This window comes from Ochlerotatus camptorhynchus, unplaced genomic scaffold (assembly GCF_037179485.1).
Source record: "Ochlerotatus camptorhynchus isolate MF236.1 unplaced genomic scaffold, CSIRO-AGI_Acam_v1.1 ptg000012l, whole genome shotgun sequence".
NCBI lineage: Eukaryota > Metazoa > Arthropoda > Insecta > Diptera > Culicidae > Ochlerotatus > Ochlerotatus camptorhynchus.
Window position 1 is genome coordinate 1,474,818 of NW_027040504.1, and position 144,179 is coordinate 1,618,996.

Genomic DNA, 144,179 nt, shown 5'->3' on the forward strand with positions numbered 1-144,179 from the left:
ATCTCGAGACTGAAATAACGAAAACTGCTGTAACAACTTTCATAGCAAAGTTTAATGTGTTATGTATGCACGGTACACATATAAGCTGGTTCATTGGTGCAGATGAGCCAGTTGCTAGCAAAAATGGACATCAGCATGATTAAAACAGTTGTCAGTAACTGATTATTATTAGCACATCAGTTTCAGTTGCTCCTGAATTTGCAAGTTGACTGACATTTTGGGTATTCTGTATGATCAGCTTGTTCGCATTGAGAAAATCTAAAAATGAAGTAGCTTAGTTTTTTTTTCCAAATTGAGAGCCCCCTCCCCTTCGTAGCGCATTTTTCATTGTAAAGCCGGTCACATCTCTCCCTCCCCTCTGCTTTAAATGCTACGTCATTTATGCATGTTCCCTGATTATTATTTTCATAATGGGGTGTTTATATCTGTGCTGGTGTGCTGGTGCTAGTGAACTAACACTGTACTAAAAATTAGTCAGCATAATGTAAACAGGGCGTCAGCATCTACCAGCATGAGATTTCAGGAGCAACTGATATTCATGCTAGTTGATTTCACTGGTTGAGCTAGTGAACCAGCATATATGAAAATAGGCCAATATGGGGTGTTTACACTTGTGTTGGTTTGCTAGCGCTAGTATACTAGAACTGTACTAAAAAGTAGCCAGCATAATGTAAACATCGCGTCAGCATCTACCCCTACTAGTACTAGTTGTCTATCTCATACCACCGCAAATCCAGTCCCGTACGGCACAAGCTCGGATTTGTCTGACGACAGCTGAAAATCGGGTTCTCGGAAAGAGTCAAAAATTGCCGAAAAGGAATCGAAATGATCACCTGTCACGACCGAATGAAAAAAAATTATCATGGCTACTTTTTTTTTCGAGAGAATGACTATGCTTGAACAAATTACTCTAGCTCTTTGGTATAACTTTCCATTACTTTTGTGGGCCAGTCCCCAAGTAACACAAATTTATTGAATTATGTTGAGTAAACTACTTTACAACCAAAATCAGTCATACATAGGCTATATCAACTGGTATAGAACATGTGTGTTCCTAGGGTCTAGTGTAGAGGCGTATTCCATAATAGTTTACCATCAGGGTAAGACGGACAATGCCAATAATTCATAAGGAACAGTTTTCAATGTTCAGATTTGATTAGTACTGTGGATGCGTTGAATAAAAATGGGCCAAAGAGATCCAAAGTAACCGCTAATGATCTAGTTTTTGAATGCTCATGATGAAATTCGGAAAGATGTGAAATGGAAGATTCACCCGTAACGGTACAGGATGATTGCATCCAGCATGAATATTTTGTTCCAGATTTCCCAAGGAACGATAGAGCGTGACTTCCTAGAATACCCAAAACTAGAACACAAAAGGCTTTTGCACCAACAAATTATAAAGAGGTATTGAACTTCATTTAACTTATTTATTCACACCTCCTCTTGACCCCACATTCCCCTATTCCTTCTTCCTTGCCTCCTACCACTGCCTTATCTGTTCATCTTCTCTACTCTGTTTCGTCCTTGTACTCTTAACGTTACGTTTATGAAAGTTCTACTCACGATGGGCCCATCTAGCTACTGCTGAAGCTCCCGGGGTAACCTTGCTGCTGCACATGAGAGCGGGTTGTTCTCTACGGGGCTCTATCGACTTCGATGCATGGGCTCGACCAGAGAACTGCTGGGTTGCAGCTTGGATTCTACCGCTGGCTTCCCGTTTGGATCACATGCGCATGGTTCTTCGTGTCGACCGTGTACGTAGATACTCGTAGCCCACACGCTTTTGCCTTTGCCGTCCTTTCGTGAATCACACACGTCACTTCCGTCCGGTTGGCCAGTGCACGATGCTCTGTCCCGGTTGTGCCCGATGCTTGTCCCACTCACAGCCGTAAGCCGTTGTTCTGCTCACACGCGCGGACCCTCGATCCTCGTCCTGTGCAAACCGTTCTCCGGCGCGCTGGAAAATCAGAAGAGATCAAAAGAAGGCCTTCTTCCGAAAGTCTTTCTGGTTGCTAGTTTCTCTCGGAATTCAAGCGGCGCGTTAAGCCTGCGCACTGACAATGCGCTGCGTGTCTTTGAGCGTGTGCTAGTGACAATCCCGTGACTTCGCAAAACAATGGGGAAAACTTCCGAATCACCTCTCGGCTCCGCCCGTGTTCGCTCCGTAAGTTCCGATAGATCGAACTAATCCGATCCGATTTTGATCGTTCTCGTGCCTGTACTGCACCTCAATCAGGTAGCCCCAATATGGCTCTGCCCGTGCGAAGTTGGTGTCACTTTTTCTGCCTGCCACTGTCCGGCGAACGGTCAAGGTACAAATCCGATTCCACTTTGCCCGCTTTTGGGACCACCGACCGATTGTTTCCCCGCACGAGACGAAAACACTCGCGCACGGTACGGGACAAGCAAACGTTTTGCCAGTCTGCGCGATTGCTTGCTTTCTCCTGTCATTTGCTTTCAGCGGAAGCCAATGTGACGGATGATATTCAGCAGCTTTTGTGTGCAAAATAATTAGCGGTGTACGGTGGCTGTCAAGCAATGCACCCATGCAGCATATAATTACACCTCTCGGCCTACACTGAATCTTTTCCCTATGTGTTTTTTGTTGGAAATTTTCCTTAACTATGAACTGTTCTAACATAAACTAAGCTAAACGTAACAATGTATCAGTACGTGACACTCTGAATATGTGCTCGATAGAAGGATAGTGGTGACTATGATCGAATCAAAAGATCCCCTGGGTATGAGTTGGAGTGGTTTAAATAAGGAGTGGCACTGCTGGTTTAACTCAAAAGGCGTCGCTACAATAACGCTATGATGACTGTCACAGGAAAGCATTCGCGAACTAAATTCTTGTAGAATCGTACTAGTAGTCTGATGAAGTACTGTTCTGAATATCGATCGCTCCCTGTCTCGAAGGGACCACTGATATTTACCAATAGGGTTGGTGGTAAGGACGAGCTCCAGGCTGAGCTTCTCAGGCCTGGAGTGGGCAGCTACCTGTTACAGCTGAAGATATGAGAGGAGACAGAACTTCCCGCTTAACTGGTTGTATGGTCTCATTTGTCCTTTTAACAAGAAGGGACTCAGACTAGAGCACACAATTTATTCAGTAGTAGCTTTGGTAGTTCACGGATAGAGACCGTTGGAGGAGTCCTTTCTCAATCATTGGTGGATTTTGGGAATACAGTTTGCAGACTAACAATACTTTAATTGATTTCACGTACCATTTAGTGAAGAGAGTTGAGCTTTGGCAGATTGAGCTAGGACATAGTTTTATACTTATATTGAGTCGTACAGTGCTTGATGGATCGAAGTCATGTGTATGGGTTATATATGAGATTTCCAACTTATTCAATACTTAAGATGGGTTGAATCAGGATGATGCACTATAACAATTATTATTCAACAAGGAAAACTGGTTTGCAGAGGAACGGTACCATCATCACAAACACACGCACATGCCCCTTCAAATAGTGGAAGTGGCGTTCGCTCACAAAATTTTTAACGATTTCTTTTGGCTAAAAAGCATAAGTAAATTTTATAAATATCGTTAGTTTATTTCGCTGGGAGCAGTGGAAGAACTTGTGTACATATTGTACATACAACCTCGTATACGACTAAAAATCAAGCGTTATTTCTCGCTGGTATTACTGTTTTTCCTATATCACTAATGTAAACTTGGACGTTGGAAGTCACTAATCTGACTAGCGCATTTCCTGTTGGTATTGGCGCCACAATATTCTGAAACACAGTGCAATACTATGTTAACCGCGAAGTGAAGGTATTACAGTATTGTAGCTGCTAATGAGCATTTTTGCGGGTTGCGAACCACATAAAGTCCCGTAGATTGCAGTCGAAAAACGAAACTAGCTTTGTTGATATTTTCGATAACCGCAGACGTGAATCTTCGACGAAGGCCGACCGAGATTTCAAACGTAATGTTCTGTGAACAATTCTTGACAGTAAACTAGAAAATTACATCTTGTGGTGCCGCATGAATCACGAGTTGTGTTCTTCTTCTTATTCGCATTTCAAGCTAGTTCTTTAGCGCATATTAGTTTATTGCGTGCTCTCAACTTAGTGTTCTAAATGCACTTCTACGGTTATTAATGCCAATACCAATGCATGCATTTGTATTATTGTGTGGCAAGCACAATGATACTCTTATGCCCAGGGAAGTCGAGAAAATTTCCAACCCGAAAGATTCCCTCGACCAGACCGGGAATCGAACCCGCCGCCTCCGGATTGGTAATACCGTGTCTTTACTCACTAGGCTATGAGGCTGCTTAATTACGAATTATATGAAGTACATAACTGAATGGATAGCAAATCTTATAAAACACGACAGGCTACGATGACCTGAGTATCTTGCATGGGTGCCGGATACTGAAGAGCAACAAGCGAAAATAACACTCAACAGTGAACCCGGAATAGGTTATCGACTCCGAGGTAGATCTCACACACGTTGCCTTTTTATTGCAGTTGATTGGGGTCTCGAGTGGATACTATGTCGGGACTAGAAATGATCAGCTCCAGGCCGATTCTATTGTAGAAGAATTCTTCGTTCGGCTTAGAGTCAACGAAATGAATTGCAACCCAGCAGGAATCAAGCAACAAGTATCTACTAAATAGTTTACTTGTCTTATGTGTTAATGGTATAAGCATAGAGGTAACTCTACGACCAGAAGGTCCTGAAGAAACGTGTTCAACTTTTTGGCTCAGCTCTGGTACTTTCTTCGGTCCCAAGCTAATCGATGCACCCCTCAAAACATAGGAAAATCCACGAACCCCTCATTTTATCTGTCAAACTTTCATAGCGAATCAAAACAAATATAGTGTAATACTAGAATTTCCACTAGAATGGGGTACGTTAATCGATTTGCTTAGGACCAATAGGCTAGTCAAGTAGTGAGCCAATTTAAAATCGTTCGTTTAGTATTGATTGGTGGTATAAGTGAGAGTGTGGTAGTAAAAATAAAAAAAAGTAAATAGGAAAACCACTGTCAAACTCACTTTGATATATCGAATGCCATACATTTTGAGGTTAGTACCCGAGGAAAATAATAAATATGTTTTCATGGCCATATGTTCGTTGCTGTGCATGCTTCCAATGTCACTTATCTCTATATAAAACGATGAAGGCACCTTAAGGAGGGGTTTGTCTTTTTTTAGAGATGGAGTGGGATGTGGGGTACACCCTAACGTAGGCGGATACCCTTGATGACTTATCCCTCGTTCAACTGTCAAATGGATGAACATCATACATTCATTTGACTTCAATTTTCGGCAGAGGCAATCACAGATTGCTACTGCTTAACTCTTCCTCTTTCAACATCAGCCAATCTTAGGGATCGCCTCATTTTCACGCTGGGTGATTCTTTGGGAATCGATAATTAAATCCCTCACAGCATCCATTTGACTATTTCCTCGAGATTTGTCCCTTGCATTATAGCAGAGTTGCCTTGATATGTTATCTTCGTCAAATTGTTATATCGTAGAGTATTTTCCGAAAAAAATGTCGATTAAATATTTGAATTACACGATTGTTTAAATTTCACGAAACATTCTGACATCTTCGCTGGAAGTGGATGTTCGTGAATGCAAACATATGTGTCAAAAAAAAAAACCATTTTGCCCCTCACCGATGTTGACCGCCGCCCATGGAAGTGAGAATACGTGTCGGTTATGTGCGTATGTAGATTAGGACATGGTTATGCTAATCGGTGTACCCTTTCACGGATCCTGCTTACGAAGCTACGGCTATGTTGACTGCAAGGATCTGGAAGTAGGTTTTTCGGTGTTTCTCAAGTATCACCGGCCCACTATTGAGCTGACCTGTCGTCTTCATTAATATTTATCACAACACTTTTGTTGAAATGCGCTTGTGGCGAAAAAAAAAAGAGGGTGCGATTCATGGAAATTTGATTTTCACGGTAGCGGAAACGGCCAAAGGCGGCCAATTTTTGATCAGTTCTAGGCAAATCGTTTAAAGTAATTTCAAAATAGTTCACCTAACTAAATAGTTTCGGCCAAACTGACTTACTCGCAAGCGAATTATCTCTAACCACCTTACTTCCTTCTTGCACTGTGTTCTTTGCCACTGCCGTGCTCAGGCGGCATGCTAATTTAATTCGCAATTTTATTGACCTAAGGTCCGAACATTTTATCGCCACTAAACGGTCTTGAAAATTGTGAGAAATTGCAGATCCGTTTGAAATTAAGTCCAACACTCGACGAGTTTCGTTTGTTAATTAGTGGATCTTTGTTTGTAATCAGCTTTTGGAATTGAGCTGCTAGCGCAAAAAAAGCCTGGTATGAGCAACTGCTGCAACAGTAGCTCAGATCAGCGAACAAGACTTGAAGATACTGGTTTGGGCTGGGATTTGTTTGGATGCTAGTTAAATTTTACGATTCAACAGTACTTATAATTTGTAACACTTTTTGGTGAAATTAAAATAAATTAGACGCATGAACTGTTTTTCCCCATGGGTCGAATGAATGAATGAATCAGAGTAGAGGTGTAGCTGTCTATCAGGCGAATCTATCTTCATGTATTCCTTTCTCCGAACTAGCGGAAATATGAAATTTCATTCAACTCTCCGATCTCCCGGGTTAACCAAAGTCAAAGCGTGATCGTAAAAGAGGCGGATCATTTCATTTGCTAACCTTGTTTGACTCAACTAGTACCCAAAACTCTCGCCGTTGCCATCGTCGTCTTCGTCGTCTTTGTCGTCGTCATCGCCGAGGTAAATCTTTCTTTTTTTGGTGTATTTTGATGAAACGAATGACATCGTGATGGCGTGGTGGCGTTGCTCCGGCACTCGGTGATGGACGGCAAAGGCAAACATTAATTTTATGAATGAAAATAAAGCGAAAGAACTTCACGTACACAGACAACGACAACAAATCCAGGAGACGAAAAAACAATTAAAAGTGAGCTGACCACGGAGTTGTCTCCCGGCCGTGTTTGGGGTTGCGGTAGCATCAGGAGCGGGATCAAGTCAACGAGCGAGGATGATCATCTTCGGTGATGACGGAAAAGAACATGCGAGTGTATAAAATGATATAAATGCGTAAGAAATCGTAAATGTTTATCTCTTTTCCGATTCGGGAAGCTTGCCAGCAGAAGTCCCAAGTAGTTCGTGGAGGATCTGGGAGTCTTTGTTCCCTCGAGTAGAGCAGTTGGTTTCAATGTCCGAGCGTTGTCACGTTTTATATCATTTTATGCTGGACTGCAGTAGCACACCATTAGGATCACCATTACCTGCGTTGGGCTATTGGGCCATGATAGGAAGCTGCACACCATTCCGATGGGTATTAAAATTATGTACTGATGACGACGGTGACTGGAAAATGTTGAATGACTGGCTTGTTACTCGGTTTAATTATCTCTTAATGGTATCCAAATAAAACATGAATTAATAAACACGCTCTAATGAGATGCTAGGGCTGTGTCTGTATGGATAATTACAAGACATAAATTGTATTGTATTGTAGAATGGATTGCTCTGAGATACAAAGGATAAGCGAAGTTCAGAAGAATGTTAACTATAGGAATTCAATTTGTTATTATTGATGTTAAACAATGTAGCCTGTTTTCAAATCTATCTGCTTTTGTCACTTATGGGTAATTGGAATGCTATAATTACGTCCCGATTACACTACCATGATTTTAATATCTAAAATGGAAGCCACAAACCGCTGCCAACGTGGATAGTTTTTGAGAAATATTGGTTTAAATTTTCTTAGAATATTCTCAACAGCATTCGAAGCGCCTTTTTTTAGTTAAGATTTAACGTTCCTAAAAATATGCCAACTTTATGGATAGCTTGACATAGAAATAGTTTCGTTCCATAAGGTTTAGTTTTGAAAAGTGAAATATTGTGCCATGAAATAGGTCATGAAATCATGAATGTGTAACATAAAATTAGATTCTAAAAAAAAAAACAAATCTGGAACATGAATGCCTAAGTGATACATCTTGATGCAATTATGTTGAGTAAACTTCATTATAACCAAATCCAGGCTATACAAATGTTTGCTATTTTTTGTTGTTAGTGAAACAGTGGTCCATAGCAAAAATCGCTCAAATCGACTAACATTCTGTACATATGTAAGAATGAGTGAAAGTTGACGCATACATAGTATAATTTTATACTTTTATATTAGTAACGAAAATATTACAGACGTTCAGGGGAAAACTTAAACCAACACAGGTCCTCATATAAGATTTGAAAACGTTTAAAACTATCAGATAAGTTTTGAGGAGTGCATGGGAACCTTTAGAGCTATTAGGTGGTTTTTAAAAAAATAACATTTAAGAGGTTAAGCCAACTTCAGATACAGGTAAAGAGCTTACGAGTAGTTCAAGAGAACCTCAAACAGACGCAGGGATATTTAGAGAAGTTTAGAAGAACTTTACGGAAGTCTGCGAAAGCACAAGACAAGCCTTGGAGAGTTTTAAAGAAGTACAAGGGGCCCTACAGCATGATCAGGGTGCTTCAATCATAAACAATGGAACCTTTGAGAAGCTTTGAAAATCTTAGAAATTATCAGGGAATCTCAGAAAAGTTCAGAGTAGACCTATGCATTGTAATCGCTGACATTTTATAATTCATCTTGATTGGCGTATCCTCTTATAAATGTTGTAAGATCTATTGTTTGGATACCTGCATAAAAATGTACACATAAAATGCCAATTATGTGTTTCGTACTGCTTCTTACTTCGTTATATTGTTCTACGACCTGTAATGTTTCTGGAACGCACTAGGCGTTGATTTAACTAACTGTTGCTCAATAACTATGCCTTAACCGGCTGATCTAAGGCAGGCACATATTGATTTTAATTATTTTCATTTTATTGTTCGCCTCAACAGCATACTTCTTCATGGACCAAACAATGTTGAATTTCAAATAAAACAAAGATAATCCATCCATTAAATTGAAATCCAAAGCATATAAGAAGTACTGGATTACGATAATGGAATGATAAATCATAAAAAAGACAAGCATTAAAATAATTAACCTTCTGCAGACTACAATATCTATCTAACCCTAATATTGGAACAATTGTATAATTATATTGTATTGCATTACTCATCGAAGTTAAAAGTAAGCGGATAAAGCAGTGGAAGCAACAACAATACATAACATTATATGCATTTATTTTTTATACAGGTTATTTCTCGTTATGCATGGCTTTATTTAGATGAGGTTCCCATTTCATTGTTAGTCCTGTTAGTTATACATCATATTTTACATTTATATCTTTACATTATTGTATGGAGAGAATATCAAGTATAATTAGAGATAAAAATATAAATTTGCTTAATATAACCTTGAAATTTCAGTGTTACATCCACCTCATATTGTGAGCTGAGGAAACAAAGAGTTGCATCTTATTATATGTAAAATATTTATTATTTTCATTGCATAATATCAACTATTTTATCCATATAAATTTATATTCACTATTTCATATTTAATGTTCTGATATATTTCATTTCTCCATTACATATATTTTCATTATACAAATAAATACTGGGTTGGGAGGGAGCATCAGGGTATCATTTGACCTTAAACTGGACGATGGAGTGGTATGACAACCGGAGTCTAGGAGGAAATAAACACTATCATTTTCTTTATCCTACCGATTCGATTGTGGTGGTGTGAATTCTACTTCAACAGTTTCAGTGAGATTGACGCGCCCTTCTTAATAAGTATTGCGAATGGTGTTATTCGATTTGTTGGATCGTATCGTTGGAAGGAGATTCTTAAATGCCCGTAGATTTCGCGTAAGTGTCTCTGCTTACGGGTCCATCCCTTCGTTTTTGGCCCTTCATACAGCGATATTGTGAATTCAGATCGGTAGCTCAAATTGATCTTGCTATTAAGTGGAGCTGCATACAAGACAAGATCTTTGAAGGGATGGTGGCTACCTTACATACATACATACATTATGTGTTTCGTACTGCTTCTGACAGCACTCATCACCAGAGGGCGAGCCTCCTTCGATCGAAAAATTTACTTGATAATGTATGGCGAAATTAACCTTTAATTAAAAATATCAAGAATGGTGCAATTCGATCGGTGTACTATTTCTACAGTAGTAGTAAAATTCTTCTTTATTTTGATTTGTTATGTGGTTTACAATTGCTAATACAGGGCAAGAGGTTAGCCAGAACGGCTCTTCATCTTTGGTGAACTTTTTGATTTTGTGTTGTACATGTTGTGTTTTACTGTGTAATGTTTTTCAATTTTCTTCTGGTGAAGTATGTTGTTTGAATGTTTTAATTTGTTATTCTACCTACTTAACCTAACTTAACCTAACGTGCCAGATCCCTGACGATCTGTTGATCGGTTCGCCTACAGCAATCTCTGAACCTTGCGATGGAGCCAGCTCTCCGTAACTCCAGTGTCTAAAGACCAGCCAGGCGGTGGACCTCAGAATTTCTAGTCCGCGGGGGACTGTTAAGGATCATCCTAAGGATCTTGTTTCGGATCCTTTGGAGTTTGAGGTGATGGCATTTGGTGCAATTCTCCCAGATTGGCATCCCGTATTCTATTACGGGAAGGATGATTTGTTTGTAGACAGCAATCTGATTTTTCAGGGACAGAGTAGACCTCCTGTCGATGAGTGGATACAACGATCTTATCAAGATGTTGCACTTGGTTTTGGTTTTGTCAACGTGCTCCCTGAAAAGAAGCTTACTGTCTAGTGTTAGCCCGAGGTACACGACCTCTTTGGACCATTCCACCACTGAGCCGTTCAAGCAGATCTTATTATTCTCAGACGGAACAAGTCTGGGAGATTTTGAGTGTGGAAAGAAGATGACCAGGCCTCTCTGAAGTTTGGCAGTCAGAGCTCCGATGACCCTACCCTTGTAGACAATGGATGTGCCATCTGCAAACAGAGACAACGATCCACCATCAGGGAGAGCCGGCATATCGGAGGTGAACAGGTTGAATAGAATGGGGCCAAGGATGCTTCCTTGTGGAACCCCGGCACCGATGTTGAAAGCATCCGATGAGATGCCATTCAGAGAGACTCGGAACGTCCTGTCCGATAGGTAGTTGTTTATTATCTTCACTAGGAAGATTGAAAGACCGTACTGCTGCAATTTAAACACCAGGCCATCATGCCAGACATTGTCGAACGCTTTTTCAACGTCCAACAACGCCATGGCAGATGTTTTCGAAAAAGACTTGTTCCGTCTGAGAATGTTTGTTACTCGAGTCAGCTGGTGGACGGTCGAACGACCTTTACGAAAACCAAATAGTTCCTCGAATAACAAGTTGTTTTCTTCGGTATCAGGATGTTGTTGAAACCTGGGGCCTTCATGTTTTTAGATAATTTGTTAAAGGCCAACAGTTCGTTAGCCTAATTTCGGATTCCTCTGGAAAAATGTTAGGAATCTGATGTATATGGGTTGCATTTTCAGCAACTTCAGATTCATGAGGGCTGACGATGTTCCGAGATTATCTTGGGAGCTGACGAAGTGTTGACCTATCGCGGCAGCCTTCTCTTCAGGGGTTATCAGATGAACCACTGGGTTGCCGTAACAATCCAGTGGGGTCAGTGGTGGTATGGGTCTTGGCTTATTTTTAAGAGTTTTGGTTAGTTTCCAAAAGGGCTTTGCACAATCTGGGAGAGAGCGGATCCTGTTAGCAAAGTCCTGGTTTCTGAGGTCCACCATCCTGGCTTGGATGGTTTTTGTTAGGCGATTACAGTGGGTCTTAAGGACAGGCAGACCAGAGCGTTGGTACTGCCTTCTGATTGTGTTACGGAGTCTTATAAGGTCTTTGGTAGATCTTTCAAGGTTCAGAGTATTGCTCATCTGTCCGGATACTGGCACGTGTTGTTCCCTGGCCCGGGGTATCGCCTCCTCGATGGAATGCACACACCGGTCAACGTCTTCGGGCATCTCCAGGACACCGTAGTCGACAGTGGAGTCGACACAGTGTTGGAACAGATCCCAGCTGACACGATGGTAGTTGCGTCGGGAAGCTTGGAATCGGTTGACGGATGAGCCCACTTCGGCCACCACCGGATAGTGGTCCGAACTATCATAGGTTGAGAGATTTTGTCTCCCATGTTGCTGATGAAGATGTCGATGATGGAGTGCACGCCAGACCGACTCAGCCGGGTGGGAGTGTCCGGCGCCACGATAGTGTAGTGAGCCTCTTGCAGGTCGTCGGTCAGGATGGTGCCGTTTTGATTCCGCCTTTGGTTGCCCCAAGCTTGATGTTTGGCGTTCAGTTCACCAGCGATGATGAATTTCGTACGGCGTCGTGTTATCTTGACAATATCCCTTCGCAGGTCTGCCGCGGATCCATCCCTGGCGTTTGCTTGTTTCGGGCAGTAGGCCGCAATGATGGTGACGGGGCCGACGGGTGTGAAGACTGCTACTCCCAATGCTTCAACCATTTTCAGCTGGAAACTGGGTAACAGCCGGCAGCAGATGTTGTTCCTGGTAGCGATGGCCACTGCACCACCTCCAGAGCTTGTCCGATCCAGCCTCACGAGCCGGAATCCAGGAATAAATACGTTCATCTCCGGTTTCATGTGAGTTTCGGTGATGATGTCGATGGTATGTTCGTTGAGGAAGTCAATGAACTCGATAATTTTGCTCTTGAGCGAGCAAGCGTTCCAGTTTGCGATTTTAATGAGCTCACGGTCCATAACTGAGCATGAAGGTAGCCACAGCTTGGAGCTGGTCGGATTTGTTTATGATGGTGTTGGCAATGTCGTGCATCGTGAGGAAGATGATCATTAGTTCCGCTGCGGTGAACCAAGAACCATCGTTGATTTCGGGCTGTGGTAGGGACGGTCCATCCTGACGCCAGTTTAGCCCAGGGGCTGTTGGGACATCCTGCGGCTGTGGAGCAGCAGGACCTGAGTTTGCAGGGGCTCCGGAAGTTTGAGCTTGAGTAGCAGTAGCAGTGGAACGAGCAGCAGCCAATCGTTGATTTAGTGGCAGCGGTGGCAGCACTGGAATCGGTCGTCGTGGAACCTGTGGGAAGTTCTGATCATTCATTTCCAGCACCTTCCTGTGGCCGCTTTCTCGTCGATGCTTTCTTCCGGATCTCGATGTACTCGGCGCGCTTCGGGCAGGCCTTGTTTGTAGCTTTGTGAGCAGCACCGCAGTTGGCGCAAATGGGATCGGCTTCATCGAGTCTGTCGCAGGCGTCGGTTTTGTGTTGTTTGCCACACTAGATGCAGCGACTGACCACATGGCAATTCTTCGTACCATGCCCGAACAGCAGGCAGTTCGAGCATTGGGTGACTCCACGGCTGACCGGCTTGTACCGCTCCCACTTCACCACAATGTTGAACAGGACGGGGATGCCCTGGAGGTTGGAACCTTTCAACACTAAAACCAATGAAAGCAAACAAAATCTTCGGCTGATCGAAAGCAGATGCAACGATCTACTAGAATCGTGCTATAAGGAATATTCTGACCGAACGCAATCGAACTTAAATCAAAACCCATCGGCATTTTGGAAGTTCGTCAAATCGCAGCGGTCTTGTCAACGTATTTCGAACACAGTTTCACTCGACGGTACCACGGCTAGCTCTCCTGTCGAAGTAGCAAATTTGTTCGTGAGCTTTTTTCAAACAGTTTAAAGAACATCTTCACCGCCTCTACGTCCTAGCAGTTTCAATCAAATTCAAGAGTTGGATCTGACATTTTTGTTTTTACCGAATGTTGTTCAGAGAGCCTTGGACGCCCTCAATGTATCAAAAGGGCCCGGGGAAGATGGAATTCCCTCTACTATCCTAAATTACTGTGCATGCTTCTTTACTTCTCCGATTTCCTGTATCTTCAACCGTTCAATGAGTGAACGGACTTTCTCTAGTGCTTGGAAGATTGCTTCAATCGTACCAATTCACAAAAGCAGGTAATCGAAACCTTATTGAGAACTACCGTGGGATATTGCTTCTCTGCTGTAAAAGCAAGTTATTTGAGATATTAGTCCAGCACCGCTCGACAACTACAAGTTTGTTTGTACACTAATACACTGTTTCGAGAGGTTGAATCCCGAAGACAGGAAGACTTCATCTACGTGGATTTTTCAAAAGCGTTCAACACTGTACCTCATCTGTACGTATCAGAGAAACTAAAAGCCATGGGATTCCCTACTTGGTTAACTGAGTGGATTCTTTCGTACTTGACAGGCCAGCAGTCCTTCGTTTCGATTAACTCCACGCGTACGTGAGCCATCACCATTGCATCAGGTGTGCCACAACCACAAGGTAGTGTCCTAGGTCCAATGCTGTTTGTTATTTTCGTGAACGATCTGTGCCCTCGTATTTCTTCGTTCAAACAGTTGTTTGTGGATGATTTGACGATGTACAGAGTTATCAAGACCGTACTCGACTGCCTCCTCCTACAGAACGATATCAACGAACTATTCCTGTGGTGTGACGAGAATGGGATGAATTAAATATAGGGAAATGCAAGGTGATTTCGTTCACACGTAGGTGCACCATCGTCAACCACCAATATACATTTGGACCTGTGCCTCTGGAGCGAGTATCCTTGATTCGTGACATTGGAGTAACAATTGATTCAAAGCTGTTCAACGAACATGTTGCGTTCAACACGGCCAAAAAATTCACGGTTCTCGAATTTATTGGGCAATATACCTGTCGGTTCACCGACATTGTCAATATTGTTTTGCGCTCTAGTTCGTAGTATCATGAAATACGCGGGCACCATATGAGCACCTCATCACGCATCGCTAATCATCAGAGTCGAAAGTATTCAAAAAGTCTTTATTCGGTTTGCTCTACCTAATCTTTCATGGAATGATCCGCTGAACCTGCCTGATTACGCCGCTCGTTGCATGCTCATTCATTCGAAAACCTTTCGTGAGAGACGCTCGAATAAACAGCAGTTGCTTATCTTCGATGTACTGCGTGGCAACATGGATTGTCCTTAGCTTTTACATGACATTCCGCTGTGCGTTCCACCACGACAGCTGAGGAATTCACAGCTTATTGCTGTACCTACTCACAGGAAGGGCTGGAAAGCACCTCAGAGCGTTAGTAAAGTAACTTTGTGCATGCATCCACAACACTCGACAAAGAGTGTGTGGTTCTCACATTTGCTTCGCACGCTCTTTTCCAACTAATCTGTGAGAAAGCAATCCACACAATGAGCGGTACACTCCGTGCGGCGCAGGGAGCGAATATAATACAACAAGCACTAATGTCTTCTTTGAATTCTTTGCAGACTTTGCCTACCACGACTGCATGCATAGAAGATGAATAAGGGCATAACGAAGAAGAATTTTGGCTTTTTGCTGGGTTTCCCATTTGCAACCCTACACTGAGTGGTGCTCTTTGCGTCGGAGCCGTCGGAGCGATGGCTACATATTGAGCTTTCGTTATTTTTGGGTGTGTGTCTTCTCCGTTGCTTTACACCGGCGCAGGGTGAAAGACAAGCAAACTTTGTGTTAGCTTGATTCTCACTTTGTATGTTTCAGAAAATCAGTAGGGGAGAATGGTATACAACGCACCCCCTGGGCAGAACGAACCAGCTGACTTTTATTTGTGTGTTTTCATAGCTTTTACGTAACTTTTTTGTTGTCTTTTCAAGCAGCACTTCTAGCCAAGGTTGCAAAGACTCATTTCAGCTAAAACAATGTTTTTCTAAATTATGAAATAATTAGATGCCATGATCAAATTTTGAATTGGTAGGATACAAGAAGAGGTTGCAAAGAATGTGTTTGACATACTAAACCTGTTTATTTCACTTCATGAGAGTCACAATCAGCGATTTTTCACAAACTCACTCACTCACTCACTCACTCACTCACTCACTCACTCACTCACTCACTCAGCGATCAGCAAATCGCTGATTGTGACTCATAGAAAGCAAAATTTACAGGTTTTATGTTTCCAACGCATACTTTGTAACCTCTTCTTGTAAGTTACAAGTAAAACATGCCATCATACCATCTTTTGGTTTTATTATTCCGAAAAACATTATTTTAGCTGAAATGAGTCTTTGCAACCTTGCTTCTAGCATAGCATCTGAACTCAAAATCCTGCATAATAAATCCTTGAATGGATTAAAAATTCCAAGAAAAACTCAAAATCAAATGAAAAAGTGCGTCTTACCCCGGGGGTGCGTTATGTACTGTTCTCCCCTACATTGCGCGCATTGAGTGATCAGATGACAGCCCTGCTCACAGGACTAGTTATGGCTACAATAATCCCTTCGACGCCCGTCTGAGAGCTATCAATGCAACTAGTCCTGATTTTGACTTTGTGACTTCAAAAAAAAAAAAAAAAAGTAAATAAAAAAAAAATAGGTTTAATTGGATGTTGAATAGAGTAGTCTGTAAGATTTATTCGAAGACGAACAAATAAATAAATAAAAGCAAGTTCCTTTTGCTTTACTTTGTCTTTTTTTTTAGCTGATAGTATCGGCTTCGGAGAATGCCTAGATGGAATATTCAAGTTCCTATTGAACAGTTAGATCCAATGGATGCGATTTTGAGTCCACCATTTGTCAACTTTTGTATCATGGAGTGATGCTTCAATACGGATTAATTTTAATGACTACTCAAGTAACTCTAACTTTGGGTTTTATGAAGATTCTGTAGACCATCATTTAGACTTGTAGAGTGCTTTCAAACTTCAATAAAACTTGCAATGTTACTTGGGTATCCTTGTATAAGAGATCTGTCAAATGTTTGACTGGTATCAAATTTAATCTAACCGATTTTAGCCAACATTTATCAATTTTTCTATACAGGGCTGGTTATAAACCTGCGTTATACGAATGGTTATGCATCTTGAATCATGTGGTTGTAAGTGTTCTTCGATCAAATGCATTGAATTTAATACACCTCCGATCTGGTAGTCGACTTGTATACAAACAGAAAAAGTGGTTTATTAAATTCAAGTAAGTTGGACGCTGAAATGAAACGGCAAACCGGGCTTGATGGTATTGCTAATACTTATTTTATGTATGATCGATGTTGCAAACAGATAAAGGTAGGACTACGTCTTTAATTTCTATATGGGGGTACACTTTGTGAAAACCTGAAAATGGAACATGAAACAAAATTATGAAAGACTTTGAACATTAATAACTCAGCTGCCCCTGGACCAATTTCAATAATTTTATCACATATAGATCAGAAATGTTCCTACGCATCTTTAGCAACTGATGATTCTTAACAAGAAGCTATTGAAAAGGTGGTAATGTCAAGCGTTGTCCAATGTACACATAAAAAGTGATAATTTTAACACTGTTAAACGTTCTCCCCAAACCCAGTCCTCACAGTCGAGTACCTTTTGGTTGCACATCATTCTGCTTTAACCTGAAAAGATATAAAGCAGCGCTGCTGTCTGGCATCAGCTCATTTTTGCTTCGGGCGGCGTGGATAGCAATAGCAGCAGTAGGAAGGTGGTGGCTAGTCCACTCTTGTACAACCTAACAAGCAACAATTGACTGGTCCTGGCAAAGTAGGTGTCAATCGTCATCGCAAATTCTTCGCGATAATCACCATCCGTCGCGCCGTGGTGGTGTCTGACGTATCTCCGGTCTGATCTACGAGGTGTGCTGAAGTTGTTCCTGAAAAATGAGATCCGTGATGCTATCACCTACACTAAACACGCCACGGCCATCGATGTCGTCTACGCTTTGAAGCGACAGACGAACTCTGTACAGTTTCGGAGGTTAAATCATCACCAACCTTGGCAACAAAACGGCCCTTTTCTGGACCAATAAGCATATTACAGTAACAAGTTAGAATAGAATTTATCTGCCCGTTGGCCCATATTCAGAACCACATGCCCCCAATGACCACACAAAATGCTTTCCAAAGTTGCAATCTTGTAACCAAACTTGGAAGCAGGGGTGGAAGTATTTTTTATTGATTCTCTTAATCAACTTTCACTTTGAAAAAAAAAAAATACTACAAATTTGGCACGCCTACAAATCAAAAACGGATAGAGGTAAGATAATAGATGATCGATCAATTAAAAGAACTAAATTTTCTTCACATTTGTTCCGTGCCCTAGCGGTCCTACGTCAAGCTCCCGTTCGTGCCCCTAGGCACAGACCCTTCTACTTTTTTTTACTTTAACAGTGTCAACTTCAATTACAAGCAACATCTCACACTAATGATAAATTTCAGTGGAGAATATGAGCTGAATCTAAAACAATCTTTGAATAAATATAAAATTTCCCGAGAAATTCACGAACTCCGGGAACCGAAAATTATGTTCGAATTTGGAAGGTTTGCGGTAATGGACCTCGAGACAATCCAATTGACGTAGCTTACTTTATCTATCAATCCCACTCACTTTAAACCACTTTTGGATGTTTAAGGCTTTTTAGATTTGATTTTAAAATAAGAATACGAACAGTAGCGAAATTAACGTAAGGATTAAGATATTTTGATCTAAATGACAACATTGAGATTTAAAAAGCCGATAGAAGTTTCCCAACAGTTCACACTGGGCAATGGATTACTAAAACCTATTCGTTGCATACCGAACCATATTGAGTACCTACCTACACAGCCAAAACCCTAGTGCCACCCAAATCGCTTCTCCCAAGCAGGGAGCGTTAAAATCCTAATGATACACCATCAAATATCCATTTGAATAAATTAAAACAATTTACCATGCGTCCCCTCCTCGCAGTTCGTTCCAATAATAACACTTCCCCTTGTTGTTTCTTTCTGCATTTTTGTTCTTTCAGATATCGCCTGCCGACGGCTATTGCTTTCAAGTACTCACACAACTATCGGTGCAGCAACAGCAGCAGCAGCAGCAGCCGCAGTGGAAGAAATGCCCCATACCGGTAAGTGGAAACGGCTATTAGATTATCATCATAATTTTACTGGGTTAACTCGCGGCAACGGCGCGCAGCTACTTCGTGACGTCGATATCAGCCCTAGTCCAGTGGTCTGGCCGCAACCATCATCGTTCTGGTTTGCCCAGTGGACTGATGATAGAGTTCAAATTACCAACGGCTCTCACAGCCTATCGAATAGAGGTGAGCACTATTTCTCGCCCCATTTGATGCGGCGGCGGTGAGGTGGATTACCACCGTGCTGCCGTTTTTCCTAATCTTTTTAGCGCGATCATTTGCGTTGCCCCCTCTTAGAGATTACGGAAGACCCGGCCGCCGCGGTTATAAAGAACGCTTGTCTATGCCTTTTTAATATGATTTTAATATTGGTTTAGTGCGGGAGAAGTGGTTGCGAACTTGTAGCACCACCACCACCACTACCACCACCGGACCGGGGGCCGTTCACATGGCTGATGATTACCCCGCGCGGTATCGGAATTGAGCATAAGATGGCGATATCGGCGAAGATAAAGAAGAGATGCAGATGCAGCGCCGGCAGTCAACAACATCTTGATCTCTCGGATGCTCGCTCACAGTTGCGATCATACTCATTGCATTGACGGTGAGGATCATAATCGAAAAGCGATTACCTGGAGGTTCTTCTGGTTCGGTCCGTGGAGAAATATGATGCTAGTGCACTCGGGGATTTGCATTGGAATACTAGTTGTAAATGTTATTTGAAAATCCTCAGAATGTGTGATACTCAATCAACAATTTTAATGAAATTACACTTACAAAACCCGGAAATTGTGCCCTTTTACCAGAAATTCTTTCCCATTGTTCCATCCGAGATACCACCAACGTTTCAGCAATCGGTGATTTTGACGTTTATATAGTTAGCAAGTGATTGCCAAAGCACGAGATACCTGATAGCTGATCATCATCGAAATGAGCTTCGCACGGTAGGTACCTACTGTAGTGCACTTACCACAACTAATGCGCGCGCGCAGGGGGGTAGCAGGTCAGGCCTCCGTGGTTGCACTTTCTTCGATTCCGCTGGTTGCATCCAAAGGAACACCCCGTGGGGGTGAGCTAGCGTATTAAAATGCAATTTCAATCCGACTTCCCCCAGCGAGCTGCGTGGATATTTCGCGAGGTGCTGTTTTCATTGAACGATAAATTATGATTAAATTGAAAAATAATACACTTTACGCGGATCGAGCGATGGAACTACTGTAATAAAATAATCACCGTTCGGTCGGTTCGGGGTGTGTGGTCGGTCAAGTGTTTGGCACAGATTTAGCCAATTAGATGCCTGTCTTTGGGTTAGAAGTTCAGTGGTGCTCGATGGAAGGAACTGGTTCCTAATGGAAGTTATTTTATCAGTTTAATTCGAATGGCCTGTAGAGGAAATTGATTTGATTATTTTGTAATTTATCACAACAACGCCAAGGATTCTGCTGCAAGCATTCTGTATCATTTGAATACGTACATGCATAGCAACTTTCTGTAACAGGTTGCCCCTTGCAGCGACGAAACATTACTCTGAAACAGCAACACCTCCTATTGCTTCAACAATTAAGCACCTCAAATGACCATAGCATTATTGCATGTCGAAACATTCAACATTCCTGCACATTGTGTCCCATGGAGCCACCGCAGAACGACAATCACCGCATTCCCGTACGACAAACCATCTGTAGTACATTTATGCCATGGAAACCATGACCGTTGTCGTCGTCGTCGTTTCCCCCCTCGCTCGTACAGACGGTTCATATTGGAAAGCATAAACATATTTCCTTGAGCTTGTCTCCACCACCATTTACAACCGCTTCGCAGTTTTGGTCTCGATCACGGGAGCTTCTGATGCTCCGGTTCAGAAGCGTTAAGCAAGACATCATAATTATACGTTCCATCAATCAATCCTCGCACAGCAAATATTTTTATGACGAACGGAACCGGGTTTCTGGTTCCACAACTACCCTCCCAGCTTCTTCGTTCGCTTGGCCCCGTCCTTCTCGCGAATTTGCAGCCATAAACATCTTCGATTATGACAAACATTCTTGGAGCACATCGGTCTTATCGAGCACGAAATCGAAAATGTGTCGTTAAATTGATTTAAAAACCAGATCTGGTCCTTTGTTTGCTAATTTTTTGACAGTTTTTTGCACCCGTGACCGGCCGGTGCACGGAAGATGGGTCATCCGTTCGCATAGGATCGGGAACGGGTGATTTATAGTGGCAGCCCCGGAACGAACGACGCGTCAGCAGCATCACTTTCTTGATTGCTCAAGCGAAACGAATTAATGAGGTGCAGAAGCTCTGATGATGTGTCTTATTATTTTTTTTATTGGGGCACAACAGCAACAATTCCGACGGTTTTACGGAGTCAATCACGTTTTGCGAAAGGATCTGGCACGCCGTTATCAGTTGTGGGCCATCTTGCTTCGGTGTATTTTTACGTGTTTCGGGTCGGTTTTTATATTTGCGGGAAAAAATCAGTATGAAATTTTATGTATCTGGTTTGAGTCGTTCCAAATCGGAAGCGGTGAGTCCAATGCAAGATTCCTGTTTGGAAAAAGTATTTCCATTTTCAAATCACAAGGTGTATTCCCAAAGGCTTAGTCGCAGTGCACTTTAACGAAACATGATTGATCTGCTCAATGGTCGGTAATCTATAACCAAACATCTGTCGAACATAATGATAGCATGGATTTGGCAAAGCTCGGTCAAATTTTGATGAATGCCTGCCCTTGGCGACAATCCGCAATCTCTCAGGCCACGTGGTCAGCAAATCGAGCCATCACTTTTCGAGCAGCCGGTCGCATCCTGTCAAAAAGGATAATTATTGCCATACCCAACGAAAACTCTATCGTCCCGCCGTGCACCGAATGGGACGACATGATTAAATTCTCCGAGGCTATTTTCTGTCATCGCGGGCTTGGCCGTGGTTGGTGCCGTTTGGAGAGCACGAGCTTGCTGTCCGTCGGATGCCGTGGCTGCGGTGTGGCGCGTGCGACGCGTAAATTCAAATATTGACGCGACAAATTATAGACTGTGGATGATGAGCCTTTTCCATTCTGTCCTCCGGTGAAACGTTTCGAACATTACGGCCCAAGAGTTGTCAGCAATAATGAGCGTTCATCATTATTGGACAGACTGATAAAACGCTATTTACTTTTCGGCGCAAATTTCAGCTCAAGAAGATGAGGTCCACTGATTGGCATGTTTGAAAATCAAATATGTGCATTCCTGTTCGATGCACTGATTAGAATTTGGCTTAGGCAGAAATGGGGAAAATGTTAATTTTCCAAACTCGAAAGGGTATGATTAGGACGACACGAAAACTAAAGTGCATTAGGGCGGTATGGGCAAAATTAGAGCCTACCTGGTGGCATTCTGAAGCGCAGAACTCACGCCCGCAGTGTCTCCTGTCCCGAAGGCTGTCTATGCACACAAAGATCCTAATGTGGTCAGCATCAAACAGCGATTATCAGTTTTTAGTTATTGCAGCGTTCTACTTATGCAAGCAAAAAATATTGAGTTGTAAACTGGTGTTCTTTTGGAATTTAAAATTCAAATTGGGACACTGCATAATGTGTTTGAATTTTGCTTGAAATTTTTACTGGACCACGGTCACACAACGGGATGGCAATCAGCTGCTTGGACTTCGATTGCATGTTGGACATGGGAAAAAATCTGTACCAGCATCCAGGGTGCTACCATTCCGCAAAAATCACATGAATTATACATTGCCTCGGGGCGTGAAGCGGCACAACTTTGTGTGCATTTTTGTCTGAAAATTTTGCCATGGTTGATACCGTGTTTCCATGTCGAATTCGTGCTGGGTAAATTCAAGGTTATTGATTTTTTGGTAATTTGATGACTAGCGATTACGATGGCCGGGATTTTCAAAATCCTGAAACATTTTGCAGTTTTAAACAACTATTACAATGCAATTTGTGAAACATATGGGTGTGTTATACCGATTTAAGCGTCAGAGGATAAAAATGTTACGAATTCATATAAGTCAGAAATTTCTCATCTCTACCTACATATACTCATAAACGGAGACGCTATAAGTAGAGCGTTTCCAGCTCGAAAAGCACAAAAAGGTAACCATTTTGGCTCGACCCTTTCCGATTTGAAGAAAAATTTGCTTATATGTTGGTTACTACCCAAGGTTGGATTTTTTTTAAATTAAATATGATTATTTTTCACAAGAGTAAATTTTTATAACGGCAAATCGAAAAATTGATTTTATTTTTTCAAAAAATCATAATTTGAAAATGATTTATCTGTTCAAAATTACATCTGAGAAGAAGTGGCAGGTAGTTAAATGTTTTTTAGAAAAAAAAAATACATTGAAATAAGAAACAATCATTGAATTCATGTTAACAAATAACAAACCGTTGATTCTCTCTTAGGGTCCTGGTTTCCATCATATTTTTTTTTATGATGAAAGCTGAAGCTATGTCCTGAAAAGTGTTAGCCAGTAAATCGTTTAAATATATTTTTTTAGAATTATGGAACATTCAGTCCTTTCCCGATTTTTTCAGCCCCTACCTAAATTTTAGCCTGACAAAAACGGAATACTGTAAAAATTTCCCATTATTTTTTCGATCAAAATTATGACAGAAAATTTAAATTGTAATACTTATGACTAAAATTTGTGAAAACTCAAATCACAAAGCCATCTCGACTCCATTGGGCAGTTTCAGCGTCAGCACGTCGTTGTACATCCCGTTCCAGAGCGTTGGACCAAGGATGGAGAGCAGTTCCACACAGATTCGTAAACCGTTTCGGATCGATCTTCTACGATTATGATGAAACTTTGCTTAGTTGTTTGTTATTGCCCAACATGCCATTTTACATATATGAATTCCTAGTATTGCACACGACTAACAATTGAAAAGGGCTTATGCAAAAATGATAAGCATCAATAGAAAAATATATATCTCGTGAACGATTTGTTTGATCGAGATTGTGTCTTGGGCGTTATATATTAACTCATGGGTATGATTAAAAAACTGTGAACAGCAAAGTTTAAGGAAATTAATTGGGCTTTTTGTTAAAAATATTTACAAGATTGAACACTTACGAATAACATCTCAAAAGAGCGAAAATTGCTTAAATTATGCGATAAGTGAATTTTAACCTACGAGTATCTCGAAAATAACAACTTTGGGCAATTTAAGCATTACGGGCTTTTTTGTTGTAAATTTAATTAGTTTTAATATTAACACTATTTCAAAGATATTCGATAACTATTGGTAGTATTTTGGAAAATACTTATTTTTTCAATAATTCATAACTTTTTTGTTTATGATTTGCCCAGCAAATGCACAGCTTCAGTAGGTAATACCTAAACTTCAAAATAAATATGAAAACATAATTTAAAAAAAAAATATGCAAATTGAGTAATTTATTTTTTTTTGATAATTTTGATTTTTTTTTGTAATAAAAAATTTACTGTGTGTATTTTTTCTTAAAAGGCACAATACTTTTCCGCAACTTCTTTTAAGACACCATCTCAATCAAACAAATCGTTCGCAAGATATATGTTTTTCTATTGACGCGTATCATTTTTGCATTAGCCCTTTTCAAGTGTTAATCGTGTACAAAACTAGGGAACCAAATATGTAAAATGGCATGCTGGACAATAACAAACAACTGTGCCAAGTTTCATCATAATCGTAGAATGTCGATCAAAAAATTAAAAAAAAAAATCGTCATTTGAAATGGAACTGCTGTGGAGCCTTGTGGAACTCCCGCTGTGATCCTAATCGTTCTCTGCCCGATGTCTGTCTCTTAAGTATGTATATATGTATCCCAAGCGCACAATTTGTCATAAACGGGTTTACATAACTTATTTATGACAATATCAGCGGTAAACATTTACGTCTAGTCACTTATATACAACTTATTTATACCGAAAAAAGCGCAAGAGGTGGGATCTATACCGTATGCGTGATAATGCTCCCGTTTCACCTGTGCATACAATGCCTTGGTTTTCTTTGCATGCACGTAACCTATAGCTCATACCGTAGTAGGCTGTGTATAAAAGAAAATGATTTACTTAGTTTGACAGTTGCACCATGACGAAGTGGCAGCGTATTCGTGATTTGTCCCACGCGCAAATGTCACAAAAAGACATTTCAATCGCCGTAGGAGTGTCCCGGTGGACCGTCAAAAGGGTTTTAGACCGAGAAAATAAAGGACAACTATCCGCGAAGGTGGCCACAGGTCGTCCGAGATCAGCTCGGGTTCCGAGGGTTATCGCTGCTATCAAAAGGAAGATTCAAATGTTGTATTTCAACAAGATGGGGCTCCGTGCCACACCTCGAACCGCACTCAGAAGTGGTTGCAGGAACATCTTCCGTTCTGGGCGAAGTATATGTGGCCGCCATCCAGCCCGGATCTTAATCCGCTGGATTACTATATGATATGGCGCGTCATGAAGGCCAAGGCCTGTTCTAAACGCCACCCGAGTACAGCAAGCCTCAGACAAACATTGACCCGTACCTGGAGAGAAATGGATCCAGACTACATTATTAGAACCTGCCGTGCAATCCGGAAGCGTGTCGAGGTCGTAATTGCAGCAAGTGAAAACTCGATCGATGATTAACATAGTTTAAGACTCTGAGAAACATCCCCTCTTTGAATAAATAAAAAAAAAAACTTGAGAACGAAATTTTTGAGAATTTTTTAAAATCTTGACATTGCTCAATGGTGCAAACATTATCACGCATACGGTATATAACATATGCTTGACTTGCGCAACTTATTTATGACTGTAACGCAACCTACTGTATTGGACATGTTGTAAATTAATTTCATCCTTCCTACGAATGGAATTTGTTTATCATCAATTTACACAACTTATTCCTCTGAGGAATTTTATCGTGCGAATAAAAAGCCTAAACTGAGATTCCGTACTGCAAACATTCATGCGGTTGCAAATTCATGGTAAATCTATCATTCTACTTCTAAAAAACTCATTGGCTCTTAGAAAAAGCTTAATATAATAAATTGAATTGCATAAAAAATCCCGGATAAAATCCCCCAACTTTGCAAAAAACAAAAACAAATAGAATGTCAACTTTCTCTTTTAATTATCTTACTTTTCTCTTTTACAAAACGTACGTGTGATGTTGAAAGCAAAAATTAAATGTTTTTTTTTTTTTTCATTCTATACATTGCTTCATTGGTCATATTGTAGTGCAGTTTGTAGAATGCATTGAGAAATTTCATAATTGTTATCAAAACTTGTTTATAACACGAAAAACAAGAACATTACTTGTATCGTATATTGAAGTTATAATTAGGTATGGCAACTCTCAATTGCCTATTTATAACACTTTTATAAATGATTGTTTTTGGTGAAAACTTGCTAGCCTTATATACAACATATTTTCATATGTCTTTTTTGGATAAAATGAGTACAACTGAAATATAACTTATTAAAAACATGTTATCAATATGTTATATCTCAGATGTATTCATGTTTCTAATAATGACATATGAAAACATGTTGTTCATAAGCCTAGCCGGTTTTCACCAAATACAATCAGTTATAAATGTGTTATAAACTGGTAATTGAGACATGCAATGTTGAATTATAACTTCAAGATAACAAGTGCTTGTCAAAGGTTGAATACTTCGCAAACATCAATACAACGCGTGTAAAACGGGATGTTTTAGAAGCAATTAATATATAACTTATTTACAACTGGATTTTTTTTTTAATTTTTCATGAAAAATGTTGCAAATGTTACTTGGGATGTAAATGATACAGGACACAGCCATTAGACAGTGTCCACCTCGTACGACTTGATCAAGTACGATACCTGGTTGTATTCAACTTCCCATTGTATGAAGGGTCAAAAAAGGAGGTTGGACCCTTAAGAAAAGGCACTTACACGTGATCCACAATTTTCTTGCAACGATAAAAATGATTCAACCCGATACAGAACAAGCCATTATACGAGGGGATGTCCCAATGAGTGGGGAGAAGAGCCCACCTTCAATTCTAGAAATATTAACAACAGGGAGTTGGCAATTCCACTCTCCCCATCCAAATCGCTTTAATTAAGCGCCCTGATGGTCCCATCCCTAGCCAATGAATTTATAAGTTTATATGAAAATATGTTGGATATAAGAATATAATATAATCAATGAAGTAATGAAGTAATTAATTCCACTTAATTAATTTTGGTATCCATGACAGATATGTATATCGACTACAATGTGCAGTCTTCATCAGTGGGAATGACACAGATGAAGACTGCACATTGTAGTCGAAATACGGATCTGTCAGAGATACCAACATTAATTAAGTAGAATTAAATGGAAGATAACCTATTTTTGCGGTTTTATAATATAATTGCTGACAACGGCGACTACCATGACGAACTTGGAATTTGCCATTTGTCTAGGATATAACACCTTTGCTTGTCACCTCCACTAGATCGTCATGTCCCCTATCTGTCACTGTCTGCAAAAATATCTAATATTAATTACCTGTGGTGTGATACTTCCTTCAACGAAAACTAATTTTCTTGCATTGTCATGGTCATCTGGTCTAAAGTAGCTGGTCCACCGAGCACTCGCAATGAGCGTTCCGTACAGATTAATATGACATGTGTAACCGTCAAACGCAAGAGAATTGATTATGCACGCCACAAGTGGCGGTATTACAAACTAAAAAACATTTAAATTTACCGTTAAACACGATTTAGATGAAAATTTTGATAGTGTTATGTCTACTTGTCTGTGATCATACCTTCACTATCGCAACTCCGGGTAATCCGCGAAAGTGCTTGAATTTTTCTCAGGCAGTTTTTAACTAACTGCAATCACTCTCTAATACTCGCAAATATGCCACGACCAAATTGGCACAACGACGCCCTATACGCTCCCTGAAACGGAATTAGTAAGCTCAAACTGCAAAATATGCCCAACGGCTTGCGTGTAACGGACGCCTCGTGCTGATGTGACTGTACGAATTAATCAATTTTCAACCAGCAAAATATCTAATTTCGATTTCGATCAACACCAAAAACAACTGTCCTCTGCTCGATGTCTGTCTCGTAGACCAAAACCCGGGTTCGGAAGTAATTCCATAGAATCCTGCAGGGACCCTCATTCTATGCAGCGTTTTGGCGATGACCACCAACTGGCGCTGTTGAAAGCGTACTTGACGTCTATCGTTACCGCGGCGCAATGTCGCTCTCCGCTTCTGTTTGGATGACTTTTCGGCTCTCTCGACCACTGTCCGAATTGCATCCACAGTAGATCTTCCCTTTCGGAATCTGAACTGCATCTTTGACAATCCATGTTCACTCTCCGTACATTTCGTCAGCCAGTTGAGGATGGTCCTCTCCAAGAGATTTGTATCCAGCAGGCATATAGGCCTATACGATGCTGGATCCCCCGGTGGTGCTCCTGGCTTCTGCAGCAACACTAGCTTCTGTATCTTCCAGCTCTTTGCGTAGTTAACCTCGCCCTGACCTTTATGCAGCACACGTTCAGGAATGCCCTGGATCGCCCCTTTCAATGGGATTTCATCCGGGAGCTTCTCCAGAACCAGAAAATTCAGGCAGTAAGAATGTGCGATGGAATAATTTGTTGGGTTGAAGCGATTTCAAATGACGATGTTATTTATCTCCGTCAAATTTGAGAATTAGCTATGACAAAATCTCTGGAAAATTGTAAGTCAATCAAAACTTTTATGAACAATGAATTTTTTGAAATATAGGGTGTCCCAAAATGTCTAAGCACGATTTGTTTCAGATTACGTTTAAACAGCTGATTATCACGCTGAACCATTGTTTACAGCTCGGCCAACAGTTTCGTGTAACGCAAGTGTCGGTTCTTTACATTTCCGTGACAATTAGAAGCATTTCTCCGGAAAAACGCCAACAGATCGTGCACAAACGATGTACTATCCCCAACATTTCTCTGAGTCAATTAGCGAAATTGGAAGGTGTAAGCATCGTAGCCGTTTGAAACGCAATTTGGATTATGGTTATTGAGCAATTTTTTATTATTATTATTATTATCTCTATTTAGAAGATTTTCAGCCGCAGGCTGGTTCATCTCCGGGAATGAGCAACTTTCCAGAACAAGCATAAAACTGGACGTAAACCGAACCCTGTTGACCGAAAAATGGACCAGCAAATCGTGCAAGCTTTCACTCACAAGAGAAGCGCTTCGATTCGAGACGTGGCTATAAAGTACGATCCTCGCAGAGTAACGTCCAGCGGGCCAAGGCAAGAATGGGTCTAAAGACGTATAAGAAGCAGAAGAAGCCAAAGCGGAGTGAAAAACAAGCCGCATCCTTCAAACCGAGGGCTCGGAAGTTATACGACCGATTGCTGCGCGGTCCAATTCGTGCCCCGTAATTCCATCAACATCCAATTCGTACCCAAGGAGAGGAATCCACCAAACTGTCCCCAGGCCCGGCCAATCGGAACTTTTTGGGCCTTGACCAAATCATATTTTCGGAAACATGTAAAGGCAGCGGATTCCGTAACAAAGTTTGCGAAAGACTGGGAAAAAGTATCTAAAATTGTTGGAAAGCCAACTGTGCTGAAGCTAATGAGTAGCGTGAGATCAAAAATCCACTCCTTGGCTTACGGCTGGTCGGATCTCGGATTTTCTACGTTTAACTGTAAGAAAATACTATAGAGAACATGAATACAAAATACAAATCGAATTTGCTGTAAATAGAGTTACGTTATCGTATTTTTTAATCGTGCTTAGACATTCTGGGACACTGTACATGTGATGCTTTTTATTTTTTAAATTTTCTGTGAATAAATGTTGTTGACAATTTTTTTTTGTTTTTTTTTTGCCTTTGGTTTATTTTTTTTCCGTCGATCTTGTTTTCCGTGCTGAGCACCAATGCTACCGACGTGCCAGGAAAGCAGCTCCCACACCTGGACCCTACCTATCGACCCATCAACTCATGAACCGGGGACCAACGGCTTTACTTCCCATCCGAAGGAAGGCGTGATCAGAGATGATATACCTCAGAACATCCCGGCGGCGCCGACTGGGATTGAACCCAGGCCTGCAGGGGTGAGAGATAATCACGCTTACCACTACACCACCGGCGCCGTTACATGTTGTTGACAATGAAGCAATTTCTTTTTATTATAATAGCAAAGATAACATAGGTTTCCGTGGTAAAAATGACTTTTCCAACAAATAGTAATTCAAAAATAACAATTCCTAATAGGGTAACATGGAGTAAAATGGATAATTGACCAAACGGTGCACTCGAATAAAAATAACAATAAAAATTTCTTTACGACGTGTTCGGGCTATCATCGAAAACATTTGTAGGATATTTGTACCATTTGAGTTATCGTTCGTTTATGTTATTTGTTTATTAGGGAAGTAATTCAAAATATATGAATGTACACATTAATCCAGGCCTCTGCCGATCGGTAAATTTTGAACTACAGAACTGTTCGGTAAAACTTTGAAAATCTTTTAAAAATCCAATAATTAGTCAATATATTCCGAACTTGTAAAGACTTTGTTTAGTTTACCCCATTTAGGTATAAAAAGTAAAATTTGTCAATTTTATTGATTCATCACGTTTAATGGTCTTTTGAAAATTTTACCGACTTGATCTGCTGTTCAAAAACTCGGTAAAACTCTACTGACTTCGGTGATCTGAATTAAGTATGTAAGTTAAAGGTACATTGCTCGAAAGATCTGTGGGCTGAATTGATTGATAGTTGAATGAATAAGCACTTAAAATCGTCAGTTGTTCACACACCCTGTATGCCCATTTTATCCTCACTTCTCCTAGCATTCACATTTCAGCGAATGATAATAATACAAATTAATCAGAGCAAAAAGTTTGAGAATTCATGTTTGGAAGCTGCAAAATTTAGTGAAATATACAGGCTGACATCATCGGGAAAAAAGCTGGCAAATGCGGGGGTAGAAAAAAGTAGAAGGGTCTGTGCCTAGGGACACGAACGGAAGCTTGACGTAGGACCGCTAGAGGACGGAATAAATGTGAAGAGCATTTAGTTCTTTTAATTGATCAATTATCTATTATCTCAACTCTTTCCGTTTTTGAATTGTAGGCGTTCCAAATTTGTAGTAATATTTTTCAAAAAGAAAGTTGATTAAGAGAATCAATCAAAATGACTTGCACCCCTGCTTCCAAGTTTGGTTACAAGATTACAACTCTGGAGAGCATTTTGTTTGGTAGTTGGGGGCTTGTGGTTCTGAATATGGACAAACAAGCACAGATAAATTCTATTCCAACTCTTTACTGATGTAAGCTTGATTGCCCTGAAAAGGGCCGTTTTATTGAAGAGGACATCCATGGCCACTTACGCTTGGCGTGTTTAGTGTAGGTGACAGCATCACGGACCTCATTTTCCAGGAACACCTTCAGCACACCTTGTAGATCAGACGGGATATACGTTTGACATCACCACGGCGAGCCAGACGACCTATGGCGGTTATCTCGAAGAACTTTGCGATGTTGATCAAGGTTGATCAAAATAATTTGTACCCCTGCTTCCAGTTTGATTACATGAGCATTTTGTGTGGTCGTTGGTTCTGAATATGGACAAACAGGCGGATGAATTCTATTCCTACTCTTTACTGTAATATGCTTGGTAGCCCTGAAAAGAGCCGTTTTGTTGCCAAAGTTGGTGATGATTTAACCTCCGAAATCAAAAAAAAGTGCGTCTCTGTCACTTCAAAACGTAGATGACATCCATGGCCGCTTACGCTTGGCGTGTTTAGTGTAGGTGACAGCATCACGGATCTCATTTTTCAGGAACACCTCCAGCACACCTCGTAAATCAGACCGGAGATACGTCAGACACCGCCACGGCGAGTCAGACGACGGATGGTGGTTATCTCGAAGAATTTGCGTTTGGTTCTGAATATGGCGATGAGTGTGCAAAATATTACGCAATTCCATCCTCCCTATTCGCACGTGCCCGAGGATCGGAGGCAAATGCCACTTCGACTTGTTTCGTCTACTTACTACTCTCTGACGACTGTGCTTGGGAAGCAGCATATGCATGTAGGTAATTGGTGGATTTGTTAGTTTATTCGACGCTTTTGGACAATGCTGGCATTTACCAGTTTTTCAATAGTTTCTTGTTGTAAATCAACATTCGGAAGCATTGTTATCGATGCATAGTCATATTTCTGATCGATTGGTTATAAAATTATTGAAATTTCACCAGGGGCAGCTGAGTTATTAACGTTCAAAATATTTCTTAATTTGTTACATGTTCCATTTTCGGTTTTCACAAAGTGTACCCCCATATAGAAATCATAGACGTAGTCCTACGTCAAAATCTGGGGTGGACAACATTTGTAGCTGACAAAATCGGGAAAGCACTGTATTAAGCTAATGTACATACAATAGGGCTGCCAGATCATGAAATTTATTTTGATTATGAATTAAATTGTTCATGAAATTCAATTTAATTAATATCAAAGGTTCTTGTCATTTTGGCTGTTGGATTCTCGGCAATTTTTTGCCGGGCTCGGTGTGTAGTAATGCACCACGAAAAGGTGATCAACTGGTTACATTTAGAAAGTTTGTTGATATGAGCATGACATATGATTTTAAAAATATATAATCAAAGTTTCAATAAGGCCTGAAAACTTGCTCTTAGTATTTTTTTTTATTAAAGTGGCTCCATCCTGAAGTTTCTTTCAAAACGTTCGCTTTTTTTAAAGTTGTTATAAAAAAGTAAGAGGTTGTATCCAAGACACGACCGTAGATTTAATGTAGGATTACGTGCACGGTATCAATATTCGGCGACTGTGTTAAGGAATCCACTGTTTACCATCACGGAAATGCCTCGTTTTCTGATGGCAAAATTACGCATTTTCGTGCACAAAACGCATGGAATTTAGATTGAAGGAATTTCTTGCTAACATTTTCTAATTGCCAGATATTCGCAATCAATCATATAAATTCGAGATTTTTTCCTTTTTTCTAGTGTCCTGGAGAAAACCTTACCATAATTCGAAGTATTTCTGGTTAATTGACAAGGTTATGTGGTGTTTCGGTTATCGCGAGAATTTTTATGTACCATTTCAATACTGTATAACACCATTGACACATACAACCCATTTGACCACAAACTTTTGGTTGCTGAGTACATTTTCAAATAGCTATGGAGGTGATGTAGCTAGCAGAAAGGCGAGCGAACGTTCAATGAAAATTAACTCCTAAACAACAATGATTTATGGTGATCCTGAAAAGGACCGTTTTGTCGTGAGCTATTAGGGTATTCAACACAGATGAGACTGGCGAGCTGTATGTTTTTTGGAAAGAGGGTGACGCGCTTGGCATAGATGGCCCACAGTGAATCACGAAGAGCTTTTGAATAAGCACCGTCCGGCGAGACCGGATGGAATTTGATTTTGAAATTTGTGTTAGGGAAAGCGCTTTTTGCAGGAAATTGGTGATAATTTTGATCACCATTGCAATAGTTGGACATTTGTTTAATTTTCAATAGTGAAGATTTGAAGAAAAAACTACAAGGGACAGCACTATGGAGTTGTACGCAATGATGACGTAGGACTACGTGGTCTTATATAATAAATGTCAATGTGTATCTTTATTGAGCCAGGTATTAATCTGAACCATAGTTTAATTATTTTCCTGACCTCATTTTTATATTTTGATTATCTGTTCTATTAACTATCGTACAGATTTGTCGTACAAGCAGATGCAATACTTTTGTGCGCGGAATCTGACTTGGAGCCAATGCCAATGATTGTGCTGGGTAATTTTAACATGGACCTCATGAACGAAGGGAAACTTGAAGTTCGTCGAGTTAATGAAGAAATATTTGCACCTGGACATGGATCGAGAGTAGACTTAATTTTCGTTCGCAACGTCCGCCTTGACAGGAAAAAAGTAAAACTCTTACATGTTAAACCATCGCCCAGTTTTGTCACTTTTCGAGTTCTAGCCTCTTTACTCAGGGCGTTTATCATCGTTACCAATCTGCACCGTACCGGAGTGTGAGCCGACAGCAAAGCCATGCTGTGTTCATCAGAACTCATCTGAAAAATAAAGCGGCCCTTTTCAGGGTCACACAAATTTTCTGGCTATTTGAATTTCTACCTTCTCAATGCAATAAGGCAGTTCTGTGTCAACCATATAAGATCACCATAAATACTTCTTTGTACGGCTACGCTGGACACTGGTTGACCCGGTGTTTGGAAAGGCAGCACTAGCCTTCATCGCTACGAGAAATGGGCACTCAGAGAGCCCAGTTGCTTCAGGATTAGAAGCTTGGTTGTTACTGTTTTGCTGGTTTTCATTCATGCCAAGATTAGTAGAATTCCTAAACAATCTCTTTTAAAAATATTTGGTGGTCCTGAACTGGGTCGTTTCGGATAGGGATAATGAACGAAGCTTAACCTCAGGTGCGTCCCTGACGCTTCAGGTAACAGCGCCACGAATGGTGTTTTCCAGCACCTTACCTTGAGCACACTCGGGTTTTAGATCAGACGGCGGACGGCGGACTTGGTAATACCCTGTAAGTTATCGTGTTATCGATCGTGAAATCGCCCAGGACTTCAAGACCGATCTGCGCTTCCAGAGCTCGGCCGTTAATGGCCCTATAGGAATCCAGCGAGGCCTATCTGGTCGGTCTGTTCGCCATCCACGCCAAACGTGTCACAATTATGCCAAAGGACATTCAGCTGGCTCTTCGTATTTGATGTGAACGCTCTTAATTTCTCCGTCGAAATCTAACAAAACTGGCCCTTTTCAGAGCCACTAAAAGATTCCACAAGAGTGTTGGGAAGGAAATTTCTGCTGCTTACAACTAATCGCATCACAGTGAATCCTGATCTAAAAATTGCAACCAGCAAGTGCCCTAGAACCAAAAGTGGTGCGATGCTATGACGATGACTGTAAGGGGCTTAGAAGCAGAAGGGTGAAAGCCAATTCTCTTTATCGATTTCCTCTTTTGTGATGACCACGGCTTCCTATTTCGCACTATTTCTGCTATGCTCTTCTATCATCCACAACAACAAACGTATCAATGAATGTGTTTGCCGTCGAGTTAACGTTATCTGACCGTGCACTTCGTAGTTGCTCCTCCGTGAATGATCAGAACTAATCCACTTGGACAGAGAACTACATAGATGGTGCATGGGATAAGCTTTGCATCTTCAATGTACAAGGACATTAATTCAATCTATAGATCAATTCACAGCGCCGGCCACGTCCTCACGGTCTTTTTGGGAGGGAAGGATGATTAGTTCGACGTCCGGTTGTTACTAGAGACCGAGAATACCTCTACATCTCCACGGCTGTCTCGGGAAGGATAGTTGTGTTAGTGAGGTAGGTTATTTTTAGATCAGGATTCACTGTGGTAAGTGATGCGATCGGCTTAAGCAGAATTTGTTTTTATTTAAATCTAGTGGGGATAGAATAAGGCAAAGTGAAAAATTCCAAAGAAGGGGACAGGCCTGGGATTGAACTCTCTACCTTCTGCTCAGTAAGCAGAAACGGTAACCACTGAACTACCGAACCTCGTCGTAATGCTACATCGACATGTTTCGTATAGGAATGATTCTCTGATGACTGTGTTGGGGAAGCAGCATATGCATGTACGTAATTGGTGGATTTTTTAGTTAATTCGACGCTTTTGGACAATGCTGGACATTTACCACTTTTTCAATGGTTTCTTGTTGAAAATCAACATTCGGAAACATTGTCATCGATTTCTAATCGATTGGTGATAAAATTATTGAAATTGGACCAGGGGCAGCTGAGTTATTAACGTTCAAAATCTTTCACAGTTTTGTTTCATGTTCCATTTTCGGTTTTCACAAAGTGTACCCCCATATAGAAATCACAGACGTAGTCCTACGTCAAAGCTCAAATAGATTGGCTTGTTTAGAATTAAAATCCATTTGCTATTGACATACTTACAAGTGGTCAAAAGCTGACTACTTTTCGTAACGTGGTCGATTTTGGTTTTTTGAAATTGCAAAAAGACGTAATCAAAACAGTCAAAAATACGAGTATATTTTTTCATAAAGCCGAATTAGTTCCCTGCAACTCTTTCTTGGTCATTTTATCTTAATATCCAACATGAAACAATTAAATAATGCGTGTGCGAAAACACAAAGGCTCTTTAATACAAAAGTCTTGAGTCAAAATAGTCTTCTCACCTGCGGAAAATATTTGGTCTATCATACGTAAAAAATGTGCCAAGTGTAGTCGAATCCGGTGACCGACCGTTTTGGCGAGGAATTGGTCCAGTTATTTACGATTTTTTTTCCAGTTTATTCCAATCTATATTTTCTCACTACGTGATGTCTGTTAACTTCCTGCTTAGGTTGTTTTTCAAGATTCTGGACATCTCGGAAGTTACTGCAATGTTTTTTAGGTGATAGAACCTTTTTAATTAAAACATATTAGTTCTGAACTATTAACTACGTGATATGTGAATTTCATGTAAATGATGTTTCTTAAAATCCTGACCATTCAAGCATTTGCTGTCTTCTGACAAAGTCGTTAAGATAATCCAGATCTTTCCGGATGATAAGTCGATTAATAACAATTTTTCTCCACATCTCTTCATATAAATCTCAAGATCCTAACCATCTAGGAAGTTGCTGTCTTCGACAAAGTTGTTCAAGTGATAAAATCTTTTTTAACCAAACGATCCAAGGGTACAGTTAGCATAAGATCTTTCCCATGAAGGCTTTCTGAATGTTTCTGATTATAATTCTTTTTGTACTCACGAATAGTATCCTAATTATCCTAATTAAGCAACATTGTAATACTCCCCAGCATCACCCTTCATCTCAACCCATCCACCGATTTATGTCTTTATAACCGTGCAAAATCCCAAAGCATACACTTCCCTTGGCGGGTGCCCATTAATTTACGATACTCCAATCGAGGATCATATCAATAAACACCGATATCATTAGAAGGCACAGGTCTTCCATCCCTTTCTCCTCCACCATCGATGCTCATCCCAAAAAAGCAGAAAGCTTAATTTTCCGTAATTTTTTCCTGCATCGTTCATCTATACACTAATTTATAGTCCCATTTTATGACCACCAGGATAATGACGACAAACGGTGCAGTGGCCGGTGCAATCCTCCCGAGATGCATCGCTTGCCAATATCATCATTATAGACGTGAAAGCTTACGGCCTCGAATGACCAGCAACAGCGCACAGGCGAGGAAGGCAGATGCAACTACATACTTTGCTGCAGCAGAGTCCTGTGTCTCCTGAGTCAGAACGATTGGGGTCCGTCCTAGAATGGCACGTCTAATCTCGCCTCATCGCTTTGCCGATTGCACTGCCACTGCCGGGATATCATTCCCGGTGCGGGATGATGCAGACGCAAATATGTGCGTTTGGAACATAATCAAGAAATAATTGATTGCTCTCGGTTTCCAGCTTTGCTTGCTCCGATGATGGGCTGGTTTGATGACGGTTCGTCGAATTGGCAGACGGATTGATGCCATCGGCGAGAGTGACGCGACGACGATGAGGACCTGCACGCGTGTGGACGATTGACGAAATATTTGAGGCAATTTTTCTACGCCTTTGGTCTCGGGAGTTTTTGTCCTCGGCCATGGTAGCAGCGGCAGCGTTCAAGAGATATGCTTATTTAGGACTTAGACCGCAAAATTAGGCTGGGAAAGAGAACAGGGCTGAAATTATAGGGATTCGGGGCATGAGTTCGAGTGTGTGTAGGCAAAAAGGGAATAGAAGATAATCATAGGTTCGTTTGGTGGCTTAGGTCCTACGGAGTAGTGGACTTTTATATGGTGCTTACCGATGGACTAGTGAGGAGCGAGAATGCTAGCTGTAGTGGTGACTGCTTTATAATCAAATCTTGTGACTTCAAGTGGCACCGAACGTGATTTGAAACCATTCAAAAAGTCCTCTCAACTCAGTACCATACTAATGGTGAAATTTGAGATCCATTCTCTGTCTCGGTTATGCTCTTTATGATAAGTTGCGTTCAAAAGATCCCATAAAGCGTGTTTTATATTTTCAAGACTTAATCACCATCGGATGATTGGGTCATTGGACAGTGATGCCAGGGAGTTGTCGTTAAAAAGCTAACTGACATTTAATCAGACCACTCATCAAGCTGCCGGACGGTGCTAATTTCCAGGAATCCTCCACCACAGCCATGCAAAACAGTCGGTGAATTTTATGAGCTCTTGCGATTTTCAGCTTCTGAATTTCAACGTCGCAGTCGTCCCTTCCTAGTGTCTCATTGCACGGAGCCAAAAAGGGTTGTTACTGGCCAAATTTTAAGTTCGTCCATTCCTCCGTTAATGACCTCGGAGGCTCCTCTGCCAGTAATTACCACTTTTGTGGCACTAATTAAACCGCTAAATTGACGAGATGGCAAGCGACTGACGGGAGCCTTTTTCCCTGAAACGGTTGAAGAAGCCGCCTGAATTTGCACATCAACATCGGGAAAGCCTCTTTGCAGTGACAACCAATCAGAAGCCACTTGGATCTCCGGCACTACGGTAAAGCAGTGCCGTTCAACGAAACTGACATAAATTTATAATGGCAAGCGTAAAACTTGCTTTTGCACATCGCTCCTGACTGACTGACTGCGCTGTTCCTCTCAAGCAAACGAAGTGCGAAGAAGGCTACCTCGGAATGACAAACGGCACCCAACACTTAAAAGTAGACCGTATAAACACACATATACGGTTTCGCGGTTTTCGCGGTTGAGCAGTCGATCTCACCGATTTCCCTGGCCGGGGTCGGAGAAACACACCTCTTTTTTCTCGCATCTGGTTTTCTCTTTCACTCCTGCCTCAACAACCGCACGATCCCAGCTTGAGGTCGTAAACTATAAACGGAGAATTCATATAAATGAATTTTAATTTCTTGCCATTTTGAAAAATCTGCGCTCAAAGAGCCTTGTATCAGCCTTCCTTCGGCAAGCCCAGCAACGTCATAACCTTCAAATAGCGCTACCACAGAAGTACCACAACCGTATGACGACCATATTAATTAATCGTATGTTTCGTTTTCTCAACCGCACGGTTTAAACCACCCGAAAAACGTGAAACTGGCTCGAAGCTAAGGATTGATTACCACTCAACTCCCAGAAAAGCTCGGCAACCGAAAAGGGCTCCGAAAATAATTGGCTAAAATTGTGCGTGCAGTTAACTGGGAGTTACGCTTCAAACTAAAAAATTTCGAGCTAATTTTATGCAAACTTATGCTAAATGTCTGTGGGAACTTTTTTGCTTAGGATTTAACAGCCTGACCTCGTTTTCTCCGACTAGATATACATTGTTGAACGAAGTGTTTCCTCAAATTATAAAGTGTACATAGCCGCACAAATCGACGCCGGGGACGTCATCAGTTACCGACATCTTACGATCCACCCAAATCGTGTTGCCAAGCATGAACATCGAAAGCAAGGATAGCACTCCTCCCGGGCTCTTCTTCGCCGCAAACAGTGACAGCACCTGTCGAATTAATGACAAAATTACCCACCTCGGTATCGGTGGACATTAATCTGGATCAAAGTTTAGTTTTCCCTCCCTTCCACCGTTTGGCATTACATGGCACAATTTGGCCAGCTGACTTGTCGCTCTACCCATATGAAAAAAAAAAAAATCATAAAACTGTTCGAGTGCCTGGTCGAAGTGTGTTATTGTAAATTGAATTACTTAGACCAGGGTATCTCATCGCCGAAACAAGGTACATGTTTTACTTACGCAAACGAAAGTGCAAGTGGTTTGCCCTCAATTGCTCGACAGTAATTGCGCACCGCCCAGACGGTTAATTTAACTTGAATTATCCGCCTCCGGGGTTGCACGTTGTGTGCTCTCCGTCACCGCTTCCTGACCGTTAGTCCCTTCTGAGTGAAAAGAAAAGAAGACGGAAGAGTAAAGTACCTTTTTTTCTTTCCCGATTTCTTCCTCCGGCACTGGGGAATATTAGGTCGTCCTTTTGAATCAATTGACTCGACACAGAGGCGAGCCCACACTGGAATCGATTGGTATAGAAATGGGGCAAAATTTAAGCAAATAACATGGTGCAGAAAGTACAGGAACATACTTTTGAATTTTGCTGTACAGAATCGTACAGAAAAGCAAGTACGGGAACAGTCCTATTATATTTGAACTATGGCACACACAAACAGAACAGAAGGAAGGCTTGCCAGTGAATACGAATTAATCGGTCATAATAATTTTTTCTTATTTGGTAATATGGCAGCACTTGTAGGGATTATCTCGTCCGGTTGTACTGGTGCACTGCGTGAGTTTGCGGTAGTGGAAATTCGAGGGAGATACCTAACAAACTCCTTTCAAACCCATTTTGACAGATCCAATCCCATACATTTTGAGGTCACTGCCTCAAATCAACTTTACACGGTCATGCGCCCGTTAGGGAGTAAACTTTAAGAAGCAACTTACAGTCAGCCTCAGAAAGTTTCTTCAATGACCGATCATCAAAAAGTGGGATCGAGTTGGTGAAAATAACCACCCACAACTTCTGAAGCATTTTCCAGCATAAACACATGAAATACATCAAAATTTAGTATTTCGAAGTTTGCTCCGATTCATTATCTTTATCACCTTCATTATTACCTTTTATTCAAGCAGCATCTCATTTTGTTGGGTAGATATATGCTTTTGAATAACATCGATTTTTTTGGCTACGGCAAACAAAAAAAAACCATCACATTAAAAAAATCGTAGCACCAAATTAAGCACCGCTAATTTTACTCACTTCAAGAAGGGATACAGTATTTAGTTGGATTGTCTTCACTACATCTGCATATATACCTACTTTTACAATCTAATAAGTTTAACACGATTTATAACGGAAATTAGCTGAAAAACTGTATTTTTATTCACGGTTTGCCGGTAAACAATGACGATCACCATTGGCGTAGCTAGAAAGTTTGTCTGGAGGGGTCCAAGGGGAGCCTGTTGCATTTTATTTATTTTGCTAAACTACGGTTGATTAAAAACTCGCGAAAAATGCTTGTTTTTGGGTTCATTTTTTTCTGTGTTTTTGTGGCTTACTTTTATTTTAATGGTGAAACAATAAATTTGATTATATTTATTCCATAGCAACGATTATGACTTCAGTTGGGAGAGCCTTAAAAACTTACTGAATTTGAACAAGCAATGATCCTTTGTTCATGCTTTTTGTAATGAAATCACATAGCATCCAGCTGTCATAAATTTAAGCATATCAAAATAAGAAAATGCTCAGAGTGAGGTAATTTCATGAATTTTGTAACTAGCTTTTTTTTAGATTCTGAATATTTCATCATCAGTGAAATCTCAGACATAGGAACCAAAATTAAATTCTAGGAGTTTGAATTTGAAACTTGGTAAAGTACACACAGAATAAATTTCGTGTATTTAGGACATCTGGCAAAAATTATGAAAAGTCAAGTTATAATTTGTCATGATCATTATATTTGAAGAGAAAAAAAAGTAATAAAGCATTTATCCAGAACATTTTTTTATTCGATGCATCGGTCTAACTTGTATTTTAATCAGAAGGAATGAACTCAAAGCTTGAATGATTGTGTCCCTGTTTTTAACTAGATAATAATTGATTTTATTTTTACAAAAGAATTGGGATTTCTTAGATTTGAAATGAAATTAGTTTTGGTTCAACCCATTCGGAACCAATGAATTATTTACACAAGCTTTTTTAGTGTTATATCCAATTATCTAATAAAAAAAACTACACCCAAAAAGCATGGACTTTTTATGTGCTAAGGCATTCAAACTATCCTGCAGCTGAATTCCGGGCATCGAAAAGAATACAAAAGATACATGTAGAATATTCCATCTCTTCTTGAAATTTATGCCCAGAATTCAGCTGCTGGAGTGCTAATTCTTGAAAATATAGCTAAATCACCAAGGCACGGGACTTTCCTATAAATAATGTACAAACTGGCCATCGAATCTAGATTTATCATTCAAAATTTCATCAGTTTCAAATAGCTGGAAAACATTCGAATACCGTAATCTTGGGATAAATTGATCACTAGTATTTTTTTTATCTAGTTCGTTTATTTGTAAGGCTCAATCGCGTTAGCTTTACGGAGCCGATAATTCATTGTTCTTTGTTTGTAACAAAATTCACTTAATTCTATGTCTAGTAGGAGTTGGGCCGAATACTCGCGGCTTACTCGAGGTTAGAGGGGTACATTGTAGAAGGATAGGAAAAGGGGAGGAGCTTGGGGTAGGGTTTCATTGTCTCATCAGAGCGATGTCGCCAAAATCACTAGTAAACGTAAATACATAAATTTCTACAACAAACTGCATTCAAAAAACTAATGTTATTTATATCAGTAGCTATGAGGGCTTCATCCTGCATGATTTTATATAATATTGAATGTATTGTCAACGGCGCCAGTGGTGTAGTGGTAAGCGTGATTACCTCTCACCCCAGCAGGCCTGGGTTCAATCCCAGTCGGCGCCGCCGGGATGTTCTGAGGCATAACATCTCTGATCACGCCTTCCTTCGGATGGGAAGTAAAGCCGTTGGTCCCCGGTTCATGAGTTGATGGGTCGATAGGTAGGGTCCAGGTGTGGGAGCTGCCTTCTTGGCACGTCGGTAGCATTGGTGCTCAGCACGGAAAACAAGATCGACGGAAAAAACAAACCAAAGGAAAAAAAAAAGAATGTATTGTTAATTTTTATGAAATATTTGAAATCCTAAATTTGAAAATATCGATATAGGTGAAATTGATAAACCCCTCAAATGGTTTCCCATCGAATTTCTAGACATTGTTCTTATTAAATGTGGGTTCCCTGAATCCCATGCAGATGCTAAAACTCTTGTGTGAAAAGTATTTTCAACAGAAATGCCAAAAAAGACGTCTTAAGGTGATTCCCTGTAGCGTTCTTTTTCGTGTTACACTTCGCAATTTCACATGTAAAAATAATAAGGTTTCTGTGAATGCACGTAGCTGAAACTACTTCTTGTTGTTTTTTGCGGAGAAGCATGTAATGTCTGAAATCTGCAGATGTATAAACCTCGTAGATCTTGAATTGTGTGCTCTACAAGAGCGGTGTGATGGAAAAATGGACTCTACAATGAAACACCTTAAATGCTTAGTTGCGCCTAAATGTAGGCAAATTCAATCAACTTCACTAGTAAGTTTGAGAAAACCCTGGATTTCTTGATATTTGAAACATTATTTTTATTAAAATTTATTAAATAATAAGAATTCATTGACACTTAGTTTAGTAAAAAATGCTACTTTGATGGTAATGACATCAATCGTTGCAATCCTATGATCGCTTCTTTGGATGCTGATATTGTACGCTTCTTAACGTCATAAAATAGTAAATTTGTTGTTGTTACGAAAAACAAATCAAGGCAATCATTGGAGTCTCATTATGATATACTTTTAACATTTCTCGTGACATCTATCACCGACCATGTTATACGTGACATTTAAAAGTACAACGCATTATGACCAATTTGCCCCCGGATTACAGTACTTCCTACAGTTTTGAAAGAAATTTTTAAAAACCGTTAAACAGTTGGAGATCATCAGAACTTGATCAACCTGAAGTCTTGGAAAAAATATCCAGAGAGCTTAACTAATATCTTCGTCGATATAGAGATCTTTTAAATATTTCCTGCTGTCTAAGGAGGATGTTTGAAAGAATATCCTGTAACTTATGCAACGTTTCCTGAACATCTACAAAACTCCCTTAAATTTTACTAAATGCTGGAAAAGGATCCCTGAAGTAGCTATCTTTAGATCTTCTACAAAATTCCCTGAACTTTTCAAAATTCCTCACATTTACAAAGTTTTACGCAGCTCCTCAAAATGCTACGAAATTCTCAAAACTTCTACAAAGTTTGCTGTACTTTTACGTTTCTCGTTGATTTTCCGCGAAATTCCACAAACAAAATATCTTGAATTTCTACGTAATTTTCAAAACTAATCCAAGTTCATGGGGCTTTAAAATAGTGCCCTGAAATTCCCAGATTTTCTAATAAGTTTCCTCAATGTCTACGATGTTCCCTGAAATTCCATCAATTAAATATCGATATAATATGATCTCTCAAAATTTCTTCTTCTAGTGCTGGTCTAGAAGAAGAAATTTTGAGAAAGCATATTATATCGATATTTAATCGATGGCATAATAAGACGTCTTCATGTTCTACAAATTGGTCATGAGCCCAGGGAACAGTGGTCAACATAAAGGACTTTAAAAAGATTAGTAACATCGAACTTGACAAGCTTGACAAAGTAATGGTGAATAAAAAAACACACTAAAGTTTAAGGGGGGTGGCTGGATAATTCTGGAGGGGGCCTGGTCCCCTTGGCACCCCCATTAATTACGCCAATGGTCGATCACAACAAGACTGACACATGCGCACAGTATGGAAGTATGCTTTAAGCTACGCATCCCATGTTTTATCCTACCAGCAATCATTGGCCAATGTTGCCAAAACAGTATCATGAAACGATTAAATAAAATTCAGTAAAATAAATTCTATTATTGATAGAAGCATCTTTTTGCATAGCAGCTGAATTATTTGCTATTCAGGAATATTTTATTGATTGAATAGATAAAATCATCGTCCTAGATGACACTTTTCGCTAACGAATCGGCTGGAAAGCAGTGGTGTTTGACGCGGTTTTCAAGTTCGTCAGTCAAGTGTGAACTCAGTGAAATTCGATCAAAAAGATAAAGATTTTTCTTGCCTGTAGCAAGTAGTTCGCGCTTTAAACCGCTGTGTAGATAGTGTGTTTAAATACAAAAAACTCGTTCAACGGGCTGGAATTTTCGGCGAGTTCGGCTTCCATCGTCGCCGGACCGTCTGGTTTGTCGTGGCGTCAGCTTGGCCGCCATTTCCGTCCGTTGGATTCGGACAATACCCGGGTGCATTGCGGAGGCCCGCCTCTTGTAGGTAGATAAACGGAGTGTCGTGAAGTCGCTAGTTTGCTAAGCGAAATTTTCCCCAAGGGTCGCCATTAGCCGTTGGTAGAGTCCCCATTACGTTACAACCCCGGGGACCGTGACATTCGAGAGCTCGAACCGCAGAAGTACGAAGCCAATTGCGTACCTCGGTTTGGATTTTAACCAAAAAGGAGAAGATTACATTTCATCTCTGGCGATCATAGTGGAAACATAGTACGCGAAGCCGTGCGACGGTACGTTGGTCTCTCTCTTCCGCGGAGCGAATCTCCCGGGAAATGCTCGACTCCGTCGATGCTCAGCAAATCGGAAGCCTTCCGTCCAGCCGCCACTTCCTCCGCACCTCTAATTTCGGCCATACCGCACACGGGTCACTTTTCGTCGCTGCACGCCATTTCCACAGCTTGATCGGCGCCATTCCGAGACCGCCGCCATCATCACAGGTCGTCGGAAGGTCGTCAGACGCCATCGCCAGGACCTTGGTAAGGTCACCGGCCGCCATTACCGCTCCATCCGTCGCCATCACCGATTCGTCCGTCGCCATCATCGCACCGCATCGCATCGCATCGCATCGCATCGAAAAAACCTGCGCAGGTATGTCCGTACTTTTTTTTCATGGCCATGAATAGTTTGCTTTTTGAACCGAGTTTAGTCCAACCTGAATGAATGTTAAGGAATGATGTGAATATAGATTGAAATTTGAAGTTTTTTCGTTGAGTTACTTATTTTTCTCTCACATTGTCGATCTTGGATTCATTCGGTTTAGCTTGGTTTGTTAGGTTTAATGAAAATTGGGACTATAATTTGTGGACTTTTTTGAGATTGCGGGTTTCCCTGATGGTAAATGGATCGGATAAAGGTGTTCTTTCGATAAAGATTAGTTTCCGTTAAAGTTTTGAATTTCATTGAGGAAGGGTTTTCAATCATACCGTTCGAGTGGTCCTCTGAGGATCAGTCTCTAAGTCGGGCAAAGAAAACACGACCGGTGGTCTCTCGTAAAGGGAGTGGCGCTTAAGCCACCGAGTTTCATTTGAACCTCGAGCATTCTTCGCGAACGGTTTACTCGTCTGAGACTGATTCCGGATCAGAAGTCGGTAAACTCTTTTTACGCGCTCATAGATTTCTCCCTATCACTGGGAAATATTGAAAGAATCGATGACCTACATGAATCGACCACGTTTGAAGACGAAATTTCAAATTTTATGGGCTTCACTCCAAAATATATTTTTAGGCCTTTCCGCAGACGGGAAAACTATTTCAATAATTTAAAAAGAACAATAAAGGGCTCTGTTCGGGACAGCTCGGTGAAGATGGGATATACGATTTCTGGCGAGAGGGTCACATGGGATAAAAAAAAATATTGTGAAGTACAGATATCGCTACATGCTTCTGCCGCAACGAATGCTGTAGTATGCTTCGTCAACAGTAAAAATATTAATGACCATGTTGTTAAGGAGGTACTGTTTGAGGCAGCATATATCCAGAAGAGAGTTGAAGATAAATTATTTGATTTTTTTGAAAATATGTTCCATAAAAAATAATTGAAAATGAAGTTGTAATCAAAAGCTACACTGAAAAAGTCCACACGTCTGATCAAAGTGTTTAAACACTTGATTTTTCATATGCACAATCATATTTAATTTAAGCGTATTTCATCATGGTTCAATGTGTTCTACACGATGATTCAAACTTTAAAATGTTTTTAGCCTTTCTCTATCAGTTCTCCGTGCAAATTGAATCACACTACTGTTCAAATCAGACGGATTTGAAGTGTTTTGCATTTCAATGTCATGTGAATAGCTTGTTCTGCAAGGTAAACACCGAAAACATGAGTTGTGACTTCATCCTTATCAACCAGCCTCATATATGAGAGCAACCGTGGCCCAGTGAGATCGAACGAAGACAATTGCAGCCGAGATTGCAGCAGCATACGATACCGAACATCGTGACAATTGTGCCTATGCTGTGGTCTCTTAACACTAAAACGGAATTTAGTAAATTCTTTGAAAAAGGCGCAATACATGTGACCGAAACGTCAGATAAAACTCCGTTTTTGAGCATCAAAAGGCTAAAAGTCACATAACCTCCAACATAGTTCGTAACAGTCGATCCCGCCAAGTAACTACTTATGTTAAATCAAATATCATATATCCATCGTCCCCATCGTGGCGACCAAAATAATTTTTGCAGTGCTACACACCTAATTTTTCTAAATGGACAAATTATTATTTGTCGAAAAACAGCTCAATTTTTTTATTAATAGTTGATGTTCTACGATTTTGATCAATTTAGTAGTGTCTGTTGTGTCCATTTCTGAAATGTTCGCATTTTTGATAAGCTTTCAAATAAACATGTTTAAAAGTGTAATAAATTCAAATGTTTAATATTGAAGTCTTTAACAATTTTTTTTTATGTTTATCGAAAATTTGAAACATTTTTTTCACTGCATATTTTTTATCTAAGCAGGCAATCCAGTTTACTATAACTTTGTCTCAGTCTCATTTCGACTAGATGAGCCGTTTTCGTGCTATGATTTATTGAAAAAGAACGAATACACCATTTTGAAAAATTAGATGTGAGCGATTAAATTTCAGCACAAACTTGGTTCATTTCCCCTAGTGAACAATAATGCGAAGATTCAAGAAATTCGGAGAAAGAAAAATAAAATGCAACTGCTATAATGGCTTCTCACCAGAATGTTCATTTATTAACTTCCGTAGAAGGATCCAAATAATAGTTTGAAGCTCCTAGTTGTAATACATATTTTGACTTCCATATGGAAGATTCATCCGGATGCTTCTTGAAGGTTTCACAAGGCATTTCCTGGAAGATTCTTCCGTTATTGCTTGTGCTTATTTAAATTCCACTGACTTCCCCCTAAAGTTTCTTCCAGCTTCTTCCGGTAATTCCTTTCAATTGTCGAGACCTGCTAGCTTTCCCCGAAAGCTTCATCTGCCTTCAATCAGAAGTTTCACAAATTATTTCGGACTTTTTAATCGAAATCCGAAGGAGTTTCCTTCAAACCTTCCCCAGATATCCATCTAGTTTCACCAGAAAACGTCTACGAATTTCCTTCAGAATATTTTCTTGAATCCTCTTTCAACGTTCTACCGAAGATTGTTTTCCGCTTTTCCTGAATGTTATTTCCTACTTTCCTGAAATGGCATTAAGGAAGTTTTCCACGTGGTTTTGTCTATTTATTGCAAATATAAAAATTTCTGTTTCCCATGAAATTGAACAAGATTCAAAAAAGGTTTCCTGAGAAAGAAACGCTAGTTTTAGGAATTTGGATTTTTCAAAAGTTCACGGAGTTCATGGAATCCTGGCACCAGCAAGTACTTTCAAAGTTCTGAGCATGCACACCAACTGCTGATTTGTTAAAAAACTTTTCACTCAGGTATTGAAAATTGATTTTCTTTAAAGTAATTGTTAGATTATTATCATAGCTTACTATAGATATGCAAAGAGTAGGTAAATCTTAACATTTGAATCAACACCAATGAATTTTTACACTTAAAGTCCGAGATGTGCAGCGAGCATTACTCACTTTATTTTTACAACCCAAAAATAAATACAGTTTCTTACTAGAATTAAAATCTACCTTTTTTTACGTACTTATTACAAGCTTAAACTTTATTCTATCTACTGCTTCAAACAGAACTACGTTTTGTCAACTGTGTGCCAAGTTATTAGCAAGTGAGCAGTTTGTGAACAAAACTGTGAATGCAAAGCATGGTTCTGAGTGTTACTGCAACTCCCACAGCTTTGGAAGTTATCAGAGCACGGAACTTTTCAAATTTCGGAATTGTTAAGTTGCGTTGAGTTGCGTTTGTAACGGAGTAATTCGTAGCTTGCATAATGGCAACTGTCATGTATCTACTTTAACGTTTTTATTTTGATTGCTTAAGGAAAGCTCTTCGGGGGTGAATAGCTCTCCAATCAAAGTATAGAACACGAAAAGCATGACAATTACCATAACCGGTCACGCCCATCTTCTCAGTTACGCGGAAAGGAAGAATATTGTTGGTGTAATACATACTTAACGGGAGGCCAGTGACTCACCGACGCCCCCATAGATCCTACGGAGTCGGATAGTTGGATAGGAGATGGGTCAGGATTCGCTTAAGCAGGCGATGCGACCATAGTAATTGTTTTGTTTTGGAGAAGCTTGAGAGTAAACCCATGATCTTCTACTCAGTAAGCAAAAGCAGCAGCCACCATGCTAACCGAACTCATCAATTAAATGTTTTAGGACCTTATTTGGTGAAGTTTTTATAAATACTGATTGAAATATAATGTAAACAAATAAAAAAGAAGGGTCTCACTCGAATGATCTGATGAAATTAGCCAGCCTACTCGTGTTTCCTAAGCTGGATCAAAATGCATCACCCAAATGCAGTACCATTTCTTTGATCCAAATAGCCATGGTGACGTGATTGACAGGGATGAATATGATCTGGCCTGTGGTAGAGCTTGTTTGAATGGCTTCCTCTCAAGTGCTTGTCTACTGTTGTGGTTCCAGCACTCGTTGGAAATTCGGGCCTGGCGAGCCTTTCACTCACAATTTCCAGTATTCGGAATTGTTAAGTTAAACTAAACAGAACTTAACTCTTGGGGGTGACCCCAGCGTAGTGGTTAACATCCATACCTCTCACGCCAAAGTCACGAGTTCAAATCTCACCCCGGACAAGTCACGAATTACCCAAGAGTGTTAAAGTGTCTATAATAAATAAAGAACTTAGCTTCTTCAGCGCTCTTTAGATGATTGTAAAATCTTCTGGTGTTTGGTATGAAGCTTCATACAACTTCAAACTTATTTCAAATTTGATAAGTTAATCAAAGTTTTCCATAACGGTTGGTTAAAATTTAATTATATTCTGGGATGAATAAAAAAACATTTAGCCTACCTAGCTACCCACACTGTGTTTATTAGAAGAATCATTAAAACAAAACAAAATCGGCACTCCCAAAACTTTCACACATTTCCCATTATTTTGACAGTATTACTAAAATATTGCATATTGGGAGGTTAGGAACAAATTTTTATCGATACCTTAGTAACCATTTTGGTTTTATGAGGATTCTGCAAACCATGATTTTTACTTGTAGAATTCTATAAAATCTATATTAAGCTTGCAATGTTACTTGGGTATCTTCCATACAAAAATATTGCATGTAATTCATAGAAATAAACGCTCACATTGACCCACATTTTGTGCCCCTGATGAATCATATAATTAGTAGTCTCAAAATGGGATAATAGACAAAAGGTCGATAGGGACAAAAGATCGAAAGGACAAAAGGTCGAAAGAACTAAAGGTCGATAAGGACAAAAGGTCAAAAGGACAAAAGGTTGAAAGGACAAATGGTCAAAAGGCCAAATGCTAGTGTAAATATTCTGAAACTTAAAACTCAGTAAAGAAATATGATTTTATATTATTTTCACTTCTTTAAAAGCTGCTCGAGCTTTGAAATAAAATTGTGTTAGGATTTCAAAGTTATGTCCATTCAATCTTTTGTCCTTTCAACCTTTTGTTCTTTCGACAATTTATCCTTTTGAACATTTGTCCTTTCCACTTATTACCCTTTTCGATCGTTTGTTCTTTCTACCTTTTGTCGTTCGGCTTTGCCTTTCGATCTTTTGACTTTCGAATTTTTGTCCTTTCGACCTTTTGTCTTTTGACCTGTTGTCATAGATTCCTTAAAAAATCGAGAAAAGACCCCTCTTGATACCGTGCCATAGAAGATCATATTATTCACTATTATTCTCATATTTTATTATATATTACTGAGAAGTTTTCCAAGATCCTTACATTATAAATATTTTTTTTAACAGTTTCAAATCTTAAAAGATTAGTACCGGAAACATGCATTTTTTCCTTAAAATTAAAAAAAAATAGCATTTTTTTTTATTTTTGTTTGTTTATTGATTAATTTGATAAGGCTCAATCGAATTATCTTTACAGAGCCGAGGATTCTTGTTTACTATATAAAACTAGAGTCGAAAGGTACAACACAATAAACACTTTATCTTGCGCTATTCATCATAATAGGATCCGCTTCTAGTGAATTCATTGTATGGCAGTATCGCCAATCAATGGACGCAACACGTGGTCATCACTCACACACTCATCACGAAATGGTTGCTTTCCAAAGTCGACGACGCATCGACCGAAAGAACTGCTGATGAAGAACAATGAGGAGGGCCACACAATGGTCAGGCATGGAAAATCATATATGTACATTCATTTCGTGCATTCATTTACATTCATTTGCTCCTAACTTTTTCATCAATAGAATTCTGCAAAATAAAGTAAAGAGCTTTTGTAGGTTTTGTTATAAGTTACAACTTTTGTTAACAACTTAAATCCTTATCTCTTATGCATGACGAACCAGACCGAACAGAAGCCACTACTGTTTTTCAATGAATGTATTTTACATTCACTGAAAAACAGTAACAAATTCTGCCCGCTTTAATTCGTAATGCATAAGAGATACAGATATAAGTTATGGGCAAAAGTTGTAGCTAATAACAAAACCTACTAAAGCTCTATACATCATTTTGCGGAATGCTGTTGATGAAAAAAGTTAGAGGCAAATGAATGTAATGAATGATGCCGAGTAAACAGACGATCGCGTGGTGCACATCGAGAGTAGCCTGCCTTTTGCCGACAGCCGAGTGGACACTGCAAAGTATTTGAATCTATAGTATTTTTTCTCACAAGGTCAAATTTTTTCCACGTCCCAAAATTTTTTACCTGTTCTTGAATTTGGAACATCTTGACACTTTCCCAGAAGTGTAAAAAAATAATCTTAATCAACCCACCTTCAACTAAATTTCATCCTTTTTGCACATTTAAATTGCGATGTGGTACAATTCAACGTCACCACAATAACAGAACTTAAAAATTATTACCATCCAGCAGGTGGTTCTTGCTCGCAGTGCCTTTCCTCTCAGTGTCGTCCGTTGGTCGTCCGGAGAGAACATTCCTTGGAGCTATGTACATTCTGTCATTCGCGTTTGTACTCTCGTCGTTGTTGTCATCCCAAGTACCTACCTATCAAGGCGCATGTCGTCGTCGTAATTAGAGGGAGACGAATCACACCGCAGGTTACTGGCAGCCTGGCTGCTGCCAACTGTGCCAGAGGCACAAACGTGTATGTTTGCTCTCGTTTACCACTCCCAGATTCCTGGCTTCCCAACATCCCGATGAGGAGTTGGTGATGGTAGGGTAAAGATGGCATAATGGATTTTCAAATTATCACACGCCCAGAAGAGTACCCGGACTCTCATTGCGCAAATGCAGACTCTCCGGTGCGTCGTGCTGTTCAATGAGATTCCTGAATTGGGGCAGAGAAACGATGATGGAAGCAAGGAGGAAAAAGACCAAACATGGACTGGAGGAAACTGTGCTTGTCTTTCAGATGTGTTGAAAGGATCGCAGCCACGGGAAAGAAAGGCTTTTCGCCCATGCACTTGCAAGTGCACACGGCGCAAAAGCATTCTTCCCGAAGGAGCCAAAGGAAAGCAATTTGCTGGCACGTGACTACGTAATGAGAGATAATTACGGGCTGCGTAGAAGATAATTATCGTCTTTATTGGCTGTTGGTACTTATTAAAGAGTTATCTTAATGCTCGCATCTCCTGAGCAAGTTATGTTTCATATATAATGTTGCCAGTGATAAGTTAATCATCACTTGTCGAATGGTTTCAAATTAATCAAGTAGGTACAGTTTTGTACACGACAGGCAGTTGAGCGGTTGGTTGCTTTGGTGCATAATTTTTATTCAATTAGCTCCCGGTTTCTGATCTCGGAAATGACATTTCTTTGACTTCCATACACGCACGATAGCAATCATAATCGTTTATCGAAATCGTTTAATGAAGCAATCAAAATTAATTTCACAAAATTCTTCGCAAACCACTTGCCATAGACGGAACAGATGCGAGATTGATGCAAACATTCGTTCGAGAAACAATTTCATGCAACAACTCTCCGAATGTTTACGTCTCCACAGAAGCCCTCCTTTTTTGTGACCATAATTGTGTACACCACGATCCTTTCTGGTTGCTGGTTTTGTCGCTGACCAGTTCGGAAACATTTCTGTTTTTTTGGAGGTCTCAAAATCGAAAATATGGTGTTGACACTGTTACTGAGTTGATACCGGTTTGCTGATTATTATTCAATTAGGACGATTTACCAACAGCTTTTGCGTCGCGGCGATTTAATTTTTTGACCTTCCCGTCAACTGAAATATATGGATCCACGAAAGGGATAAGGCTTGCAAGGCTTATGGAGAGTATGTACTGTAGAGATTTGAACCATCGGAAGAGGTTCATCCCTGCAAATTTACCGGCAGGCCACTTTGAGTTTACTTTCGGCCTGGTCGGCCGCTGTTGGGTGTTGAAGTTCGTCTCGCACGTCAACGTCGGGTTTTTATTTTATGAACCTTGCGAATAAGTTAACTTTTTACTCCCACAGGCCATTGACTCGGAACGACGGTGAAGAGATGTGGTGGATCTACATTTTTCGGAGCGGGTTGAAATCGGAGAAGTTTTGTGAGAAAAGCTGATTGGATGCAGTGTTTTCAAGTACAGTTGCCCCGAGTAAATTAGTTATAAGCTCAATAATATTCTTATAGATCATTGAATATTATTCAACATCACCTTTACCAGGCAAGCTTTATGCATTGTCGGAAAATTGTTCGTCTAAGTTTTCATAGATTTTTGGTCGGAAGCGCACTGCCACTTGATCATATTTTTCAGAAGTTCGCGAGTGTAGGATTTTATGGCCGACTAAAGATAATTCCAGGTGGATTTTAAATGGAATTTCGGTCGTTGGAGCTGTGGTTAGGATTTCCAATGTTTTCAATTTCGTCGGAAGTGTAGATTTTTTTCTTGAGCAGAACAGTTTTTCATCATATTTATAATGGTGCGTTGGATGGTCAGATGATGTTCTGTGTAACCCTTTGGAGTAGGAACGGAACCGCGATCGTTCTGTTTCCCGTGTTGTGGAGTTTCAATGCCAGCTTGCAATCGACAAGATGCGATTATGGGTTTCATACACTGTAAATCGAAAGAACCAATTATTGGGTGAAAAAATGCCGATTTCGGTGTAAAGTAGATAAGCTCATTTAATGGATAAATCGTCTTTACCAATTAATGGATAATGAGCTTGTACGTCAAATCATGGGGTACTTTTTTACCCAATGAATGGGTTTATAAAATAGGTACAAAGTACCCACTTTTAGAAATCTTTAAGGCAGGATTATTCTTATGATTTATGGATTATTTAATAAAAAGGAATGAAATTAATAATTAAGAACACAAACTTTATTTATATTTATATCTAGAATGTTACAACTTTCTGTCCTGCTGTCTTTTCATCGTTCGTGGAAAAAAACGGTGCACGCTCAGCTTTTCCGGGATCTCCTGATGGGGTTTGTTCTGTCCCTACAAGTTTCAGATTACTTTTTAGATGTGAGCAGAAAGAAATAAGCTAAGAAATAACTACTTTCAAACGAGCAATTTCCCTTCGACATATTTGAAAGACACCTTGTGACTGAAGCGAGGACTGGAAGATGTTATATAAGTTGTTTTTCACTGATTAATGAATAAAAAATCTCTTATTTTTACATATCAAGAATATCATCCATAGTCGTGGCAATTTGGAAATTTTCCAAGCTAGGAAAATTTGCTGAAAAGTGTTGTAATTTCCTGTACTGTCTTACTTTAAGATCGGTTGAAAGTTTTCAAGCTCTGAAAACTTTACAAACTGTAAAAACTGCAGAAACTAGACTGCCTTTGAAATTTCCTGCTTTTTCAGGGTAAGAAACTCTCGGATCAGCGTAAGCTCTGAAAAATCCTTCTGAAACATCGGCACTTCAGACGATTCTAGAGTTCTTTGGCCTTCAACAGCTCTTGATATGGTGGCAACTTCTGAAGCTGCACGAGATGTTTTGGACCCCGCTTAAGGGTTACCGCAGCATGCTGTGGTTCTGTTTGATCTTCCATTGTCATGGGTAAGCAAAACCATTAAGCTTGACACCCATATTGATATGGTTCCGGTCATTGACTGCCCCCCCCCCTAAATTCAGCAACACAAAGGCTTTCGGGGAAATGGCGTTCGGTGAAATGGCATTCAGCCAAATTTTCCATAGTTATTTTTTTTTCGCTCGAAACCTGGCTTGTTGTGTTGACGTTATTCGAGAATAATCTGGAACATCCCACCGGAAGCCACTGGAAGCCACCCGAAGCTATTCAATGGTTTATTCAAACTTCCATTTTTGAATAAAAATTTTTGAATTTTGATAAAATTTTACCTGTCTCAATCATTTTGTCTACCATCAATAGACCAGTTCCACCAGTTTTGATCGAAATGACGTTTTAGGCAAAGTTGTTGAGAAAAGTAAAGTGTTTGTAGGAAAAATATACACGGTAATTTTAGTTTTGTTATATTGAGTTAAAATCCCAAAAAAGTGATAAAACTCAAATTATTATCTCAAAAGGAAAATCTTCAATTATTATAGTGTAAAAAAAGGCTATGAAAAATGAAAACTGTTGGAATATTCAAAACCATGGACACTGGAAAATTGACAAAATCGTAGAAAATTAACTTTTTTTTTTAAACTGACAAAATCGTAGAAAATTAACTTTTTTTATGTAATCTTTGCACAGAAAACCGATTTGGAATGTCACAAATTTTGTTCTCTGTGAAGTGTACAAAAAGTTCAAAAATTTGACAAAACATTTCTTGTTCGACAATTTTTGTCAATGACTTAGTGTCCATAGTGTTAAATATTCCAAAAGTTTGCATTTTTCATAAGCTTTTTTTTAAGAATAAAAATTGAAGATTTACTTATTGAGAAATTACTTAAAAAAATACCGTATTTAATTTTTGCAGAGAGACTTCATTTTCTTCTATAACTTTGTCTCTGGCGTCATTTCGATCAGAAGTGACGTTTTCGTGCTATAATTTATTGTAAAATGACAAGGACGCCATTTAGAAAAAAATACAAGATCCAAATGGCCGAATTTTTGCAAAATTGTGAATGATTGCGCATATTTAAGACACAATTATGCAAAATGTTATGCAAATCGAAGAAGGTCGAGTTTTTCCGATGCGTCATTTTGCGTGGAACTGCTCAGTACCGTCTGTCTGTCTGTCTGTCTGTCTGTCTGTCTGTCTGTCTGTCTGTCTGTCTGTCTGTCTGTCTGTCTGTCTGTCTGTCTGTCTGTCTGTCTGTCTGTCTGTCTGTCTGTCTGTCTGTCTGTCTGTCTGTCTGTCTGTCTGTCTGTCTGTCTGTCTGTCTGTCTGTCTGTCTGTCTGTCTGTCTGTCTGTCTGTCTGTCTGTCTGTCTGTCTGTCTGTCTGTCTGTCTGTCTGTCTGTCTGTCTGTCTGTCTGTCTGTCTGTCTGTCTGTCTGTCTGTCTGTCTGTCTGTCTGTCTGTCTGTCTGTCTGTCTGTCTGTCTGTCTGTCTGTCTGTCTGTCTGTCTGTCTGTCTGTCTGTCTGTCTGTCTGTCTGTCTGTCTGTCTGTCTGTCTGTCTGTCTGTCTGTCTGTCTGTCTGTCTGTCTGTCTGTCTGTCTGTCTGTCTGTCTGTCTGTCTGTCTGTCTGTCTGTCTGTCTGTCTGTCTGTCTGTCTGTCTGTCTGTCTGTCTGTCTGTCTGTCTGTCTGTCTGTCTGTCTGTCTGTCTGTCTGTCTGTCTGTCTGTCTGTCTGTCTGTCTGTCTGTCTGTCTGTCTGTCTGTCTGTCTGTCTGTCTGTCTGTCTGTCTGTCTGTCTGTCTGTCTGTCTGTCTGTCTGTCTGTCTGTCTGTCTGTCTGTCTGTCTGTCTGTCTGTCTGTCTGTCTGTCTGTCTGTCTGTCTGTCTGTCTGTCTGTCTGTCTGTCTGTCTGTCTGTCTGTCTGTCTGTCTGTCTGTCTGTCTGTCTGTCTGTCTGTCTGTCTGTCTGTCTGTCTGTCTGTCTGTCTGTCTGTCTGTCTGTCTGTCTGTCTGTCTGTCTGTCTGACCCTTATAGACTCGGAAACTAACAGACAGAGGTTTGCAGAGGTTTTGGGGCAGGGAAAGGTTCTTATGATGCTCCGAGACCCCTCGTACGGGGGGGGGCTCCCATACAAATGAAACAGAAATTTCTGTATAACTAATCAAGCAGATGGAACCAAATTTGCCAACTACGTACAATTTATCATGCTTTTTTTTAATTGGCGCATAAACTTAAGCTAATCTTGAATCACGAGCAAGGCCGGGCACACTCAGCTAGCATTTGATAAAAATTACTCATTCCACGAGTGACCTACGCTTTTGCGAAATTAAGTGAACGTTACTCAAATATGAGTCAGTCTCATTTGCCGTGAAGTTTGTTTTGACGGGCAGATTGACTACACTCTATTTCTAAACAACCCATATTTGAGTAGGATCTACTCAAAAGAAAGGCTACCCTAAAATGAGCAAACAAAATTGGAACTGACAAGATGACGAATGTACAACATATTTCGGATTCAGATCGATGTTTTCCATTCGTCATCTTGTTAGTCTATACTTTGTTTACTCAATTTAGGGTACTCTACTTTTGACGAATATGAGTAGATCCTTCTCAATTTCGGGTTGTTTAGAAATAGCGCCGGCACACTCGTCAACCCCTCCTTTCAGGCAAAGATTAACATTTTGCCTGCGAGATTTTTCAATGGAGTGAAACGATAAGAAACGATCCGCTATGTTTTAAAGAAATTCGACATTTGCTTATGGGGTTTTCCTATAGGAGTGAACAGTTGTAGAGTCGTCGTCAACGTGGTTTCACCGATACCAAAACAAACTCATCAAATAAAGTTCGTAGGCCATAATTAGGAGCACGTCTCAAAATTACGTCCGTAATGTTCGGCCCATAGGTATAAAGCGGAAAAAGCGTTAAATCTTCTAAATTCACAATAAAAGTGAAAATTGTGATATTGATGGTTACAAAATGGTAAGTCCATGTAATTCATGAAAATATCTGGTTTTTTGATGACCACCGAAGTGAAGGTTTTCGTTAGTGCAATAATATTGCAAGATCATGGCGCCAAAAATCAAAAAAAAAAAAAATGTGAAAATTCCACTTCATTTTTTTTGAGAAAGACTAAAATATTTTTTTAAATTTGTCCCAAAAATAGGCAGTTCATTAAACGATTACAATTTCATAGCAGATGTGTTATTAGTTTTTTTTAATTGTGTATTACTGCCGATTGAATGAGTTATTTGCTTGATAGGCTGAAGTGAGAGACTAGGCTGATATTACATCCCTTAACCCTATTATTCAACTTAACATGCTTTCGATTCTCGTAGCAATAATAAGCGAGTTTTTAGAAAATAATGATAATAAGTATACAGCGAGTGGTGAAGGGAGGTTGAGCGGAGAATGGCTACCAGATTCGTCCGACTTGTTGACTAGACATGACAACATGACAGTTTTAGATCTTACCAGCTGACATTACAGTCGGATTTCCCGAAAGTAAATCCAAGCACCACCCTACTGTCCCTACTGCCAAGACACACGCAATCTTGCTGCAGGTCCATCTTCTTTATGCTCTCCGAGTTTGTCACCTTTTTGCTGCTACGGTGATGACGACGGACGGCGGCGTGTAGCCACCGGCACTGACTACCATTGCTCCGTTAGCTCCAGACATACCTGCTACCTGTATTCGCTGCCTCAACCCATCGTCCATCTCCTTGGAACGAAACGAAAATATCGAGAATTATATTTACAGATTAGTTAATTTTTTATCTACCTCATAATACAAGTTGTAATAATTTGAAGAATTTTATGCGCGCGAGCAAAAAGAAATCAAAATGCTCGAAAAAATTCCCCAAGCTCTCCACCCGGTTCGGCTCCAGAAGGTGATGAGAAATCACTTTAAATTGGATGGTTTTTCCTACTCCATATGTACTGTCGTCGTCACAGAGCCACTGCACTGCACTGATTCTGGTTGGACAGCATCGGTTGCGCCAGCGAGCGCATTAGCAGTGATAAAATGCGTGGAAGCGAAAAACTATAAACGGAACATTATTCATTCCTGCACCCAATATAAATCTTGAACCGAGGCGTTGCTTTTTGTGATACCCAATGATACTTTGAAAGAGTTGGAGCATCGTTTTGGTCGTCGTCGTCCTCGTCTTCCATTCGGTTCGCTGGCCTGTTTTTCCACCTTTGACAATTAATTGACTGAGAAATAGATTTATGCAACAGCACCTTCGTGAGCGGCTACTTACTGGCTACATTCGTCCGGAGGGTTGGGTGAGAAAATGACGAATGTGTGCTTGTCGCCGTCATAGCTGTGCGCAGGCTAGCAATCCGAATCGGTCGTCAGAGCTGCTGTTGCTGCTGCTGCTGCGTGGAATGATGGTATGTTTCAACAACTCGAAGGAATTCGTCTTCACGGATTTTTCTCCTGCGCTGCTGCTGAGTAGTCCAATGCCATGGGTAAACCAGCACAATTAGAGGAGAAAAAATGCCAATCAAATGATATGGTGCTGGTGTGGTTTTGTCAGTTTATGTCCAGCAGCATGATTGAAGCTTGGAATTAATTCATCGTAAACTTTTTACCGAGTCCGGGAGATGGTGGCTACACATTTGCCGTCATGCCATTTGAGGAGTCTAGCAGAATTCCATAGCGTTCTTGCCCGCGATACTCGGGATCCATAGATAATTTATCGCCGTTGCAGCAAGAAACACAAAAACATCCACGGAGCATCCTAATCAAGCATCGGGGAACCGTTGCAAGAAGGTGTAAAGATTCAATCATCCCAAGACTCGAAGCTCACGAAATCCGAAACCCAAAACGTAAGCGTAGCGTAATTGGCTCTAAATCTCTATCTAGCCCAGAACCTCGGTTGTTAAAATTAAACTATTCATTAAAATTAACTGAGAAACCATAACAGTGGAGAACCGAATATTCCGGGGCTGAGCCACAAAGCAATTGGTCAGCAGCACTTGATCGTGAGGCATTAAACCATCAGCAACAGAAACAGAAACGGAGCCTTGAAATCCATGCTGCAAGGTGTTTAACCATTTTTTATTTTCCTAATTAAGATGGAAACAGGCTGATTCATGGAAAACAATCTCCCTCTTGGTTTGGCTCCCAGGCGGTGAATGGGACAGAAGATGAGCGTTAAAAACAAACTGGTGAGCTGGCCGTTAAAATACGGATTCAGGAGTGCCTATTCGGGGACCACGCTGCCTTAAATTCAATGGGTTATGGATGCGTTGCTTGAGATGACCTCTTGAACTGGTCCGTCGAAATCAATAAAAAAAAAATGATCCGATAATTACTTCTTGTGAAGTTGTAGTTGTAGTTGGTCACTGGTTTGATCGTCTGAGGGGAGATTGGAGTGGTAGTGTTCAAATTTTGGATTTGTAGAACGGAGAACGGCTTCGGCCTCCCGAGACCATTGGAATGGGGTTAACAATAACTTACAACGGTCAGTATGATGCTATGCATTATGGTGCATGTTTTAATTTTGTTCAGAAAAACGACGTGCTTGGAATAGGATTCTTGGGGGCTGAAGCTGTTCTCCACCTTTACTTTGGATCTAAATAATCAAAAAAAAAAACGGTCCATCCACTAGAGTGGAAAGCGAAGCTGCTGCATTCAGCATGATACAGTGCATGATCTCCTCAGTGCAGTGCACCTAAAGTAAGATTTTAAAATAAGAAATGTTGAAGAAATTATATGATGGATTTAATTTATAATTGATTCACTACTATTTCAAAATAATTCAGCAGAAAGTTTAACACAGATGAATATCTGACGCACTCCAGTTTCATGTTGATCTTCATCAAGCTTCATCTACAATTTGGACTTCTACATCTACACATCTCAAGCAGCCTTCAGGTTTAATTGGTTAAACTTGGTGAGTTCCTTCCATTTTGTAAATTGTTATCTTTTCAAACCAGTAACGTTGGGAGATCACCTTTTTGTGGTGCGTTATTGGTATAAGATCTACCACCGAACCCTAATCGTGACAACTTCAATCTAGGGAATCAGGATTTTCCAGTTATCAAAGGATCACATTTAGTCTTTGTTACTTTATATGACTTGATGATAGTGACAAGACTCGGGTAGTGACCACCGCCGTTATGCATTTCTATATTGTAGGGGAAATGTCTCTAATGTTGGCCTATGGATTGGGCCCATCACTAAAAATCTGCTATTTATCAATTTTATCTAGATGAACTCGTTATTGGGACGTTACTAATGGATATTTTTGGTTGCTATTGAAAATTTAGTCGATTGCTGAATTTATGTATGGGCCAAATTAGAGACATGTAGGCCGACATTACCTACATTTCCCCTATATTTCAAATCAAAAATATTGTTTATGTTCATAGATTTCACATAATCCTTTTCCCTTTGTCGTTCTCCTTTTCCTTTCCCACTTCTCTTTTCAGAAAGCGAGTAATGTCGCTATAGCCATAAGTCATAAAAGGCTAGCACAAGAGTTAGTGCTTATGCCCTAACCGTCAGAAGAAAATGGAGCATCACTTAACTTTTTTAGCTTTGATGCTTCCAACGACCGACCAACCATATAATTACCAAAATCGGTACGTACGGTACGAGATGTCCACGATTTAAACAGTCCCGATGTTTTCTGAATCATCTTGCCCCTTAAATGCTGCACAGTAGGCCTGGCCGTTTTGGTATGTGTGACGCATCTTCGATGTGAAACGTATATCAAATAGAAAAAAAAATTATGTAGGTATATATATCATTTTCCAGGATGCTTTCAAGAACTGACTGTGTTGGTGTTAGATTAGATTAAATTAGATTAGATTAGATGAATATCTGACGCACTCTAGTGTTGTCAGATCTACGGATTCATCTGTATATATAAAGATTTTCTAAAGCTTTTCTAACTATTGTTTTGGAATAATCAGAGTTTTGGACTGCTAAACCAAAGATTACCGTGTCTGCAATGTATTTTTGTCTGAATATCGGTAGCAGTTAAATACGAGCAGTAGGGTAACAATGATTTTTTTTATTCGGACCATAAACAATATGTTCATTACATCGAAATTTGGGCTAAATCGAAAATGATTTAAGGGTGCCAAAAAGCGGTCAAAGTTGGATCTTTTTTCATCTACAAAATACCCCAAGGTGTATTTTGAAATTTTGGAAATCAAATTTTTGTTTATGCTAAATATCTTATAAAAGCGTGAAATGTCGAAATCTAATGTTAACTCGATTTTTTTTTTCGGGATCGACTTTCTGGAACTTAGTGAATTTTAGAAAATCGAAACCTTTTTTTTTTAGCAAAAATAGAAATTATTGCCCATAACAACCAATTATGCAAAATTTGATCAAATATTTTAAATTAACAATATGGTTAACTCTTCTATTATTCCCAAGACACGATTTATCGCGTACAATTTTATTCAAACTGGAGGTTATGCAAAACAGAATATGATATGTAATAGAAAAAATCAAGATTAGAATGTTAAATCTTAGATGTTTGTTTTAAATTGTTACTGCTCACAACAGAAGCGTGAAAAGTCTACACGCTATATGAAAACTACTCAAAATTGGATAGAGTATTCCCAGTCCGGCAAAAACTGAACCTATCCAAAAATGTTTAAACATCCATACCTGGGTAAACTAGAGATGAACTAGCCTAAGGCTAAAAATCTCTTTAATAAAGAATTAAAAAAAAAAATAGAAACTGGGTAAAGTTTACTAAGATATTAACGTTTTATATCTTGGTAAACTTTACCCATATTGATAGATATAAAAATCAGAGGTCCACTGCAGAAGCTTTATATCAAACATAACTTCATCCAACTAGCTCCTCTAGGCCCTATCCAGGTGATAAATCATGGGTTTTTGATATGAAATCCAAGATGGTTAATTCCAGCCCATGTGGGTACAGAATTTAAAAAAGTTGTGGTCGATGTCACCGATTTGAGCCAAACTTGGCCAAAACGTTTATTTTGGCATTCTGAACAAACACCTTTTTTATTTTGCTCTCTCGGCTACAACCCTGGATTATCAAGATTTTTTTTTTTAATTTCATCTCTCAGAAGAGACTACTCTACAACCAAATAAGCTATTCGTGATCTTAGACCGTCAATTTAAAGGTTTTGACAATTTATGCAAATTTATTTAATTTATGCAAATGACAAATGAAAAATGCAGGTGCATCGTTTCTTTTTCTTTATAACCATAATAAAAAAAATATTCTTGCTCGTGAGATTGAATCCAAGCAAATCAAAAGGTATTATTCAAGTAGCAACTATCATCCACAACTGAAATTTTATATACTTGCAAATCTATGTGATTTCATCGTACTTCTAAGGCACAACGTTCAGGCAGTATCTCATAGGAACGTATTTTTCACTTTAAGGACCACAATTAAACTATGGACAGAATTAAATGAATGAACAAGTTTTGATTTTATATAATGAGAATCCTGCCCAGAACATGTAAACAATAGCATAAAAATATTAATGTTCCATCGGCGTGAAGCAATTCAAGAAAAATAAAAATATTAAATAGCATATATTTTCCACCAGAAAAACTCAAAACTACCACTCTGGTCTTATCTCAAAAACCATTTGTCCAAATTATTTACCCTTGGAAACACATCAAGTAGAAGAGTTTTCCAAAGTGTGGTGACAATTTGAGCCCGAAATATTAGGAAATATAAAATCCCGCCCATTGTGAAAATAGGCCAATTTGGATACCTGCCGGTAATCAGTCTTTTTACTGTATTTACTATAACAAAAACAAAAAATGGGTACACCTATGCGAATCTAAATTAAAAGAACCTTCAAATTGACGTTCTAAGATTGCTAATAGCTTATTTGGTTGAGGAGTAATCTCTTCTGAAACATACTTTTTTTTTTAATCTCGAAAATCCAGGGCTGAAGCCGAGAGGGATCTAGGCACTTCAGAGCAAAATCAAAAAAGGTGTTTGTTCAGAATGCCAAATTAAGCATTTTGGCCAAGTTTGGCTCAAATCGCTGACATCGACCACAGGTGGTGTACCCACTTGAGCTGGAACGACCCACATTGCAATCCTCAATTAAGCATAAAGACTGGAACGCACAAAAATTGGTCGACAAAAAAATCGTTTCTTTCAGTCAAAATTCATGTCACAAAAATCTTCTCATTTTTCTTTTGGTAGTTCAATTCATATATTTAAAGAAAAAAAATGTTCGTTTATTTTTTTGGTTTGTCAAATCCGAACTGCCGTGCCTTCCGCTTAACCCCTTCCATTAAATTTTGCACAGTGGTCTCATCGACCTTATTCGCCGCCGAACGCCGGTTAGATTTAAACTGCTGCTCGTTTTCCATGGATTTATTAGCCTTTTTTGAGATTCCGTTTGACCAAGGCCCAATACCGTTCGAAAGGGCGAAGTTCTGGGCTGTTGGGAGGGTTGTGGTCTTTGGGTACCACAACCATGTTGGTCGCATCGTACCACTCGAGTGCCTTTCCGGTTTTCAGAGAAATAACGAAAATACATTATCAGTGTATACAGCTTTCGGGACCGCTGCTTTGCCGACGTGTTTTGTTTGTAATCTCGGTTCGCCACCTTCACCTTCTTAAATGTCGACAACCCGGCTCGTTTCTTGGCCCGCTGCACAGTAGTATGGGAGACATTGAGCTTGCCAGCGACGTCCCGGATGGAGAGGTTAGGTTTCCGCTTATATTTCACCGCCACCTTCTTCGTCGTCACTGCCACGTCCGGACTACGATTGCCGCCGCTTCCAGGCTTCCTGGAAGACGACAGACGCTCACCGAACACTTTTAAAACGTTTGCCACGGTTGATTTGTCCACATCCAGCAATTTTGCCAACTTGGCGTCTGAGAACGTCGGATTCTCTTGCTGCGCGAGCAAAATTTTGACGCACTGCTCCTCTTGCTTGGAGGTCATTTTGAAAACTGGAGAGCAAACGGTGAAAACTCATCATAGCAACCATTGTACCGTGCCGATTCAAATTTCGGACACTTAAACTCGAATTTCGGACACTTTTAAAAGTTGATTATCTCGGTCGAATATGATCCACATGTCTTGTAAATTTTAAATTTTTTTGACTAGTGCCCTCCACGATCATCTAACATTATTACTTTGTTTCTAACTGGATGTAATATTTAATTAAAAATGAAAGTGTCCGAAATTTGAATCGTCCGAAATTTGAATCGGAACGGTATATACACTCAACTTCCAAATCAGAATTTCAGGTCTTTTATGCATTTTTAACAGAAATACACCAATTTGAAGTTGACCAATTTTTGCGCGTTCCAGACTTTATCGGTACAGTAGAAAGCCAAAATTGATAGTAATCGCATAATAATGCGCTATACATCGCACTACTTCCGACACTAAATATGTTCAATGTACAGAACGTGAGTAAAATCGATTATCGCAGTGAGTTATTCTGGTTTTCAAGTATACACTCAATAAATAAAATAAGCAGTTTGATCGTATGCAGCGTCAGTATACGAAACAGTGTAGGTACTGCTTCAAATGTGCACCAGCAGCATCAGCAGTAGAAATAATTATTCTGTTGATTGTCGACCGAACTGATCCATCTTGCACAAACGTAATCTGCTCTGCTTACGCTCGCTTGTACTCAAAGTCCATAGACTGAGGAGTAACAAAATTTCGTGTACTTAGTTATGTTATTCCTTATGGGGTTTTATACAATTATGGCGTCCAAAATTTCTTCTTACCCTTTCATTAAAATTTAACCTGAGGATTTAGTGACCTTCAATGTTAGTTTAAAAGATAGAAAACAAAACATTTCTCAGGTAATCTCTGGCTTTTTCATATTTATTTTGGATCAGTATAATTTCAGCAATGGGCTATGGATACTATTTCCAGTATGCTCAGTGGTGTTGTTAGTTTGAAAGATATCCACGAAGTGTTTACCCGTACAGTAAACAACCTTCAAACTGCGGACAATAAAATAGCACGATTTTCATACAAACTAGCCAACTTTGACATTTTGTAACTTTGTTCTGTTATGACCAATTGCGCTGACATTTTGGCACAGCTTAAACAAACGAGATTATTGTGAAACACATAAAGTTTAAAAAATGTATAGTTTTGATGCAATTATATATGAATTTCATCAAAAAAAAAATCGAATTGAGCTATAAAAAAAAATACCTGCAACGTTAGCAGGTAATTAGGGGCAGGGTTTTTTGTTGTGGCAACGATACGTAAAGATAACTTGCATCAACTTCTACAAATTCACATCGTCCGAATCCACCCGTATACACAACAAATTTATCTATTTTTGCATTTTTTGCTACTTATTTACAACTCCGTTAATAACTCATGCTTGATTCGAATTAATATGTTCTCAATAACCTGCCGGAATAGAGTCTATCCTAGATGTCTTTTCAAAAAAATAACTTGAGTTGATAAGTGAAACAGAGTCCTCAATGACGCGAAACCAAATTGAACGATATCATAAGACCAATTCGAAAGTCAACTTTGAAGTGCTACAGCAAGCGAAGAGAAACGAAAAAGAGAAAAACAAGTATAGGGTATTATTCACCTATTATTAACGTGTCCAATGCACTACTTCATTGACAGTCAGTCCTCTTTTTAAAACATGGGTTTTGGCCAGCTAGATTTGCCGGTATTTGGCCAAAACCTCCATACGCCATGCAGTCTTAACGTTACTCAAACGTCATCTACCACATGGAATGGAGTAAAGCGAAATAGAACGATGCGAAACGGAACGCAGAATCAAAACAAAACAGCAAATAAGGCTACCAGATACTCAAATTTCTGATAGTCATAGGGTTACTAGAAGTTTAAATTTAAAATAAACCCCGTTAATGTGCATGAAGTGTCGTTCAGAATAACGGCTGTAGGATGTTTAGACAGTGTGAAAATCTCCCTTTTATACCGGCGCCATTCTAAATTTAAGAATCATGCGATAAGAACCATTTAACCCAGAATCTTGGTAGATTCTACTCATCATAAAAAACTGGTTTACCCAGATTTTTACAAGTCCTTACTGCACATAAGAGTACGTACCATCTACCCACACACTAGGATTATTTTACCGAAATTTCAACAACTGAACGTTCGGTAAACAGTTCGGTGATTTTTCACAGTTCCTGTAATTTTTCAACGATTTTTTTTTTGTGAAAAATCACAGAAAATCTTTGAAAAATACCTAACGTATTTATGCCTAAGGGGATACAATTTACACACAATCAAACATACAAACACACATAAACACATACAGCTATTTTCTGATCTAATCGAGAGGAATCAAATAGTAGTGGGACCTCCCTTAGCTCAGTCGGTAAAGGTGCAGCTACAAAGCAAGACCATGCTGGAGGTGGCTGGGTTCGATTCCCGGTCCGGTCTAGGAAGTTTTCGGGTTGCAAAATTTCTTGACTTCCCTGGGCGTAGAGTATGATTGTACTTGGCACACAATTATACTTATGCAGAAATGGTATAGGCATCGAAAGCTCTCAATTAACAACTGTGGAAGTGCATCTAGAACACTAAGTTGGGAGCACGCAATAAGCTAATATGCGATATGCAATAAGCTTGAAATACGAAGAAGAAGAAGAAGAAAGAAAAAAACGTATAGTATATGACATATTTGCCCTTCGGGCCTGGGATCAAAAGTCAGTTTTCCACGCGATATGTATACCATTCTCTATAAGAAGCGTAAAAAAGCTTTCTACCCTATTAATCGATGCCAAAATAGTGAAAACACTTCTTCCAATCGTCAAAAAAATTCCTACATTTAAAGATCCTTGCCCAAACCGAGATTTGTACCCACCATCATGGTGTGCACAACGCTTACGGTTATCTGGCACAAAGACATCCAAACACTGCCATCCGATTTTCATCAGTGCTTTCGTTTATTGAGCCATCAAAACCCGGCAGGAACCGTCGCGCCGGGAACCGATTAATTGCCAAACAGATTAAAATTTCTCGCTTGTTGCATTTTTGCGTTTAATAAATACCGCACTATAATTGGGGTGCTGTGTGTGCGCAAATTGACCAGAATTGAAAGCGTTGACATTCCATAACGACAGTAAACATGTTCGCTTTCGCATCTCCAAGAGAGCAGCCAATTCATTCGGCCCCGTTTCCTCAGCTTGGAGCCAGAGAATTAAATATTTCCCAACAACCGCACAATTAGCGTTCTTTGCCGGCACTCCAGACTCATATTCCCGGTTTTCCTTCTTTACTGTACCGTTGCAGGTCAAGCAGGTGTCAACCAGCTCGGTGGTGTGTTCGTCAACGGTAGACCGCTGCCGGACATCGTCCGCCGACGGATAGTGGAACTGGCGCTGATGGGCGTTCGACCTTGTGACATTTCCCGCCAGCTTCTGGTGTCCCATGGTAGGTGGTTCGACCGTAAATCGTTGTGTTGCATATATTTCTAATTGTAATTCATGTCGATTATCCCTCGCAGGTTGTGTATCGAAAATTCTCACCCGATTCTACGAAACCGGTTCGATAAGGCCCGGATCGATCGGTGGCAGCAAGACGAAGGTAAGTGCACCAACACCACGCTTTCGAAATAGAACCGTTTTGTCGGGGCTTATCGAGCCGAATGAATCTTAATTACCTGCCCCGGTGGCCACAACTCGATTGCCCGGAGTAGAACAAAAAATCGTTTAATAAAAGTATGAGTTTCCACTACGCACCATTAATGAACTGTGAACAAAGCGCAAATGGAACGATGAGACGCGTCATGCAAATGGTACCCCCACCCCACTGTTAAAAATAGGGTCTTACCGAGTCGGGTCGTGTGGGTGGCAATCTTTCGTCCGACTGGGAAAGTGGGAAGACCATTGCGTGCAGCAAATAATTTATGCCCAACGTATACGGTGACAGAGACAATCGAAAGAGGGCGCATAAGTTTGATCCATGGTCATCCGTCGGGACATAGTTCCAAAGGGGTTTTCGCTGTGCCGTGAATGCAGGAGCAACTGCGGTCGGGAAGATGTTTCAGTGATGATAAGAAATATTGACAGTAATTAGTTTGAACGCGACTCAATGCATCACTGTCACTGTTGAATTACGGCTTAGGGAGTATCGGTGACATTATTTTCAGTGATTGTCTTAAGTTATGGGCCCATTGCGGTGAGTACAGGGAAATGCTTCCCTGGTTTTTTTTTTATGTTTACAGTGAGTTTGGCATCATGATTACAAAATTCAATCGCACTGTTTTTTAATATTGAGATAATTCGTCTTTGCTTATAGTAGGTAGACTTTCAGTCTACCTTAGTCTTATTTTTTTCCAGAGAAAAGTGAGATACATTTGGATGGAAAATTGCATTTTCAATATACTGTTTTGAGAAGTAATTTGGCAACTAACCTCTTCAACAGTTTTTAAGGGCTCTGATTCCATAGCCTGAACAAGGCCAAATTATATTTCATCCAAAGTTTCAACTATAAAATCCCATGCAACATTACAAGTATTTTAGACGTTCTACGGTCTACAAGATAAGCAAGATTAATAATATTGAATCTATAACTCACACTCTAAACTGATTTTATTTCGTATTGGGTATCTCTTTGGTCCAAGTACCGGCTCAAGCGTCTGCAGTCATCCAAACCAGCTGCTTTGAAGAAATTTAGTAAACCTCCAACGGAGGCGTCGAAGAGGAAGTACAACCTCGTTTGCATACAGTATAAGCATCTCAACAAACAGCTTAATCAAGCCCATCAGCATCAACTACTAACTAAATTGAAAACAAATCCCAAGAGCTTCTGGAACCATGTGAACGATCAACGGAAGAAATCGGGGTTAACTTCTACCATGTTTAATACACATCGAGAGGAGTATGATACGAAGGGAATCGCTGACCTGTTCATGTCCTGTTATTATCTTCGTCAAAGAAAATTTACCTAACGAGCACATAGTAGCCGCCGTAAGCGAGGTTCCCATACATTTTGCTGTTGGGCTGCATCGGCCTATCTCGAGTAATAATGTTCGTACAGCAGACATTCGTTTGAAAAATTATTTCAGCGTTTGCCCCAACGGAATCCTTTCCGCTGTTATTAAGAACTATATTGGAGTCCTGGCCGCACCTTTAGCATCCATTTTCACCCTCTCTTTGGATTCTGAGATCTTTTCCGACGGCTGGAAGGATTATTTTCTTTTCCCTGTCTTAAAAAAGGCAATAAGCAGTCGATGTCCAACTACCGAGGCATCACTGCTTTATGTGCAGTGTCAAAACTTTTTGAACTATTGGTGCTAGATTATTTAAAACACACTTGCTCCAGTTACATCACGAGCGAAAAACACGATCGACCGCTACAAATCTCGTTTAATACACAGCAATTATACGCGGTGATACGCGAGATGGAAAGAGGTCATCATGTGGATGTTATCTACACCGATCTTTCCGCTGATTTTGATAAAATTAATCACGAGATTGCAGTGGCTAAACTTGGCTTTCACGGTTCCCTTCATGCTTCACTTTTCCCATAGATCACATTTCTCAACTGTTCGCTGTTTCTTCTGGTGTATCTCAAGGCAGTCATCTGGGACCGTTCATATGTTTATTGTATCTGAATGACGTTCACTTTTCTATCCGTTGCCTGAAGCTGTCTTATGCTGACTATTTCAGACTATACAAGGGGCAAGACAGCTTTTGATCATAAGTAAAATCGGAGTTAATGTTGAGTAGCTCTGAGCCACTCTGAGCCAAATACACATAGCAACCTGATTTTTGTGTTGAAATATGTCATCATCGGTGGGCTGAAACCGGTTGACATATTTTTCTGCAATAATTTCGTACGCAACTGAAAACTGGTGCTGAAGTTCTTGCGGATGAGATACTAGTGATGCTGGACTTGCTGAATTGTATAATTCTGTCCGGTGTTACAGAATGCACGGATTGTAACGATGACTCAAGGCTACCACCAGGCTTGACTTAACGGATACCATCACCGATCGGATGGATATATTTGCAGACAAATTTGTAGCTGTTTTGAGATTTCGGCTTGTGGCGTCGTTTGTTTCTCCTTCTCCCAGTATTTAGCATTGTGCTAAATTTCCATGATGGCATCCACCAACAAGGCTGTCCAGCTATTGAAAATGAAATTGTTCGAAACTAGGAAGAGAAAGCTCAGCTGGAATTCTCCGGAATTCCTTCTGGAATTCACTGCGTTTAAGCTCATCCACAATTACTAGGAACATCGGCACGAAGCTTATATGCAGGAGGAACAGAAATGTTATGATGTCATTAAGAAGGTCTAAGATTTCTTGAGCGCTTATGTCCTTATCTTCCAACAACAGCTTATTTGCGAAACTTGACTTTTGTAGATCGAACATATTGAGCGTTCCCTTCTGAAGTCGTAGAACTTCTACATTGTCCTACATCAGTTCAGTTTTTGGTTTGAATTCTGGTTCGATTTGATTTCACGATTGGAATAAGGAACAGTCCAGGAAACGTAGTGCTAGCCCCAAACCAGCCGAATCAAAACTCAATTAAAATTTTTGAAGTAATCAGCGGAAAAACATACTATACATATAGTTGAAGATGCTAATTTCAAATAACAGACTGTAGTGGTATTTTTTATACGATAGATGGAGTAGATGAAAGCATAGAGTTGATAGTTCCGTTAGAGTACGGCAGTGTGAAGATTGCATATATATATTAGAATAGCGAGCTAGGACAACTTTTAAGGAAGGTAAAAATCGGTTTTTTCATCTCTCTTTACCAAACTCCCCTCTATTCTAATATCTATATGCAATCTTCACACTGCCGTACTCTAACGGAACTATCAACTCCATGCTTTCATCTACTCCATCTATCGTATAAAAATTACCACTACAGTCTGTTATTTGAAATTAGCATCTTCAACTATGTAAATCGTTGACTTCACGTAGAAGTAATACTAAAACATATAGTCAAAATACTATACATAGCAAAAAATCACACGTCAGTTTAAGCGCGGCCTATTTACTATTGGTTCACATGATGGTTTTTTTAGCTCCTTACTCGACCACTACTCCACAAAAACAAATCCGAAAAATCCGATTTACGGATTTTGGTACACCTCATATAAAAAGTAGGCAGGTGTGTTGGAAGGCACTAATTTATCTCGATGTATTAAAATTAATGGGAATTGGGTGCGGGAAAAAAGTTTGGATAAATGTTAATAATGAGTAGTGAGCATCTGGAACCTTGCTTTTGGTGACAATTTCACGTGTACGCAAGGGGCAATCAACTCTGCACACTGTGCCGAAACACAGCATGGGCACATTAACAAACAATATAATATAAAACGGCATCACTGTTGAGTGTCGACGTTTTGCCAATCGTTGCTAAGCTTTACTACTCGGTTCAATACTTTGTTTACTCATAAATGAAGCTAGTGAGAGAGTGTCATACATAAAACCTAGGATCATAAAACCAAGGTTGCAAATACTCATTTCAGCTAAAATAATGTTTTTCGGAATAATAAAACCAAAAGATGGTATGATGGCATGTTTAACTTGTAACTTACAAGAAGAGGTTACAAAGTATGCGTTTGAAACATAAAATTTGTAAATTTTGCTTTCTATGAGTCACAATCAGCGATTTTCTTAACGCTGAGTGAGTGAGTGAATGAGTGAGTGAGTTTGTGAAAAATCGCTGATTGTGACTCTCATGAAGTGAAATAAACAGGTTTAATATGTCAAACACATTCTTTGCAACCTCTTCTTGTATCCTACCAATTCAAAATTTGATCATGGCATCTAATTATTTCATAATTTAGAAAAAACATTGTTAAAGCTGAAATGAGTATTTGCAACCTTGCATAAAATTGGTAATACAAGGATTCAATCAAGAATTTAAAAACAACAAACGTGTACCCACCGGTGTTGAGGATCTTTCGAAAAATTCTGTAAGTTTTGCCTGAATCGTGAATCTCTTCAAACCTAGCAAAACTAAGTCCGTCTCTTCCGAATCACAGCACAAATCTCAGCGGATCGTCATTTTTTTTATCTGGAACAGTTTCTATTCGGGCCTCACTTCAGTTACCTCTATAGACGATTCGTTTTCGATGATGGAATAATTGTGAAAAATGCTCGACGGTTGCCTTTGGTGATAAATTTGGAAAGCTACACCAAGAATTTCATCAATATTGAGCAAATGGATCCCGACTATACGACGGGGATGGTGGAACACCTACGTTATGCTGTTATTCGTACGAAAAGAACTACGAAGTAACTATGAGCATCGAGCTTGATGAATCCTCACATTCAGTATTGAAAAAGTTCACCAAAACTCAATACGACTCGCGATTTCCTTGATGAACTTCGTGAAATCGCAAACTTTCCCAACGCTGCTCACATTATCGCCCACATGGTTTACCCAAAGGTCAGCCATTGGAGGCTTTATTCCAGAATACAGCTCTTATTTTTGAACTTAGCATTTTATGCGAAGCGTACAACGAATGATCAGAGCACGATCTTCTGTTAGAGTTGAGGTACATTAACAATTTTACTATGCATAATGGACTATTAAAAAACAAGCTTATCATAGGGGGTGGCCAGATTTGAATCCCGGTCTTGCCGAGTATCTTCGGGATGGAAATATTCACATTTATATTCATAATATTCATATTTTCTCTGTGTTTTTCCTCGGATATTCTTGTCAGTCATTAGTCTCAATTGGCATGGACTTCGATGGCATACCCACACGACTTTATAGGGATGACCATAGAATGCTATAAGCTCTTGAATCAAGAATCGCCCACATCTGTCATCTGTGTTGAGCTGAGTGGATTGGGCGGAATCTGCTCGAGTTCTATAAAGGCCTACAGGCGCCAGAAAAGCGCTTCCGTTGAAGTTTGTGCTGGCCGAGAATCCTATTTTCGAAGTATGACAGATGTTCAGGGATAGATGATGTTTGATAGTTTTCATCGGTGGAACATTGCGGAAGGTACCTCAACTGCATCAGATCGTAGCTTGGTAGGCTTGGGGGTGTGTAATTAGGAGGTGGTAGAAGGCATCATAATCAGCAATACGATAGGCCCCGGTTATATCTTTGAGGACACGCAAGTCGATGAGTCGATCAGATGATTTAAAACTGGTTCGACGATGTTGCTCCTAGCGTGGGATTGCACTTTCACTCGTTCTAGTTCTAGGTTTACTTTAGTCGGGGAGGAATTTCATTCTTCATCGATCGGGTTTCTCCTTTGTGTCAGTACACCCACCAATGCAAAAGGACATCGAGTCAGAATCTTGTGGAATTTGCTTGAACACCATATTGGTTTGATGGTTTGCAGTTCCTCTTCCACCTTCCAGGACCCGCTAACGCTCTAATGAGAATGAAGCTGAATGCTTGCCATCCATCCATCAGAGAAATGAATCATTTTGTTCGACCATTTTCCACAGAGATGGCGCTGTTCCGCTGGTAGAAAGTGATAAAAATCCCCTTATATAAATTGAGAGAAGTGGGAATAATTCGCTTTCGGTGCATATTCAGGTGAAAAAATGTGAACGACAACCTAGAGAAATCAATCAGTGACTTTGTCGTTCAGTTTTTTCCCGGAAATTATTGTATAACAAGCTACAATTAATTAAAAATAATTTTCCCCATCCAGTTTTACCTGCTTTACTACCAGTTGCCAGAGAACCACAAAATTCGAATTTCAGAGAGAAAATTTGATCTCACGACCTCAATCTCTCAACATGCCATGTATTTTGATGACACTCGATTTCTGATTTCCCTTTCACAGATTATACAATAGAGTACCTGTCACTACAAAACATGTCTGGTTTACTTTAACATTTGAAATCCCTCCTTTTTTACAAATTCTGCGCAAAAGATACTTTATGCCCCGCCCCATACATAAAATTTAGCGGGAAATTCTGTGAGGGGTGAGCTATTTTGTGTGCAGAATGTGTAAAAAAGGAGGGACTTCGAATAATAATCTAAATGCATATATAGAGGTACCAGACATGTTTTGCACTGCAGTGTCCTCTGTGAACAATTATAGGAAAACAGATTGTGTCTAGTTTCCAATAGATGTCACTGCAAACAACAGCTGGGACATCTGATGGAACATGAATGCAGAAACTTGACAAAATGATCAATTGAGAATGTTAACACAATCATAAACTCATAACTTTGAGGGTTGCCAAACTCATGGAATATTGACGCCTTGATAGGCATACTTTGATTGACATTAAGAGACACGTTCGGCACAGCGCTTGGCACAGCTTTCGGTACAAATCAATTACTCGGCACGAATTAATGTGTGCAGAGTTGAATACCAAATTGAACAAAATTGTTTTTGGATGAATGTTTTGGACATATAAAATATTCAAAGTGTTTTTATGTTACTTCATACGTGAAGTTTGCGATTTTCAGAGTTGGTTGGAAATGCTATGCAGCATGAAACTTTAGTGTGATAATTTATTAGCTACAGAATGGTCTTAGAGAAGAGGGCAGGTAGATAGTTCCGTTAGAGCACGGCATTATGAAAATTTAAAATCTTCTTGTACATCGTACGAGTCAGGTAAAGAAGTGGGCGTTTGACTTGTACTGTCGCATTAATAGCCTTTCGCTCATTTTCAACTTATATTCAATTTTCATACTCTAACGAAACTATCTACCTACCCTCTTCTCTAATACCATTCTCTAGCTATTAAATTATCATACTAAAGCTTCATGTTCGATAGCATTTCCACCCAACTCATAAAAAAGTAGAAGGGTCTGTGCCTAGGGGCACGAACGGAAGCTTGACGTAGGACCGCTAGTGGACGGAATAAATGTGAAGAGCATTTAGTTCTTTTAATTGATCAATTATCTATTATCTCAACTCTTTCCGTTTTTGAATTGTAGGCGTACCATTGATTAAGAGAATCAATCAAAATCACTTGCACCCCTGCTTCCAAGTTTGGTTACAAGATTACAACTCTGGAGAGCATTTTGTGTGGTCGTTAGGGGCTTGTGGTTCTGAATATGGACAAACAGGCACAGATAAATTCTATTCCAACTCTTTACTGTAATAAGCTTGATGGCCCTGAAAAGAGCCGTAGAGGACATCCATGGCCATGGCCACGATTGGCGTGTTTAGTGTAGGTGACACGGACCTCATTTTCCAGAAACATCTTCAGCACACCTCGTAGATCAGACCGGAGATACGTTTGCCACCGCCACGGCGAGCCAGACGACGGATGGTGGTTATCTAGAAGAATTTGCGTTTGGTTCTGAATATGGCGATGAGTGTGCAAAATATTACGCAATTCCATCCTCCCTATTCGCACGCGCCCGAGGATCGGAGGCGAATGCCACTTCGACTTGTTTCGTCTACTTACTACTCTCTGACGACTGTGCTGGGGAAGCAGCATATGCATGCAGGTAATTGGTGGATTTGTTAGTTAATGCGACGCTCTTGGACAATGCTGGACATTTATCAGTTTTTCAATAGTTTCTTGTTAAAAATCAACATTCGGAAGCATTGTTATCGATGCGTAGCCATATTTCTGATCGAATGGTGATAAAATTATTGAAATTGGTCCAGGGGCAGCTGAGTTATTAACGTTCAAAATCTTTCTTAATTTGTTACATGTTCCATTTTCGGTTGAGAAGCCAACAAAAGCCATAAGTAAGTATGCCATCAACCGAACAACAATGTTCTCGTTCCGACGTTTTGGTCCAGATTTGGTCCTTCTTCAGGGATAAAGTAATGATCATTTTTGCGAAGACAACACATCAAGAAGACTGGCAACTCTTCCATTTTCTCTACGAACGCTATGAGATAGGTACAATCGTGTCATCTGCCCCTCAAAGGTAAATGCTTCCAACGAATTTGATAGCAAAGATTACATCATCAGAAGTTTGTTTTATGCGTTGCTTCAACCTTCACTCAAGCCCATCGCTATTGAATCTGTCGCTTGGATTCTGGTAAAGTTGCCAGTCTTCTTGATATGATGTCGTCGATTCTTGTCTAAATACGTTAAGCCTGTCGTGTTGTCTGTACTTTTTTTGTTTGCGAGAATGTTGTAAAAATTATGTTCTAGTTTGGATGATGTTTCCATGTAGAACGGTTGTGGGTATTATTTGGTTTTCTTTAAATTTAACTAGCGGGTGTTTTCATGGGTAGCTTTACAAAAATGTTTCAGAATCAGAGACGTCAAAACGAGAACATTGTAGTTCGTTTGATATGCCATACACACTTAGTTTTTTTCTACCGAGCTCGGCAAAAAATGTTTTACTGAGATATCAGCAAACATTTCATTTGTTTGCTGAGATTCACCTAAGCATTCTCCGAGACTCAGCAATCAAATGTCTCTTTTGCTGAGATCTCAGTGAAACTTATTTTTTTCCGAGATTTGCACAGCCGAGCTCGGTAGAAAAAAAATTAAGTGTGTAAGACTACTGAGCCATATTCCGAAAGATCAGTACATAATTACGTACCCTTGATTCTGTTTTTACGTGATTTTCATATCAAAGATATCGGCTTCATGCAGGATCCAAACAGCATTTTTAATACCATCCTTTTTTTCTTTAATCGTGTTGTGGAATTTTTTGGAACAAGTTGCATTAAATTTGGTTGCAATTTAAGATCACACGATGAAAAATAGAGGCGAAAAAAAATACCTCGCGTCAAAACTTGAGTGTAGTGAGCAGAAAATGATTAAAACAAAACTATGTTCCCATCACAGCAGGATTTAGGTGCGGTGACACATTTTTACCTTGTCCTTTCAATGCTTCAGCATACGATTTTCCCATGCAATCCTTTTCTCAACTGTGTCGTCCACCCTCACCCTCACAGACAACAACAACAACAACCACACAAGTGGGACTTTATTTCAGGTCACAACAGTGTTTCCATTTTAGCTATCGTGTCAAATTTACACCGCTTTCGACTGTTTTACGGGTGAAATATGAACGCGCGGCTGCAGTAGGTTCGTGTTGCTTCAAGCGATCCACCGAACGAGACACTCCAGGCTTTTGAAAGAGAGACCTACTGACTGGATGGGCTCGCCACTCTACGCTGGGAGGAGTTATGTATGCATGCGTTCCATGTGCTGTGTAATGGATGTATGCCTTTCTCCACATTTACACAACTATTTCAACGACCCCACCCCGTTGTAAGTGTAGCTGGCACTAGTGGAAGTGAGACAACGCTAGTTTCGTGCGGAACATGTGCTTAAAAGCCGTTAAACAGATGAAGAGAGTGTGCAGCACCATAAATCATAGCCAAAGCCGAGTAGCCGAGAGCATTCAACGCACCCGGGTCAAGGGGGGGATGTTGATGATCTCTCGTTGGCGTTGTTTGTCGTTTTTACCTGCTGTAGTTCAACATGGAAATGTTGACAAAACGGTGAGTAAATTTAAATTAAATTTTACGATCTTTATCTGTTCACCGATCGGAAGGGAAAGATCTTGCAGTTGTGGTGGTAGTGGCTGCTCTCTCTCTCTCTCGCTCTCTGGAAGCTTTTTTGACGGTACGAGTGTTGATACACATTTTTTTAAATGTTGTTCAAGCACCCACTGGGGAAAATGTAGTGTGAACATCGCTACAACCAGGGTGGTAAATGCAAATGAAGCGATGGACGAGGGAGATTAGCTGTGGAAACATTTGCATAAATTAGCGCTGTCCGGCCCCAGTCGTTCCCATCAGCCATCAGCAATGGGTTGAAGCTCGAGCCAGGAACGGTAGCGTACCCAACCCATATAGCTTGTTGGCGAATTCACCTGTTCTGCTCGCGGGAAACAAATTGTTTTTGTTTGCGGTTTGGTTCGAAGAATACTAATGCGAAATTGGTTAGGTGCCGTGAGGGTCATCCTTTTGGGAAATTATTGGTAAAAATACATGAAGGATATTTTACTTGTACGAACAAAGAACATCTTCAGGCTTTGCCATCAAATACGGATTGTCACTACAATACTGACAGGAGTTTCATTAATCTACTAATCGAAAACTCTTATCAGCACCATCCAAAAATATTGCGTTACACAGCATTGCTTTTTCGATACGGCTCGTGAAGGTGTTCAAGTTCCCACGATTACCCCACCCAAACTAACGTTCATACGTCGTCACAGTTTAGTAGCTCATTGTTGGCTACGGTCGATGACGTGCCAAGCTGTCTAGCAAAACCTTTCATTGATGAACTTCAGCCAAGCCCATGTGGGTTTTCTCACACCCCCAACACAAAAAGAGAAAAAAAAAATACGAAATCTGAAGCGATAAAAAAACCACTCACCGCAGGTGCATAAACGTCACGAAACGAGCTGTCGTGGAAATCCCTGCTGTTCTAATGTAAATAAATCACATCATTCACGCGAGCTGGCTTTATCGAGTTGCCACGCCGCTGCTACCTTTGCGAGTGTAATGAATAATTTTCATATTTAGTTTAATGTCGGCACTATATTACGCTGATCATCAATCATTTGGGCATGTGGTGCAATAGCATGGTGATAATAACCCCTCGCTGTAACACAGACATGTGTGTACCGAGCAATAATCACACCAGCAACCGTATCGTGTAGGGAAGGAAGCAGCTTAACTTAGAGTAGCGTGGGGCTAGTTGGTCAACTTTAGATTTATGTCTTTGAAGTAAGGTTAAGTTGGACTACAAACAACATATAAAGTTAATCAGGCTTACTTCTCCAAGCTGACCAACTAGCCCCGGTCTACCCTATGCATATTGGCTTCTGGTTTGCCACCAGCCAGTAGTAGCTTACATCGTTCATACAGGAGGTGATAAGTGATAATTATTAACCCTTGTTGTGGAAGTGATTTACAGCTAGTAAGTGAGCTTCCGATTAACGGTAGCATGTACGTACAGTAAATATTTGCTATTTTTGGTATAGTCACAGTTTAGATTCTGAGTGTGAACGAAGGGTTACGTAATCAGATGCTTCTGATGCAAAATCGATCGAAATAAATTAATATCAGTCATAATACCGAACCAGCCAAATGCGTATCGATCCTCTTAACAAGCTCGCTTGTCGGCAAGCGAACAGACGTGCTGTGTACAGTTGTGTACACAACTGAAACATAGGACACCATTTAAAGCATCAAATTGCAACAGATCAATCTGTTTCAATGGTATCAAATTAAAAAAATCTGGCCAGTTGCTGTTATTACCATGTAGTCATGTTAAAAAATAAAACGATTGACGAATCTTGAATTTGGATGGGTTTTAGATTATACTCATGATGTTCTGCTCAGGAAGCAAAAACGGTTGCTCTAAGGCCACCGAGCCCCTCATATCAAATTATACCGGTACTCAAGTTGTTATAACTATTCAAACGCGGCACGCGTATGACAACGAAAAGTTTTACAAAATACACTATAAACAAGCGATCTTACCACACATTTTTAATATGAAAAGACCTGGGACCGTGTTTTTCTGCTCAGTAAGCATGCCACTGCAACCGAATATCTTTTAAATCCTAAAACTAAAAGCTACGGAAGAGTACTTAGGCCTTCATTAAGTTCCACTTGCACGCGACGTTCAATGTTTCGATTTGCTCTTTACGCATGGTTTAGGCAATCATAACAAGCTATGACCGACGCAACGATTGTTTAAGCCCTGGTATGTAATGAACAACATAAATACGCGATAATTTATATAGTTTCAGCGATTACTTAATTTTAAATATACTTACGGTACTGCCGACTACGACGGCGATTACGACAGCGACTACGACGTCGAATACGACGGTGCTTACGACAACGACAACAGCGAATTTGTAGCTTACCATTTGTATAACACCTTTTCCCGGCAACTCCACTTGAGCTTCATGCCTGCTATCTGTCATTGTTTGAAAAAAAATATCTAATAGCAATTACCATTGTTGTAATACTTCCTGCATTACCATGGTCATCTGGGAGGAGGTTCACGTCTAGTGCTTTCCCCAGGAACCGTTCACGGCCACCAGCTACGGCCCGTGCAGTCTTGGGTGAATCCAGCGAGGCATCCTTCAGCTTACTCACAATCTCCGACACTGGCGAGAGACCATCAGACGAGCACTTTCCCCATCTAATTTACCAACCGGACCGTGTTCAAACTCGCACACGGTGACGAGATTCTCGATAGAACTACACACCGAAAGCATGACATCCGAACACGGTGAACCAGCCTCCCGGTAGGCAATGAAAATCACAAGCACACTTACACACCGCAGGTTAAAAAAAACCACACCCGTGCAAAGAAACGGATTCAATAAACGTCACTCTCGCGAAAGCAAACCTGTTGTCTTCGATGCGATGAAGCGACATGCTTGCCGATCGCATTTGCTTTCTCCTGTGGGGCGATTAAAAGCCGATCGTCATCATTTTCGACTCTGAGAGGTGGAACGGGTTTGGGGTGAGTTTTCAGGACCTTGGCTACCTTTCAGAATGGTCTGGAGCGCTCGTCTAGATTCTGGACAACACGCCCGAAACTTTCATTTTGGAGTGCGTCAATTCTGGAAACAATCTGCCTGTTCAGATCGGCCACTTCACGTTTTTTGCTCAGATCTCCAGTCCTCTGAAACTGGCGTCTACGAACATTTCTCAAGCGAATCAGAAATTGGGTGCGGGAATCAATAGCAACATGCTTACCCCTCTCAGGAAATTGTCGAATGTATGCCTCGTCAGCCATGGATATGGCCTGTTGGAGTCCTTCCAACATCCGGTCGATGTCATCTACGGTGTCGAGCGGTGGATTTTCATTGATGTTGCTGTCCACCATTCGTCCGTACCGCACCCTGACCTGGTGATAGTCTTTACGCAGGCAGCTTCTAGCAGGAACCACGTTGACACCGACTTCAGTCACCACCGGTTGGTGGTCGGAGCTGAGATTGTTGTGCGCCTCCGGCTTGGATACTCCGATGTTTGACAGGAAAAAGTCCAGGGTGGAGGGATTTCCCGTCGGAGAGATGAAAGTTGGTTCGTCCGGAAATTGTACAGTGTACAGTCCATGTTGTGCGTGGTCGAACAATAGACATCCGTTTCGGTTCCTCTGGTAGTTCCGCCAAGCTTCATGGCGGGCGTTCAAGTCGCCCCTAACGATGAATCGGGAGCTAGTACGGGTGATGGCGGTCAGGTCCTTCTGGAATTGGATACCTAGTCCGTTGCTTGCGGTACACTGGCGTGGGCAGTAAACAGCGATAAACCGGACGTTTCCAGTTGGTGATTCCACCTCCACACTAATGGCCTCGATGATAGAAGTGCGGATGTGGGGCAGAGTGCAAAACTTGATTCCCTTTCTGACGATGACCGTTAACCCCCCCCCCCCCCCCTGGAGCTGGTGCGATCAAGCCGAATAATGTTGTGGTCAGGCAATCAGAAGCTGTCGCTGAACTTTAGATGGGTCTCGGTTAGTAGGCCCACGTCGATGCTGTGCTTGCGGAGGAAGTCGGCAAGCTCAATCTGTTTTGCTTTTACAGAGCAAGCGTTCCAGGTAGCGATGGTTAGCGGTTTAGACACCATACTGGATGATGAACTTACCGAGCACTTGGATCTGTTCGGGTTTATTGCGGCACTTACGAAGAGCACCGGTCATGTTGATGAAAATCTCCATCAATTCATCGGCTGAGAACAGATCGGGATTATTTTGGTTGAGCTGTTGGTTGTCTCCAGAATCCAGGGGGGATGGAGAGCTTAGTCCGGCAGAAGATCCAGACGTTTGTACGTTTGTATTCGCTTATCCATGAAGAGGCGGAAAGTCCTCCGCCCTGAAAGCCGGAGCCTTATTCTTCCTTCGTCTTGATTGATTGTTGGTGGACGCCTGTTTTCGGATGCGCTTGAAATCCTCGCGTTTAGGGCACTACTTGTCAGATCCTTGGTGAGCACCACCACAGTTGGCACATTTGGATGCCACAGCTTCATCCGCAGCACATTCGGAGGTGGCATGGTCTTGAGCGCAATTTCCGCAGCGTGGCTTAATGTCGCAGTTGCGGGTACCGTGTCCGAAGTTCAGACACCGCTAGCACTGAGTCACAAAGCGATGGCCGCCACGGTATGGCTCCCAGCGGACTATGATGGAATTGATGGACCGGATGGCTTTCAGTGCGTTGAGCGTCACCGTTCCCTTCTGGTAGTGTACCAGGAAAAGGCAATCCGGATACGCCTTCATATTCTCGTCTCTTCTTGTCATCCTATAGACGGCACTTGGGGCCAGCTTGTACCGGTCTCTGATTTCAGCTTCGATAAAGTTCGGGTCGAAGTTAGGTAGGCCCCTGATGACGACCTTGAACGGTTTCTCACCAGGAATGTCGTGGGTGAAGAATTCCACCTTGGATGTTCTCAGGTGGGTGACGACCACGTCATAAATACTACGTTTTAGTACGGAGCACCACCTTAGTGCCGACTCTGCCCATGCGTGATGAGCTCATTAAGATGGGCATTTTTCACTACCAATGGAGGTAGCTTCACTTTTGCCTTGCTCATTTCGGCAGTATTCTCGGTTTCGGCAGCGTCACCGAAATCTCCAACATCACCGAAATCTCCAACATCACTGTTGTTCGTCGCAGTGACATCAGACTGGCCTCGATTCTTCTTCCTCTTCTTGCTGCGTTTTTCCAACACAGCTGGCTGGATATTCCCATCCATGGGGAGAACAGCAAACTTGTACAAGGTAGGCACACCGGAGCTTCCTTCATCGGGGTTCTGGTCCTTCGCCGGGCTTCGCGACCGATGCTTCCCCATTTCGGGGCACACACACACACGCACGACAAACCGCGAAAGAGAGAGTGTGAACACTATTGCTACGAACTTTTCAAACAACTCGAGAGAGCGAGCTAACACCGAACTGAACTGCTTGTCGATCAAGCAGAGAATGAACTCTGCAGTCAAATTTTCAACGTTTCGCTTACTTAAGCATTTGGATTATCATTTCATGCCCCTCCTTTTTTTTCTGTATTTAGCTGATGTAGGTGAATGAATAGAAAAAAATGCTACGATGTCCACCCTGCATCGAACAAGTTCGAGGTCGGCCCGTACAACGGGCAATGCTGAATGATTATGCGGCTTCGCCTTGTGTTGTTAGGGACCAACTTTCTGATGGCTGTGTTAGGGGTGAGCACCTTGCAGTCGAAGAAAATGTATGAGGAATTTGAATGTTTCCATATTCGTTTATTTTGCTGTTTAAATATTTAACATTTATAATGTGTGACAAACCACACAAATCTTATAAAACTGCTGAATCGATCGACATACAAATCATCAAAATCCATTGATTATTGGTCAAGATATTAGCATTTAAAGTCTGACCAATTTTCGTTGCATTTCCCTGGATTGGCACCCTTCCCGAAAGACGTAGTCCTACGTCAAGAAAATATGTTTTCTCCGAATTATCATTAAAATAAAATCGTACACGAAAAGATCATCACGCAGACTAGGATACGAGTCGACTAACCCCAACTTGACAGTGAATCAATCTCAAAATTTTCAAAGCTCCCGTTTAGCGACAAACGACCGCAACGGTTCAGAACATGCAAAGCATCCACAGATTGTTTCAATTTAGCCACACTTCACTTCACGTACCTATATATTTCTAACGAGATTGGCAAGCGGTCGAAAGTGTGGTTTACTATATCGCCAAAGCTTACTGCTCGGACAGGAAAATTGCGTGTTTGAGTTATCCGTACTGCTTTTTTCCGCCTTCCTGAATAACACGCGTGCACTCATAACTCGGTTCCGAGAAGTCCTATAAATCGGCTTCGGCATATCAAAGACTGGAAAATGAGGCAATTTGGGTGTTGAAAATTAGTGCTAGGACGCAAAGAGGCTCGTTTTGTTTTTAGCTGTCGACTCTCACCACTACCGTGCGGTTTGCGTATAATTGATGGATTTACCTGGGCCCCAACCTGCAAGCAGGGGTTTCTAAAAGGGTAACAAAATTTTCACGGATACGTTTAATTGTGGAAAGCTTTCAATGTTATCGGAATTAAATGGAAGTTCCGAAGCGAAATGGGCTGGAATGTGCCGTGGAAGCGAGGAAATCTGTGCGGTGGTGGCAATAAAACGCCTTATCTCCCTTCCGAACTGATATCACGCCCCGAATAATAAAAGGTCCAATAAATAGCTCGCTCAGTACCATCGTCGTGGTCGTGAAACAATTCACTCACTCAATGGTGTGAGAAGGCAGCCACTGCCCATTTTAAGCCACCCAATAATAAAAAAAGACCAACCGAAGGTGACGTGTATAATTAAATCGAAAATAATAATTTTAATCACTCCCCAATCCCGACGGCAGTGGACATTCGCCTCTCAGAAGGCTGCTCTGTTATTAAAATTAATTGTTCAATCACCTTTTGTTGTTTTGACCACAATTAGTCTTGTCCCAATGCTGACTGCATTTGTACCGAAAACCTTTACATCAACATGATTACAGCCCCCATCGGGTTTGAAAAATGCTTCCCATTACATTCCATCCACAATGGCCACAAGAACCAAATTGTATGTAAATTGAAAGTACAAATTATTTTAATTGTAACCTTTTTGTTCTTTTTTATTGCACCCCATATCGGCAGTCAGAGCAGAAATATTTTCCACCACGTTCAACCTCTTTTTAATAAAACTTTACGATCGACAATCGATCATTTACCGCAACTATGTCTCGCACATACAAAAGTGCATCGTAAAAGAAAATTATCATAGACCATCTCGGTTCGGTTTGTGCCAGCTGTGATAAACATCAACAGCCCCTGTACGATGGGGCTCTGATATAAACACTAGTGGTTCGGTGTGTCACTGGCACCCGCGGGGCTGCTAAAATATTGAATCAAATCGTAGAAGAATGTAGTCGCCTGGAAAACACTGGAAATTATTTTATTATTATAATTAAGGTGTTATGCGGAGGTTCTAGCTGCTCTGACGATGTGGTTGGTTCGATAATCGGATGGGAAAGGATGCAATTATGACCGGGTAAGTCTGTGCTCTGCTTCGTGTAATTCTATTATTTATGGTGAGATTAACACCTTTCGGCGTCAGTTGGCGGGTGATGTGATTTGATTTTATGCCATTACCTATGGTCATTGTTGCTGCCCAAGGGTGGGGGTAATCGCAGGGCATGAAACCGGGTTGCAAGCGAAGCAGATATCGATTTGCGGCTTTATCGGGTTTACTAGAGGTGAAATAGGGGATTGTTATTGCTTTCAATTGCATGGGTCAAACTTTGGTTGGGGATAGAAGTTTAAACATTTGTTTCTGAGCGTAGAGCACCATAGAACTTCTCCTTGTATGTAGTGTACTGCTTCAGAACATATTCAGTCTAAGGGCTGTCGTCATCTCTAGATCCACAGTTGAAATAGGCGGAAGAACCAATATACAACGGCTTTAAATGGAAATTTCTCGAAGATCAAAACATACCCACGCAAACTTGTCATTCGATAAAGCAAGTTTTCTCGATCAGATGCTGATGATAGATTGCACGGATGTGTTTTAAATCAAGACAATTTTGCGTGATGACTGGTTCTTTAAAACATAAATGAAGAGTGTTGAGAAAAACTAGGTTTGAAACAGAGTTACATTTTTCTCGTGTGTACAAAAATGTGCTGCCGAGACTCCCAACGAACCGTCTCCCGTCGCAACGAAAACAACATGTGACGAGCGAGAAAGAGACACGCGAGAATAAGATACGAGCGAGAAACAAATGCGACACCCAAAAATCCTGGCGTGCGCGAGGCTCGCGCTGATCTCATGTGCCTCATCTCATGTGCTACGATTAATGCTAGAACTGTAGAGCTCGAAGTTCTGGAAGGTGTAGGTAAGCGAAATACAGGCTGTTGAAACTTGGTTGCTTTGACCGACATTTCATTTGGTTTTGCACAAACCATTCCTATTTTAGAGGAAAGGTAGCATATATTTGCAATGCTTAAATTCTTGAAACCTCTAATAGCAAAAGCCATTAATTTGCCGGTCAATTAGAATATTCGTTGTTTATTTTTTCCGGTTCAGTCATGCACTTGCATGACTAACATCTTTTGACACGTTATTTTCAAAATATAGAATGGACAAAAATTCTACAAAAAGTGTATCGGTATTGTACAGGGATTTGACCGTTGCAAGAGGTTCACACATTTTCAACGTAAATTAACCATTCATCGGCAACACAACTGGTATACATTGTTAGATAGGATGTTACGTATTTTGAATAGATTATATCGGAATACTACGAATGCAGCAATGTTATGATAATTCAATGGGTGGAAGAATTTTTTGCAGAACATTTTTTTTCTTGGCCTATTACCTTTACGCTTTCACTTATACTTTGTTAACATTACTTTAAAAATGTTCAGATTTTTTTTTTAATGTGCCTCATGTGATCGAGCATTCAGATAAATTCTATAGCAGAAGCGGTGACCCACTGGGTGATGGCGCGGTCTATGTTAAATAGGTGCAGCAAAATAGTGACATGAGCGGGCATCGTTGGCTTTAACTCAGATGAGCGTGTAGACCAGTGCAGTGATATATTTACCATTCCAATTATAAATATCACAAAGTCTACCGACCTTCTGTTCCGTTCCTTCAAATCGCTTTCTGGTTGACACGGTACGATCTAGGCGGCTTCTGCTGACCATTGCACAGTGGTTCAGAATGCAGATTTAGGTGGAATGATATGTTTTGAGCCTGAAATTGAAACTTTAGTCTAAAAGTCTCTTCTACAAAGTTGTTCCTTATAGCTAGGCCCTCATTTTTATGACAATGAATTATAGGGTGGTTCTTATTATCATTAAAATCAAGAATCTAACTTTTTTGTATGAATAAATTAAGGTATACATTCTTCGGCAAAGTTATAGCTGAGCTAATTTCAAGCAACTTTGTTCAAAACAACTTTTTTGTATCTCTTAAATTGGTCGATTTAGAGCTATTTTCTTGAATTGAGTTAGGGTGGCGCTAAAAAAACAGTTATTTTGCTTTAGTTTTCTTATTTCGAATTTCTCAGCAAAGATGTCTTCAAATAACTTTTAGATCTTAAGAACGCGCAAATTTTGCTGCACAAAAAGGTCCCTGAATAATAAAGAGGTTCCCTGCCATTAAACAAATAACTTCTACGAAGATACCTAAACTTGTATAAAGTTCCCACTTCTACGAAGTTTTCTGAACTTTTCCATGATCTCAGAACTTCAAATAATTTCACTAAATTCAGCTCATGATTCATCTGACATATTTTGGTCTTAATGCATAAAACAAAATATAATAAAAATACCAAAGAAACATTCAAAATCAGGACAGTGTTCTAGTGAAAACAGTTAACGGAATATTAGAGTCAAACAAAGCATAAGTGTTACTAATCACATTAGTGACAGTAAGAATAGCCTCATTCAGCCCATACTGTCAATTACGAGCTGCGAGGTGTATGAAGTGTTGTTGTCTTATATTTTTTTCAGGTACGAAGAAGAAGAGTTACCGAAGCAGTTCGATGAAACTCTACGAAGTTCACTGAAGTTCGGTGAGCTTCTACAAAGTTAGCTGAACTTTAAAGAAACATCTGCACTTCAAGAAAGTTTCCTGAACTTTTAAAAAGTTCCCTCAAGTAACACGAAGTTTCTCGAAGAACTACAAAATTCCTTGCTACTCGGATAGCAGTTCGCACCCTGGTGTAGTGGCTGTAGGTGCATTGTCAGACAGCACCAGTAAATCAACAGAGGAAGTGGTAGAGGTGCTGCATGAAGAGGTGGTGATAATGGACGTACCCTCAGGAGGCCGATAAAGCATGCAAAAACGAGCATCAGCATCCTCGGCAGAAAGGGTTTGCGGATCTGTCGAGATTCGATGCGTTGCAAGCACTTAAAAAAATATAGGAAATCGATTTAGATCTCCATTGTAATATTTGTTTAGTCCTTCGGCTCCGCAGAGCTTTCAAAAATATTGAGCCTACTAAATAAACATTTTGGAAAACATGGTTTTCGATTCAGATACTGACCGTTGAGTATGACAAATATGTTGGATTCATCCCAACATTTAAAATCCAGTTTTCTTATTTTTCATCATATTTTCAGGTGGACTACTACTTGGGACGAACACACCATGCTTTTTGTCTAAATATATTTGAACAGTTTTCAAATTTAAGTACATGTTTGAATTAACTAGTGATGTCGGCTACAGCTTGAAAGGCTAAAAATACTGATGGATGAAGTCACACGAATCAATTTCAACAACAAAGTTGTTTTAAAGGGCCCTCCGAATTATTGGTTCTCTGCCAGCTGCAAAATACCTATCAATTTGATCCACCAAGATCAATCGGATCCAAATCAGGCTGATCAATATCCCAAAATTTGAGCTAATTTGGTGGCGAACTGAATCTGCACTGGCTCTTTGAAGTTTATATGGGAATTATTATAAGAAAAGTGTATTTTTTGTCCTCATCGTTCTAGCCCTGCCCCATAATGATTTACGGAAAAGTTGTTGGGCCCCCCTCTTACGTGAAAATTTCCCAGCTACAATTTTGTTGAAAACCACTTTTTAATTGAATGTCAAAAAAAAATTTGTTATTAATTAATTTCCAAGTTGATAACTTGCTGGTAGGATTAATCGGCTGTTTTCAGGGCAACACTGCATCTTGTCCTTATGACATAATAGCCTCGATTTTTTGTCCTATTATTCCAATGTTTTCTGCTGAGTAGTAAATGAACCATGTCAGAAGAACATCATCTTCCTAAAAAATTATTAACTAATTATCCTAACGTTTAATTTTTCAATTCCCATATAAACTTTAAAGGGCCAAGTGCAGTATGAGTTCGCATCCTAATGAGAACAAATTTTGTGAGAATGATCAGGAGCTGATTTGAAATCGTTTGAACTTGGTGGAGCTAAATCAATATTTTGAACCATGAAAATTCCATGCGCACGGATCGGTAACAAATAACCCCGCCGGTAATTGGTTCGTAATCGTTTAACTCATCTTCCGCTTGAAATACTTCTATAAAACCACAATCTCTCAACCCTCAAAAACTGAATACCAACTGATTGAAATCAATCAGTTGTACCAACAACACGAGAATGTGACAGGACTACAACAGTTCTCTGTTGTTTTTTTTATCACCAACCAGCCACTTTTAGCATGTACGCAGGACGGAGGTATGCTGCCGATCTCCCTGGAGCTCGCCGAGCTTAGCTCATGAGACACAGCACATGTGACACGAATAAGGCACGTAGGAACAAAAAAGAAACGCGAAATAATACGTCTCGAAATGTAAGGGAGAACAGCCCATAATGCACCCCTGGGGTAAAATGCCCACTTATTGAAAAAAACATCGATAACTTTTCCTCAGATGCGTTTTCCGGGTAACGGTTTGTGATTGTTTTCAACTGGAGGTTTCACAAATAATTCTTGATCATAAAATCATATATTGACCTATTGATTCCTTTAAAAAAAATAGCATTTTGTGCAAAACAGGACACAGTTGTTAAAATCATCGACTGAAAATTAAGCTTTTAACATCATATATATCACAAAAAAATTTAACGAATTTACTTTTCGTATATTTTTTAGATATTTTACTTGATGAATCCAGTTTAACATTCTATTGAGATTTTGAGACCTTATTTCTGATGTAATATAAAGAAATAATCATTTGAAATACCGCATCCCTTTGCATTATCTACTTGCAGGGGTTATGGTTTGTCTACCATGGGGTGCATTTTACCCCAATGTTGTGTTGCGTTTTGGCCAGGCTTCCAAATAGTACAACCTCCTCGCGACAGTTGGTTTATACCTGAATTGACTGTTGCTTTGTGTGCTTTACTTCCGCTTGCTACCGTACGTTCAGATCTGAATTCGAAGTGTATTGGCAACAGCGCACGCACGAACGAATGAAAGCTGTATTAGAACAGTCGCATCTATACCCGCTTTGCTAAAATCATCGTGCTTGGAACGTAGTGAACCGAATGGGCTGTATTTATACAATTCTTTATGACCAGGTTCTCAATGTTTCTGTCGTCATAACAGCCTTCACAAATCGACGACATCCCTCAGCTTACCCAAGTGGCTGTCACGAAAAGGCTGTCACGAGACATTATATACAATTGATATACGGCAGTGGAGTATGGAAGAAACCCAGAAGAATGATCCCGAACAGATATGTCGGCCCGATGTCGGATCAATGTAAAGTCAATTTATGGTCGACGTCGGCCAAATGTCGGGTCGATGTCGGGTCAATTTTGCGTTTATGTCGGGTCAATGTCGGGCCAACATCGGGTTGGGGTTTGGTAGAAGTCAGGTTGGTGTCGGGTAGGCTTATATTTTTCGCCGGAGACCGCGCGTTTTTAAAAAAATATCGGATGAAAATTTTGCAATGGGCAGCACGAACGTGATAGCAACACCGAACGAGCTCCGGCGCCACACTGGTAGTGTAGTCTTACGACACACAAACAAAATTTCAAAGACAGCAGCAACGAATCGGCAGTTCGACGGACTGCTTGTTGTATGTACGAGGAACGTTACGAATGACCATCCGAGGCTGTCATAGTCGAACGAACAAAATACATGACTGAGAACGAGCTGTCGTGTACTGCACAAGACGGCAACGTTGCATGTCGTATAACAGCCTCGCTGTGGGCTGTCGCTTATAGCTCAATCTCAAGGCTGGCGTAGGGAAAAGAAAGCGGCAGACGTTGGAATACTGTCATGAGGTGGTACTTTTGGTATGCCTGGTTTTGGCCATTGTTGTCGTGCGTCTTGCCCCAATGTTGTGGTGCATATTGCATCATGAATCAGGCGTTTTGCCCCGCTATCATTTTGGAAACAATTTATAAAATACCTTGAAAGTCATGGATAATCATCCTTTTGTAGTTCTAAATCACTCGATCTTCGTAGAAAACATGGTAATAAACCAAACGCCATTACTTTTTTCTTGATTTTAGCTTCCATTCGCCAGCAATTGACGATTTTGCTTAAACGGTGCGTTTGCACCATCCTACCCTACCAGGCACCTACGATCTTATATAAAGCGTGTCTCTATCACGCGGGATGGATGCACGTGTACATTAACTCTGGTTTGAAACTTTGAAAATGCAGCATAGTTAATTACACCTTAAGATTCTGTGTTAGTTTCCGGTTGAGATCGAAAAATATGATCTTTCTGTATTAAGGGAGAGAACCTAGGACTACGCGCCTATGTTTAGCCTATCGAGCTGAAAACATCAAATACATATAGGGGAAATGTCTCTAATGTTGGCCTATGGATCTATAGATTGGGCCCAACGCTAAAAATCTGCTATTTATCAATTTTATCTAGATGAATGCGTTATTGGGACGTTACTAATGGATGTTTTTGGTTGCTATTGAAAATTTAGTCGATTGCTGAATTTATGTATGGGCCCAAATAAGGGACACTTAGGCCGACATTACCTACATTTCCCCTATCTATGATTTTTCCGAAAATTGACGACAATTCTCTGCTTGACCGTCAAGCAGTTCAGTTCAGTTCGGATTCCCGCTCGCCTTCTCGAGTTGTTCGGTTTTAGTTTGTTTCGTTCTTCGTTTTTTTCTTTTCGCGCCGTGGAAGTGCCGTCATTGTCACACGCTCAGGCACTGGATCCTCCGAAGCTCCCAGACTACAATGTCCTATCAAGGCCACGATAATTTCAGCTTACCTGCCGTGCCGTAAGATTCCCGATCTGAATAGCAAATTATCCGATTTGCTCAAGCTCCTCGAAGGTCCCATCATCTTCTGCCACCACCCAGCTTGGGGTAGACCTGTGCGCCGCCACGCCACGCCGCCGCCGCTGACGATTTTCATACGCCGCCGCCGCCGATGAAATTGAACCGGCGCGCCGCCGCAGTAATATTGATCACGCCGCCGAATAAATTTATGTCACGCCGATGATAAATCCGCAACACCTTTTCGGTAAAATGCATCTTGAACGCGTTGCAATTAGAACGTGTGTGCACGCTCGTTCATGGCTACTCAAAATTTAGTGAAAACTCACAACCGAATCTACTCTAAATTTAGTAACATAGCCAGAACCAAGGGGTAATTCACTCAGCACATTGTGCCGAAATTAGATTTGGCATAGCTTGGGCACATCCATCAGCACATCTTCGGAATACCTTCGACACAATCTCTTAGGCATTGGATTGTTGTAAATAAAATGGACTGCTGGACAACAGCCATTGAAGTTGTTCACAACACTACGTGCTGTTTGACTGACTAAGGAACTCAGACCAGCAGTTCTCTTATAGATCTAAATACGGAATGTCGGCTCTAGAGTGGGCTCAAAAGAAAGAGGCAGTTAAGTAGACTTCATTAATACCCATAATTCAAATAATGCTGCAACTCACACAAAACAAATTACAGAAGTCTATTCATCATCCTCTAAAGTCGGTCTCTAACAATTTTCCTCACCGGTTCCAACCATTTCCGGCCGCTGATAGACCGTTGCTTTTCACATTACGAAAAGCTAGGTTTCTGGTCTGAATTTGAGAGCATTATAAAACACAAAAGCACAGGACTTTTATTATCCTATGAAAACAAAACACCACAATTTCGCACACCCGCCACTTCCCGCGTTATCCTCAATCCGATTTACCCTTGCAATTTCAAACTAAACCATTCAAGGTGTCAGAAATACCGGGTTGCTGGGATGGATATTACACAAACAATCGCAGCTTGCTCTATGACCGGCAAGATCGGCACACTTGCGGCACACTGACAAAAAATATGACCCAAGACTGGTGTGTGGAGTGGTCTACCCCTTGGCCAGAACTAAATTTTGAGTAAAACGGCGAAGTATTTGTTCATGAGTTATTTCTACTCATTTTCATAGAATCCAAAATATAGGGAAATTAGTCAAAAATACACAAATGGGCAAATATTTCGTGTCTTTTCGTTTTTTCTTCAGTATTAATAAACCAAAAACTGAAAAACAGTTAAATCAAACATCAAATTAAACAAAATGCAAAACAATTACCATTTAGTTTGCGGTACGCCAATGTTGCTCATATTCAGAAATCCCAACTACTCATGCTTTGACTTTTCAAAAGAAGTTATGAAAATGAAAATGTCTGACTCATGTTTGAGTAACCTCAAACAAGCCTGAATGAGGCAACTATTTAGCGTCATTTATCGCGAATTCGTTTATTATCAGTTTGAAATCGAACTTTTTGACAGTGCGAACTTGAACCGGAGCTGGGTTTTAAAAACAAACGAGCAAACTGACGTTTGTCAGAAAACAAGCAGACCTAATTTTGAAACCCGATCCAGATTGGAACTGAATAATAAACGAATTCGCTATTAGTTTTTTTGACGTTTGTACGCACTTGCTCTTTCTAGCACACAGGGATGATTCACTATTTCTAGAGTAACATTTGAAATGGGCCTATGTCCAAAACGTAAACAAACCAGAGAATGAATTTTAAATTTTGACCGCCATTATTCAATTCATATTTAAGAAAATTGAAGTATTTTAGGCATTTATATTGTTCACAATAACAATAGTAACTGTATCTCAGTATACAACAGCCAAAATATACGAAAAACTTTCAAAAATATATGAAAATCGATAACAATATAATTTCATAAATTAATAAGCCTTTTTTTGTGAATCTTTCAATGGATAGGCCCTTTTTGTTAAGCCGTTGTGCTTGTCATCAGAAATGGTAGGCCCTTTGCTAAGCCTTTTCGCAACGTCAAATAAATTCAAAACAAATCATCGGCCCTGCCTCAAGCAGTAGGGCCTAGCTTTGGTTTGAAATTTTTCAATCATCGGCCCTTCTACGTCACTAGGCTTATCAATTAAATGAAATAAATGAATGGTTGGCCGTTTCAGCGTGCGGGCCTATTAATGAATCGAAAAATTTCGTTGATCGGCCGTTTCGAAAATCGAGTTATTTTTAATGATTTTTTTCGATTATGCGGAACTTTCTTACACGATTAGTAGCTATCAAGCGGTGCTAAAGAATGGTATCAAAACCCGATTTGTTTACGTTTTGGACATAGGCCCATTTCAAATGTTACTCTAGATTTGTCCTTCTGCTCGTACTTGTTCGAGATTGCGTTTTGGTACGCTGATCAAACGTCAAAAATCTCAGTTCACTGGTTTCGTCTCGATGAGCAAGAACGGCCAGATCTACAGGTGAGGCAGAAGGAAACTAGCCGACTCTTTCTTTCTCTCGATCCGACGAGAACACCGGATGAATGAGACAGTCGACTTACGTTTCCTTCTGCCTCACCTATAGATCCTGCGCATCGCATCGGTCTCGTTTTTACGCATTTGATTTTTGGAGGTTTTGTTTCCATTCACGGCGCCTTCCGCGATGTCGAATTTGAATTTAAATAGAATTCCCCTGAATTTTCTGTCGATTGATACTTCGAGAGGAAAAAACCTTTCAAGTGAATCGTGGAAAGACTGACGTGAAAATACATATATTGAAGGAGAAAGTGATATGCTTGTTATGCATGTCAGAGGCTAAGAAGAGGCCGGGTGATACCGAGGTCGGGAATTGTAAGTCGAAATGGATAAAATAAACAGACACATCTTAACCGAAATCGAAGAATCTGGAGATGGACTGGATATGGATTAGCAAAACTTGTTATTTAGTATGGAGGAGGAGCTAAATGCTCAACTTCCTAGTTTGTGTGAAACGAATGTAAATGTTCCGTCAAGGACCTAAATAAGCCCCAACACTTAAAACAATCAGCGTAACACGTTAGCATTACTAACGTAAGATGATGAAAAGTCTTGAACTAAATAGAGCTGGCGTGAATGCTTTATTGAACCGTCTCACGATCTCATATTCACAGCACATGAGTGGGCGCTAGTTGACTACTTCTGAAACTTTCTTGAGCCGTTTGAGGTGAGTTTTTTTTTTTAAGTCGTGGTTCTGAAACTATAATTGTAAACTATTGTTGCTATATCTCTAGCAACCATGCCTACTAATAAGTTCCATCTAATCGATTGGTGACCATATAGGGTTTGAAAATTAATATCCAACCAGTGCATTGAAGATCATATGTTTGTTTACTGATACACTAGACATTCGATAGCTGAGAAAATAATGTTTGATTTTCACCTAACGAACGGAATTCACTAATTTAAATGCATTTAAAAAGCATCAGTGTTCATCCAATTCATCTTGACATTTTGAAATTGCATCATTTTGGAAGAAAATGTACTTCAACTGACAAATTGTCTCAGCTAGCGGACAAGTTAAAAACGTGCCAGTTAAAAGTCGATCACGTAGCGAACGTCTAGTGTGAAAAGTTTCATTTTAGTTCCAATGTGATTTTATTCTAGTCTGTTTCTAAGCACCGCATATTTGACTACGTCATACCCGAACAACGTTGTAGATGGAGATATTCTCTGCTTTTGGAAAATTAGAAAGCTTGGCAGCCTTGGTTCGCAAGGTCTCGCGAAAAGTATTGCGTGTGCACACCAAGTGAACGAGTTTTTAACATAGCTGGGCTGACCGTATCTGCACGTCGGTCAGGCATCCACCATAAGAATGTGGATAAAACAATCTTAATTCATGACAATTACAGCATTTGCAAAAATAGAATTGTGCAATAATCACTGGCTTACTGACGAGGATCGGATTTACATAAAGGTGAATAAGAGACTATTTTTAACAACACGCTGAAATTTGACCTTTTTTTTAATCTCTAACAGGTCCAAGTTGTGCGGGATCCTACGTATATTCGAAAGACTACAAATATGCATCAGAGTAATAAAAGCACATCATTTATCACTATCAACATATAAATAACGTGTAATGCTCAATAAATGATAAAAGATTGCTTTTCAACACTATCCTCCTCTACATAACGTACTTTTCTTATGCTTAATTTTTAGGTAACGTAGCTCACCCATAGAATGAGTCAATTTTCCGAGGAAAACTTCTCGAATATGAGGAAAACTGAATGTGGTTGTAGTCGTTCTACTAGTGCACTTCTAAACGTGTGTAAAATTTTCTTAAATTTTCCACATATTTAAGAAGTTTTTCCCGGGAAAGTGTCGCAAAATTTATTCACACTATGAGTGTCCTACGTTTTAGCGATTTTTAGTAATCCGAACTCAAATGTGGGTAGCATTTTTTGTACATGTGGGATTAGTTTGAAAAATATTTTTTTCTAAATCATTAAAAATAAACTCACGCCGTCCCACGCCGCCACGCCGCCGCCGCCGAAAGCAAACGGCGTGACGCCGCCACGCCGCCGCCGCCGGCAGAAAATAACATATCACGCCGCCGCCGAAAATATTTTGATCGGCGCACAGGTCTAGCTTGGGGTAGCCCAACCGCAAACTATAGGGGTACTACATTGATGAAAGTTGCCGAATCTTTCAACTTAATTCCCCTCAATGATGGGTCCCCCACTTACACCAGTGGACAGAAGTAGTCGTCAGTGGATGTTTCCTTTGCCAGCTCAAGCATCGTTAACTGACTTCTCTGGAATACTTGTAATGACCCTATGGGTAGTGACCACTATCCAATAGGAATTCAGCTCGATAATCATCCGCCGAAAGCCTCTCGCAGGTCTCGTTGGCTCTACAACCAGGCTGACTGGGCCAAATACCAAGAAGTTATAATTGCAGCCAGCAGGGACACTGACCCAACTGACATTTCAGACTATATTGAATCAATTTTCAGCGCAGCTTCCGAGGGAATTCCACGAACCAGCCAAAACCTCGGACGCAAAGCGCTCCCGTGGTGGGCGCACGTCACTAAATCTGCAGTTAAAGCCAGAAGAAAAGCTCTTGGAGCCGCTAAACGTCTACCAGATGGTCATCCGGATAGAGAAACATCTTTATCATAATACCGGAGCACGAGAAATGAATGCCGCCAAATTGTTCGGGACGCCAAGAAGCTAAGCTGGGAAGAATACCTTAACGGGATTAATGAAAACCAATTGGCAGCTGATCTCTGGGGAAGGATCAACGCCCTCAGCGGTAAAAGAAAAAAAAAATCGAGGTACCGCACTACACCATGCCAACTCAGTGACCAGAGATCCTGCAGTAAGCGTCGAGGTACTTGGTGATCACTTCGCTATGTTATCTGCGATTTCGGGCTGTGACGAACGGTTTCGACGACAGAATGAAGCATCGTCAACCTCCATTGCCGAAATTAAAATACCGATAGAAGGAACCCCATCGGAGCTCAACCAGCCCTTCCGGTTGGACGAGCCTAGGGGGAATCCGCGGGTCCTGACGAGGTGGGCTACCCTCTGTTACGAAACATTCCCGCAGAAGGTAAGCTAAAATTACTCGAATTGATTAACCATGAATGTGGAAACGACTCACTGCCCCAAGCTTGGAAGCACAGCCTAGTCATTCCTATCCAGAAGCAGGGTTCTTCCGGTCGGGAAGCCAAGGATTTCCGACCCATCTCCCTCACCTGTTGTGCGGCAAAGATCACCGAGAGAATGGTTAACCGTAGATTAATGTACTTCCTTGAATCACGGAATCTTCTTGACCATCGGCAACATGCGTTTCACCCGGGGCACGGGACAAATACTTACTTCGCAACTCTTGGGCAGGTTCTTCGCGATGCTTTTTCCGCAGGCAAGCATACCGAACTAGCAGCTCTCGATATTTCTAAAGCCTATAACAGAGCCTGGATGCCGGACGTCATACGCCAGATGGTGGAATGGGGTCTGGGTGGGCACATACTTAATTTTGTAAAGAACTTTCTTCTTAATCGCACGTTTCAAGTTATTCTGGGCAACCATCGATCCAAGACATTCCGGGAGGAGACTGGAGTGCCGGTGATAGCAATCACCTTGTTCCTCATCCGCATGACCAACATCTACATTGGTCTCCACAAGGAGATATACATTTTCGTATACGCCGACGACATCGTTCTCGTTACCATCAGTGACACCGTTAAGGCGCTCCGTCGGAAGATGGGTGCGGCTACCAGGGCAGTATCATTGCGGACATTGTCCGCCGGATTTCGGCTTTCAGCCGATAAGAGCTCCCTTTTTCACATTTGTACCCATCATCACCCCTATCTACATCGACGGAACCGCTGTCCAATTTAAAAAAAAAACAGTTCGCGTCCTAGGGGTTCGTCTTGATCAGGATCTGACTTTCACTGCACATTTCGATGACGTCAAAAGCGGTTGCAAAACCAGACTGAATCTTCTCCGTTCTATCGCTGGACGGCACCCAGAGCAATTCTCGAGTCACGTCTTTTCTACGGCATCGAAATCATTTGTCTCGCCCGCGATCTGCTAATCTCCAAACTGGCCCCCACGTATCGAGAAGCTATCCGCATTTGTTCTGGTAATCTTCCGTCCACACCTAACGTGGCAGCCTGCATCGAGAGTGGAATGCTTCCTTTCGATCGACTGACCACACAAACTATCTGCAAGCGGGCAATAAGTTTCGCCGAGAAAACAGTTGGCCCTGACGAGGGAGTTTTCCTCCTCACCTAGCCAAAACTACTCTTTTCTGCAACTGCCAATCTGAAGCTCCCTCCAGTGTCCAGAGTCCACTGGTGCGGAGCCAGGGGTTGGAGCCTGCCCAAACCCGTAATTGATTTGGCAATTAAGAAGAAGTTTGGGGCAGGATCCAACTCCCGGTAATCGGTAGCAGAACTTCAACGAGCCGTATACAACGGTCATACAATCCGATATTCCGACGGCTTTGCAGCCCGTGGGAGTGTCGGTATAGGAATTACAGACTCTCAAATGTCTGTATGCCACCGGTACCGGACCAGTACTCCGTCTTTTCGGCAGAGGCTGCCGCTGCTTTTATCGCTGCATCTACACCATCCAGGCGGTTTTCACGGATTCCGCCAGTGTAGTCGATGCCCTCGCATCGGATATTTCCAAGAATCCCTGGATCCAGGGTATTCAGAAATATGCACCCAACAAAACCGCTTTTATTTGGGTTCCTGGACACTGTGGTGTCCGTGGGAATATAGGGGAATATAGAGACTGATCACTCACCGAAAAGTAGCTTGAGTGAGGAAATGCTTATCGTGCAGCTGAGTGAGAATTTCTATCTCTGGTTAAAACAATGTAAAACCATAAATAACAGAAATAAACATAATTTTACTACTTTACTACTACAAAACAAAAGATGTGCTCCAAGCGAATCAATTTCCCATTACATTTTTGACTTTATCCGTATGACAAAGTAAATCTCATGACGTTTCGATGCGTTTTTTTTTCGGAATTGAAACTTGTAGGCTGAGTTTAGAAATAACTAGAGCTATTTTGGGTCTCTTTTACTCCTTCTAAATAGTTATTGAAGGCTTGAGCAATTGAGGACTTCCTTTATTTATATAATCTCTTTCCTTTGTTCGGCGTTTATTTATGTTTACCATTGACAATATTTGACATAGTACTGTCTTGTTTATGTTCGATGTAACAAGGAGAACCAGTGAAAAATAAAATATAGCAGAAAAGCAAAGCGTCCAATCCCAATAAAATTTTATAATAACGTATCTTTTCTTATTTACCGCCTCCCCTTTTTCGTCACTTTAAAAAAAACCACAGTCACAAAATCTTACACTTCCTCTCCACCCATAGAACGTGACATAATATATGCATAACCCCTATGATGGAATGAAAGACTTACCTTACCCTTGCAAAACTTCCGATTGCAACGGATTGCATTCCGTGAGAAGTCCCGTTCACAACTCCTAAACTTCCGACGTTAACCGGCCTGCTGCTGCTGCATCATTGTCCGTTCTGGAAACAATGTGTTACGGAAATAAACCCGAACCTAGCCCAGTCACGGGGCCGCAGATTTACGACTGCAATTTCCCGATTAGCAACCTGATTTACATAACAGAGTGTAAATTTGTCCAAAACCAGGTTCCTGAATTGCCACCGCACCGCACGATAAGGTTAATATTTACGGTACCCCCAGCGTTATGGCTTGTATTGTGATGAATAACGACTTGCACGCTCGTCCGCGGTGTCGCTGGTCGCCCGTCGAAAATAATTGAAAAGTGTTGAAATTATGATTACCGTCTTTTGTTCGGGCAAAACGGTCACGAACCTACCGCGGTACTGCCGTTCTATGTATTATTGCATGCATGTCGTCTGTCGTAAATTTGACCATATAACTCAAGCTTGCCTTTTCCCCGTTTATCGTTTCAGCAAGTGGCAACGCCAACGGTGGTGAAGAAAATCCTGCGCTTCAAGCAGGAAAATCCCGGCATGTTTGCGTGGGAAATTCGCGACCAACTGCTGGCCCAGCGGATCTGCGACCCCAACACGATACCATCGGTGAGCTCCGTCAATCGGATACTGCGGAACGGAGGCCTCTGGACGGACGACATGACGTCAAATGGTGAGTGCCGCTCCTCGAGCAGGGGACAGATGTTGTTTGTTTTGTACAATAATTATTATATTATCATTATCACCGTCGTTGTCGTCGTCATTAACTTCATAATCGCAATGACTCTAATTAGATTTGCATAATTTATCATCCTTTTTCTACCGGCTGCGGGTAGGCCGGGCTGGGCTCGTGCCGGCATGTTTCTACAAGAAAGTGCAGTAAAGTAATTTTCCTCCGAATTAGCATCAACATCATCAGGGCAGAGGGGCTGTTGTGTGTGTGTGTGTTTTTTTTTCGCGTTTATGTCTTCACCTTCTGCTAGAGGTCTTCCGGAAAAAAAGGTGTCTCCGTTGGGGCTGACCGACATCACACCGGAGGCCAAGACCTGACCGCACACATGTTCAGTTGGACCCCAAAAGGGAACCTTAAGTAATGAGTAATTGCACTCATATTTCTTGCTTGCACGTGCTCGCTCACTCGTCGCGTCGTTCCCCGGGTGATGATGCCTCACTTCGTTATTACTTCGTCCGTCATCCACCAGGAGAGAGATAATGATCATGTTTGTAAAAGCGTAATCGCTCTCATTGAGCACACTCACAGTACACACTTTTGGCGGTGCCGGCGATGGTGCGCGAGAACTTATCATTAGTGAGGTCTGCTGCTTGCTACTTACAGAAAGAGTTCACCTTCCGACCCCCGGAGAATGAAAAGTACAATTCGATAATAATTGTTCTACTAGCGATCAGTTTGCGGTAATCAATGGGTTTTAGGAGAATATGTAAGCTTTCGTGGAAAAGCAATCCTCGTTTCTTAACAGGTTGTTTCCGTTGTTTCTGTGTGTGTGTGTGATTGCCGGTACATGGCGGCAGAGCGGCAGTCCAAGGAGTAATAAGCGATGATGGTGTGAAAAGAAGGCGCGAAATCGGCTCACCGGGCTCTTTCATCAACGCGATATGATATGCAAATTTTCAGTTATATTGGAGCAGACGGAAGGTTTGCTTTTTTTGATTTGAGGAGATTAATCGGTGGACAGGTGATGATGCGTTAACGCCCGGATCGTGTCTGGGATCGAGATGATCAATTTTGCCATGATTTCGGAAACCATTTTTAGGCATTTGAATTTTCTCAATGTAATCAATTGAGAACCACACCAAAACAATCTCTGATCCGTGATGTAAACTTATACAAAAAAAATCTATTTTCCAACTTCTGTATGGAAGAAGATAACCCTTCTGCTGCAACTGTTTTTAATCCTAAGAGTTTACTTAAGGGGAAGTTAACCGGTCCAAAAATAAAAAAAAATATTTTCGGTACGTTTATATTTTTCAAAAAATATTGGGAAAAACTATCAGAAATTCAAGAAAATCAGTTTCTTCCTTAGATTTTTGTCAAAAATTACATGCAAAAATATTTTTTCTATCTAATCATGAAAAAAAATGACCCTCAGCAAAACCAAAAAGTCGATGTTTTGTAGTTTTTTGAGTCCAACTTTACGCCATAATGACTTATAAAAAATGTTTTCAATGTGAATTTTTGAGTGCTCTCTGTTTCCCATACAATGTTTTTAATGGCATCCCATTTGTTGCAAAATCAATAAGTGTCCCATAACAAATAGGCAGTTGTGCCAATATTTAAGTTGTTATGTTTAATGAAAATATGTCACCATATAAATAAGTTAAATTTTAGCGGTAAATATAATTTTTTTCTCCATAAATAAAAACGATGAAATTTTCTACAAAAAAAAGGATGGACTTCGGATGTTAAACTATAATTGCATATAAAGAGGCACTACAATTTTTTTCTGGACAAGCGGGTGGAATTATTTTAATTTAATCGAAAAAAAGGTGATCGGCAAAGCTCATGTCTTTTTTCAGGTTGCCATTATGGGGGGAGGAGGGGGGGGGGGTGTGTAAATAATTTCCGTTGTTCATACTAGTTACCATCTCTCCTTCGACATCGCTGGTTGTCAAATCGATCCCCTACGCAGACAGTTGACATTACAAAAAAAAAAATTAAAGTGGTATGGGATAATTGCCAACAGCCTCTAGGAAATCTTTAAATCTGTGTGGATTAACTAGTGCTAGAGAACTAGCCAACTAGCACATGCTGATAGACGCTGATGCCCTGCGTACATTATGCTGGCTGGCTACGTACAGTGCTAGTACACTATCCGCATATATGTGAACCACTTGCTGCAGGACCTAGTGCCACGCAGTCCGAAGCGGTAATGAGCAGAGGCAGTCGTAGTAAAATTTGCGTTTATTTTCTGTTTTCTTTTATGTTTCAACATTTGGTTTAACATGTCAATTGATTAGCCTTTGGCTCTTCATCTTTGTTCTAGTTGATCGGTTATTCTAATGTGATGATTGCGTTTAGCGCTAATTTACAGAATACCCTTTATTGGATTGTTTTGGTTTGAATTAAAAAAATTGATAACCTACCTACTTGAGCACAGGAGCCTACCTAACTACTTAAACTAGGTTGCCAAATCACTGATGATCTGGTGGTTTGATCGCAGACAGACGACTCTGAACCTTTCCAGCGTGGAAGTCTTTCGTTCCTCGAGTGTTTGAAGACCGGCCAGGTGGTGAATCTCAGAATTACGAGTTTGCGTTGGACTGTTAAGGATTCTGAGGATCTTGTTTTGGATCCTCTGAAGCTTTAGGTGGTGGAACTTAGCACAACTCTCCCAGATTGGCATACCATACTCAATAACCGGCAGAATGATCTGTTTGTGGACAGCAAGCTTGTTTTTGAGGAATAGGATGGACTTCCTGTTTATCAGATGGTAGAGCGACCTGATCAAGATGTTACACTTGGTGGATGTCTTGTCCACATGGGATCGGAATAGCAATTTGCTATCGAGGGTGAGACAAAGGTAGACTACTTCACTCGACCATTCAATGGGAGTGCTATCAAGATGGATCTTGACGTTTGCAGGCGGAACAAGCCGAGGTGAATTCGAGTGTGGAAACAGAATGGTTTGTGTTTAAGCTGCATTGCTATAAATCTTTCAGCTCTTGAAATAGTCGGACAGAACATCCAGGCCTGATTGTAGTTTACTCGCCAAAGCACGGATCACTCAACCCTTATAGATGATGGAGGTGTCATCGGCGAACATTGACAGGATACCACCACCCGGGCAGGGGAGAAAAGTCTGACGTGAAAATGTTGAATAGTATAGGCCCAAGCAGGTTACCCTGAGGGACCCCTGCATCAACGTTGAACGTATCAGAGGGGACATTGTTCAAGTAGACCTGGAATGATCTGCCCGACAAGTAGTTTTTGATGATCTTCACGAGGTAGATCGGAAAGTTGTATCGATGCAGCTTGTACACTAGCCCATCATGCCAGACATTGTCGAACGCTTTCTCGGCAACCAACAATGCCATGGCAGATGTATTGGAAACGGACTTATTCCGCTTGATGATGTTAGTAACCCGTGCGAGTTGGTGGATGGTAGAATGGCCTTTCCTAAACCCGAATTGCTCTTTAAGAAAGATGTTATTATTACTTGAAAACACCAGCAGACGGCTGAGTATCAACTTTTCTAATAGCTTCGAGATGGAGGACAAGAGACTGATGGGGCGATACCTTTTGGCAGTGGTAGGATCTTTGCCAGGCTTGTGTATTGGAATTACTTTGGCTAACTTCCAGCATGCAGGGAAGTAGCCAAGCTCCAAACATTTGTTGAAGATAATGGTAAAATAATGGTTGAAGAAGTGAATATTCAAGTTTTTCAACTCGAGGTTGACTACACCATCCATACCAGCAGCCTTCATCTTTTTAGTGCTTCTAATCATCAGCCGATATTCTACTATCATCATTCACTACTACGGGGGTGTCAGCGACTCTAGACATTGCCTCCAGTACGGCAGACCCATGGGGGTTCACCATGGTTTGGTCAAGATTATGTGAAATCACAAAATGTTGGCCAAAAGCATTGGCCTTTTCAACTGGGGTTATGAGTAGGGATGGGTCCAAGTTCTGGTCAACAGAGGAAAGCGGAGGGATCGGTCTCGACTTATTTTTCAAAATTTCGGTCATCTTCCAAAATGGTTTTGTACAATCTGGGAGAGAGCGAATCTTGTTGGCAAAATCGATATTTCTGAGTTCCACCATCCTGGCCTGGATAATTTTTGTGAGCAGAGACAGGAAAGCATCATTAATTTATATCTTTTCAGGTTCAAGCAGAATGATGTGCAACCAAGTGGTACTCGTTTATGATGACCAGTGTAGTCGACAAAGACGTAGTTTTACGTCAATAGCTATGAAATCTTCTGAAATCAATATTAAAAGGAGCCACAATCAAAATGAAATGCACCAATAAAAAAGGTGTAATGTTCCATAAACTTAAGCGATTTATATGGAACATTTCATAGTTTTTATAGGCACATTTCAGTACTTTTAGGGAGCATTTCATCTTTTAGGAGCTTCTTTTGTACGCTTGTCCCTCGCCATTGGCGTAAGTAGAAAATTTATCTCGAGGGACCTAGGGGGGGGGGGGGGTAACTGCGGATTTTCTATATTTTGCTTAACTACGGTTAAATAAAAACTCGCGAAAATGCTTTTCAATTAAATTACGTCAAAGTAACTTGGTTTTTGGGTAATTTTTTTTTTCAAATTCAATTTGATATTGAGGTTTACTAGTTCTTTTATGGTGAAACTTTAAATTTGACTATATTTATTTCATAAGAACGATTGGGACCTGGGGGAGCCTTAACGATTACTGATTTTGAACAAGCAATAATCGTTTGTTAATGCTTTTTTGTTATGATATCACATAGCGTCCGGTTCTCATAAATTTTAGTATCTCGAACATAAGAAAATTCTCATCGTTAGGTAATTCCATAAATTTTGAAACTAGTTTTTTTTTTTAGATTTTGAATATTTCATCGTCAGTTAAATCTCAGACATATGAACCAATACTAAATTCTTGGAGTTTGAATTTTAAAATTTTCTAAATTCTGAAAAATCAGGTTGTATCAGGATTCATCAAGTTTTATAAATACCGGAAATGTCATGAATTAGATATTTGAAGAAAACGGAAAGTAATAAAGCATTTATCCAGAACAAACTATTGTCCGATGCATCGAACTAACTAACATTTGGAGTTATATATAAACACAAGATTTAACTTTAATTCCACTCGAAAGGAATGATCTTGAAACTTGAATAATTGTGCCCCTATTTGTAACTAGATACTAATCGAATATATTTGGGATATCTTTGAAATTTTAAATGGAGTTAGTTTTGGTTAAACCCATTCGGTACAAATTTACTATTTACACTTACTGTATACGGGGAAGAGCTTTTTCAGTGTTTTTAAATTTATTTAATTAAAAAATACATAGTTGGTTGGAAATTCTATCTAACAAGAAGATCATGAAGCTTTTTTGAAGTTAGATCTCTGACAAACTGCAACGAAATTCACTAACCTGAAGCAAGGATCCCTGAAACTCTTAGAAGTTTATTGAATGATTTTTAGATCTTCCCTGAACTTTTTCACAATTCGTTACTCTTATATAAAGTTTCACGCAGCTCCTCAAAATGCTATGAAATTCGCAAAACTTCTACAAATTTGGCTGCACTTCTACGTTTCTTGTTGATTTTCCTCGAAATTTCACGAATGAAATTTCTTGAATTTGTACGTAATTTCCACAACTATTCCAAGTCCAAGTGGCTTTAAAAAAGTGCCCTAAAATTATATAGAGGTTCCCGATCAATAATGAGCTTCCCTGAATATCGCGTAAATTTACGTGAAATCTAGCGCTAATTTTATGTGCGCTATATCTCGCAGAAATTTACATGAATTTTTCAAACGGTGCAGGTCTTGTATGACAGTTCATATAACCTTTGTATGACTAGATTTGGTTGTAATGACGTTTACTCAACATAATTATATGAATCTGTGTTGCTTTTTAAAAGTTCCTGGCATTTTCCTTAAGTTAAAACAAAATCGTAAATGCAATTTTAAAATGTCCAGTGCAGTTCTTGATTTTTATTTTCAAATTTAATAAAACTGCACTTTATTTATCAGAACCAGTTCATCAAGATCACAAGGACTAGACTTTTTTCTGATGTTTTCGATGCTTCCCTGAAGCTATAGGAACTGGCCTTAAGTTATCGAAAGTTTCCTGAAGCTCTCCACACTTCCTGAATTTTTCAGAACTTGTAAAAAGCTCTCGTCTATTTCTTGAAGTTCATTGAATTTTTTTCAATGTTTTCTAAACTTCCTTGAAGCTCACGGAACATTTTTTTAAATCTCTAATCTAGCTCTAATTACTAATCTAGTTAACATGCAATTGAGCAGGCTAAATGCTGTTCATAGTTGCATAAGATTGATCTGCAGCTTTAATTGATTGTTGGGTTTTAACACTTTTCTTGAAGTTTTTAGTGCATTCTTGATGCTCCCTAAATTGTCAATAAATTCTAGGAACTTTCATAATATTCCGGAATTTTTTCCCGCTATTTTCCATAGATTTTCGGAAAATTCTGAAAATTTACGGAATTTGCAGTGAATCTTTGAAATTTTTTGATAGCTTTTTTTTTAATTTTCCTGAAGTTAATGAAAGTACTCTGCAGTTATTTGATCTTGATTTGATCTAAATATACTTCTGGGAACATTCCGTATGTTCCCGCAGTCTGTTCAAGAAAGTTCTCGGAATTTTATTAAAGTTCCATATATTTTCGTGAAGTTGATAGAATTGCCCTGAAGTTCTCTTATCTTTCCAACGAGAAGAACTAGCCAATGAGCTAAAACTCTCGCTAATAAAGTATTAAAAAAAAAACTCTTCTATTCCCTGAAGTTCCCATAAATTATCTGTAAAGCTCCTGCATTTTTTCCAACCTCAAAGAAATGTCCCCTAAAGGTCTCTAATATTCACAGATGTTCTAGACATTTTCCAGAAAACTATGGATTTAAGCTCTTAAAACTTACCCTTCAAGGTAATTTAACTTCGCTGACGATCTAGAAATTCTTGGAACTACTCTGAACTTTTCGGATCTTCTTTGACGTTCTTAGATCTATTATAAAACACTCAAAACATTTTGATCGTTCACAAATCGTTTAGAAGTTCTTGAATCTTCTCTAATATTTATGATGGTCATGGAACTGCCTTGAAGCTCTCGGAACTGCCCCGACGTTCACGTAACTTTCCAGTCAATATCTAAACTTCTATGAAGATTTCTGAATTTCTTCTTCTTCATTCTTAGAACATCAATAAACTTCCCACAATATATCTGATGTTCATGGATCCAGTGCTGATACAAATAATTTCTTCTACACTCAACTTAGCTGGAAATAAAGACAACCTTAACAGATAGACCAACTACCTGCATGAATTTGAATTTTGACATATCAACATTCTTTTGATCAAGGCAACCTCTGAGTATCGAGGTCAACATTTGTGTTTGTCTATTCGTGGCTGGATCTTCATTATCGCCGGTGTTGTTGTCAATATCAATTTATCTTGGTCGGGATGATTTTAAGGATCAATTGTAAATTATTATTTTCATTTTACACAAACATTGTGCTGTAGAACGTGTTGTGTTATTTTTAACACACATGGTAAATTATTGCCTCAAGTGGAATTTATGATAATTTTGAGGTTTTAGATTCTGGGGTAGGCAATATTCAAAATAATGATTCTGCCCAAAATAAACTAATTATTTAGCTTTTGAGGATCGCTTCTGGATTTGACGATTTTGGGTTGGATAATCAAGCACCGGTGAATATCAACAAATGCGTATTCACTGATTTATAATGAACTCATTTCTTCATTCCATTCGTAAATGACAGCGAAGATTTTCAAATCAAACTCAATTCATCAACACTGCGTTGAAGCGCTACTCCTTGCGAGCGAGTGTAAATGATAAAAACAGACACTGGAACTGCTCTGAAGTTCTCAGAGGTGCTCTGAATTTTCTTGTCATTTCTCGAGATCTTTAAACATTCCTAAAGCTTTCTGAATTTCCATGAAGTTCTTGAAGCTTCTGTAAAATCCCTGAAATATTCTTGAAGTTAGTGGGACTGTCTTGCAGTTCTCTGAGCTTCATCGAGATTTTTCTGAAGTTTATCAAACTGCGTTGAAGCTCTCGACACTTACCTTTTGAAATCTTTAAACTTGCCCATAGTTCGGGACTTTCCTGAAGTTATCTGAACATTGCTGAATTTTAACAAGCTAGGGACAGCTTAGATTTTTTTCTTAAAACGTTTATAAACATGTATGGGCCGTGGATTTTTCAAGGCATACGAGCTGACATTGAAAATAATTGATTTGTATTACTGGTTGGCGTTTTAAGTAAGACCCCTTCAACTGAATCAACTGTTCATACTAATTTCCCTTTCCCTTCACTTTCAGAACAAATGATGCGTGATCCATCGCACTCCTCGTCCTACATGACCTCCAAGCCCATGACACACCCCTTGTACAGCCAAACCCTTGAGCAGCATCATGCGCTTCTCAACCAGTACCGTTACAGTATGGCGTCGGTCGTATCGCCGGACGGAAAACCCATTCACCCACATCCGTACAATTCGGCCCACGTTCCGGGAACCGGTCCTCCGGTACAGAAAACCGCAGCGGTCAACATCATCCAGCACGAAGGACACACACCAACCAAAGCAGATCCCGGAAAATCACAGCAGCAACAGCATCCCTCACCAGGATCACCCAAGGCCGAATCGAAAAGTGAACCTACTTCGTCAAGTTCCACTCCGGCTACCCTGTCGCCTCAGATGGCATACCTGCCCAAACATTGGATCTGGAATACCAGTCTGTTCTATGCTGCCAACCGCAGCGTTGCGGCCGGGACTGATCCTACGGCGGCATTCCCTCACGGATATTTCGCTTATGCCAATCCATTCGGCACCTCTGGAGGATTCGCCGTACAACGCGACAGCTACCGGAATGATGGAACCAGTTCCAACACCAGTTCATCACCGGTGCAGATCACCGATGTCAATTCGGATGATTCTTCGGACAACCACGACGATTTGAGGGTAAGTGTAAAGCCCTTTACCAAACTCCAATCAATCAATCTAATCCCATTCTCATCCCGCCTGCAGACGAGCATCTCCAAGAAACGCAACCCATACTCGATCGAAGAGCTGCTCAAAAAGCCCGAGAAACGTCAAAAGCTGGACTCGGTCACCATTACCTGTGTGCCACGGACCTCTCGGGACGGTTACCAATCGTCACCGTCAGCGTCACCGTCCAAATCGACTAGCCCACCGCCGTTGTTGTCCCAGTACCCACCATCAACGGGATCCATCGAGGAAGGCATGAGCCTGATCAAATCCAAACCGGAAACTCTCAACGAGAACAGTGTGAATATTGAAATTTGTGATTGAACAACTAGAGTATTATCTTGCCATACAAAAGCGCATTTGTTGAACTAGTTTTGTACGTACTGTTATTGCTAAATGGAATCTTTTCTGTACATAGTGACACCCTAAGTTGAGAGAAACTAACCAATCGATTTCCCAAAACTAGAACCTTTGGATCAAACAATGTAGACTAAGGATAATTTATTAACAAGTTGAGAAAAGGAAAAAAAACCCCATCGTACTGTTTGAATAGATCCATTCTTAAAGAAGACTCATGTAAATTATACAAAACAGACTAGTGTAAATCAAAGAAAACCACGAAAATACACAACTGAATCCCAGTGTAAGATAAAGTAGACTAATTGTTTCAATAAACAGCCGAAGCGAATTACTGTAATAAATTAAAAAAATAATTTGTTTTCTTCTCTGCATCGATCCATCCGATACGGTACCCACGACGAGGAAACGACACATTCATATTGTATCCAATGTTGCTCGTTCGGTCGCAAAACGGCAGCAGCAGCAGCAGCGTGTAATAATTGCGACCGGTTTTTTGATCCGCTTGATGAGTCCCTGCGATCCACGACCACGGTGGCTGCTATCTTCGCTGCAAAATCTTCGGTTCCAGATTGATCAGATAGCTGGTGCAAATCACTAACGTACCTACGTTACGATACGGCACGGCATGGGAATTGACGGTCGTTGGAGTTTAATTAACTGGTTGAGCTTTACGACGCTTTCGGTTTCGGGAATTGGAATGAAGGTTGGTGGTGGTTCGGTTTGATCCTAATTGATAATCAATCTCACGGATGTGACTCATCGGATTGGAATGCGGGAGAATTTGAAGACTTTTAACTTTCGTATTGCTTCAGTTTCCCTGATTTTTATATTTTTATCTGAACACAAGATCCCACTATTGTTCTTGGATATTACTGGAACATGGAACTGTGTTGTGTGGCAAGCACAAGCCATTCACACATACTTGACACTCCTGGCTGCCGTGAAACCCTGGGTCACTTATTTTGCCTCTTTTTGGCTCTGACGCTCTTGATATATGGTTGATACAAAACTTGGCAGCTCTATATTACCCTTAAATTGCAAAATGGGTCCTAACCGGGCTTCGTGGCTACTTGGTTTGACAGTGGAACTTCGTCTACAGGTATTTTATTTGTTGAGCTGCTTATTTGATCCAGGTTAGGGACTTGTACCCTATTTGAGGAAAATGTAATACTACGTTCAGACTACCCGAGCAAAGTCGGTTAACAAAATGAAAGCAAATCGATATTAAAGATTGCAGTTCCTATCATAATGAATACTCATTTTGATTTCAATTGTCACGAAATTAGTCTGATATCATATTGTGCTTTCATTATGCAGTCAAGACATTTTAAATGAAAGCAACTTAACTTGAAGTTCTGCTGTTAACGTCTTGTTTAAGATTTAAGTTAAGCTTATCTGTCGTTGAACTAACGATTATTGTTTAATTGTTTTGTTTAACACATTTTAGGTCATTCGCAACCAACCCGAGGTGACATTTGAGCTCAAGTCTTTCAGCGTGAGAAGCTTGGATGCTAACCATTTACACCAGGCCCGTATTCAGTCGAACATTATGAATGCAAAATCAGTAATCAAATTGATTTCATTGAAAGCAGGATTAGTTTTCCGTTTGATTCAACAGTGTAAAATTTTGCTCTCATTTTTGATGTGTTAACCGTTAAGTCAACCAAAAAGAGATCAAATGGAGTATTCAAAGTAAGTTACATCATAACAGCAAATTCTGATTTCAATTTGATCTCTAACTTTGCTCGGGTACAGAGTTGTAACATGTTATAACGGTTGTCAAATAATTGCAACATAAAATCCACCATCAATATAGCGCTATAACATGTTATAACTCTGTAGTCTGATAGTACGTTCAGACTACAGAGTTATAACATGTTATAGCGCTATCTTGATGGTGGTTTCTTTGTAGCAATTATTTGACAACCGTTATAACATGTTATAACTGCTCAGTCTGGCCAGCGTTTGAACATGGTATAATAGTACGTTTATAGTACGTTCAGACTACAGAGTTATAACATGTTATAGCGCTATCTTGATGGTTGTTTCTGTGTTGCAATTATTTGACAACCGTTATAACATGTTATAACTCTCCAGTCTGGACAGCGTTTTAGACTAAAGAGCCTGAATTTATAAAGAGACGACATGTCAAAATTGGAACAATCGAATCAGCGTTGCCAGAATGTTTTAAAGCTTATCGGTATCAAAGGTTTTAAAAAATCGGTATTTATCGGTATTTACTATTTTAATTAATTTTATATTCTTGTCGTTTCTGAAAGCGAAAGTTTTAACTTTTGGACTATGATCGGAAAATTCCGGAAGAAAGCTCCTGGAATGTTTGAATTAGCTTCTGGAGGAAGCTGAAAACAACATCCAGAGAAAGGAGAAAGAAACTCTCCTGAGGAAAGTTCTGAGAGAAGTCGGAAAAATTCAAGACATAAATTGAGAATCTTCTGGCGAACATTTTAAGAAACTTTCAGAAAAAAACGGATTTCACATTCAAAAGAAGGCAGAAAAGTTTCGGAAATCAGAACAAAATTCCAGAAGTAGCCATTTCCAGGGGAAGCCAGAAGAAGCTCGGAAAAAAACCTTCCAATAGAAGTAAAAAAAACCAACTGGACAAAATTTCAGAAAGAAATTTCTGGGAAAAGATTAATTGAACTTCCTGGAGAAAACGGAAAAAACTTCCTGGACACGCTGGCAGAAACTTCCTAAGTTAGAGAGGAAAAAAAAATTCTGGAGGAAGTCGGAAGCCAGAGCGCTAACGGAACAGTCGAAAGAAACAAAGACATAATTCCGGAAGAAAGAGCTCTTGGGGGATGTTCTAATGATCCAGAAAATTTCCCAAATGGTAATAAAACATCCCTGAAGACCCCGTAATGCCCCTGAAGTTTTTGGAACATTCCTGAAATGTACTTAGGAATATTCCATATTTCCTCGGAATTCCTTAAAACTTTCTTGTAATTTTCCTTAAGTTAATAGGACTGTTTTGAAGTACTCTGATCATCTTGAAATACTTGGAACTTCCCTGATTATAATGAGACTGCCGGAATATCTCTAATCAACTTTGAAGGTCTCAAGAATTTCTTGATTACGAAATTTCTTAGGCGCTCTCACAATTTTCTTGAATTTATTGTAACATCAGCATTAATGTTCTCTGATCTTCACGATTTTTCTAATTTTTAAAAGTTATCGACTCTGCCATTAATAAGCACGGAACTTCCCATAAAATTTTCTCACAATGTGCTAATGTTCATGTAACTTCCTTTACGTTTCTTAAATTTGCATGAGCCCCTCGGAACATTGCTGAAGTCTTCGGAAATTACCTGAGTTTCTCGGAACTCCTTTAAAATTTCAACGATTTCCTTGAAATTTATTGATCTGTCCTGATGTTCTCGGAGCTTCCTAAAGTTCTCTCACTTCTCCTGAAACTAATGGAACTGTCCTGAAAACCATTAAATTTTCCAGTAGTTCTTTAGACTTGTGTAATATCCAAAATATTTATGATGTTTCCTAGAACTTTTTAAAAGTTCCTGCAGCTAGTGTTGAACCGCAATCAACATCTGGAAGCATCCCTGAAGTTCCGGGAATGTTGAAAAACTGGCGGGAAAAGATGGAAGAATCATTCGAGCAAAGGCTGAAGAAGCCAAGGGAAGTCGAAATAAGTGTCCAAGAGGAATCGTAAAATAATTTACGATGTAAGGTAGACGAAAATCCAAAAAGTTAAATAATGTTTAAAAAGTATTTCCCGATTCCTCCGGAATTATCAGGAAGAGCCATCGACTGTTTATCGATTCTTAATTTTAAAAGCTAACAAAAATTGAGATTATCAAAAAGATACAAGTCTCTCACAATAATTTTCTCCGAAATTCTGAGGCAATAACCATTTTGATTATTTAAAAAATCGGTACAAATCGGTATAAAACCTCAAAAATCGGTAGTCTGAGGAACTTTATCTGTATATCGGTATTTAGCTCGGAAATCGGTATAAATACCGATAAATCGGTATATCTGGCAATGCTGAATCGAATGTCTGTCAAAGTCATAGGAAAAGTCATTCCAATCGAGCAAAATACCTGTCAAATGGATAAGATGTCGCCTCTTTTTAAATTCAGGCTCTTTAGTTTAGACTACAGAGTTATAACATGTTATAGCGCTATCTTGATGGTGGTTTCCGTGTTGCAATTATTTGACAACCGTTATAACATGTTATAACTCTCCAGTCTGGACAGCGTTTAAGACATTGTTTTATTATGTCTATGTGAACTATGTTTTTGTGAATTTGACTTAATGGAACTCAACTTTGAATTGATTCAATGTCGTGTATGGTCGGATAACGTTCCAACCATTATGTGTATAGTTTTAGTACTACGATGGTTGCTTGCGAGGTGAGTAAAGTTGCATGCAATTTTAGAACGCCTACACGGCCAGCAAGAGTTACTCAGTGCGTGAGTCACTTCTACTCACTTGTAAATAAAAGATCATAATGTCAAAACTGAGTTAAAGTAATAAAGTAATGAAATTGGGTTGTTAGCGGAATGCTAAATAAAACAGCAAAAAAGGGTTATCTTCCATTTAATTCCACTTAATTAATTTTGGTATCCATGACAGATACGTATTTCGACTACAATGTGCAGTCTTCATCAGTGTCATTCCCACTGGGAATGACACTGATGAAGACTGCACATTGTAGTCGAAATACGTATCTGTCATGGATACCAAAATTAATTAAGTGGAATTAAATGGAAGATAACCCTTTTTTGCTGTTTTAAAACTGAGTTGCTTTTCTTTAGATTTAGATTTTCCTTTTAGGAACCCCAACGGCAAACATTTATTTTGGCATGGTTTTACATATTGTATGATTGTTATTGAAATAATCTTCAAATATGTTATCGTACACTCATTGAACATGATTGTTGCTAAAAACAATGATACTGCATTGAATAATCTTTATTTGTTATTGTCCCATAAGATAAGGGGTTCCAGAAAATAATGTTTTGAGGATTGAAAATAAAAATGATTCTACTGCAATATTTACTTTCATAAGATTCTAATTAAAAATTCATATGATTTAGTCGTTGTTTTATTGCACACAGGTGCATTAAGAAAGATTTGAACAAACTACACCACCGAAACGGAACATAAATTGGTCAGAGCTAAATCGGGAGAGCTGTTCTTACTTCATGCTAATTAAACGAGCTCTATCTCAAAGCTAGCCGTGGCCCAGTAGAACCAAGCGAAAACACCGACAGCATCACACCTCAACAGTCCTGAGTCGAATCTCAAATAAGCTACAATATAAAAAAACGCAACTGTGAAAGCACTCCCACTGCCTGATGTTTAGTTTTGATCAAATTCATAGTTTCCGGCTCAAGGTTGATCAGAACCGCTCATGGGACGTTCTTTCCTCCGGTCACGGGAGTCTGAGTAACGACTTTAATAACGGAGCTGGAGCCGGTAATGTTGAGATTGATTGATTTGTGTTGCTATGCAAGGAATTGCACTGGACAGGTAATATGATGTACTTTGTGGAATTCAATTCGATTTTGGAGAAGCACTGGAGGGACTTGATGGAGATTCACGGTTGTGGTTTGTAAAAATTGGATTGTATTGTGGCAACATCAATAACAAATTTAGACACATGCACATTGTGCAGGCGCAGAAAAAGTTCAGTGTGGCCAGTAATTTTAAAGATCATGAAAATTGTAACCATGGATGCCAAACAGTGCCAATGACTCCGCCCGGGTGTGCCCAAGTTTGATTTTGGCACACTGTGTAGAGTGACCAACCCCTTGGTTTTGATTTATTTTTAAAACCGTTTAAATATATATATCTGTTTTATATAGACATAGAAAATTTCATGTGATTTTCATTTACATTTTAATTGGATTGATTTATGACATGTATATGATATTGTAGTAAAAAATAAAGCTTATACTTATAGGCTACAAATCCATTTACGTTAATACTTATAATTTTACCAATTTCATTTATCATATGACGATCATATAAAAGTTATCAACTTATCAGCATTGTAAATGTTTAAGATATTCATAAAGTTTTCATTGGATTTTCATATAGCGCAAATTTATTAGACTTGCACATAACAGGAATATATCTTATTGGTTCAGTGTACTCTTAGAGTTACCTCTATGGTAATACTTCCATTTATGCGGTGGGTTTGATGTTTCTTGGCTGTCCTTGAACCAAGTGCGCTGATTTTTTTTGTATGTACACTTAGAACTGATTACCGTCTTCGGTATTTGTTACCGAACTTTCAACAGCTGAACTGTTTGGTAAAAACCAGACATTTTAATTCATCAGTTTAAAAGTTTCAAAACAATGACAACTTTAGAAATGGGGTCATAGTTTTACCGAATATAGATGCTCGGTAAAAAATTACATGTTGGAAGTTCGGTAATAAAAATTACGATGTCGGAAATAAATTCTTAATGTATGTGATTAGTATCAACCATCAACTAGTTATCTACAGAAAGTCAGCTCAATTAATCATTTTGTTGGACAATTTTCCACAGAGATGGCGCTGTTCCGCTGGTAGAAAGTGATAAAAATCCCCATATAGAAATTGAGAGAAGTGGGAATAATTCGCTTTCGGTGCATATTCAGGTGAAAAAAGTGAACGACAACTTGAAGAAATTGTCAGGGACTTTGTCGTTCAGTTTTTTCCCGGAAATTATTGTTAAAAAAGCTACAATTAATTAAAAATGATTTTTCCCCATACAGTTTTATCTGCTTTACTACCAGTTCCAAGAGAGCCAAAAAAAAATTCAAATTTGAGAGAGAAAATTTGCTCTCACGACCTGAATCGCTCACTCGATTTGTGATTTCCCTTTCACAGATTACAAAAGAAAGTACCTGTCACTACAAAACATGTCTGGTACCTCTATATATGCATTTACTTTCACATGAAATCCCTCCTTTTTCACATATTCTGCGCAAAAGATACTTTATGCCCCGCCCCATACATAAAATTGGGCGAGAAATTCTGTGAGGGGTGAGCTATTTTGTGTGCAGAATGTGAAAAAGGAGTTGAAAGTTTGAACTTTTAAAAGTAGGGAGCGGTTAACTTTTGAATTGATAGTAGGCGCAGTTTTATTTTAAATTTTAAAGACTTTCTACCAAAAAGAACCAACGCAAACTTTTAATTCTACCAATGTTTTTTTTTTTAATTTTATTGACGATTATTTTTTGTGTGAACGTGTGAACGGCATTCAATGCAGTGAGTTTTAACGTCACTGGATTATCACGTAAAAGTTATGTAAAATTGATAAAATTCATGTGGTTATTCCAAATGACATTTAAAAGATTATTCCAATTATGTTTAATTCCGATTCGATTTAAAAAAAATGTATTCTTTCTTTCTCAATAGACCTACAAACAAAACACATTGGCATTAAAAATATAATGAAATAAAATTCGTCCAAGACAAGAATTGAGAACAGGAACACAAACCAAAATTAATCAACTTATAACGTCCACTGGATTTGATGTCCATTCATTATGGTCCTTGTCATCATACTGAAAATGGAACAAACTAAATTAATCTCCTTGTACAATTTTAATTCATTCTACTTAAAACACAAAATTGTCTCTCAAAAATAAAAACAAAACCAATCTGGGTTTGTAATGACATTTAAATATGCACAATGAACTAGCGCCATATTGTAGGGCACTATGAGTGAATCACTCATTTATGTTTTCAGGCGTGAAAATTTCTTAGAGTTTACGTGCAACGCACATGGAATCTGTGTATGTGTAAATCACGTAAACTTCACTAAAAATGTGGTGGCTTCGAAAGTAATTTATGTTCACTTATAAATGGTATCATGTAGAGTTTACTTGAACCACATACAATTGACAGCAAAGGAAAAATAGATACCCTACGTGGTTTTTCACGTTATAATAACGTGTCGATTATTTTGAGTGTACTGAGCTCCTGCAGGTACCAACCACCGCGTAAATTGAGGGAATACTATCTACTTAACTCATGTTTCGAACCATTTTTTCTACGTATTCTAAGCTATCATTGTATCACAGAACAGAAGGGGAAGTGCAAACAAATCCGTGAATTAAAAAGTGGTTCGTTTTTCTGCTCAACAAGCGATGTGTTGTGGTAGCGTTCCACACGGGCTTTCTATGTACACTCACACTATCATAGCATGCTGCCTATCTTAACTGCAGGCAGAAGATGCCTTCTACCGCTAGGTGCGCTAGTGTTCACTAATGACAAATGGAGTCACTTTCTGATCCAAAGTTCCACTTCTGTGAAAGTTCCACTCCTACTATGGTAGAATAACATTATTACAAAAAAAAACAGGATCTCTGAAACATCCATCAAACGAAATCTTAGGTGTTTCTCTGTCATTTATGGTTTTAAAATTAAAAACTATTTTTCCTCACACATACTCAGAAGTGAGTAATATCAGTTTACTTACAAACTGACTGACTCCACTTTTTTACAATTTAAAGTCAATTTGAGTTGATCTCATTGGCCGTGAACGGCTGTGCATGCAGCAGAACTTGCGTACAAACTGTAGCTGCAGCCTTTTGAACACAAGAAAGGCTTGTAGTGTAGCCAAGTTTTTTTTTTCTTCTTGCAGTTGAGGAGCACGCTAAGATAAGATTACTTAGAAATAGATTTTTATTTTACCTAAAATTAGGTATTGTTACAAACCCAGAATATCGATAAAATTTACCGATAAATAACGTTACTTTTTACTAATATGTGCGTTTTCAATTTTTTTATCTAAAATTGGGTGAAAATTGCGAGATCCCTGTCTCGCAAGGTAAAACAATGTGGTTTCAAGAAAAGAGCTGCCAAATAATATTTTAAGCTGAAATTTTTTGAAAATAAATCTGAAATATTAGGGTCAGCTACCCCATTTCCAGCCTATTAAGCACAACCCGCACTTAGTATTTCCTAATCTAGCATAATCTAGCACCAAACGGAATGTTATTATTACTGATGGTTTCCAAATTTATTTACCTTTCCGTACGTACCGTAAGATTTGATAAACAGAAACCAATCGTTGAGATATTTTCAAAAGTCTAACACTGCTTCTTGACGCCAAACTCGGCCTACGGATTTTAAACTCGGCCTAACGCAATTGAAACGCCAATGAAACGTCAATGAATTCACTTCGGCCTATCGGATGAAGATAAAAATTGATTCGGTCGGAGCGGTCTGAAATCATGATTTATTGAAGATAGGCCAAAAAACGGGCTGCTCAATAAAATATTGAAAACCCGAAATGGTCTAATGTTCTAAAAAATTAACAAAAAAAAAAATACATTTTTTTTAGAAATCTCAACAGGTTCCCCCTTAAACCAACTTTATGGGTAAACCTGGTTAAGATTTATGCGAACTTTTTATCCTCTGGACTCTCTTGCTGTTGGAATTCACCTGGGTTTCCCAAAGTATTGTACCAAATTTAAACCAGAATTCTCCGGGACCATTTCTCAGAATTCCTTCAAAATTCTTCTCAAATGGCTTTGAGAGAATCTCTTCGACTTTCCTTGGAATTTTCTTTGAAGTTATTTTGATACTCGTCTTTCAATTCTCTCGGAACTTTCTTACAAGTCTAACAGGAATACTAATCAGAATCCTTTTTAAAATATGTGCAACATTTCCTTTGAATTATTATCCTCTCGAAAATTCTTCAAAAATCCCTAAAAAAATTCATAAAGTCGCTTAGGAATTCCCTTGAAACTATCTTCAAACTAGAAGATTCAGCTAAGATGTTTTTTAGCTATCTTCAGAATTAGATACTCTTGAAATTGATATTTGATTCGTTTGAGCTCTCTTCTAAATTCTCTTTGATTGATTGAGATTTAAGATATTTTCCAACGTATGCTGGTTTGTTTCTGGAAAATAATTAGAAGGTATCAAAAAGGACTTTTCTTGGCCTAGTAGTACAAAGTTAAAGTGTTGCGTAGATAATTATGAAGATGTATAATTTAATGATTATTTAGGGTTGCAACGATTATTAAGTTTGTCATGAGGTTAATTGGATTCACTTCCAAATTCCCTTATAGAATGCTTCCTGAAATTCCTTCAAATTTGCCTTAGATTTCTCTGAAGTCCTCTTCTCATTCCCCATCTTGAGAACTACCTTCGAATTCTCCTTTAATTTTCCTAACCATTTTCTTGAAATACGTCTCTAAAAATGCCTGGAACTTCTAGACGAACTCTTTTTGAATTCTCCTCAAAATTCCTTCATAATTATCCCTAAAATCTCTCTACAATCCTGTGCAAAACTCATTTTGCATTTTGTTTAAAATATTGTTCACAATTCTTCAAATTGTCAGAATACTACAATTCCCGTGCGGGAAACCCGGAAATTAACCGGGAATCAAAAACAACGGGCAAAACCGGGAAATATCTGGTTATTTTATTGTAACCTTAACATTTATTGTTAATACCTATAACCACATTTTCTGAAAAAGACCGCGACCGCGACTTCTTTGCATTCATTCCCGAAGTCTCTAACAACATATCTGTCAATCAAATATGTCAACATGAAGTCCTCAATGTAATAAAAAATGTGGACGCAACTAAAGGACCAAGACCTGACGGAATTGCACCTGTATTCTTGAAGAATCTTTCAGAACAACTCACCCTTCCTTTAGAACGCATTTTCAATATTTCTCTGAAAAATGGGGGCTACAAAATGGTGAGTGACAATCTGGAAGGAGCGATATACCTAGCTCCGGTCCTCACAAGTTCCTACCTCACGCCTCCACGAGTCATATGATCACAAAAGACTGCCAGCTGAAACATGGACACAGCTGGTTGGCGTAGCCTGGGCAATGTTGTCAATCCGACAATAGCAGAGTGAGGAGGTGCGACGCGAACACTGGCGCGGTAACCATAACACGGTGATAGAGGAAATGCTTCGCCAACCCGAGCGTCTGTTCACCATGGAGGGGCGGCTCAAACAGCGTCTGACTGGCATCCAGCGGCTGAATAAGAAATGCTCTTCCCCGGAAGCTACACCTAAGATGGCAGCCCCATAACGGCGGATAGGAGACCTTAGGCCAACCACCTACTGTCTCTGAAACCTTTACAATTGTTACAGAAACCAACAGAGAAAGACATCGAACTGATATAACGGCAACGACTTTTAGCGCAAATCAACGGACACGAATTGGATCATGGAATGTATTGACGTTAGCCCAGCAAGGTAAACTGGCACAACTCGCGAACGAGGCGCGACGCATGAAGCTAGAAATCCTGGGACTGAGTGAAGTTCGTTGGCCAAACTTTGGAGAACACAAACTGCCGTCGGGACAGGTACTACTATACTCTGGTATTCGAGGTGAAAAAACGCTCCTCGTGGAGTTGGTCTCCTACTTAGCGTCCAGGCAAGTGCTGCGCTCATCAAGTGGGAGCCTGTTAATGAGAGGATAATCGTTGCCAGATTTAGAACACGGGTTCGTAACCTTACCGTAATCCAATGTTATGCGCCAACCGATGCTGCCGAGCTACAGGACAAGGAGAATTTTTACAGTCAACTGAATGCCGTCGTGGATAAGGTTCCAAAGGGTGACATCAAGATCTACACTGGCGACTTCAATGCGAAGATCGGCTCCGACAACACGGACTATGAGCGTGTCATGGGACGCCATGGTCTCGGCGAAATGAGCGAGAACGGTGAGCTGTTTGCAGCATTTTGTGGCAATAACTACATGGTGATCGGGGGCTCGCTCTTCCCCCATCGGCCAGTGCACAAAGTCACGTGGGTTTCCCGTGATGGACATACCGAGAATCAGATCGACCACATCTGTATCAGCCGAAAATTGAGACGGAACCTTTTTGATGTCCGGAATAAACGCAGCGCCGACATCGCGTCTGACCATCACCTTCTAATCGGTGAAATCCGCCTACGCATGGCGCGGATCCAGCGACGGGAGGAGAGACTCGGGCGGCGGTTCAACACACGCCGACTTGAAGATCCAGCGGTAAAAAGGTCTTTTGTTCATGAACTTGAGACTCGAGCTGCGGACGTTCCAGAAGGTGGCAGCGTAGAAGAACAATGGACGGCCATCAAGAATGCCTTTATAGAAACAAGCGAGAACAACTTGGGTGAGCTGCGCACCCAGAGGAAAGAGTGGATCACAGATGAAACCTGGCAGAAGATTGAGGAGCGTAGAGAAGCAAAAGCCGCGATAGAGCGGGCGAAAACCAGAGGAGCCAAGAACGAAGCCCGTCAACGGTACTCGGCTCTAGAGAAGGAAGTCAAGCGCTCTTGCAGACGGGACAAGCGAGCGTGGGTGAACTCCCTGGCCGACGAAGGGGAGAAAGCCACAAACACTGGCGATATACGCCTCCTTTACGATATCTCACGACGCCTGAGTGGAGCAAGGATGAACCCGAGGATGCCAGTGAAGGACACGACTGGACAATTGCTTACCGACCCCACTGACCAGCTGAAACGCTGGTTTGAGCACTTCGAACAACTTCTTCAAGTTTCGACGGCCAACCAGCCATCAACATCTCGGTATGATCCGCCTAGGGTGCGGCGCATCACTCGCGTCAATTCCGAGGCCCCATCACTGCAGGAGATTGAAGCAGCTATCCGAAGCATGAAATCCAACAAGGCTCCAGGGGTCGATCGCATATCTGCAGAGATGCTCAAAGCTGACCCTATGCTATCCGCACAAATGTTGCATCAACTATTCTGTAATATCTGGGACACCGCGACTTTTCCGGCCGACTGGATGCAGGGCATCTTAGTGAAGGTCCCAAAGAAGGGGGATCTGACTGTGTGCTACAATTGGCGAGGCATCATGTTACTGTGTAATGTTCTCAAAGTTCTGTGCAAAGTTATCCTGAATCGGATACAGGAGAAGATCGACGCGACTCTCCGACGGCAGCAGGCAGGATTCCGTGCCGGAAGATCTTGAGTGGACCATATTGTCACGCTCCGCATCATCCTGGAGCAGGTCAATGAATTCCAAGAGTCCTTTTATTTGGTATTCATTGACTACGAAAAAGCTTTCGACCGTCTCAATCACGAGAATCTGTGGGGCGCCCTGAGACGCAAGGGAGTCCCGGATAAAATCGTCAACCTCATCGAAGCGCAGTATGAGGCTTTCACGTGCAGAGTTCTGCATAACGGAGCCTTGTCCGACCCTATCCGGGTAGTCGCTGGTGCGAGACAAGGATGTATACTATCACCGCTACTGTTTCTCATCGTAATCGACGAGATCATGGTAGGTGCAATTAACCGTGTATCGAACCGTGGGCTGCTTTGGCAGCCTATCACCATAGAGCATCTCAACGACTTCGATTTGGCTGATGATGTTGCTCTACTAGCACAACGGCGCTCTGATATGCAGAGTAAGCTCAATGACCTAGCCGAACGCTCCTCTGCGGCGGGTCTCACCATCAACGTCAACAAGACCAAATCGTTGGATATCAACACGGGCAACCCTTCCAACTTTACGGTAGCGGGGCAAGCAGTGGAGAAGGTCGAAAGTTTCCAATATCTTGGCAGCCAAATAGCGTCGGACGGCGGGACCAAGAGCGACATAGGTGCACGAATCAAGAAGGCTAGGGCTGCCTTTGCGAGTTTACGAAACGTATGGAGATCCAACCAGATAAGTCAACGCACCAAAATCCGAATTTTCAACTCGAACGTGAAATCTGTGTTGTTATACGCCGTATCAGCGGAGAACACTCAAAAGCTGCAGGTCTTCAACAACCGATGCCTGCGGTATATAATTCGTGCCTGGTGGCCTCACAACTGGATCTCGAATGCCGAGCTCCATCGTCGATGTCATCAGAAGCCGATAGCAACAGAAATTCGAGAGTGAAAGTGGAGGTGGGTCGGCCACACACTTCGACGGGGCGGAAACGAAATCTGCAATCAATCGCTGGATTGGAATCCAGCAGGACATCGCAGCAGAGGCAGACCCAGGGGCTCATGGCGGCGGAGCCTCAATAAGGAAATTAAGCAAGTCGATAGAAATCTGACCTGGGCCCAGGTCAAGGCAAAAGCGAGCAGCCGCCCAGGATGGAAGTCTTTCACTTTGGCCCTTTGCACCGCTGGTGGTGCACAGGACCCTTAAGTAAAAAGTAAGTCTGAATAATGGAAAATTCCCTGAAATTTGGAAATCGTCTCATTGGGTGCCTATTTTCAAATCAGGCAAGAAATCTGACATCCGTAATTATCGTGGAATTGCCATTATCTCTTGCATCCCAAAACTTTTTGAATCAATCGTAAACGACAAAAAATTTCAGCAAGTAAAAAATCAAATTACAAACAAACAGCACGGCTTTTTTAAAGGTCGTTCAGCTACCTCTAATCTTCTTGAATTTGTAACCTTCATTCTTAACGCAGTGGCCAATGGCAAGCACGTGGAAGCTCTTTATACTGATTTCAGTAAAGTATTTGACTGAATCGATATACCATTATTACTCTTTAAATTGCAAAAAATAGGAATGGAATCTAGACTTCTGAATTGGCTCCAATCATACTTAACGCAACGCAAACAAATAGTTCGTTTTCAGAATAAACTTTCAGAACCTATTTCGGTCACCTCTGGGGTGCCCCAGGGTTCTCATTTAGGCCCAATTCTTTTTATTTTGTACGTAAACGACATTTCCTACATACTTAAAAAACTAAAAGTTCTTATATATGCAGACGAAATGAAGCTTTTCATAAAAATAAGTAATTCTAGCGACACAGAAGAATTCCAGAATGAAATCAACATTTTCAACACTTGGTGTAGTAAAAGTCTACTCCAACTCAATGTAAAAAAATGCAACGCAATTGTATTTAGCAGAAAAAAGTAGAAAAAATTAAAATTGTAAGGGACCTAGGTGTGATCCTAGACTCCAAACTCACTTTTGTAGAACATTATAATACAATCATAACGAAAGCAAATAGTATGTTGGGCTTCATTAAGAGGTTAAGCTATAATTTTCAAAACCCATACACTATCAAATTATTATATATTACATACGAAAGACCTATTCTGGAATACTGTAACCTAGTATGGAGTCCGTACATTGCCATACACGAGGAACGCATAGAATCCGTCCAAAAACAATTCCTTTTATATGCCCTTCGCAAATTGAATTGGACCGCATTTCCTCTTCCATCATATGAAGCACGCTGTATGCTCATCAACTTACAAACACTCAAAGAACTTGACATCAATGACATTATTTCACATCGCATAGAATCATCAGAAATACTTTCACAATTAAATTTCTACACACCTTGTCGGCATCTAAGAACACGAAAATTATTCTCAGAAAAATCACACAGAACAAATTACGCAAAAAGGGGCCCTTCAATCGAATGATGCGACAGTATAATCTAAAATGTGAAGTTATTAGCATAGAAGAAATTAAAACCCAACTAAAACATAATAGAAATAATGCACAGTAGGTAAGTAAAACATTGTAACCATTGTATGTAGTCTACTTTGCTTGACAAAATAAATAAATAATATTAATAAAATTCTGTTATATTATAAAGTATATATTAGAGATGTACCGTATGCGTGATAATGTTTGCACCATTGAGCAATGTCAAAATTAAAAAAATTCTGAAAAATTTCGTTTTCGAGTTTTTTTTTTTATTTATTTAAAGGGAGGATGTTTCTCAGAGTCTTAAACTATGTTAATCATCAATCGAGTTTCCACTTGCTGCAATTACGGCCTGGAATGCACGGCAATTTCTAATAATGTAGTATGGATCCATTTCTCTCCAGGTACGGGTCAATGTTTGTCTGAGGCTTGCTGTACTCGGGTGGCGTTTAGAACAGGCCTTGGCCTTCATGACGCGCCATATTGAGTAATCCAGCGGATTAAGATCGGGACTGGATGGCGGCCACATATCCTTCGTCCAGAACGGAAGATGTTCCTGCAACCACTTCTGAGTGCGGTTCGAGGTGTGGCACGGAGCCCCATCTTGTTAAAATACAACATTTGGCTTCGGACCGTACTGTTCTTTGATCCACGGAAGAACATACTTACTTAAAATCCCGATGTAGACCGTGTTGACCTTGTCGCCTTCTGGAATGAACACCGGGTCCATTTTTTTGCCATCGGAAGCCACCAATCCAAACACCATAACGCTAGCAGGATGCTTGGTCAGATACACGTTCTTGTGCTCGTCGGCCACGTCTTTTACCGGAAGAGAACTAATATACCGGTCGGTTCTGGAATTTGATACCAGATCGACGGTAAACATGCTCTCGTCGGTGAACAGGATTACTGGATTTGTTTGCTTAAGTTAGTTCAAGATTTTCTTGTATCGTTCGAATAGGTAGCTCCCGGATGTGGTTGGTAATCATGTGAGTTTTTTTTCCGTGCCCTCGACTTCGCCCCGCAATCTTCGTTTACGATCTTCCGTGCCGTAAAGTCACTGATCCCATGTTCCTTTGCCATTTTCCTTATTGAACGCACTGGATTCACCCGAATCTTCCTTTTGATAGCAGCGATAACCCTCGGATGACCTGTGGCCACATTCGCGGATAGTTGTCCTTTCTTTTCTCGGTCTAAAACCCTTTTGACGGTCCACCGGGACACTATCACGGCGATTGAAATGTCTTTTTGCGACATTTGTGCGTGGGAAAAATCACGAATACGCTGCCACTTCATCATGGTGCAACTGTCAAACTATACACAGCCTCCTACGGTATGAGCTATAGGTTACGTGCATGCAAAGAAAATCAAGGCATTGTATGCACAAGTGAAACGGAAACTTTATTTGTACGATGGTGCAAACATTATCACGCATACGGTATCAGCCGACAGCAGAAAAAATCAATAATAAAGAAAGAAAAAATGTAAATGTAAGATATTCCAAATATTACACTATGAATTTATGTACCAAAACTTAAATCTGAGATAGGCCGGAAATAAATGACATTGTTCCTGAAAAGGACTATCTTCCATTTAATTCCACTATATTTAAAAAAGCCGCCTGTGATCTTGACTTTTTTACCTAGGGGATGAGTACTTAAGGGGGTTAGATTTTGATAAGTTCTTTAGTGGGAATGACACTGATGAAGACTGCAATTTGTAGTCGAAATACGTATCTGTCGTGGATACCAAAATTAATTAAGTGGAATTAAATGGAAGATAGCCTTTTTTGCTGTTTTATTTAAGCATTCCGCAAACAACCCAATTTCATTACTTCATTGTCCCAGTGTTTCAGAAATTTGTCAAGTCAAAAAACGTCCAATTTTTATTGCAATCTCAGTAAAAATTCTAAACAATTCCTAAGCCTCAGACACGGGATTTTTCTATAATTCATGCAAACTCACTAAACTTTGATTCAAAATCAAGTAAAAGCCCTGTGGTTCTCAATATACTCAAGATAAGAAAGCATATTTACTACATTCAAATCTACCCACCTGTGCTGATTTTAGCCAAAGAAACCCCGAAAGCAACATAGATTTAACTTAAAAAGCGATTTAACTGAGATTTAATTCAAAAAGCGACACCTTAGCCACAGACAAACTTACGTAACACTTCATTGTGTATCTTCGTTCACGCATTAAACGGTTGAATTGAATATTATCAGTTCCACGAACTACTCGCCACAGCGCTGGCATCGGATCATTTTGACGTTTCTATACATTATGTAGAACTTTTATGCAATATTGTTAGAGAATTAACGAGCAAGCTTGTTTTCCGCGAGAAGCCCGAGAGATGTCGTTACTGAGGTTCTATGTATTGAGATTCTATGTTTTCAAGAAAATCTTTTTCAAAGAGTTACGTCTGTTTGTCTGTGCCCTAGCCAAACCATAGCAACGCGTGCCGTCTGACATTTTCATCGATCGTGCAACTGAAAAAGAATTTTTTTTTCAGAAAAAAGAAATATCCATCAACAGAAACAATAACTTCGATTGAGCCTGTACAAATAAAATAATTTACAAAAAAAAGAAAAGAAACAATAACAAAAGATTTTTAACGCGTAAGTAAGTTTTTTTTTCCATATGTTAAATGATGGCTTCGGCACCCATTGACTGTTATTGGCAACCTAAATTTTAATATTATTTTTGCTGTATTTTCTCACCAAATCACTTCGCTCAAAGTATTCAAACGATTCCCGGATTCATAAATCTGAATCCATTTTACGATTGAGTAAACCTTTTATACCAGGTTTTTCTTTAAATTAAATATACGGACTACAAAACGCGGCTGATTTCGAGTTGCAGATAATAAAGGCTGACTAAAAGTAAATTGGTATGCACAAAAAGAACTATAATTCGTAATTCAATAAGTTTAAAAAGTCCATTAATGGCTGCATTACAGTAATCTTATTAAAACTTTTAATATATTTTCCAGTTCGAAAGAAATCTCCAAACTTCCCCTTGATGGAGCCCATCATCGCCCGCACAGTGGAAATGGGTATGGAATCAGCGAATTTCTTCCATTTTGCCCGCATGCTGGATATCCTTGGCTGCCCCGCCGCTTCATCGAAGTCGCTGCTTTGAAATTGTCCGGTATTTTTCGATTGGTGGAAATTCCGGGCAATGGATCAATGAAAATGCTGAGGTTTTGATAGAACTGTGCAGTGCCTACCATAGTATTTTACATGCTAAATTGATCATTTCGAAGGATTCATTGGCTTGGGAACAAAAACGATCTTGTTGGCAGCATAACACTCCAGAACCACCTTGGAGTAGTGGCAGGTGGCCACATTATACCAAAAGATGACTTTGCCCCTATGCTTGCGGATGATCGGCAATACACGCTTTTTCAGGCATTCTTCGATGTAAACTTGGGATGTCATCGTCGAGGTTGTGACGAATGGTTTCAGGCCACAACTTCAATCCGCTTGCCAAATCATGGCCTTCTTCGCGAACTTGTCGGCAAACACGAACTTGAATCTTCCCGGCACATCCCCACGTCCAGTCGCGATGTAAAACTTTTGACCGGGAAGCTGCTTAAAATCGAGTTTGACGTATGTTTCGTCACCGATCCTAGGGGAATTACAACTTGATCTGAAGTAATATTTGGTGTAAAAATTGCTCGAATTAGTAATTACTACAGTTTTTAATATAAATATTAATGATATTAACTGTCAAACGGAAAGCTACAAAGTAAACAATTTTAACAGTGTAGCTATAACGAATACACTCAATCACGGTATACATAAACAAGGTAATATCATAGAGGTAACTCTAAGACCACTGGGTCCCGAAAAAAATCATTATTATTTTTGGCTCACTCAGTACCAGAACAACGGTCCCAAGCAGCCCCAAGCTATTTCACTCACCCCTGCATGTTCTGCATGGATCCACACACCCCTGATTAGTTTCGTATTGATTGTTGGTAATATCATATAGGTAACTCTAAGACTAGAAGGTCCCGAAATAACGTGCTCAACTTTTTGGCTCAGCTCTGGTACTCTCTTTGGTCCCAAGCTAATCGATTCACCCCTCGAAACATAGGAAAAACCAATAACCCCTCATATTATCTGTCAAACTTTCATAGCGAATCAAAAAAAAATGTGCAGTACTATAATTTCGACTAGAATGGGGTACGTTAATCGTTTGCTTGGGACCAATAGGCTAGTCAAGTAGTGAGCCAGTTTAAAATCGTTAGTTTCGTATTGATTGTTGGTAATATACTCTCGGTTGTAAACATTAAGTATGAATGTCGACTAATGACGTCATTGCTATTTTCCAATAGTTTGCTGGAGAATAACTCAAATTGTACAGTGTAAATACATTGCAGACACAGCAAATCATTTCATTTTGTTCAGCAAAAGGCTCTCCTAAGCTCTCAAAGGATAGGAATGACGTCACTATGCAAATGTCATTTACCGGAATATCTTACCTTATATAGCGTACACCGTGCACTCAATGACGTTTCACCATTGTTGTTTATGTTTACTGATGCAGCTTTCTGTTTGTCATCATTTTTGCGTAATTTTTCGTTTTTGGTTGCGGCCTTTCGTCCACTACAAAATCCGGCAGCAAATCTCACCAGGCTCATGGCGAATCAAGCGAAAACGACAACGGAACGTGTATATTGATATCATGTACCAAGACCAAGGTACCAAGGAATGTCGAATTTAGGAGGACATGGAGTGGATTTCAGGGGTGACGGCCAGCAAGATCAAGTGTTGTGTTCCACCGAGGATACACGGAGGCTTAGGCGAGTCGATGTTTTTTTTTTTAATTTCGTGTTGGTAAAAGACAGGCTACAGTCATCCCACCCAGATAAGACCCCCGCCCCATTCTTCAACTTCGATTATTGTTCCTTGTTTCACATGTGCATCTGCGTGTTCATAAATAAATAGGGAATAATAATTGAGAACTTGAGAACACAGGTAATGATTGCCATTCTGTATCCGCCTTTCGACAGAGATACACTTGCCGATAGATTTTCGAGTCCAGCAAAAAAAAAAAAAATGACATTCAATTGGAATCAATCAACACAGATCCACAGCATTTGATAAATAGTTGGAAAAATAATTCAAACAAATGTTTACCGTTCTTTGAAGTAAGATTGGATTCTTTCTAACACTTTCGTTTCAAATGAATCTATTGACTCGGATTTCGTATTGTTCGTTTTGCTGGATGGCATTAATTGATCCAAGCCTGCATCACGAATGGTGTTGGCCAGCTTTAGAATTAGTTTTTTCTCCCCTCTGAGAAAAGTAATTTTTTTCCGGGTTTTCTGCGTAAATACCGTATATTTCACGCATTCAAGCTCTTTTTATCAAAGAACCAAATATTCAAATTAAAAAAAATATTAGAATAATAGTGAAGCGAATAACTTGCCTCTCGTGTGAAATCCATTTTTCATTAAACGAATGTCAAATGTACACTTAAAACCAAAAAATAGTTAGCGTTAGCGTTAGCGTTGTTATATTATACTTCGTAGATTGGATACTAGCGACACTCACGTCTCTTCTGAAATTCTCAGTTAGACTACTTTCAGGAATAATGCTGAGGAGTAAACATTGGTTCCAATCTACACTTAAAACCAAAAATAGTCAAAAACAAATAAAAAACAACTGTCAGACTAAGTATGACATTCACAAATATCACAAATATTAAAATATTTAATATTTCTACCATCGATATTGATGCTTATACTTCGAGCTGGCCTTCCCCTAGCATCGATCAAATTGCAGCCCTTGTGTTTCGACAAAACACGGTCGTACAAGAGCCTTGCACATCTCGGATCGAAAGACCGGGGTTGGCTTTAACGCACCTTAACACCTTGCTGCGCAGCTGACGATCCCTGATTCAAGTTTTTTCGTAGGTCCGCTTATTTCTTTCCACACTCAGGGTTTCCTTGTAGGTTTTGAGCACTCGACAAACTGTTGTTTTCGAAATCTTCAGCACTTTACCCAGCTTGGAACCGGACCACTCCGGATTTTCCAGGTGTTTGCGCACATTTTTTTTCTTTCGTGTTCCATTTGACGTTATTTCTGAACGCGATCGACTACTTTGATCAAAATTGCACCAGTTGTTCTCTTTAGAAGTGTAAACAAACCACTGTCAAAGATTTTCGATTCCCAACACTAGAGGCGTGCTAGCGGCGCGCGAGGGGCGTATCAATTTACTTTTAGTCAGCCTTTAGAACAGCTGATCAACGTTCAGTTCAAATAGAAAAGTTGCCGAAGAAAAAGAGGTTGCCGACAATAGTCACACTCACCTGAGAAGTTTAGAAAGCTGTGGACAATTCTGTGGATTAGAATGGATAGTGTAGCAAGCGGCAGATAAATGTAAACAAACAAACACGTCATATGCCATGACGCTGAACACTTGCTAATAGAAGAGTGAACGCTGCTTAGAACGACGAAAGTACGTAAAAATTCCCCAAGAATTTAAACAATGTATGAAAATTATTGAGGGGGCAAAATTATACTTTTCCTCTGTTGAAAACTATTGAGAAGGGCCAAAACTGTCATACCCTCCCCCTAAGTTGGGACGTACGGATTTCAACCAAGAAACGAAAGAGTCATACTGATTTTACTACAACGAATAATTCAATCAATGATGGTCATCACGAATGCTGTGAAAATCAAAAGATCAAACCGCTTGTGTATAATTTCCATTTTATTTGAAATTTTCAAAATACATATATAACTTAAAAACATTAACAATTTTTCCTTCAATACATTTCTACGCTAAACTTTTACTTGTTGTGCCATTGCTGCTTATTTTACGTTCGTATAGCCTTTCCTTTTATTTTCCACTTTCCTTCGTATTTTACAGTATTGTTTTTGTTTTTGTTTTTTTTTATTATTATTTTAATGTTTTTCTTCCGTGGCGAGAAGTGACTTTCTCATTTTTTGTTAAATTTATTTTCATGCACAAAACATGGCACATTTTCCTAATTTTCAGTTATTCTTTTCGATTACTTACACCATTACACGTTACATCTATTCGCTAACTTTTGCGGTTTCCACTCATCTTTTTGAAACATCGTCACACGGGATGCCGCAAAAGATATTAAGTAGGGCGTTACATTTTCGGCCAAATATTTACAAATTCGACAACACTGAACACAGGTGCCAAAGGCTATTTACAAACGAAAATCGTTAAACTAGTTTTAAAACTCATATGCATAGTACGCGGCCTAAAAACAAATATGTAGAGGAGAAATTCCGGATGTTTTTTTTTAGAGTAGATTTATTGTTGTGTGATCCGTTAAGTATAATGCGTTTTAAGTGGGTGTAAGTGCTTTGAGAAGTACCGGTTGCGCTATCATAAAAACATTCATTGTATTGATCGGTGATTGTGTCGGTTGATATATGGATATGGTTTATAAAACTTTTCCGCATGAAATCAAAATTGTATTCACTGTCGACTACTACCACTACAAACACATATCTGCTATTGCTTGTTGCCTAGTTGTATTTTCAATTCGTAGTCTTTGCAGTAAAACCTAGTTGTATAAAATTTGACATTCGATTATGAATAGTATCACAGATTTTAAAAAATGAAATACATAAAATTTTAAATTTTAGCCAATTTAGCGTCTCTCAATGATTGATCTAAACATTGCTCACTCAAACTGCTTGACAGCCACCACTGCCGGGTGGGGGAGAGTGGCGTTCCGCTGTCAACATCATTCCCAAAGAAGCTCATTTTCATTGTACTTGGCTCAAACTCTTCACTTGTTAAAATTGATCAAATACCCTCCTACTTAGATGCTTAAGTACACTCTAAGCTATCCATCACTAGCTATATCGGTTTTTAAATATTCGTTACAATTTGATTATGTACAGGGCTTAGGAAGTGGACCGAGGACCACTTCTCTGATAAAGGCACGCTAGATTTGATCTCCCATTTTTCTTCATCCACTAACACCTAGTTTCCTATGCTATGTATTGAAGGCACTTACGATACAAACTTTGAACTTTTTTGTATGCTAATTCGATTGCTATGTAAAGTCGCTTCATTCGATGTTTCCAGTTCATAAAATCTCCTAATATTTCTCCTATGATGATGATTAATCAGAATGGAAGCTCAGTTCTGTACAGTTGTGGGTTTGCTTGTTTGCTTGCAATCGAACCCTATTACACCGTAGTTTCGTTCCGATGCAGCGGTATCAGTTCTCGCTGCAGATCGTTGTAGTACTCATGCTCGGAAGTGGTTTCCGTTTCCGTGGGCGAAAGGGGAATGCCCAGGGTTTGCGTTGGCGGTGCTGCCTGGGGTTCGTTGAGCGTCGTGTGCGGCATCGGAATGGCTTCTTCTTTCTTGATGGCATTGTTGGCAACGGCGGCGGCAGCGGCGTTGTTGTTTATGTTGTTGTGGTTATTGTTGTTGTTGTTGATATTAGTGGTAATGGAGCCGTTGCAAGGATTGGTGCTAGAGTTAACGGTGCTTATGGAAGGAGGTATACTATTTACAGGACTATTGGGTGTGGTAGTGCTAATACCGCTGCCGCATGGCGTCACCGGTGGTGGAGTCGGAAGGCTCGTACTTATGTTGCTACCGGCCGATCCCATCAGGTACTCTGGATTGTCAACGCTGGCCGGTACACCGATCAAATCCATGTAGCCGGGAACCGACGGTGCTTGACTTTGACAAGTGGGCATCAGATAGTCATCTTCATCCAATGGCAAATTAAGTCGCATACCGCTGACGCCCACCTCGCGGGCATTCCGGTCCGTTTCTTCGTCCGGCTTGAGTTGATCTTTACTGTAGCGCAGTGACTTGGACATATCGTCAGATTTCTCCATCGAAGACGCCGGAAGCATGAGGGCTGGCCGAGTCTTCGGTTGGAGGTATTCGTCAGCCTCGACAATCGTTCCGTGTACTCCGGCTTCGGACACCGGTGCAAGAGTGCGGATCAAATCCTTCTCGTCCTGGTTGGTGTACGAAGGCAGTCTCATGAATTTATCTCCTGGAATGCTGAGATACCGGCCCGGATCCCGGGCCATTTCAGCAAACGTCTTCTCCAAAGTTGTGAACGTAGGACGAGCATCTGCGTTCAAATGCCAGCAGGAAATCATGATCATGTACACATCCAGCGAAATATGATCCGGCTGAGGAAGCTTTCCACCCATTTCGATCAGTTCGGGAACATCCTTCGCAGGAACTTCCTCGTAAGGTCGAGCTCCGTACGTCATCAGCTCCCAGATGGTAACTCCAAACGCCCACACATCACTCTTGCTCGTAAACACGCGATGCCGAATACACTCCAGCGCTAACCATTTGATGGGCATTTTTCCACCAGCTGCACGATATTCATCCGAATCATAATCCAACAGTTTTGCCAGCCCAAAGTCGGTAATCTTCACACTCGATGGCGTCTGCACCAGCACGTTACGAGCAGCCAAATCACGATGAACCAAGCGACGCTCCTCCAGGTAAGCCATTCCGCGTGCAATCTGCGTTGACCAGTTCAGCAGAGCCTTAGATCCGATCTTGTCCTTGTTGTTTCGCACGTAATCCAACAGACAACCCAAGGGCATCAACTGCGTGATCAACATCATCTGTGAGGGCATGCAAACTGCCAGCAGTTTCAACAGATTCGGATGCTCCACCGAAGCCATGATGTACGCTTCTTCCAGGAATTCCTTGCTCGATTCCGATCCGGACATCTCAATCAAAACCTTAATTGCGACTGGGATCTTGACGCTTTCGCCTTCCGGCATCCAAACACCTTTGAATACCCGTCCGAAAGCTCCCATACCCATGACACCTCCTCGCCGTAGCTCCGCTTCCTTGATGATCCTAAGCTTCGTTAGATTCGGTCCAACGTTGGTCGGCCTCAGTGGTTCAGAATCCTCACAACCGGCCAACGCCATAGTCATTTTCACCGCATCCTTCTTATTCTTCTGCGTGCAATACAGGTAAGCCATTGCAAGCGCTAGGATAATCAGAACAACCGGAACCAGTATGGCCAGGAGCAGAATCGGCGTCGTGGAAGCTTCCAGTCGGAATCCACTTTGGACCTGGTCCGGCGAGCAGTACGGCCCAATTCTGCTGGTTTCCAGTGGGAAGTGCTTGAACGGGTGAGAAGAAGGGCAGGACGAAGTGCAGTTGAAGGCCGTGGAGTTGTCGTATGGGTCTCCTTCGTATAGCTTCAGGTTGCGACATTCGAGGCATTGATCTTCACCGAATCCACGGCAACCGCGACATTCCGCATGGCATGGGAGGCATTCGCGGGTTTCCTCGTTTACGAAATGATCGATCGGGCACTCGTCCTCACACTGTTCTCCCCGTTTGTAGCTGGCGCATTCCTGGCAGACTTGCTCGTGGAATCCATACTGGGTGCACTTCTTGCAGCGAGGGTGACACTTGCGGCAGACCGACTTTCCGGACAGCTGCTTGAAGGGTCCTTCGTCCTGTTCGACTCGCTCGCTGTAGTATCCGTCTGTAGAAGAGAGTAAGCAATGGTTAGGTGCACAAAGAGATACGGATAAATCGTTCTTACCTGGACAGGGTTCGTCCTTCATCAGACAGCGTTCCACGGTTCCGTCGCTACGCATGATTGCCCGATCACAGGAGACACATCCATCCGAGGCGATCGTATCCCGTGGTCCATTGCAGCCGATACAGGTCCTGTGGCAGGCTACGCAAGTTCCGTTCAGATTGTACTTGGTGAGGGGACACTCCGACACGCAGAATTTTCCGTCCTTGACGTTGACGCATGATCCACAGTTGTCGGAGTTCGGTCCGTAGCACGAGTCCAGACACTCCGGGTGGCAGTCTCCGCACGTCTTGCTATTGACTTGGTAGATCCTTTTAAGTGTGGAAGAAACCGGTTAAAATTTCTGTCGAAACTTTTGAGTGTGGGGGAAACTTACTTTGGTAGACTCTTGCAGCTATCGAGACACTTGCCCTGGTAGACAAAGTTCTTACACTCCAGACACTGTTCCGGTCCCTTGCCCCAGCAACCAGCTTTCGTACACTGCTCGTCGCAGAACATTCCTTCGGCATCTGAAACCAAAAAGGCAACCATCAGCAATCCACCCACTTCGGAGATCTCTTGACTCAGACTACTTACGGCAAGTCGTAATGTTCCGGTTGGACATAATCACGCTCTCGTGGTCGGCAGACTTCTTGATTTTGGACCAATCGATCTCTTCCGCGTAGCACAGATGATCGTTCTCCAGGATGACGATTGCACCCGAGTTGACCCGTTTCAGCGATTTCAGCTCCAGAGATTGAAGAGATGTCTGTTGATCGGAATTCAGGAAAGTAAGAATCGGTAAACGATTGTCATTTGACGCGAGTAACCTACCTTCACAATATACACGGAAGCAAACAGATTCTCCTTGAGCTGACGTCCACCGACGACCTCCAGATTCCGGAAGTACGACATATTCTTAAAGTCTAGATGGTAGCCCTGAATGTTGATGAACCCGCTGATTTCCTTCAGCGTCGAAAACACCTCCAACCGATCCGGATGGATCTTGATGTACCGTGGTCCGAAAGAAAAGTTGGAGAACACCTGCTGGTACCCGTCGAACGTCTGATCGAGAATTTCCAGCGAACCCTCGATGATGGTGCAGTCCTTGTACTTGTCAATATTTCCGGAATGTACGATGCCTTCACCCTGGCACGTCTTGGGACAGGCTCCGTTGCAAGGAACGCATTCCCCATTTTTAGCCATCTTGTTCAATGGACACGTCCGCACGCAAGCTCCGTTGTCTTTCAGTAGATGTTCCGGGCAGTTTCGCACACAGGTAGCTCCGTAGGCGTACTTGCCTTCAGGATTCGGCTCCCAGAGGTAGTTTGTTGGATTGTATCTGTGAACCGTCAATGTTAGTTATCAATGTTGGTGTAAAATTGAGGAAGGGTCTTACCGTTGCATAGGTGGGCACTCCTGTTTGCACACCCCATCGTCGTAAAAGTTCTTACAGGCTAGGCAGTCTTTCTGGGTAGGACCAGTGCAGCCACCGGCGCAGAACAGATGGCAACACTCGCGGGGCTTCGAACCGAAGCAGCGCCCTTGCGAGCACTGAGGAGAGCAGTTCAGTTTGCTAAACTTTTGACAGTTGTGGGCGCCCTCGCCCCAACAGCCGGCTTCGCAAGTCGAGTGACACGGGGGGCAGTCCCGTTCGGGTGAGGTGAAATTGTACGTATACCGGTAGTGGGCTTTTACATCTGCAAATATTGCAAGGGTCATAAGGTTTTATTGTAAAAGTCAACGCACATGAAACTTACCGGAGAGGACTTCGTCCCAGTTGATGGTTTTAACGTGGCACAGGTTGTAGTTGTTGAAGATTCCGGACGATCCGCTGAGAATGTCCCTTAGGGCTGGCATCTCCAGGGTGTTCATTTGCGAGAAGGACACGAACAGACCGAACTCGTCTTCCCATTTGTTCAGCTTGAACGTCGTACGGCCTCGAATGATCTGTAACCGGGGCAGGATGACCTGCGGAATGTCCACGTGACTGATCAGCACGTAACCGGTCACTTCCCGAATGTGTTGCAGGAAGCTCAAATCGTACGAAGTGTTCTGGATCCAGGTGATCTCCAGGTTTCCGTCCACGTAGGTACAGTTGGTATACCGATCTCGCAGGTTCTTGTAGTGGTACTCGCGGTTCGACGGCACCGACATGCGTCCATTCGTTCCGATGCAAACTGTAATAAAATCAAGCAAAACAGAAACGGTGCCATTAGAGATGATATTAATGAGCTGTTAATCCATTCCGAAGACTGTGTCAGCCATTTTACTCATAACAATTATCGGCAATCAGCGAGATATTAGCATACACAATTAAGATCATGATGATTTCTGCGGAACGGTTCACGGGTGGTAAGGCCAATGACAGATTACATCAGTGTTCGAGGAATTCCAATCGATCGGTTTAATGTGCGGCATTTAATGACCCAGCTATGGGCAATTACATACACACACACATACATAAACTCATGCGCGTGCCCGCGCGTTCAAGCGGTCATTCATGAGGTCGACTTGCTGGCGTTGTTTGAATATTCGAAGAGTGCCAGCGCGTGCAAAACGGTTGTAATTGAACGATTTTTGACTAACGGCTGATCATTAGGCACTTCCGGGGGGTGGCTCATCGCCGAGGGAAGTTGTTCAAGGTCTTCCAAATGTCGGCAACTGTTATCCGAATCATTTGCGTAAAAGTAACGCGTACATGTTACACAAGAGTGCGTCGGCCGTCGTCGTCATCATGCTAATGAGATTCAGTGACTGATCAATAAAATCGGAGTGATTGGCCCGGGGGCAGCCAGGGGTTTCGAAACCGAGATGGTGGAGATAAATTTATATTTTCTACGACCAGATGGTCACCCATTGGTGCTCCAATCTGTTGTGGGCAGCAGAACCATAAATCGGCTGTCGCATATTTTGCGGTTCGTCACTTGACTCGCCGTTGAAGTCTCCTCTACCAGAAAAAAAAGCCGTTAAAAGTCGTCCAAATGACCAAATCCATCGAAAAATTGCTTCTGGGCAAGTCTTGGACCTTGCGTGATTTCTTCGGAATCAACCACCTAGGATAATCCTCTGGTTTCCAGCGTCGAAAGAATTTCCAACCAAAAAGGGGCATCAAGTAGAAAACACTTAAATATCGAGAAATCAATCATGGGCAAATCTAAAGAAGGTCAAATTATATGGCTATGAACGTGCTGCTGCTGATGGTCTAACCCGCGCCCACCCCGGACAGCAAATCCAAGAAAGCAATCGAAGGCAACAGCAACAAGAAGATCAAGATCATGTGAAGGAAAAATAATAAAATAACCATTTTGCCTAATTCGTCCGCTGCTGCCTGTTGTTGAACTGCCAACCATCAGCATCAGCACTCGGCGAGAGAGATGGAGGCCCAAGGAAGAGAAGGCGCGAGAGATTTCGATTTTCGGGAGTTGGACAGCCCTATCATTATTATTTATCGAGAGTGAGCCCATAGCACCACCGCTCTGCCTGCGCAGGGTGCTGAAAACGTGTAATTAAATTAAAATATTTTTTAAGCGGGAGAGCCCACAGGACAGGGACAGCCCGGGCAGGACCCGGCAATGATAAGCGGATTTCAAGCTGCCCAGCCCGGCAGGTTCAATTGGTGTAATTGATGCCTCTTGCCGCGGGATCACTTAAGTCCCCCGGTAAAGTGGTTCTAAATGATCCGGGGGGTGGAGGTTGTGGTGATCTGACTTCAAATAGAGAGAGGGGCTGTGTATGCGTCATTTGGTCGCGGAATCACGATTGGTACGAGTGCAACAGCACCGAACAGTGCGTATCGAGAGCAGGGTCAGCAGCGGTGGGCGATTAATTGAGCGGAAGCTTGGAAACGATGGGGTCCGAGCGGAATGGCAAATCTGTCTCAGAGCGCGGTTTTTGAGGTGTGCTTGGCGGTTGAGATTAGATTGGCAGTCGAAATTTTGTTTTTCAAGGTTGAGAGGTGTGTGACATGCATACCATCTGGTACAGAAGGACAATCCAAGCGAACGAATCTGTTTGTGCTGTTCCTAATGATGGAGCAGCGCGTAACTGTTGTGAATTTTCCACAGATTTTAAGAGATTGTTAAATGATTTAGTGTCCACAATTCTCCATCTGTGTGATTTTTTAAATGGAGACGAATGGTAATTTTTGTTGTGAAGAAATACTCTGGGCAAATTGAGCCGCATAGCCCGTAACATTTGAATATTTCTGGAGTGTTCTTTCACAACTTATTGGGGTATTCAGTATAACCGAAACAGGTCAAGTTCCGAACGGGGATATTTCACTTCAAAAGTTTCTGGATTCTATAATAGAGTTCCACGCCAAATGAGCATGAGCATGATTGACTGCCCACGGTTGCAACTTTGTTATTGCCAGATCAGCTGTAATTACACAGATATCCAATAGACGTTGCTTGGGGCTAACAATAGCCTTCAATGTGTAAAATCTGGTGATCTAAATCTTGGCAATACCAGCGACGGCCACGCCCGAACGCATGTCAAGAAAGGAATGGGTAGGAAGGTGTTGACGTGGAACTCGCTTCGATGGAAGCCGAAGAGTCCTGTGCACGATAAGCTGAATTGATGTCTTAACGATCATATAACGCGAAGAAGCTTGGAACTGAGCTTACGGTCTTCTGCTCAGTAAGCAAAAACATTTGCCACTAGGCAAAGAAACTTGTTTTTTTTATCATCGAGTTGCTGTTATTACCACGCATACTTAGAAATAACTATTTTTACACGTGACGTAAACCATGGAACGTAAACAAATATTTCATGTTAAATTGTGTGTTCCTAAATCAAAACATACGCAGCTCGACGAAAAGGACGTTTTATTGAATTGATTTTCTCGTCTCTTTCAACTGATTCTTATGTCATTAGGGCCGCTTGCATGTGCCGCTCTCAGGGAACCGAAGTTTACATGACTTTTGCGTAGTGCGTGCAGTCATATTATCAAATAAAACGATTGACAAATCTTGAATAAGGATGTGTCTGAGATTAGACTCATGACGTTCTGCTCAGTAAGCAAAAATGGCCGTTCTATGGTCACCGAGGCTCTCATATCACATCATACCGTTACTCGAGTTGTTGTAACCATTCAAACCCATCCAAACCATCCAATATTATGAAAGGACCTGGGACCGCGTTTTCTGCTCAGTGAGCAAGCTACTGCAACCAAGGATCTTTCAAATTCGAAAACTAAAAGCTACGAAAAAGCCCTTACGCCGACATTAACGCGTAGCGTTCCGATTTGCTCTTTACTCATTGTTCAGGCTATCATAAGCCCTGGTTAAACAAGCTATTCAAATGAAATTACGTTCTTGAATGCAGTCAATAATGTATCCTTAGCTAAATCGCTTTCGTATGTTGTAACTAAAACTACACAATAGATCACGTGCGATCGAGGTTATTCCGAAAGGAAATACCACCAAATACAATCATCATGGCAACACCAACACAACGTTAAACAAATTCTGGAAGATTTCGGAAAGAAAGAAAAGAGAAAAATATAAACAACCACTCAAAAACACATAAGCAGGGCATTCAAAGTGTTTTGATTTTACTTCATACGTGAAGTTTACGATTTTCAGAGTTAGTTGGAAATGCTATCAGATAAGCAGGGAACATGGCATTCTTCCTAATGCACAACCCACCACCATAAACCTCAATGGAACTTTTTGATTCACAACACATTATAAACAGTGAAATTATCTGGAAACAGAAAATTTATGAAACAATTTATCTTTTTCTTCCAGGACGCGCACATAGCATTTTATAAAATACGATTAGGATAGTTAAGATACGATTTGTCCATTTGATACAAAACTTGCCGCCAAGTTCATTATGAAATTTCAGCATCAATCACTTTTACCTTGCACTATGGTAGTGCTGAGCCATTTACCGAGTGATGTTTATCTAAAAGTATCCCTTCTTTCAAGAAATTTTAATTTTAAATTTGAATTTAATTTAAATTAACTTCACAATTCAGCAGCCAGCATGACTACTGCTCCGAGTCTCCAAACAAGGCATAAAAACAGTAGCAAGGACTAAAATGTGTCCCTTTGATTATTGAAAAATTCTGTCCCCCTTATCAGGACTAGGGTTCGGAGGTAGATCTTACACCAGTATCGCACCACGAAAATGGTTTCTGGTTAGAGTTTCACGCCAAATGACGAATCGGAAAAACTCGACTTTATCCGATTTGCATGAAACTTTGCATAATTGTTTGAACAAACACTGCCATTTAAATCTTGAAAAACTTTCAAAATAGCGTCAAGAAATACAACTCGGCACTTCCGATCGAAATGACGTTTGGGACAAATTTTAATAAAAAAATAATGTTTTTCAGCAGAAGCAGTAGGTGTCGTAAAACGGGATAACATTGTTTTTTTTTAAGGTATATTCCATGTATTTTGACGTAGGACTACGTCTTTGAGGAATAAACTGGTGTGCAAATCCAAAAATTGTGTAACGAACTAGTGTCAGGTTTTAAACGCTTATAACTTGGTCATTTATTGATGGATTCCAATTCTTATCACATCATTTGATTCAGATTTTATGTAAGATTTGTTTGATATAAATAATATAGTAGTTTATCATTGGTAAGCAATTGAAAAATGATGAAACATTTTGGCCGTAATCAACCAATCACGCGCTAGCTCGCTAAGCCTATTGCCTTCAATATTATAACCAAGTCAAATAACCAGACAGGAGTAACCTGTACAGAATTTATTACTGTCCAAGTTATCGTAAAAAATAAAAAAAAAACTTCTAATGACTGCATGCTACAACCCTCCTGAAATTGACTGCTCAGATACAATGGATAATTTACTGTCGTCTTCCCAACAAACAATTTTAGCTGCAGTCTAGCTTATACAGGCAAAAGTTAGCTGTATAAGCCAATTTTTTGCTGTATAAGCTAATCTGCAGCTAAAATTGTTTGTTGGGTTATGGTTTTGCCTATAAAAATGTTTTCTTTATGGGTGTTTTCAACACGAACTTGTTGACCAATCATTCAGGAAAGTCTGCAAGGCTTTGTAGCCTGCTCACCACTCACTCTTTATATTCATTGGGTAAACCATAATTCTTTCACGGAAGTGGAGCGTCGCAATTGGATTTAATTATTGTTAATGATTCATCAAAAGAGTTGAGATTTAACCAAATTGAAGTACCTGTATTATCCAACCATGATTTATTTTTGCATCGCTTGATTTCAGTGTCATACATACTTCCAAGAAAATCGAATATCGTGACTACAATGCTATTCAAGTTGATTAATTGGTGGAGGCTTTTAACTTGGTTGATTGGAGCTCTTTTTATCACGTCGATGACTCCAACCTGCAGTTAGAATTTTTTAACAATGTTTTGACGGATCTCCATAACACTTTCGTTCCAATCCGAACTACTATTTGTACTAAAAAAGATAATCCTTGATCATCATGAGTTTAAAAGAGCACGAAACCACGTAAATAAGATGATACGCACAGCAAAACAAAATTATTTGCTTCTTGTCTTGACCCGAAGTTTCTCCTAATGAATTGTGGAAAAATCTCAGGGCACTTGGATTCGGTCAAGCAAATGAACAATCATCGAGCAGCTTTACGGCTGATGAAATAAACCGTAACTTTAGGAATTATTTTTCCGACAATAATATTCGAAGTTTTAGTTTCACGGGTTCAAATGGGTTTAACCACGATGCTTTCTATTTTGATAGAATAAACCAAGTAGATGTCATAAATGCCATGTACTCCATCAAATCAAAAGCTCTTGGAGTCGACATGTTACCAATGCAATTCTTAAAGGCTATTTGTCCTCTATTAATTGAGCCTATAACACACTGTTTATTTAACACTGTTGTAACTACAAGTGTATTTCCAGATGCTTGGAAGAAATCAAAAATTATACCAATTAAGAAAAAGGCTAATTTGAACACGTTAGAAAACTTGTGACCTATTAGCATCCTTTGCGCATTATCAAAAGT

General features: G+C 40.4%; 2 protein-coding genes across 3 annotated transcripts in view; one reads left to right on the forward strand and one right to left on the reverse strand.

The window, feature by feature from the left end:
* The first annotated feature begins 18,738 nt into the window (after window positions 1–18,738).
* Window positions 18,739–110,645, forward strand: Poxn (Pox neuro). The gene is made up of 6 exons (XM_065221267.1): window positions 18,739–18,836; window positions 68,004–68,144; window positions 68,218–68,297; window positions 100,754–100,946; window positions 109,298–109,938; window positions 110,005–110,645. Exons 1-6 carry the CDS (start codon window positions 18,824–18,826, stop codon window positions 110,287–110,289), a joined length of 1,353 nt encoding a protein of 450 aa, XP_065077339.1. The 5' UTR covers window positions 18,739–18,823; the 3' UTR covers window positions 110,290–110,645.
* Window positions 110,646–132,375: 21,730 nt separating this feature from the next.
* Egfr (epidermal growth factor receptor) overlaps window positions 132,376–144,179 on the reverse strand; it is a 397,555-nt gene continuing 385,751 nt past the window's right edge. For both annotated transcript variants that reach the window (XM_065221196.1, XM_065221187.1), the window contains exons 2-8: window positions 137,962–138,381; window positions 137,601–137,901; window positions 137,036–137,543; window positions 136,799–136,970; window positions 136,599–136,731; window positions 136,226–136,533; window positions 132,376–136,165 (exon numbers count right to left, since the gene is read on the reverse strand). In XM_065221196.1, the coding sequence (XP_065077268.1) occupies window positions 133,860–136,165; window positions 136,226–136,533; window positions 136,599–136,731; window positions 136,799–136,970; window positions 137,036–137,543; window positions 137,601–137,901; window positions 137,962–138,381 (4,148 nt within the window). In that variant the 3' untranslated portion in view covers window positions 132,376–133,859. The remainder of the gene's footprint in view (window positions 136,166–136,225; window positions 136,534–136,598; window positions 136,732–136,798; window positions 136,971–137,035; window positions 137,544–137,600; window positions 137,902–137,961; window positions 138,382–144,179) is intronic.

Excerpts from the sequence above, each read along its gene's own strand:
- Poxn (XM_065221267.1), top strand. Across the intron at positions 68,145-68,217 it reads CCAGCTTCTGGTGTCCCATG|GTTGTGTATCGAAAATTCTC; the intron begins GTAGGTGGTTCG and ends TATCCCTCGCAG. Across the intron at positions 109,939-110,004 it reads ACAACCACGACGATTTGAGG|ACGAGCATCTCCAAGAAACG; the intron begins GTAAGTGTAAAG and ends TCCCGCCTGCAG.